The 144179-nt window shown below is 43.3% G+C and overlaps 4 protein-coding genes and 2 pseudogenes across 8 annotated transcripts in view; 3 read left to right on the forward strand and 3 right to left on the reverse strand.

The window, feature by feature from the left end:
- Window positions 1-217: 217 nt before the first annotated feature.
- Window positions 218-1031, reverse strand: LOC139541382 (centrosomal protein 20-like; annotated as a pseudogene).
- Window positions 1032-2649: 1618 nt separating this feature from the next.
- Window positions 2650-35408, reverse strand: LOC139567894 (multidrug resistance-associated protein 1-like; annotated as a pseudogene).
- Window positions 35409-57794: 22386 nt separating this feature from the next.
- Window positions 57795-65799, forward strand: coq7 (coenzyme Q7 homolog, ubiquinone (yeast)). Of its 2 annotated transcripts, none has more exons than XM_071389497.1 (6): window positions 57795-58133; window positions 63526-63707; window positions 63967-64081; window positions 64351-64490; window positions 64927-64995; window positions 65539-65799. In XM_071389497.1, exons 1-6 carry the CDS (start codon window positions 58010-58012, stop codon window positions 65614-65616), a joined length of 708 nt encoding a protein of 235 aa, XP_071245598.1. In that variant the 5' UTR covers window positions 57795-58009; the 3' UTR covers window positions 65617-65799. The 2 variants fall into 2 exon arrangements, with proteins under 2 accessions (XP_071245598.1, XP_071245599.1); XM_071389498.1 differs by lacking the exon at window positions 57795-58133 and adding an exon at window positions 62865-63155.
- An 11971-nt stretch (window positions 65800-77770) lies between these two features.
- notum2 (notum pectinacetylesterase 2) lies at window positions 77771-87631 on the forward strand. Of its 4 annotated transcripts, none has more exons than XM_071389499.1 (13): window positions 77771-77899; window positions 79606-79679; window positions 79942-80267; window positions 80788-80840; window positions 81638-81733; window positions 81938-81998; window positions 82404-82501; window positions 82607-82709; window positions 83147-83335; window positions 83549-83649; window positions 83996-84143; window positions 84900-84947; window positions 85898-87631. In XM_071389499.1, the coding sequence occupies exons 3-13, from the start codon at window positions 79954-79956 to the stop codon at window positions 86202-86204; spliced, it is 1518 nt and encodes a 505-aa protein (XP_071245600.1). In that variant the 5' UTR covers window positions 77771-77899; window positions 79606-79679; window positions 79942-79953; the 3' UTR covers window positions 86205-87631. The 4 variants fall into 4 exon arrangements, with proteins under 4 accessions (XP_071245600.1, XP_071245601.1, XP_071245602.1 ...); XM_071389500.1 differs by having other exon boundaries at window positions 77790-77899; window positions 79609-79679; XM_071389501.1 differs by having other exon boundaries at window positions 77794-77964.
- Window positions 87632-88069: 438 nt separating this feature from the next.
- On the forward strand, window positions 88070-94478 carry rps15a (ribosomal protein S15a). Its single transcript, XM_071389503.1, has 5 exons — window positions 88070-88339; window positions 89329-89466; window positions 89688-89767; window positions 90011-90096; window positions 94345-94478. The coding sequence occupies exons 2-5, from the start codon at window positions 89334-89336 to the stop codon at window positions 94436-94438; spliced, it is 393 nt and encodes a 130-aa protein (XP_071245604.1). The 5' UTR covers window positions 88070-88339; window positions 89329-89333; the 3' UTR covers window positions 94439-94478.
- A 45864-nt stretch (window positions 94479-140342) lies between these two features.
- xylt1 (xylosyltransferase I) overlaps window positions 140343-144179 on the reverse strand; it is a 125445-nt gene continuing 121608 nt past the window's right edge. Inside the window, exon 11 of the mRNA XM_071389504.1 lies at window positions 140343-144061. Coding sequence (XP_071245605.1) covers window positions 143724-144061 — 338 coding nt within the window. The 3' untranslated portion in view covers window positions 140343-143723. The remainder of the gene's footprint in view (window positions 144062-144179) is intronic.

Raw genomic sequence — 144179 nt, forward strand, 5'->3', positions numbered from 1 at the left:
ACAGGGAATTTTTTACTAGGATTAAATGTGGGGACGTTGTGAAAAAAACTGAGTTTAAATGTACTTGGGGCAGAGGTGTATGTAAACTTCTGACTTAAACTGTATGTCTTTACTAGGTCTAATGGTATGTACAGTTTTCGATCGGGATAGGGATCAAGTGTTTCGGTCTGGAATCAGTTTCCTGTGGCCTTTTATGAATCATTTCTTGATGATAAACTTACACAGATCTGGAACTGGGGTCCTCCACCACTTTCAGCTCATTCGCCATGAACTGTCTGTCAAGTGGTTCTTCGGTTGACCTGATTCTGAAAAACATTGATTTGATAAGGTCATAAAATCCAAGTTGTAATTGAATAACGGTGAACCTACCAATGGCACTTATATTCCGTTCTGAAATTGATTGTCATATGGTTGAATTGAATGCATAATATTCACCTGCTGTCAACACAGACGCTGTGTATCGATACTTGTTGAATTCCAGGTACTCGCGGATGAGCTCGTTGATTAGAAGGTTGTCGTGCGACAGCGCAGGACGCGGCTCGCTCTGATCATCGAGCGCATTGAACACCTCAGCTCTGATCCGAGCTTTCAGTTGACCCAACACACCTCGAGACTCCAGGCTCTCTCTCAGAGCTGGGAGAGAAGATAAGTTGTTGAAAATGGTATCATAAAAACCTCTGCAACTTGTGGGGACATATTGATAACGTACACTTTTAAGGTGTGTTGTTCTGTAGGATAGCAGGCAAACTTTGATAGCTAGCTAACGTTACCTACTGTCGTCTTACACTGTGCGTTGCACGAACTAGGAAACAGTTGCAATTCGCTTCCGTTTAATAAATGTAATATAGACTTTAAAGTGAAAGAAAGGACAATGCTTACCGCATTTCAGTTCCGTTAAGGTCGCCATTGCAACAGGTATAAACAAATGACGTTCGTATCCCTCACCGAGGTCAAAGGGGAAACTTAGCTGCACAAGTTAACTTTTGCTCCCACCTAGTGGTCTAAATGGGTTACTTGCCTGGGCATGACCAAATCGTTTTCCATTAGTTCCCACAGCGACAAAGTCAAAATGGTCTGTGTCGTAAACATTTATGAAAACAAAAATGAGCTTTTTGTTCTTAATATAAGGTCAGGTATAGGCATAATGTTAGCAGTGTGATTAAGGTTAGGTTTAAAATCATATTTTAAGTAGAGAGTTTATGACTTTGGCTGTGGTGACTAGTGCCTTTACTGTAAGCAATTATCCCTAATGTCTGCATGCAGGAGGTTGGTAGCAACTTAATTGGGGAGGACAGGCTCGTGGTAAAGGCTGGAGTGGAGTTGGAATGATATCAAACACATTCCATTTGCTCTGTTCTGGCCATTGTTATAAGCTGTCCTCCCCTCAGCAGCCTCCTGTGGTCTGCACACCCTGTCAATGACAGGCTTTGGAAAATGTGATCCCATTTATATTACAGTCATTACATTACCCAACTGCCTGCAGTCATGCTTGACTCATACTTATATAAGGCATAGAGGCATAATTGTATTGTTTCACAGATGAGACTCACAAAAACATTATTTTCAAAACAGTTTTACTATTTCCAGCATAAACGTCACAGTAAAATGTTCAATCAAAAAATTAACAGATTGAATACAAAAAGTATAAATATAATACAATCTCTTAGAATTTGAAGGCAACTTACATGTTCATTATATCACATGATATTTGTAGTTTCTTCTAAGCATATTGTCTAAACCAGTAAGACAAAAATATTAAGATCTTTTGACTTCTTTTGGAAAACTCCATGTTATAGATATAAACAGGAAGGAATGTCTATTTACAGTCAGTCATAACTGGAACCAGAGGAATAATAACACTAACATTGAATGGTATGTGATGAGAGTCTGTTACCTCAATATGTCACCCATAGCTTTGAGAATTAGGTGGTCTGTGCGTGCACGTGTGTCACACCCATAGCTTTGAGAATTAGGGTGTGTGTGTTCATGCACGCGTGTCTGTGTGTAGGTGGAACGACGAAGTGGAGAAACTTTTTTTTTAACACATTTTGTCCATTGTTTTGAAAAGGCGTTCTCTCATACCTGTGGACTCCGTCACCACTGTAACAGTTGAACGTCCAGGTTTTTAGGCCTACATACCCGACCATACAGATTCTATTGACCGTTTTGTGTTTACTAAGACTGAAATATACAAATACCGCAGAACAGTTGGACGCTAGGCTAGCTAAGCACCTTGGCTCGCTGATGTTTTGTTCTTGACCAGACTCATAAAACACTGAAATGGCTGGGTAGGAATCAGACTGAGTGCATCTGAAATGGCACCCTATTGCCTATATAGTACAAAACCTAAGAAAGTGCACTATATTCTGTGGAATAAGACTGCATTTTAGATTGATGACTGTGAAAAGCTTTGTGTTTTCTGGGTTTTACAGGGTCAGCCCTTTAAGGCTAGTGGTCGGTCAGAGAATATTGCTCCACTCTCTAGACTTACCCTGTGGTTGGATGGTATGAGAATAGATATGAATTCATTATCAACTTTTTTTCTGTCTGATGACATGATAACACGGGGTCCTGTTGGAGGAAGAACCAAATGTCAGTTACCATCACTGATATGAACAAAATAGTCGGATTTGGTTCCTAAGATTCAACTCAACATCAAAGGTACCCAGGTGTTCTTCAAAAAGATGCTTCATAAAATGTAGTAGATCTACAAAAATAATTTGGTTCACATTCAGAGACTGAACCAAAGTCCTTTGGATTTTGCACTCAGTCTGACTTTCATCTCCTTAAGTTTCATTGGCACAGCCTATATACAATATTTAAAATGTTTGCCTAGCAACAACCCATCTGCGTCCAATAATAGCTTCATAAATCACAGTCTTTGAGATCGGGGCTTGATGTCTCTTTCCCCTTCCGAGCACCAGTTTGAGTGTGCGTAGGTTCATGTCTTTATTGTGACCAGAGAGCACATACTGTTCACTAAAATCGTCATCAGCTTCGCTTCTTGGGTCATCTTTGGTTTACATCGACTTCAGTTCCGGGTCGTTCTAAAAGCATTGCTCTCAGAGGAAGAGTTTGAACTGCCTGGATCGTGGAGCTTGGAATGGCCGATTCTACATGTGTTGGTTTGGAAGGCCAGGGCCATCAGAATTTCCCCCTGGCCAGAGCCACCTCGGAGCTGGGTAGCTTTTAGACTAGCCCAGCCTCTCGGCACATACGGTAGAACTGTCCCCTGTTTGAGATGAGGTTGGTTGGGGAGTCCATCTCCGAGATGTGGCCTTTGTCCATCACTATCACTCTGTGGAAGGAAGAGAGAGAAGTGTCAAATTCTGTGACTGAACCATTGATTTTGAGATGTTGCGACATCATTTGACTGGGGCGCAGTAGGTGTAGGAAAGGAGTTGATATGCACATCCCAAACTAAGAAAACTGTCGCTGGGCAAAAAGTATAGCAGAGAGCCTTACCTGGTATAGTCCATGATGGTGTTGAGGCGGTGGGCGATGGTGAGCACGGTGCAGTCCTCAAACTGTTGTCTGATGGTGGACTGGATCAGGGTGTCTGTCTCCAGGTCCACAGCGGCCGTGGCCTCGTCGAGAACCAGGATCTTGGTCTTACGGAGGAGAGCGCGGGCCAGGCAGACCAGCTGGCGCTGACCCAGACTAGAGAAGACAAATGAAGGAAGGTTGAATATTGACACTTAAACTTTTGAGCACCAAAGCACAGAATATAGAGGTTGACAGATGATAGAACCAGATATAGTAGACCAGATAAAGCAAAAATAATGCTCAATATAATTTTCAGTCCAGGAATAGGCTTAATCTGGATGCAGGACACCAGCCCTAGCCTATATGCTTTGTGTTTGGTCTTTGGGGGTTCTTTGTAGCTCAATTGATATGTGTCACATATTGTTACGGGAGCGACGCAGGAGATGAGAAGCAGGTACGGGGAGTGAAGGTTTATTAGCTGACGGACATTAAACGGAACAGGAACACATAACAAACACAATGCGGGGAACACAACCAAGGAACAGACAGATATACAGGGGGTAATCAACAAAGTGATTACCTCGAGCGCCAGGAGGGAAGAGCGGGAGCAGGCTTGACAGATATGCATGCCTCAAGTGTAGGCACGCATGGACTGTAAGTTGCTTTGGATAAAAGCGTCTGCTAAATGCCATTATTATATTTATCGATACTATTATGTTATTGGTCAAATATATCAATTGTCCGTACCTGAGGTTTATCTCCTCCTTCCGAGCACTCATAATTCAGTTTGTCAGGCAGGTTGGACACAAAGTTCTTGAGGTGAGCAGACTCTAGCGAACTCCATATTTCCTCGTCAGTATACGTGTCGAAGGGGTCAAGGTTCATACGCAGAGAGCCGGAGAACAACACAGGGTCCTGTTGAGAAAAGCAAAAGTCAGTTACCATCACTGTAGTAAGACATTTTTGGGGGATTATCAAATAAAATCGATCAATCAATAACTGTGGTCCCTGTGGGATGATGGTAATGCGGGATCTGAGGTCGTGGAGTCCGATCTCTGCGATGTTGACTCCATCGATGTAGATCTCTCCCTTGGCTGCCTCTAGGATTCTGAAGATCCCCAGGGCAAGGGAAGACTTTCCAGCTCCGGTTCTGCCCACAATGCCAACCTAAGAATGACAAATTAGACCCTTCGTTAGATAGGATCAAATAGTTTTTACTGGTCAGGTAACATGGCCGGGAAAATACCTCTGGTCCTAAGTATGATACAACTGTAAAAGGAGTATGTTGCTTCAGGACAAAACTGAATATCATAAACAAAGCATTATGGGTACTGTAGAAGGCTACCTCATTCTAGATTGTACTGACCTTTTCTCTTTCCTGGATTTTCAGGGTGATGCCTTTCAGTGCCCAGTCCAGGCCCTTGCGGTACTGTAGTCCATAGTCTTGCGAACTCAATAGTGCCAGTCTCATGGCCAGGCCAGAGGCAGGGAACTGCCCTCCACGGTCCACCCAGCCTGGTGAGTATAGAGAACAGTTAAGATTAAATGGATCTGTGTCTCTATATCTATGTTCTTTGTCCCTCTATGTCTTTTGATCTAAACAGGTTAGTTGCACAACACTTCAGATTACTGTAAACCTTGCTAGATAATGGTTAGTTTGGCAAGACTTCAGATACTGTAAACCTGGCTAAAAGTAACGGTTAGTTCTTGGCAACACTTCAGTTACTGTAAACCTGGCTAGAAAAGGGTTAGTTTGACAACACTTCAGTTACTGTAAACCTTAAAAAGAGAATGAATTGCAACCACTGAAACAGTAACTGCCTACATAACTTACAATGTTAATGTCACTGCTCATGTCATGCATATTACTTATATAACAGCTCATTTCATTGGGGGGTATTAGCTAACAGAGAAGGTATGCAGATGCTTACCTCTTTTGCAGTGTCAGCATACTCCTTCACCTCTCAACAGACACAATGTTGTTCTCTACGTCTGTCCATGATCTCACAATCCAGCTCAGAATGCCAGTCACCTGCACAACACAATTGCGAGGTTCAAATTAAAACAGAGCCCTCGTCGTTTGAGGTAATATGCAGTTAGGATTGTGCAGCACGTAGTTAGGCTGTTCTTCTGGGGATTTTTTCAGTTTGGTAAACCACACACTTTCTGATGCAATAAAAGGGATTGCCCGTAATGGGTTTTGTGTGATTGTAGCCGGGTACAAAATATTAAAATTACTATTCTTCTTTGTTGCTAAATGAGTTGTTTACCTATAATGACTACGGTATAGGGTGTAATATCTTACCTGGAGGGAGTGTGACACAGCCAAACCAACAATGTCCCAGGGCTCAGGGTGCTCTTTCCCCATCACTGAGAGAATAGCTGCGGCTAAAACCACACCGTTACCGACAAACTCAAGATTAACTGCCAACCACCTGCGGATATCAGGAGATGAAAGCCTGATTAGATGTGGAGAAAGTTTTGGCCTCCATCACTCATCATGGAGGTGTTTTGATTGTGTCAAATCACCAGTTGGCAACCCATCCCTTACGGGATTAATTGAACACATAAACAAACATTACAATGATTCACAGTGATAATTCTTCAGGTGTTCTGCACAGTACGCACCGCATAAAGAATGAAAAAAAAATCAATACAGTAATAGAGATAAGGTTATCCAAGCAATAATAATAACCCTAGAGTAGTGAAGAAAGAAATGCAGATAAATAAATACAGAAACATTTCACGGAAGGCATTTAAAACCAGTCTGTCACAAAGAGAAGATTGAAGTGTGAGAGATATAGGCCTACACACAATCAATATGCATACGTGCACTTTGCTATAGGCCTTTGTCTAGAGCTTGAGATACTTTGTATAATTTATTTATAGGTCACCCTTTTTTCTTTTATTCCAGGCTTTATTTTTGAAAAAATCTGAAAACAGAACCATCTACACCAGTCACCACATCAACCGGATATTTTATTTTACCAGAGCATGTACTGCAAGGTGAATTTGTTGTTTCTATCAAACCTAACCTGGTGGCCACAAAGCGGGGGAAGTAGGAGGTCTGGTTGAAGTCGACCCTCTTGTTAGCCTGCACAATGAAGCGGTGCTGTTCTCCGAGAGGCCCGTATGACACTGGCTCCCTGCACCGTCTCGTTGGAGTGGGTGTGGGAGTGGGCGAAAGCGGCTCCACCGACTCCAGCCTCCGCAGCTCGAGCAGGATGTGGCCACGGTCAGCAGCTCTTGCAACGACAAGGGAAAGATCAAACATGACGTTTTAATGAACCGAAAGTACCAAGAGGTGGTGTATGTGTGTGGAAGTGGGTTTTCCACTCCAGCATTTCTAGTGGATTTACAGTATGTAGCCGTGCCATTACTTAGCACTACTATGTTAGCATGTGGGATAAATCACCACGCAAAACCAACAACTTGCAAAATCTGCTATTTTGGTTTTCAAGAGTCTAAAACTATTATTCTTCCACAAAACGGCGTCTCAGTCGGTTAAGAAACATACCTGAACGAAGGCGTAGAGAATGGCGAGGGGCAGGATGGACGACCGCCGCACAAAGGTGTAGCCAGCATGACGATGATACAGACTTCCATCAGCTTGAAGAGGGTAGCCCAGCATCATCTTGAGGCCGTCGGGGATGATGCAGTCGATAGCGTCGATCTCCTTGGCAAAACGGTCTAGGAGGTTCCCACTGGGGGTGGTCTCAAAGAAAGACATGGGGGAGTGGGAGAACGTTCTTCAGGAGGTCCATGTGGAGGTGCCGGGACGGGATGCTGCCTCCGACCGGAAATGGCCACCGCGGTGCCGAAGAATGACGATTCCTGAAATATAAAATAAACTGCTATCAGGATACCTGCTGTTTGGCAACTGTGGTTTATATCAGATACTGAAACTCTCAATCTCTCAGAAGGACTCTTGGAGGACTAGTACAATGGAGGGTTATAACAGATCCAAATAAACAAACATTAGTGGGATTAAAGATGGAATCCGCATTCGGGGAAACAGCGCCTCTGTCTGCCCCAGCACCTTTTGTTGTTATTGTTTTTGTTTTATGAACGGAACAGAGTTGAGGTGTGTCAAGCACATGGTAAAACAAAATGCAGTACATATTCTGCTGTTCAGTCAGATATTGCATGCAATAATGTCTGAGGGGAAAAAATTTAAGGATTCTAGCTAAACTTGTAGCATATGCTGTTTCAGCATCAAGGATTCTAGCTAAACTGTAGTCTATGCTGTTTCACCATCAAGGATTCTAGCTAAACTATAGTCAATGCTGTTTCACCATTAAGGATTCTAGCTAAACTGTAGTATATATTAGCCATCAAGGATTTAGCTAAAATATCACTGTCTGTTTCACCATCAAGGATTCTAGCTAAACTGTAGTCTTTGCTGTTTCACCATTTAAGGATTCTAGCTAAACTGTAGTCTATGCTGTTTTCACCATTAAGGATTCTAGCTAAACTAGTCTATGCTGTTTCACCATTAAGGATTCTAGCTAAACTAGTCTATGCTGTTTCACCATCAAGGATTCTAGCTAAACTGTAGTCAATGCTGTTTCACCATTAAGGATTCTAGCTAAACTGTAGTCTATGCTGTTTCACCATCAAGGATTCTAGCTAAACTATAGTCAATGCTGTTTCACCATTAAGGATTCTAGCTAAACTGTCAGTCTATGCTGTTTCACCATCAAGGATTCTAGCTAAACTGTAGTCTATGCTGTTTCACCATCAAGGATTCTAGCTAAACTGTAGTCTTTGCTGTTTCACCATTTAAGGATTCTAGCTAAACTGTAGTCTATGCTGTTTTCACCATTAAGGATTCTAGCTAAACTAGTCTATGCTGTCTCACCATCAAGGATTCTAGCTAAACTGTAGTCTATGCTGTTTCACCATTAAGGATTCTAGCTAAACTGTAGTCAATGCTGTTTTCACCATTAAGGATTCTAGCTAAACTAGTCTATGCTGTTTCACCATCAAGGATTCTAGCTAAACTGTAGTCTATGCTGTTTCACCATTAATGATTCTAGCTAAACTGTAGTCTATGCTGTTTCACCAGTCAAGGATTCTCGCTGAACTGTAGTCAATGCTGTTTCACCATTAAGGATTCTGGCTCAACTCTCGTCTATGCTGTTTCACCAGTCAAGGATTGTGGCTGAACTGTAGTCTATGCTGTTTCACCATCAAGGATTCTAGCTAAACTGTAGTCTATGCAGTTTCACCATTAAGGATTCTAGCTAAACTGTAGTCTATGCTGTTTCTTTTCATCCAAGTCGAAAAGGACCTACTTTTATCTTTGGTCTCTTTTCCCAGTAAAATGCCACATTCACCACTGACCTTGTGCGAAGCCCAGAGCCCCGTAGACGGCCAGCTTCATGTCCGTGTCGACCTGGGTGCCGTTGACGATGGGTTCGTCGGCCCACAGGCTCAGCCAGTAGTTGTAGGCCAGCGAGGCCCCCTGCTGGAAGGCGTACAGGAAGACGATGGGGATGATGAAGGCCATGCCGATGGTCTTGAAGTACTCCATGTACATCTCCAGCCTCACCTGTGGTAAAAAAGACAGGCAATCAGACTTGCTAGAAATTGACAAACACCTGTTAATATGTGAAAGGTGAGAAAGAAGCTCCGTTTGTTTTAAAGAAACAATGTACTGGAGCTAAGCTCAATGGGTACAACCTGTATGGCTATGGAGACTTTATCATTTAGTTTGAACCATTTTTAACCATAAGAGGTGCAGTCAAAAATCAGCTCTTCTTCTTGACTTCACCCTCCCAGTGCGTGCCTTGTCAACCTCCATCAGCTTTCCCAAGTCCTCAGGAACCTGCTCCTCTTCTATCTCAGACATGGGCTCCATACCCTGCAGGTTAGTACTGTTGGTGTCTCCCCTAGAGAACATATAGGGGTTTCAGTTAGGTTTTTATTTTTAAGATGCTTGGCATGCTCAATGTGACGTTTTCTCCAATAGACGTTTATTATACCATTGAATCAATTAGAACCATGATGTTATCAGGAAAATATTATGTAATGTGCGCTGGAGATTCACTTACCCAATGAGCTGCTCTTGGGATAGATCTCTTGAGAATGGCATGAAGTCTGTAACACTGAGCGGTGAGCTGGCCCTCCTGGCACCTGCAGCAATGGTACAAAATGTTCATTTACATGATGAATAGCTTGTTGGTGAGAAGCAAATGTTTGTTCATCAATGGCGATAATGACTTCTCCCAAATTTCATTACAATGAGGTCCTACCTCTCTGTGCGGCGGTCTCTGTGACACTCTCTTTACGGTCGTTGCTGGCGAAGGTATGGATGAAGTCTGCAAAGGCCCCGTGGCGGCTCAGCAACTCCTGGTAGGAGCCACTCTCTGTGATCTCCCCTGTCCACCAGGACCAGGATGAGGTCCGCCTGGGGCAGGAAGCTGATCCCATGGGTTACTAGAACACAAGTTATGGTAGCATAAACCACAGGAGCAGGATTAATCAAAATAGACGATCAGCGGAACTAGCCTAATACAAATGGTGGATTTGATTTGAAGAATCTGCAAAATCATGCTTTTCCATCTCAAAACCACACAAGGAACAGTCGGTTACGTGTAAGCTTCTAAATAATTTGTCAGGGTGCACTCATTGTTAATAGAGATCATATTTTGGTAATAGTTTTACCTTTTATCTCTTAGCACTCCCTTGGGTCCGATGACTTTGTCGAAGATGTGTTTCCACATGAGCGTCCACAGCAGACAGGGGGTCATCCAGCAGATAGACGTCAGCCTTCCTGTACACAGCCCTTGCCAGGCTCACCCTCTGCTTCTGACCACCCGAGAGGTTCAGACCCTGTCAGGGAGAACAATCAAGAAGAAGACATGACTCAGAATTTTCAGAACATTCTAAAAGACCATGAAATGAGGTGGAATTCTAGAAGATTATTTTCACACCTTCTTCCCAATCTCTGTGGAGTCTCCAGCAGGCAGGATCTCCAGGTCAGGCAGCAGAGCACAGGCGTCCAACACCCGCTGGTACCAGGTCTTCTGCTTCTCACGACCAAACATAACATTGTCCTGGACCGTGTAGGTGGATCCAGGCCTGCTGAGGGACATAGGCCACTGAGCCCTGGAGACAGAAAAATAAATAGAGGAACATTAGCATTGAAGAAGAAGAACATTGAGTGTAAACCAGACCCTCACAGACAGATTGTAACACTGAAACTGAAAACCTTAGATTCAATATATTCAACTTCTATTCTCCTATTTTAAGATAACTTTTTAACCTTAATTGAGACACTGCCGCTCCTCTTCTCTGTCTCTCCAAGCATGGCAGACAGCAGGAGAAACTCCCGCTACCCACATGGCCCACCACCGCCACCAGTGAACCCTGGGGTACACGCACATTAATCCTGTAAACAGAGGAGTGGAGTTGAGTTTCTTAACTTAACCTTCAGAACGTGTGAAAATGGGAATACTGTTATGATTTACCTTTTAAGGCACGGAGGACCTTCTGTTTCTAGTCCAACTGACAAGTCCCATTGTCTATCAACACACCTTCCCCATCTGAGAAGAAAATAGAAAAACAGAGGGAGAGAGAAAGAGAGGAGGAAGGAACCATTGAAAAAAGACACTAATATTTCCTCTCTGCATACAGGCATAACAGTTTATGCACCCGTTTATGCACCCAACAACTACCCAACGTTAAAAATATAATGTCCTTTTAAGTGACATGTCAAATTGCAGAGTCTACATAATTACAAGAGGTCTAAAATTACAGTGTGTTCTTTTTACGAGCTGTCTTAAGGAAGTGTTGACGGATTACAGGCGAAGAAAACTGCTTTTATTCTGGAATCATACGTCTGACTGTCTAGAAGTAATTTACATTCAACCACTGGATGGCAACATCCTATCATTACTCAGTCTCCCCAGTCGACCTCGATCACAGGAAGTGACAACATAACATTACCATTAAGGGTTCTGGATAGAATGCCATGGATGTAAACAACAAATCTTCGGAGGCTTGTTTTTATTGGTTACGACAGGCAGAGGCAGACCACAGTTCCCACTGGGTAAGAGTTGCTATGAGTGTTTTTGTTGATTAATTGCTATAGGCTGATACAAAGCCCTTTGCTCCACTTGGAACTAAAAGTTATAGGTCAAGTATGTCAACATACATGGCACCAGTAGGTGTTCTTACCAGTACTCAAAGGGGCCTTGGCTACATTGTCGTCTTTCAGCTCCTCAGAACACAGGTATTTCCCTAAGCGCTTCAGCGAGACAATGGCCTAAAATTCAAAGAATTTTTTTTTTTAGAACAGCAGCACAAAGCATTATACATTGGTTTGGTCTGTTGAATACTGGACATTGTATTTCACCTGCATGGTAGTGCTCATGGCAAAGGGTAGCTGGCTCAGTGGGGTCTTCAGAATGTTGATGAGAGCCATGGAGACAAAGACCTTCTGGGCATCTAGGACGTTCTTGTCATCAATCAGCACATAGACACCAAACATGGAAAAGGCAATCTGGGGGGGGAAACAAATAAGCATGATTGAGAACAGTGACCTGAAGCTGTAACTGTAACCATCACACACAGAACTCAGTGATGATACATTTCTACTGTGAGGCTTGAAGCTATGGATAGAAAAGAGTAGACCTGTATAGCCGAGCGAACACTGCAGCACGGGTATTAATTACCATGTCGTTTCCAATCAATTTTCGGTGTTCTGGCTTGTTAGGATGTTCAACAGAGGGTTATATTTATACAGATTTTGAATTTTACTTATTTTTCCCCCTATTTACTTATTTAATTAAATGTTTTGAGAGTTGTGTGTGTGTGTGTGTGTGTGTGTGTGTGTGTGTGTGTGTGTGTGTGTGTGTGTGTGTGTGTGTGTGTGTGTGTGTGTGTGTGTGGTGTGTGTGTGTGTGTGTGTATATATATAAATATGTAAGTATGTATCTGTTTAAGGCATTCCAAGTGGATGGGGTTGGGGGGCAAGATATGCTTCAATTTTTATATATTGTTTTACTATCCTTAAAATGTGCATATTGCATAAGATACCTTAGATAACTTTGGTGGTTCCATCCAGAATCCCTTCCCTAGTTGTAACTTTATTATGTTGGCCCTGGATAGAGCTCTACTGAGGTTCATTTGAACATGGTAGCATTTTGCTCTGGTCTAGGAGAGGTAGATGCAGCCTTCCAACAGGGGGAAGGCCAGCATAGGGGTCCAAGGTTTTCTCCTGGGTATTTTGTTGTTTTAGCTGTTTTTAATTTTCTTTATATTTAATTACTCTGACCTTTCAGAACACTGGCCATGTGATTGTACTAACATTCATTTCTGATTACTGATTTCACATACTCTAGGCTCCACATGCTTTATCAGCTGGAACGTGAAAGGAATTAACCAGGTGGTCAAGCGTGGAGTGTATGCTAATCTTATGTCCTAAGTCTGGACATTGTTTTCCTCCAAGAGACCCATCTACGGTCCAGCGACCTTGATAAACTAAAGAGAGGATAGGTAGACCAAATATTTCACTCAAGTTGGTGCAAAGGCCAGAGGGGCAGCCATCCTTCTCAGAAAAGGCACCCCGTTTGTCTCCTCCAAAGTAATTTCAGATACTAATGGAAGATATATTATAGTAATGGGGAAGTGGCTCACACACAGGTTATTCTGGGTAACCTTTATGGTCCTAATTGGGATGACGCTAGCATCTTTCTCTGACCTTAACTTTTATCGCAACACTTCCTGACCTTAACACTCATCATTTGATATTGGGCGGAGTTCAATTGTGTAATGCATCCAAGTCTTCAGATCCAGACCGAAGCCCAACAATGTAATTTCAAAATCAGATGCAGTAATCAACTCATTCTAGAATCCTATCATTTGTCTGATCCATGGAGGAGGAGCAATCCCACTGCTAAACAGTACTTTCTCCAGTCCACAGTACTCCTTTTTTTCTACAGTCCACATACTCTAGGACTTTTCGGCTTCTTCCTGCTGGACAATAGAATTCTTCATTTTGTAACTAATAGCCAAAATCGCAGCATCGTTATCTCAGACCATAGCCCTGTCCTATCTCAGACCGTAGCCCTGTCCAGCTAGATATCCGCTTTCCGGACAGTACTGTGTCACAAAGCGCATGGAGACTTAACCCACTACTACTATCTTTTAGTGCCTTTAAGAAATACACATCAACTCACATTGATGTCTTTTTAGAGATCAACTGCACCCCTGATGTGTCTCACTCTACTGTGTGGGAGTCGTTAAAAGCAAATCTTAGAAGCCAAATGATTTCATACACAGTGTATGACAACAAACAGCGCACCAAATGCTTATCGGAGCTATCTCAAACTGATTCTAGATGTGGACAACAGATGCCTCTTCTCCGACTCCTGAACTCTACTAAAGAGAGACTGCTACACCAATCGAAAATCTGACAATCTTTCCATCAAACAAATCACTTTAGTAGCCTTAAACAAGCAAGCGGCTTCTCTCCATTAACATCTAATCATTTCTTCCCAACGTCACAGATTGACACGGCATTCCAGTTCTGGCATAGGAACGGTCTGGTGTTTTTTGTGACCCATTTGTTGATAACACCTTTGTCTCATTCGAATACTCTGAGTGTTGATCATCATTTTCCCAATACCCACTTTTTTAGATATCTGCAAGTTTTGCCCAAAAACATTTCCCTTAATTTCCACTCGAGCCCACTAAGTGTCCAGTCGACAGGTGCTTAGATCTTAACCCGTATCTGAAGGGCAAAATCTCCAGGATCATACGACATAATACAGAACATAAATCCTCCTTCCTTGGCAAATACAAAATCTGCATGGACGCAAGACATAGGCTGGCGAGCTTCCTGATGATATATGGCAACAAAGTATTGAGCGTATCCACACATCATCATTTTGCATAAGGCATGGGCTTATTCAGTTAAAAGTTTTGCTCATTCTCCATTACCCAATTGACAGATTGGCAAAAATATACCCAAATGTTGACCCCAAGTGTTTGAGATGCCACCAGAGTCCAGCGACTGTGGGACACCTGTTTTGGTCATGCCAATCTTTGAGTGGCCTCTGGGACCCCATTTTTGAGGCATTCTCACATATGTGTAATACAACTGTTTACACATATGTACGCCACATTTTTGGGGGGCAGTGACCCCCAACCCGGTCACTGACATTTTTGGGTGCTTCCCCTAGACCAGAATGCTACCACGCATAGCTGCTAGCTCGCCGCCTTGTCCTCTTTCACTGGAAGTCTGCAAAGCCGCCCTCCTTTATGCAGTGGGTTAAGGAGGTGATGTCATCTCTGCCTCTGGAGAAGGTTAGGTACACTGTGCATGGGTTCCAACAAAGTTCGACTTAGCCTGGTCCCCATTAATACAATACGTGGAGAGCCTGTCTTTTACTTAGTGTAACTTGCGTATTTTGGTAAGCAGCCATGCTGTTCTAGTGCCCATTCTGCAAAAAATAAAATAAAAGGTGAACTTTTTCCCCTATTGTTTTTGTTTCTATTACTGTTTGTTTCTGTTTGTTTCTTTCCTATTGAATTTACTTTTATAGATGCCTTGGTGGGTGGGTGGGTGGGTGGGTGGTGGAGGGTGGTTTGGAGGGATGGATGGGAGAATGAGGGTTGGGGTTGTACTGTTTTTGTTGTTACATCTGAAAATATAAAGTTAAAAAAAAAGTGAGCAATTAACTGTACTTGAAAGACCAAATAAATATTACTACTAGTTATATTGTATTGCACATACCAGGAAAGTGGATGAGTTGAAGGAGGCGATGGAGATGGAGTAGAGGATTGGGACTTCTCAGGGCCTTCAGTTCTTTCTCCCTGTATCCAGGACCTGCTCAGAAAGGCCTTCTCCCATGCATGAGACTTTAGAATCTTGATCCCGTTCAGATCGATTCCATAGGCTTGATTCGCCCATCCATAAACTTCATCTGTACCTCCTAGGGAGAAGCATTCAAAGACGTGGTTAAATAGATAGTCGGCCCTTCTAAAAGAGGGAAGAGGACAGCAACACCACAAGAGAACAGCACGATAGAAAACCTATAGAAGTGTTGGTCCCCAGCATACCTGTCTGTCTTCTTCATCTCAAGATGGCGCTGCAGTGGATAGTAGCCGTCTTACAGGCTCCTGACCAATTCTGCTATTTTGTGTGTTTTTTTGTTTGACGAAGCATGTGCCAAATAAAATGTGATTTAATTGGATTTTATAGACATAGTTGTCAGTTACAGCTGCAAATACTTGTCAAGTAACAGCTAATGTTGAGCACTCTACAGAAGTATGTACTTGTTTAATTTAATTCGAATTGTACTCTGTTACAGTATTGAACACAGTTCTTAACACTTAGCAGTTTTACGACGAGGAAACAACAAAGCGGCCAGGAAAGCGGTCAGTGACATTCTACGACTGTAAGTTAGATTAAAACAGGCATTATTGACAAAACTGTCTGTTGTTTTTCCAAAAAACAAATGAAAAATATAGCCTTTTATAGCCCCTTTTCTGTGGTTGTTTTTCATAAGCATAACATGGTGGAGACATCCATCCAACCCGCACTCCCACACAGCTCTGCTTCGGCTATGTAAACCAGCTGTGGCATCCCTGACCAAACATGCAAAATCACATTCTGTTTCGGCTACTGCCTCGGGTCAAAGTAGCTGGAAAGGCTGTCTGGTCCCAGATATTTTTGCACTGAGGTCAAAGTGCATATGAATCTCCTCTTAGGACATGTCCGTACCTGCAGTTTGCTCCTTTTCTTGGCGATGAATCCGTTGAGTGGGAAGATGAGGATGACGGTGGCAATTCCGGCTAGCGCAGATGGGCCTAGGTGCTGTAAAATGGCATCGTTTTACACAAGTCATCAAAAGCAATGTTTGTTATAAATGAGTACCAAAGAAAACATATGTCCGTCATCAATGAGTACCAACAAAAACAGAAGTGACAGTGCCATACCATACCTGCCAGAGGAAGAAGAGGCAGAGGGCGATCTCGATAGGAGCCAGCCACACTGCGTTGAAGTAAACCACAAAGTCCATGAGCTTCTGAGTGTCGGCTGATACCAGGTTGACGATCTCCCCCACTGTGCACGTCCTCCTGGATGCACTGTTGATCACCAAAGACTAGAGGAAAAACAGAACAACCAAGTTAAACCTCCAGTAAAATGAGTACTATGTAACACTTGGTTTCAAGGTTTTTTAACATTCATAACTTCTTTTTCCAACTTAAATAAACCCTAACTTGACAATTAACATATTTATTTTTCAATGTTTTTTTCTTGTTCCTTGGGAAAATAATATGTTAATTGTCGAGGTATAGTTTATTTAATTTGAAATTCACTGCCATTAAGAGCCAATGTTTACAACGTGACGCCCAGTCACCCACTGTCTACTGGTTGGCACGACGACGTACCTTTCTGTAGACCAGTCCCATCACGGCTGTCTTCACTCTCATGCCCACGGTGAAGCAGGTGTACATGTACTGATGGTTGAACAGGGACTGGAGACAGGACAACAGGAACATCAGGGTAGCGTAGAAGTAACCCTTCCACAGAGGGGCGTCTTCTTCGTTCATGAGCCCAGAAGAAGACTGTTGGAGAGGGGATAAGGGTGAAAGAGAGAACATGGGAATATCATACAGTACTTCCTGTGGATACGTTCTGCTTCATGTTTCTGGAGACTTTTCAGCATACTCAACTCAACAGTCTTATTCACACTATAAAACATAAGCCTATACACTGAACATGGACACTGTGCCACTGCCAATGCAGTGCATTTAATGGAGTCATAAGCACAGACAAGTTACTGTTCTCTGTCAGCTTTGTGTACCCCTGTCATGTTCCTTCACTTTCACTGCTTTGCCATGCAGCCCTATGCGGACTATGATCATTAGTGTGGCCGCAGGGCCTGCTGGTCGACACAAAGCCGTCTCTAGTTGCACAGGACAGCGTGCTCCTCTTGTGGCTGGGCTGGCCTCAACACTTGGCTAAGTGGCTCTCTTATTGTGGTCCACCAGAGCAACCTCAGCCTTTCTGCCGTTTGCAGCCTTCTTCACTCTCTCTTTCCTTCCTTTCTTTATTTCTTTCCTCCCTTAAGCTAAGCTAATGTCCTTGACTCTCCATGTTGGGGCAGAAGACTGTGGTCTCTGACTCCTTTCTCTTAGCTGTAATTAACACTTCCACCAAGCCATGGTTGTTCAACAACAACAACAAGGTTCCTGTCTAGACTGGCATTGGGTGCCAGAGATGGGGTAAAGCATGGCAGGTCCAGTATTAAGGTTGCCAAATTGACATTTTAGTATGTATATCAATGTCAAGGGCATTGGAAATAGACGTGGAATCTGTCTGACTTGCAAGGGATTATTGTGTCAAGTGCTGCCAGTTTACGATGGCTTTGTTTACGATGTGATGCCATGGATTTTTGGAGACTAGTCTCCTGTGTAGAATTAACGTCAAACCCTTAGCCATTTTTACCTGAGCACCTGAGGGATGGCAAACATAAAGAAGTCGTGGAAGATGATGCACATCGTCCCAGTAAGGAAGTAAGGTCCGAAGTTCCGGGCCAGTGTTCTCAGCAGACAGAAGCCGGAGCTCTGCTGCCTTCTGCAGCTTCCTGAGTATCTGGGCCTGGTCGGGCAGTCTGGTGCCCAGCGCCACGCCTGCCGCCATGGTCTTCTCCTGCCTGGAAAAACAAACAGACAGAGAGGACATCTGGGTTTGATGGCCCTACATGTTGCCTGTTTTTTTTTAAATATGAAACAAAGGGATGAAAAAAACAGTCTTGGTTGTTCATTTGACACATCTCCGATGCAAAAATGTGAAGAGAAGACTTTTCAGCAGCCATAAAAGGCATTATCCTGCTCACACGTGAGTAGAGGAGGACGCTTAACGCAAGGTTTTGGAATTTAACAATGGGATCTTCAAAGCTAGTGTCTCGACGTTACAGTATGCTGTCCTTAGGGGACTTCTTTTGACCTATTTTCGGACTTAAGTGTCACATAGCGAGACAGCTTGTTTTTCCGATTACAACTACACAAGCTCCTCAAGGGACTTCGATCATCTAGAGTTCTAGGCAGACACTATTGTGAAGTTTAACCACAATGTCAATGTCATAAAATTAAGCTTATTGATTCCTGAGTCTCTGAAGCTACAGAATTCAGTTTGGCGAGAGTATGCATATTGTAATTGGTTCTTACTGTTGCAGTTTGGCGCATTCTGTTGTCCACTCCTCCTCCAGATCAGAGATGATCTTGTCCGATGTGTCTTTCTTCCCTCAGGTTCCACAGGTTCCTCCAGCTTCCAGAGGGGTCCGGATAACCTTTAACCACCAGCCTGAGGGGAACAGCGATGATACACTGAGTGTGCAGAATATCAAGAACACCTTCCTAATATTGACTTGCACCTGGTCAGTCTATGTCATGGAAAGAGCAGGTGTTCTTCAGGTTTTGTACACTCAGTGTATAAGTTATACACAAACACCCACGTACATTATAAGATTTACAGTATAAAAGATTTTTCAAACAAGTCAACATGTTGTTTGAGAGTTTCATTAAACCATCTTACCCAGTAAACCACCAGAAGAGCATCTTTATCGACAGGAAAGAGGCATCCTTGACTGGACATGGGTTCTGAAACAGATTAGAGGGTGAATGCCACTGACTTTGACCACCATGTAAATCTCAATGTTTAAAGGCTTTGGTAAAACATAGGATTCCTCTGTGGCTGACTTTAATGGTTCTATGATGTACTTGTGGAGTCTATTTACTGGATGCTAATGAGTTTAAACAGCATGATGCAGTAAGGTGGTCCTCAGTGGAAACTGCATGTGTAAATAGCTGGAGACTGTGTACAGGAGTAAAGCGCGTAAACAGTTAGAGTCAGTGTTGGAGCTAGGGTTGGGAGGAGAATTTGAGGTCCATGCTGGGTGGTAACAGTGTCGTCACTGTGGCACCATGCTGAACACACACACCTACACACTAGCAATTTGTGCTCATGCTCGATCTTTGGCAACCTCTCTTCCCTTTACCGCCCCCTCACCGGAGGTCTTACTCTGTCTCTCCATCTCTCTCACTCTTCCTCTCCGTCCCTTCGCTTTCTCTGTTGTTGTGACTGACTATGAGAATCTCTGACCCAGATGTGGGGGAGAGCAGAGAACACACTAGGGTGTGGCTCTTGCACCAGTCTGTGGCTTCCAGTCCTCTGAACCTCACTACCGCTGGCCGACCAGGACAGATGCTGAGAGACATTTTCGGAGTTTTTTGGGACAGTTTGTTTTCTTGTTTTTCTCTCAAGATACAGTATCATGTCATGTCATGGACTATATAGGCTTCACTGTAGCTACCACTACCAAAGTCAGGTTGATTAGAACAGGAGTTGTTATAGTCGCTATGGTTGTTTGGTTGGAACATGATGATGAAGTCTTTTTTGATTGGACCGACCGTGAGAGAGTATGATTCCGTAAACCGCATAAATACAGAACTGCGTTGGTGTAGTAGTGGTGTAGCGATCGTAGCTAGTGGTTCATGTGGTGTGTGAGTCGTGTGTATGGAATGGACAGAGTAGACAACACACATTCATTCATTAATTCACACTGTCCTCATAGGAAGGTGGGCAGAGAGAGGAAGTGAATCACTTGAGCTTCCACCAAAAGGGAAACTCAGTGAGTGTGTTGACAACGAAAGTCGAAAACCACAAGATGGCTTCTATTCTCGATCCCAGTCTCTGCCCAAGCATTCTCTCATGTTTTGGAAGGAGAGAGCATTTTGACGGAAGTGAAATATAGCCCACGTTCTGATCTAATGCCTACCTTGACGAGGACGGTTTTCCCCTCTGGAGGCTGGTCAGCGAAACAACACAGGAAGAGCTGGGCCAGTTGGAGTGAGAAGTAGGAGAAAAACGCTGTGTATCTCACAATATCGGTGGTGATACCCTGTTAAAAAAGAAGAACAGTGAATATTACATGATTTGCCTAAGTAAATAAAGGTTAAATAAATACAATTGCCAACATTATTGTTGTCATTGCATTTCCCATGCAACATATAGCTGTGTAACCATTTGTGGGTTACTGAGACATGCATCTCTTGAGTTTTAAGACATAGGGAAATGGGTTGGTTACACGCAGCATTGGAACTGTGGCATCAAGGAAATCACGTTTCAATGTAAATGCTCTGTCACAACTAGTAAACAATGTATCATTAATTGCGATACTTTTTATTTCATCAGTATGGGTTTGCATCTGAGTTTGCTCAAAATGCAAGCTTCTCTTCCCAGATAAAGATTTCAAGATTTCCCATACTTGAACTCAACATAGGACGGGATATGGTTATATGCCACGATCACAGAGAGACTCAATAAAGCTTATCTTTGAACCGTAAAGCCAAATCGTGGTGAAAAGCCAAAGTCTTTAATACGTGGCTTTATATAAATGAAGCAACAGTAAAAAGCTCCCTGCAGTCACGCTACGACCCGTATCTGTAAATAGAGAGATTGTGGGGGAAGCAGACACAAACCAGACAGACCCTCCCTCCCTCTTTCTCAATGGAAGACAGCCAAAACAGGGATATTAACCACGTATTATGTGAAATGTGGTTTTCGCATGTTATTCTTAACTTATAAGAGACCAGCAGGCCTGTTTTTGATGGCCCATGTGTCAACCTAATGTGTACCCACGTCCCTTTGTGTGAAAGTTAGAGCCATGGTAAACGGCAGTTGGAGTGATTTTGACATTTTAGTCATTTGGCAGACGCTCATTATCCAGCCCTTACAGGAGCAGTTAGGGTTAAGTGCCTTGCTCAAGGGCAAAAGATTTCTCATCTAGTTGGCTCAGGGATTTGACACGCTTCTTAACCGCTAGGCTATCTGCCGCACCAGGTGACGTCTTATGATCAAATCAAATTGTAATCTGTCAGATGTTTCATAAACAACAGGTGTAGATTTACAGTGAAATGCTTATGAGCAATGATGGCTTGGCTATGTACAGTACAGGGGATTCCAGTACCTAGTCGATGTATGAGGAAACTGAGGTAGATATATGTACATATAGGTCAGGGGTAAAGTGACTAGGCAACAAGATAGATACACTGCTGCTAATGTCTATTACTGTATGTGATAAGTATGTGTGCGGCGAATGTGTGCTTGTGTGTGCGTGCATGTGTTGGAGTGTCAGTGTAAGTATGTGTGAGTGTGTGGGTAGAGTCCAGTGTGTGTGCATAGAGTCAAAAATAGTGCAAAAAGGGTCGATGCAGAGTGTGCCGGTTAGCTATTTGGTTAACTATTTAGCACTCTTATGACTTGGGGGTAGCAGCGGTTCAGGAACCTTTTGGTCCCAGACTAAGCACTCCTGTACCGTTTGCCATGCGGTAGCAGAGAGAACAGTCTATGACTTGGTTGGCTGGAGTTTTTGACAATTTTTAGGCCCTTCCTCTGGCCCCACCAGTTATAGAGGTCCTGGATGGCAGGGAGTTCAACCCCAGTGATGTACTGGGCCATACGCACGACCCTCTGTAGCGTCTTGCGGTCAGATGCCGAGCAGTTGCCACACCAAGCAGTGATGCAGCCAGTCAAGATGCTCTCAATGGTGCAGCTGTAGAACTTTTTGACGATCTGACGACCCATGACAAATCTTTTCAGCCTCCTGGCGGGGGAGAGGCATTGTCGGGCCTTTCTTCACGACTGTGTTGGTGTGTTTGGACCATGATAGGTCCTTAGTGATGTGGACACCGAGGATCTTGAAGCTCTCGACCCGCTCCACTACAGCCCATGTGAATAGGGGAATATTCGTCCCTCCGTTTCCTGTAGTTGTTGATGATAACCTCACACTCTGTTGCGCCCAGAGTGCAGATGGGGAGAACAAACTAGATCCGGCCGCATAGTGAAAACATGGTCAGGATGGTATGGGGCTAAGGAGTGGGTGGTAATATAGGCCTGTAAACATAGGTCAGCTGGTCTGACCAACGAGCCCGAGGGAATTGGGTCTGCATAACCAAAGCCAAACATGAGCTCTGTACACTCAGTCCTTTTACCGTTGCAGTGAAATGTCTCATGTTGAGATACTTCCAATGTCGTTGCTAGTCTACCAGAAGAGCTGTCTCCAAGTTCTTCTTCTGAGTTTGTCCAAATGATCAGTGCTGGTGGCCACGTTGTGTGCACGTTTGAAAATGTGTCCGTCTATACACTAGTATACAAAACATGCTCTTTCCGTGACAGACTGACCAGGTCAATCCAGGTGAAAGCTATGGTTCCTTATTGATGTCACCTGTTAAATCCAATCAGAGTTTTTCTCGCTCAACAGTTTCTAGTCTGTTTCAAGAATGGTCCACCACCCAAAGGACATCCAGCCAACTTGACACAACTGTGGGAAGCATTGGAGACAACATGGGCCAGCATCCCAGTGGACCGTCTTCCAACACCTTGTGCCGATGTATTGAGGCTGTTCTGAGGGAAGAAGGGGGTGCAACTCAATATTAGGAAGGTGTTCTTAATGTTTTGTTCTCCCGGTGTATGTGACTGTGTTGAGAGGATAATACAAAATACTGTATTTCCCAGTAGGTTGGTCCCAGTAGGTGTTTGCTGGCTGCTCCTGCCTATAAAGTGGTGCTGACGTGCCTCTTGGTCTGACCCTGGGCTGCCATGTTGGGTTGTCTCAGCATCACTATCGGTTTTACCTCAGAGCTGTCATTACCGCTGGCCTAAACACCACGTGTGGTAATGTCATACTGGAGGCGATAAGGATGTGATATGGATGCGTGTGTTTCTAAAAATGCGAATGCTGTTACCGTTGTGACAAATACGAGGACAATGATTGCAGTGTCTGTAAGGAAGAGACACCGGATGAGAGGAGGGGAGTCTAGCAATCTACAGAGGCTTTAGGGAGACAAGGGAGACGAGAGTTTTGGCGGTGTCTGTCATCCGCCATACCAACACTGCAGGGTTTCCTCTGTCGACTTTGGGGAGGCAATGCATTTAAACCCAAGTCATGCTAAGTCTAGACTAGAAAACCCTTGGCTCATTTTGTGGAGTTACGAATAAAGCTTAGCAGGCACAACAGCATCTCTATATCAAGCAATGCGCTCTCTAGTCTCTAAGTCTAGACTATGGGTAGACAACCCTAGACCCTTAGACGTCTAACGCTTCAGGCAAACTGGTTCTGCGGGGTCACTGAGTGCAAACCTAAGCAGACATAACAGTCAGGATGTAGGCGTAGCATATTCATCCAAGTAAATTGTTTCCTACGTTCCAAAATTACTGTGTGTCATGACTGTTTTGACAGTAGTCTCTATTAACCTTCATTCACATAGCGTGTGAGAATAATCTTGACTACTTGTAACATCAGTCATGCAGACACTGAGTATGTTAGTGCCTGTGTCATCACACCTGCTACTTCTCCCATAGACACATGGAGAACAAAGTCATGCTTCTACTGACCAAGGCGTACCTCGTACATAACCAGCTGGATCTTTGCCCGTAGGGGCACCAGGGAACACACCACCGCCAGGACCCAGAACAGGAAGAGGAAGACGGAGGAACGACAGCCTCGTATCCTCTCCAACTGGATGATGCATATGGCCAGGACCTGAGGGGAGAGTGAGAGAGTGAGTGAGAGACTGGGAGAGAGAGTGCGACAGTGAGTGACAGTGAGATCAGTATGACTCTACAACGGACAGTGAAAGTCAAGTGAGTGTTTTGAAAGGAGAGACCCCCGACTGAGGACTGGCAAACGAGTCTACTTTGAAACTCAACAACTATTACTTTGAAGATGAAAATGAATCCCTCAATTAATCCTCTGTATCTCGAATTCACTGTCATTCCCAGTAGTCTCTCTGGGGCTGAGAAGAATCCATGGCTAAATAGAAAATATTTGTACGGATTGGATTTGGCTTTTGTTGGTTTTGGAGAAAGGTTAGATTGGGATTTCCCTGACCACAGACGCAGCTGTTATCCTGCTGACTTCCTTCAATAAAACAACAGATGTACAGTACTATGCCCTCCACCCCTGCTTCCTTCCATCCCTCCGTCCATGCATTGCTTTTTGCCTTAATTGCACTATATTCATTTTCTTTTATTCAAAAATGTCTCTGAACTCTTCTATTTTGTTTGAATACAGGCTGTCATTGTAAATAAAATAACATGCTTAACTGACTTGCCTGGTTAAGTAAAGGTTTCGTAAAATAAGTAGATAAAACAGGACTGATTCCATGTTTTGGGGCACCAGTGTAACCATCCGAAAAAATCCCTTGTCTTTCCACGGACTGTGTTTTGGCTGTAATTATCTCTGACTGTCTGTAGTTTGGTCGAGTTGAGAAGTCATCTGGCCTCGCCAGCTCATCACTAAAAGGAGAGTGTGGTTATAGAGTTGCATAATAGATACCATACTGGTTCCATCAGATCTTAAAAACGGTCCTGTTTTTAAGCAACCAGCCATCATTATTTAACGTTTGATAGATCAACAACACCATAGAAACACTATATGTATGCTATAGAGTGGAGATAAATATGGTGATTGTTGGGTTAATTTTCAGTTTCTACGCCTATTGTCTGACTAGCCACATTGCAGGCAAAGAAACGGCCTCCAGCTTCATAATTACCAGTATAAACTCTTGATAGATCAACGACGCCATAGAAACTAGCCTGGTCCCAGATAGTTTTGTGCTACCTTGACAACTCCTAAAGGTTATAGTGTGGCAAGACAGTACAAACTGATCTGGGACCAGGCTAGGTAGTTAAACACTGTATAGAAAAAGATCTATGCTGTGTGGTTGGATGTCAGGTTGATTTCCCGGTTTCTATGCTGCTTGGACTGTTGCCTAACTAACCACATTGCAAGCAAGAAATGGCCATTCCCTTCTGAGAGGAACCCATTTCCTTGAATGGGAAGTCAGTGGGTGGAACTAAGTCCATTACTAAAACCTAACTCAATTCCCTACCTAGTAATTATACTGGAAGTCTGGGGAATTGGGGTGGAAAAATAACTCTGCGTCATGGTGTCGCTGATTACAGCATATGGCGTGCCTTGCAAGCAGCTCTCATGGTAGGAAGGGAGAGTAACCATGAACACGAACCGGGGTGAGTCTGGTGGAATTTTTTTTTCTCCCATACATTGACTGTATATGGGTCGATGAGGACGAGAAACAAGCAAAATAACGTAGTTTCTTTTGGACACAGTGTTCCTTAGCTTTACGTATGGGAAACCAAGAGGGTGGTGGCTGTCACTATGGTTCTGTGTCCAGAAATCTATTGGCCTTGGCTTCTTATTTATATAGCAACCAACCAATCAACTGTAAATTATCATGGCTGGGTAACTGTAGCAAGGTCTTGGATTTCAAAACCGGGTCCCTGACGTGATATAAAAGTGACCTTTTTAAAAATGGATGCCTTGTGTACCTGGTACAAGAGATGCATTCAGTATTTCTTCACCCAAACAGTTGCTGATATTGACCTAAGAGTCTGAGGTGACCACAGGTGGGCCAGACTGTCTGATTTGGAGGGACTGAGTCTGTGCAGCACTTGTGTTCGGCCTCTGAGGGAGAGGGGAGTTATGGGTAGGAGGGTCATGGCTCTGTGAGTCAGCTACAGGAGGCACACTGCCCTACATCCGGCCTCCTCCGCTCCTCCCTCTATTCCAACCCCTTGCACCTCTGTCTTAAATCTGACGTTATACCCCCCCCCCCCCCCCTCACACAGTAGTAAACAGGACTTTATTCTCTGTCTAGCTGGACCTCCCATAGTGCACTGCACTGCTCTCCACCGACGTTCTTCTCAGCCTGATCCCAGGACTGTAAATCAGTGGGGAGGATGATTTGAGAGTAGAGTACAGTATGTCTTTGTAATCATTGTAAAAGTTGTCACACAGTGTTTATGGACAGAGGTCATGGAGTGCTTTACTTAGCCCCTGCCCTCTCTAAGAGTAAATCAGGAGTAAACGACTCAAGCTGCTGCTATACACATGCACCCGCAGGATCTGCTGTCAGGGAAGCCTCTTCTGTTCACCGATTGCTCTCTCCATCTACTATGTCTCAGTATCGCCTCTTGACTTCTCTTCCTTGACAGCAGATCCTGGGGGTGCATTAAAAATATATATAATGTATTTCACCTGCTTAAATAAAGGTAGGGGGGAAAAGCACTCCCCAGGATCTACTGTCAGGGAAGAGAAGTGGACCAGCAGATACTGAGACCCTGAAACAGTAGATAGAGAGAGAGAGCAATCGTGAAAGAAGAAAGAAAGAAGCTGAGACAAAGACATTTGCTGATGGTTACAGTACTTACCACAGTCAAGCTGCGATTGTGATGGGACTGAGGAGGAAGACCATGTGGTTTTGGATCTCATGACTCCTCTCCAGAAGAATGTAGAAGAACTCCACGAAGCCAAATGAGGCCAGGAGGAACCCCAGCACCTGGAAGATGGACAGACACAGGGAGGGAAGCAGAGTGAGGTCTACAGTACTGTCATTGTAATTGATTCAAACGTTTTGATTACTGGGGAAACCAGAAACATGCATCTTTAGCACCTAAATGACAATCTGGACTCTCAAGAGACTCTGGACCTTCTGGATACGTCATATTGTTCAAGCCGCATGTCTCCATATTGTTAGGTATTCTAGATACTTTATAACAGACCTGAAGTACAACCACATGAAACATAACAGTGGAAAGTGAGATGGGACCAAGACATTTAAATGTACATGCATACCCTCTTGGAGTGCCACCATGTATGCCATCCTATAAACTCTTGCGTTCGTCCTGTAAACTCTCCATGCTTTCTCGGATTACTCTCTAAACCTTCAAGGCTTTTCCCCGCTGATATCCCTTCCTCTTTGCTCGCTAAGGCATGAACTTGTCCCCGGGCAGCCCTGTATAAACACTCACCATGTGGTGCTTGGTTTTCAAAGTACTTCACACATATTATTTCATGGCAGATATGGTCGGTGCACTCGAACACTTGCGGTTTGGTTTAAGGCTGGTCTTAAGGCTCAGGACTGGTTGGTGCAGGCTGGTTGTACTTTTCGGGTTGAAGCGTTGCACCGAATAACACTACAGGAGCATCCGGACAGTGTGTGGTTACTGGGTATCTATTTTTCTTTCCATGACTTTACTTTTTGTACCCTGCATCTGCAGGTCGCTGGATGTGCTTATGAACTCAGGCTGGTTTGGCTCATAGAGATAGAATGGCTTAGAATGGACAATTCAAGTCACTGTTCTGTGATCATTGGACCGACCGTTGACCATATTGGGATTCTATGGGTTGGCTCACCGTCTTGGCGGTGCAGAGATGTGGAGATTCGGATGCGTCCACAGTCATGGCAGTAGAGTTTGAGGGCGTGGGAGGGCGCCAACAGCCAAGTAGGTAGGTGCCACGGGAACCAGACCAGCACCGTGTTCTGGAAGCACTCTGTCAGGTCCGGTTTGTCTGTGTACCATGTTCGATTCCAGTCCTGGAAGAGACAAAGATAGAGCCCGTTAATATGCAGTTTAAAATTAGGATGGGAGAGAGTGGAGGAGTAGGTTTCTGCACCATTCTCTGCACTGAGAAGAAATCATTTCTTTTTTGACTCAATACAGATTTACATTTATGAAATGGTGTATTGTTCATTGTGCTCATGAGTTCATTTTAGGTACAGAATTTCTCTCAAATTGGCTGTGTTCAAATAAATACAACTCAACCAAGCTTTGCCTGCTGTACTGTCAACTCGAGGGCAACGTCAGATTTGATATATCAGTCTAACAGTTTACTCCTGTCAGGGTATTAGCCTAGTGACAGATTATTGAGGGCAAGGGATCTGTCAAATGAACTGCTTGATGCTGTGCTGAGTCCAGTCCAGAGAAACTGGACGCTGGCCTACAGTATAATGTCCCGGTCTGTGTATCTAGGCAATGGAGAGTGAAACCACAGCAAGTCAACATAATCTGTGTGCGTTGGTTGGAGCTTGGGAGTTTTTTGTCTTTTTTTCTACAGAGCTGAGTCAGTCCTGGAATATTTTAACCCACGGCTCCAGCACGTTTAAAAACTTTCCCCTTTGGAAGGGCGAAGTCAGTCAAAATATTACAGTACATGATGAGCGATACAAACACACTTAGACGACAGTGGGATGTATTCTGTTTGTGCCGACCGAAGTGGGTACTGTTGGCCGAAGTTGCCAAATCCACATTGCGAGATTGCATCATGCAAGCCTGCAGCCTCCGCCGACGGTGGGCTGAAAAGGAAGGAAGTCTGACTGTAAAAGCACCAAAATATCTCTTAGCCTCTAAGTGCTCTGTTGTACTCTCACCTCTCCCTGTTTATCACCTCTAAGCCCTCTAACGAGGGGCTGGGTGCCTGGCTGCAGTCTGCAGTCTGGAGGAGCTAGAGGTGCCTGCAGAGTCGCGAGAGGAAGTGGGTTTAACTACTACGGTCGGCTGGACTTGTTGAGCGGCGGCAATGCAGCATTGTGAATCACACACACACACACACACACACACACACACACACACACACACACACACACACACACACACACACACACACACACACACACACACACAGCAGCTTGTAGCAGCGGGGCAAGGCAGACTCCCAAGGGCACTGAGGGAGAGTCGACCACAATTCATAACAGCTGCATGTTGGGTCATTACGTAACAGCAACACCAAATGTGTTACTATACTGTAACAAATGTGTTATTCATTTCAGTTCTCTTTTATCTCTGCCCACAAGAGGCGATTCTGCTCCTACTACATAAAATACTCCAGATCCTGTGTGAGGAAATTCATCCACCTACTGACTATTTTCTCCGTGTAACAGGTATTCTTCTGAAGTGCTAGATGGCTATTGACTCAATGAGTGGGAGTCTTTTTCACAGTCTCCCCTTGGCTCCTGTTGTCAATTTAGGCCTGCGAACAAACACTTTCCCAACTTTTATATAAGAACCGTAAGTTGTCAAACAAACTCAAAAGCTTTTTCTTGGTCACCTTGCTCAGCGTTTTCTGAATTGGCTACAGCTTCTTCCAGGCCTTGGTTTGGATGGAAATGCCAGGTCTGCTATTTTTACCTATCAAACGTAGTGATGTGAACTGAGGGAGAGAGAGCCTGCATGGACTGTGTTGTGCACCTTTCAGTTATCTGAGAGAAATGATACATTCTGATTCCTTTTTGATGGCATTCAATTCTTCACTGTAATACTTTCACGTCACTGCAAGCATAAATGTGTCCAAAGATCTCACCCATTTGGCATATGGAGTGTAGGTGTTAGCTAAGTTGGACCTGTTCATTGTCATTTAGAGAATGTTGTAATTGTCTCGACAGGACTGTTCATCACTGCCTTTGTCACGTCTCCCAAATTGGCAGAGCAGTTTCGATTTAAAATAATATTTTCAAAACATGTCGAATTGCAGGGTTTCAGTACAATCCCTCCAGTTTGCAGAGTAGGTGTTGTCTGTACCACACCTCTCTTGCCGAATGCAGGATTCTCTACGTCAAATTGTCATTATCCACAACGCAAGATAATAACATTTGATTGATAGGGGATGAAATAATTATCTTTTCACCTTTCAGCTGTTTGACTAGAACTGTTACCAAAGTAAGATTTATGGTTTTGATGTAGCCGCACTACTCTGAAGGGTTAGGGCCCCGGGCCCAGGGACATACGTTGCCATACAATTACTACATATCTGTTATGTGTTCTTTTATATGTTTCATCACCTGTAAATGTTTCATTTGAATGTTCCAGAGTTCTCCCATTCACAACATTCTGTTGTATGTCTTGTCCCACGTTGGAAACTTTGTTAAAGAGGCTGCTGGCACAAGATTAGGTCGGCCACCTTTGTATACAGTTAGATTGGTGAGCTCTGAAGGTACATCGACTGATAATGGCCATGTTTTTTCTGGCTTTGTTGGCAATATAACGGTTATGCCATGTTACTTGGTAGCAGATTGTTCTAGAAGTAGCAGACTGTTCTATGGATGAAATCTCAATTAGTGTTTGCATGTCTATTCCTGAATGAAACTGATATGTGAATATCAGGTGTGTGAAAGAGAGAGGGGGAATAGAGAGAATGACACAGGGAGAGAGCGAGAGAGGCACAGAGAAAGAGAGCGAGTGATGACAGGCGATTGACTGATACCTTTCTTCCCGGATCAATGACATTCTCACATTTTCTAATAAAAGTGCACTTACATCAACGATAGTTCACATGTGTGTCTGAATAAGGCTGGCATGTGAGTAGCAGGTCTGAGTGATAGAGAAAGAGGTGGGGGGTAGAGAGAGGGAGGACAGGGGGATTGACTAATGGCTTTCTAGCTGGATCAGGGCCATTCTCACATTTTTTGAATCAAGATACAGAATGTGGAGCTTTGCTCCTATGCGTACAATTAGGGATTACCGGCAGCTGTCCACATACTGATTGATTCACATGCATTGCTGAACTTGATATTCCCAGATATCCTGACATTACCTACGGTAGCATCACATAGGATGCTTACGCTCTTTGAGACTTCAATTCTCGTGCTCAGCGTGGTGCCATCATTCTACTTAGATTAGAATGCATGTCCAATACATTGCTTTCTTCATTAAGTGGAATGCTAGTGTGGATATTGGAACCTCGTAGCCTAAGGTCTCTCTTGGCGAGGATTATTCCTGTCTGCCTATGTGCCCTAAGTGCACTTTCATAGGTGCCTATGGCTCTAATGTAATTTGAGAAAGGTCAATGCATACTGTGCAACTGTACCTTCCTTGTACCGCAGAGAAGTCGACCTGGAAAGTCTTCAGTAACCTAACTTTGAATGTAAACTTTCGGAAACGTATGCCTGAACTCTGAACTTACTCTAGGTTTAAATGTGTCAACGTGTGCATGCTGGGACAGTTTGAACTGAACTCTTTCTGGACAATAAAGTCAACCACCAATGAGCACCTTATAGAAAATTGGCAGAAGTTAGTAAAAAAGACAATCCTACACAGTACACACTACTCTGCCAAGATGCATTTATCCCTGCAGAACAATACATAGTCCTGCCACAATAATTGCATGATACACTATATATACAAAAGTATGTGGACCGCTTCAAATTAGTGGATTTGGCTATTTCAGCCACACCCGTTGCTGACAGGTGTATAAAATCAAGCACACAGCCATGCAATCTCCATAGACAAACATTGGCAGTAGAATGGCCTTACTGAAGAGCTCAGTGACTGTCCCATGTGGCACCATCCAACAAGTCAGTTCATAACATTTCTGCCCTGCTAGAGCTGCCAACTGTAAGTGCTGTTATTGTGAAGTGGAAACGTCTAGGAACAACAACGGCTCATCAGCCGTGAAGTGGTAGGCCACACGAGCTCACAGAACAGGACCGCTGAGTGCTGCAGCATGTAGAGCATAAAAATCCTCTGTCCTCGGTTGCAACACTCACTACCGAGTTCCAAACTGCCTCTGGAAGCAACGTCAACTGTTCGTCGGGAGCTTCGTGAAATGGGTTTCCATGGCCGAGCAGCCGCACACAACCCTAAGATCACCATGCGCAATGCCAAGCGTCGGCTGGAGTGGTGGAAAGTAAGCCAACATTGGACTCTGGAGCAGTGGAAACGCATTCTCTTGAGTGATGAATCACGCTTCACCATCTGGCAGTGTAACGGACGAATCTGGGTTTGGCAGATGCCAGGAGAACGCTACCTGCCCCACTGCATAGTACCAACTGTACATTTTGGTGGAGGAGGAATAATGGTCTGGAGCTGATTTTCATGGTTCTGGCTAAGGCCCCTTAGTTCCAGTGAAGGGAAATCTTAACGCTACGGCATACAATGACATTCTATACATTCATTACTCTTCTGGGAATGCTTTCCACTAGATGTTGGAACATTGCTGCGGGGACTTGCTTCCATTCAACCACAAGAGCATTAGTAAGCACTGATGTTGGGCGATTATGCCTGGCTCACAGTCGGCGTTCCAATTCATCCCAAAGGTGTTGGATGGTGTGGAAATGCTTATGTTTCTAGCTCCAACAGTACAGTAATACCTAACAGCACAAAACAATACACACAAATCGCAAAAATAACGAGCAATGTCAGAGTCCGAAATGGTGTGTAGAGACCGTATGGACAGTAGATGAACAGAAAAGGTGTGTACAGCAGTAGTTATATAGGATTCAATGACTATATACATATGGCAGCACTATGTACATAGAGCAACTGTCTCTAAGGTACAAAGTAGAGTACCGGGTGTGAGCCGGCTAGTTGTGACTATTTAACAGTCTTATGGCCTGGAGATAGAAGCTGTTTTTCAGTCTCTTGGTCCCAGCTTTAATGTACCTGTACTGACCTCGCCTTCTAGATGGTAGCGGGGTGAACAGGACGTGGCTCGGATGGCTGAGGTCCTAGATGATCTTCTTGGCCTTCTTGTGACACAGAGGGCTGTAGATGTCCTGGAGGGCAGGTAGTGTGCCCCGGTGATGCGTTGGGCTGACCGCACCACCCTCTGGAGAGCCATACAGTTGCGGACGGAGCAATTGCCGTACCATGCGGTGATACAGCCCGACAGGAGGCTCTCAATGGTACATCTGTAGAATTTCTTCAGCCTCCTGAGGTTGTTGCGCTTTCTTCACCACACTGTCTGTGTGTATGGACCATTTCAAGTTGTCAGTGATTTGCACACCAAGGAACTTGAAGTTTTAGATCATACCCCAAAGATCATACTCCCAAGACATGCTATCCACCTGTATCCAAATACCTGACCCGAGCGGGTCCGGATCCAGAATTCTAAATAATGTCACGGGTCTGGGTCGGCTCTGATATGATTGTCACGGGTTTCGGGTAGGTGTATGAGAGAGAGTGAGAGAGAGAGAGAGGAGCGGGTAGCCTGTTGTTGTTGGCCAGTCATAAGTCAGCAAAGCGGCAATAGGCCACAGTAATAGAGCCTCTGTGTGTGGCAAAAGTTAGGAGATATCTAATCAATGGAAGATGGAATTAAAATGATGGAATTAAAAGTTAAAGGAGAAGGATATGCTACAACGACCAAGAGCCAACATGTAGACTTCTGCTTAGTATTGTGAATGGAGTTGTGTTATTTGTAACTGTAGAATGAGAAAGCACATGCACTGCAGCCTCAATTAGCCTAGCTAGCTAAAGTTAGTTAGCTTTAATAGCTTCTCCCGGTTTGATGCAGTCAAGACAGGTACTACGTCATCATGTTTGATGATAAATAGCTATGGCAGCTATTAGTCTACTATAGTGCGACTCGGCTTGTTGGTTGGTTGTTGTCACTCGTCTCTCACTCCCTGCACCCTGTGTCACTCGCTCACAGTAAGGCCCCTCCCCTGCCTAGTAGAGTGGCACCTCTCTCTCCCTCCTCTCGCACTTTATCAGCTCTGGTTAATAAAGTAGCTTAACAAAGGACTTTTCTGCTGCTCCCATCACTCGGATCGGACCTGTTCAGGATTATACCAGGTCTATACGTAAAGGGTCTAGTTATCCTCGGGTCACTTCGGAACGGATCTGTATTTATGCATATCGGATATGGGTGGGAAATCCCCAGGTCCATTTTGGAATGAGTCCAATGTTTTGGACCTGTGAAGACCTCTATTGCTAACCTCTCACCATTACCAATAACAGGGAAGGTTAGCATTTTTGGGGGGGTATGATATGTATGCCTCTGTAACTTTCTCACTCATCATTATTCATGATTCATTCAGGATTATCCGTAATCATGGTAGCATCCACATTTTCCATTGTTATTTACTGTGAAAGTCCAAACCGGGAGTCCAAATGACACAATACATTATTTACCATTGATATCTATTGGTCACAAAATAATCTGAAACACAACCAAAACAAACTGCAAATGCATCCTACAAGTTTGGCTGCATCATGTTATGGGTATGCTTGTCATCGGCAAGGACTAGGGAGTTTTTTTAGGATAAAAATAAATGGAATAAAGCTAAGCACAGGAAACATCCTAGAGGAAAACCTGGTTCAGTCTGCTTCCCAACAGACACTGGGAGACAACGGCACCTTTCAACAGGACAATAACCTAAAACACAAGGCCAAATCTACACTGGAGTTGCCTACCAAGATGACATTGAATTTTCCTTAGTGGCCTAGTTACAATTTTGACTTAAATCGGGTTGAAAATCTATGGCAGACTTGAAAATGGCTTTTTAGCAATGATCAACAACCTACTTGACAGAGCTTGAAGACTTATGCAAAAAGACTCACTGCCAAAGGTTTTATTTGTCATAAATTCTAACATTGACTAAAAATGTTTCTTCCACTTCCACATTTCATAGTATTTTGTGTAGATCGTTGACCAAAAATGACAATTAAATCCATTTTAATCCCACTTTGTAACATATAAAAAATGTAAAGTCAAGGGGTGTAAATACTTTCTGAAGGCACTGTATTCTAAATAGATTTCAAACAGTTGACTACCGGTACTTGCTCAAACAAGTGAACTTTTGAACATGAGGTCCATCATGCACTCACCCATAGAGGATCCAGGCCACTGAGTTCACAAAAGGCATCCATCAACTCCCCTTCTCCTTCCTCCTCACTTCTCTCTGGAGTACAATATCCCTTCTCAGGATGGGCACAGGTACTGTATGAGTGAGAGAGGGTCTGTGTGCAAGACTCCTCTTTCTGAAGTAAAATATCTCTGCTCTCAGGTGTAGGCTAATCACTCAGTGTATGTCAGTGTGAGACTTCTCCTCAATGAAGGCACATTGTGTGTGTGTCTGTGTTATGGTACACTGTTTGTGTCTGTGTGTTAAGGTACACTGTGTGTGTCTGTGTTAGTATAATACTTATGTTAGTGAAGACACTCAAGTGTTCTAGTGTTCAAGTCAAGTGTTCCTCTCTCTCTCTCTGACACCTTGTGCTCTCTCTGTGCTCCTCCAGCAGTTCTGAGTCCCTCTCTGTGTCTCCGCTGTTTATGAGTGTGTCTCCCTGTTAGGTGGGTGGAAGTATTTCTCTCTCTCTCTCTCTCTCTCGCTCTCGCTCTCTCTCTCGCTCGCTCTCTCTCTCTCTCTCGCTCTCTCTCTCTCTCTCGCTCTCACTCTTTCTCTCTCTCTCTGTCTCTCTATCCCCTCTTTTTCTCCGACGTCTGCTGGATCTTGATCAAAACACCACAACTTGCTACTCCCCCTTGATAGGATGGCAGTTTGTTCCACACCCAGAATCACTCCTCTCCTCCCTCTCTCCCTTCTCCCTTTCTCCCCTCGACACCCGTCCTCTCCCTGTAGTAAAGTACCAGCTTTATCTCCCTCTGTGACCACGAGGAGTTTTGTTTTTGCATTGACACAGTTAAGTAGGTGCGATTTTCAGAGTTCAAAGTTCATTCCTGGCCCCTTGCTTGTCCTAATAACCTAGATATGTATGTCCAGCTGTGTGACATTTATGTAAACAAAGGACCATGGGAATGCCATGAATTTCTTACCAGCATTTAGGTGAGAAACACTGAGCAAGAGCGGAACACACACACATATACTATATATATATATATATATATATATATATATATATATATATATATATATATACACACACACACATATATATATCTATATCTATGTATACACACACACACACAGTAATGATTTATTTGAGTGTAGTTTATTTGAGTGTAGCTAGAGTGGCATAGCCGTGCTATGCCACTCTAGCTAACCACACACACACACACAGGCAACAGTAGTCTATCAGTGCCCCAGCCAGCACCATGGAGTTGACACAGAGAGAGGGTGTCATTTCTGAGATATATAGCCGTCCATGATGTTGTGTGGAATGCAGCAACTTACTGATTCGTTTTTTGGGGTGTGAATTCTGAGAGGAGATTATGGAGAGTGTGTGTGTAAGGAGTTGGAGGGTGTGTATGAGGAACTTTTCTGAGTGTATATGCGTGTGTGCTTGTTCATGCATGCGTCTCTGTGTGTGTGTGTGTGTGTGAGTGTGTGTGAGTGCATGTGCGTCTTTGTGTATGTGCGTGTGTGCTTGCTCATGCATGCGTCTGTGTGTGTGCACATGCTTCTGTGTGTGCACTCGCTTGTGTGTGTGTGCGTGCGTGCATGTGTGTGTGTGTGGGGCAGTAATTGTGTGAGGAGAGTGCCAGATGTGAGGATGAGTAACCCTGCAGCACTTCACTTTCCTCCGAACCTCAGCCAAACCTTCAAAAAAACTCACCACAAACTCTGACCCCCACAGACATCCATCCCCATCTGAACCTCATGGAATATTCTGCTAAAACCCAATAAAAACAGTGTCTGTGTCTCTTTAAGGGTCTTTGTAGTCTGCTTATAGGTACGGTAGTCTAACATCAGACACACTAACTGATGACCATCACCCTGGTGAAGACCCAAGGGAAAGTTCAGATGGTGCACATGGGGAAAGTATGACAGTGTCTGGTAATACCGACACCACAGTAGAGAAACATGGAAAGAAGGGGGAGGGATGGAGGGAGGGAGGGATGGCATGGTAGAAGCAACCCACCATGCCCTCTGCTGTGTCTAGCCACGTCCAAAGAGCGTGAAAGAAAATATTACTCTATTTTTCTTCAACGTGAATCATCATCGTCATAAACATATCAGTTCTCCTCAAGGTCACTTGTCTGTCCATGGTGTGAAACCTGGGGGGTAACACAACCCGGTAGTCTCTCCCTTGGAGTCTGTGTAGAATCCAATTCAATATCCAATTCAATTCAATTCAATTAGATATATCCTATTAAATGTAACTTTAGGTGTTAAGACGTCTTCTGGCCTATAGAATAAAAAAAATATATACTAAATGTATTGAGTGATACCGACATAATGCTCATATTCTTCATTGGCCCCCTTTTCAGTGTCTTCCTTAACAAAGGTCAAAGATGTGTCATAGTCGTCGTGCTTGAGATCCCTGCTCTCGTGTGTGACTCGTTCCACTCTGGGTTGCTCTGTAACACCGCTGATAAGGCAACAGGGTGATAGTGACAGGGGGAGGGGTTTAGAGGAGAGCGATATCTCCCTGACCACCAGCACCACTACGGTAAATGTGAGAAGTTTTAGCTTTTATCATGAAAGGCCACCTTCCTAATTACTGGGTCATCCATGTTTTGGTGTGTGTGGGTAACGTAGTCTATGGTCACGGATGCTATGTGCTGTCTGTTGTCACATACAGGTGAAGTAATAGGATGTAGCACTACAATTCTCTAAAACATGACAAAGTAGTTAGATGCATCCAAATGACTCTATGGAATGAGGATGTTGTATATACTGTATAGACAGGACAGTATGTCTATGTATTGTGCATTTATAGTACATACCGCTATATATATACTGTGTATATATAGTACCAGTCAAAAGTTTGGACACACCTACTCTTTCCAGGGTTTTTCCTTATTTTTACTACATTGTAGAATAATAGTGAAGACATCACAACTATGAAATAACACATATGGAATCATGTAGTAACCAAAAAACTTTTAAACAAATCAAAACATATTTTATATTTGAGATTCTTCAAAGTAGCCACCCTTTGCCTTGATGACAGCTCAGACATGATTCCACGTATTTATTTTTTTGAACATTTATTTAACTAGGCGAGTCCATATGTGTTATTTCATAGTCTTGATGTATTCACTATTAATCTACAATGTATAAAATAGTAAAAATATAGAATAACCCTTGAATGAGTAGGTGTGTCATAACATTTGACTGGTACTGTACCTGGTAAAATAATGATTAATAAACAACTCTATGGGGGGGCCTATAAAATATTAGACTTTTGAATGGTACTGTGTGTGTGTATATAAACTCGGCAAAAAAGAAATGTCCTCTCACTGTCAACTGTGTTTATTTTCAGCAACTTAACATGTGTAAATATTTGTATGAACATAACAAGATTCAACAACTGAGACATAAACTGAACAATGACTAACAGAAATTGAATAATGTGTCCCTGAACAAAGGGGGGGGTCAAAATCAAAAGTAACAGTCAGTATCTGGTGTGGCCACCAGCTGTGTTAAGTACTGCAGTGCATCTCCTCCTCATGGACTGTACCAGATTTGCCAGTTCTTGCTGTGAGATGTTACCCCAGTCTTCCACCAAGGCACCTGCAAGTTCCCGAACATTTCTGGGGGGAATGACCCTAGCCCTCACCCTCCGATCCAACAGGTCCCAGACGTGCTCAATGGGATTGAGATCCAGGCTCTTCGCTGGCCATGGCAGAACACTGACATTCCTGTCTTGCAGGAAATCACGCACAGAACGAGCAGTATGGCTGGTGGCATTGTTATGCTGGAGGGTCATGTCAGGATGAGCCTGCAGGAAGGGTGGCACATGAGGGAGGAGGATGTCTTCCCTGTAACGCACAGCGTTGAGATTGCCTGCAATGACAACAAGCTCAGTCCGATGATGCTGTGACACACCGCCCCAGACAATTACGGACCATCCACCTCCAAATCGATCCCCCTCCAGAGTACAGGCCTCGGTGTAACGCTCATTCCTTCGATGATAAACACGAATCCGACTATCACCCCTGGAGAGACAAAACCGCGACTCGTCAGTGAAGAGCACTTTTTGTCAGTCCTGTCTGGTCCAGCAACGGTGGGTTTGTGTCCATAGGCGACGTTGTTGCCGGTGATGTCTGGTGAGAACCTGCCTTACAACAGGCCTACAAGCCCTCAGTCCAGCCTCTCTCAGGCTATTGCAGACAGTCTGAGCACTGATGGAGGGATTGTGCGTTCCTGGTGTAACTCGGGCAGTTGTTGTTGCCATCCTGTACCTGTCCCACAGGTGTGATGTTCGGATGTACCGATCCTGTGCAGGTGTTGTTACACGTGGTCTGCCACTGCGAGGACAATCAGTTGTCCGTCCTGTCTCCCTGTAGCGCTGTCTTAGGCGTCTCACAGTACGGACGTTGCAATTTATTTCCCTGGCCACATCTGCAGTCCTCATGCCTCCTTGCAGCATGTTGAAGGAAAGTTCACGCAGATGAGCAGGGACCCTGGGCATCTTTCTTTTGGGGTTTTTCAGAGTCAGTTGAAAGGTCTCTTTAGTGTCCTAAGTTTTCATAACTGTGACCTTAATTGCCTATCGTTTGTAAGCTGTTAGTGTCTTAACGACTGTTCCACAGGTGCATGCTCATTAGTTGTTTATGGTTCATTGAACAAACATGGGAAACAGTGTTTAAACCCTTTACAATGAAGATCTGTGAAGTTATTTGGATTTTTACGAATTATCTTTGAAAGACAGGATTTTTGCTGAGTTTATATATATGTGTGTGTGTATATAAACTCAGCAAAAAATATACGTCCCTTTTTCAGGACCCTGTCTTTCAAAGATAATTCGTAAAAATCCAAATAACTTCACAGTTTCCCATGCTGTTTTTTTTGCTGAGTTTATATCTATACTGTATACAGTTGAAGTCAAAAGTTTACATACACTTAGGTTGGAGTCATTAAAACTCGTTTTCAACCACTCCATGTCTTGTTAACAAACTATGGTTTTGGCAAGTCGGTTAGGACATCTACTTTGTGCATAACACAAGTCATTTTTCAAACAATTGTTTACAGACAGATTATTTCACTTATAATTCACTGTATCACAATTCCAGTCAGAAGTTTACATGCACTAAGTTGACTGTGCCTTTAAACAGCTTGGAAATTTCCAGAAAATTATGTCATGGCATTGGAAGCTTCTGATAGGCTAATTTACATGATTTGAGTCAATTGGAGGTGTACCTGTGGATGTATTTCAATGCCTAACTTCAAACTCAGTGCCTCTTTGCTTGACATCATGGAAAGATCAAAATAAATCAGCAAAGACCTCAGAAAAAAGAATTGTAGACCTCCACAAGTCTGGTTCATCCTTGGGAGCAATTTCCAAACAACTAACGTACCACGTTCATCTGTACAAACGTTAGTACGCAAGTATAAACACCACAGGACCACACAGCCGTCATACCGCTCAGGAAGGAGACGCGTTCTGTCTCCTAGAGATTAACGTACTTTGGTGCGAAAAGTGCAAATCAATCCCAAAACAACAGCAAACGACCTTGTGAAGATGCTGGAGGAAACAGGTACAAAATTATCTATATCCACACTAAAACGAGTCCTAAATCGACATAACCTGAAAGGCTGCTCAGCAAGGAAGAAGCCACTGCTCCAAACTGCCATAAAAAAGCCAGACTACGGTTTGCAACTTCACATGGGGACAAAGATCGTACTTTTTGGAGAAATGTCCTCTGGTCTGATGAAACAAAAATAGAACTGTTTGGCCATAATGACCATTGTTATGTTTGGAGGAAAAAGGGGGAGGCTAGCAAGCCGAAGAACACCATCCCAAACGTGAAGCACGGGGTGGCAGCATCATGTTGTCGGGGTGCTTTGTTGCAGGAGGGACTGGTACACTTCACAAAATAGATAGCATCATGAGGATGGAAAATTATGTGGATATATTGAAGCAACATCTCAAGACATCAGTCAGGAAGTTATAGCTTGGTCACAAGTGGGTCTTCCAAATGGACAATGACCCCAAGCATGCTTCCGAAGTTGTGGCAAAATGGCTTAAGGACAACAAAGTCAAGGTATTGGAGTGGCCATCACAAAGCCCTAACCTCAATCCTATAGAAAATTTGTGGGCAGAACTAAAAAAGCGTGTGTGAGCAAGGAGGCCTACAAACCTGACTCAGTTACACCAGCTCTGTCAGGAGGAATGGGACAAAATTCACCCAACTTATTGTGGGAAGCTTGTGGAAGGCTACCCAAACCGTTTGACCCAAGTTAAACAATTTAAAGGCAATGCTACCAAATACTAATTGAGTGTATGTAAACTTCTGACCCACTGGGAATGTGATGAAATAAATAAATAATTCTCTCTACTATTATTCTGACATTTCACATTCTTAAAATAAAGTGGTGATCCTAACTGACCTAAGTCAGTTAATTTTTGCTAGTATTAAATGTCAGGAATTGTGAAAAACTGAGTTTAAATGTATTTGGCTAAGGTGTATGTAAACTTCCGACTTCAACCCTATATATACACACACTGTGTTTCTGGGAACGTTTATTTGTAGATTGCAGTGAGGTTCTGAGAACCTTTTACTCTGGTTCCTTGAAAGTTTTATGAACACTCTGAGAATGGAAATTATTGGTTATTTGGAGGTTTTTTAATAACTTCCTTACAACTTTTAATAACAAAGCAAAACATTTGTTTACTGCAAGCACAGATAGCAATTCAATTCCTTAGGCATTAATCATGAAACACATTTATTTTTTTATTGTGACACGGCATCAGTGAGATTTGACCCTATGATCTTCTGGTTTCTATCCATGGAAGTAGTCCACTGTTCCACTAGAAGGGAGCTAGCATGCCATAGTTTTTTAGACATACAAAAATGTTCATTTTAGTCTGTTGAAACAGACCCCATTTCAAAGGAAACAAGTTATCATTAAGATCAGGTGTGGCCTATTACTGGGCACGGCCAACACATCTGTACACACTTAACAGAGGATAGAGAGAGTTTTGTTGATGCTGAGAACGGAATGTATATGTGTTTTTAAAAAACATTCTTGGAACGTTCTTACGTTTTCTTGTGTTTTTTTATGGAAAGTTTTATCAACGTTCTCTGAACAATTTGAGAATATAATCACGAAATAACCATAGGTCAACCACGCTCTCACCAAGCTCTAAGACACATATGGTTGTCTGAAGTTTTTATGTGCTATCTGGGTATAGTGTAGTTTAATCAGTGTGACTAGAGCCAACGTACCATTAACTCTGACAGGACCATCAAGCAAAGAGAGACAAATACATGCTCAACCCTAAAGGTCAACCCTAAACCCTACCAGCCGTTTCACCCACCAGACAGACCAGTTCCAAACAAGAACTAAAAATGACCTGTCTCAGTTATGTCTCAGAGTTCCAGAGCTCTGAGTTCTGAGTGGAGTGTTTTTACTGGGAAGGACATGGTCCGAGTCAACCAATGGCAATAACAAGGCACACACCACCACAACTAGGGGGGCCTCGAGAGAGAAACCATAACACCGGTCTGTCTGATGTTTATTTCACTATTCTCCACTCTGGTAATTGCTCAGAAGTGATACTTATGGAGAAGTTAGGCCTCAAAACCTGTGTTTGGCCCCATCTGTGATTAAAAACACACTCATCCGGGAGAATAAAACGTTTTAAAAAAGAATTGCGGCTAAGCTTGTTAGTCTTTACTAATCAACTCCAGACCAGACAAGGGAGTATGTTCTGGTAATTGAACAGTAGCAAAACAACGTCTGGTGCATTGGACAAATCGGGGAATCTATTTTCGGGGGGATTTGTGCAACATTAAGGAGCTCAATGTGTACCTGACTGCAACTTCACTTTACAAGTTCACATATGCCGTTTGTGTCTCCCGGGCGGGCAATGTGAAATTGGTCTGTTGTCTGTCTGTAACTGCCCTCTATAAAAGTCCATTGGTCAACGTTAACAACGTTAACTCTCACCTCGGCCAATCATAGGTGCATATTAGAGTCCAGAGGAATGCTTAATGTTACAGTTGTGTCCTGAATAAACTCTATGGTCTGTACATTTGGCCTTATAGCAAGACGTTTCAGCTGGAGAGAGACAGGAAAGTGGAGGAGGTTAGAATTTGGAGGATGATGCAATCCTGCGAACCAAGGGTGCACATTGCACACACACACACTTACACAATCTTCATGATATATGCCAGACTGTGTAAACCAACCACTGAGCCCCACTGAGCCCCAAGGTGTATGTCTGTACACAAAATGACCGTCTGGTCCAGAAAAGAGAACACAACACCATACAGAAAACAGCACTAACCAGCTGTTTACATCAATGGGGAGAGACTGAAGGTCGGGACGAGCCAATGGGAGGCTGTCGCTGGACTGGGGCCACTTGCAGTTACGGAGTATAGTAGCTGTGATGGTCTAGCAGTCGGAGGCAGAGGCCAAGCGAGAGATGAGGAGGGAGGTGGCGGAGGAGAGGGTGTCGGTACCAACTGTGCCCCTGCCAGCCCTGCCAGTGGTGGTTAACCAACCCAGGTCACCTACACTTCCTCTGGCCTCTCCTCCTCTCCGCTCCTCCTCTTCCTCTCCTCCAGAGGGAAAACAGTCTAGTCTAAATAAAGGTGTAATTTTGGGCTCTTACGTTGGGGCTGGAGTGCTAGGCTAGGGGGATAAATATAGCATCCGGCCAGCAGCATCAACCAGGGGAGGGTTGGCTTTCGGCTGCTGAAACAGATTAAGAAACATAGCGAACAAAATATGTTTTTTTTTCATTTTTTCATAAGCGGTGTTAAGATGTGTGGCTTGACTCCAGCTGCAGGCTGTAAAATACATTCAGATGTGTCAGCCTACGCAAGCTATTATAACTGGGTTCTGTCTTCCGCTGCTCCCTCCATCTCTCCCTCGCCTCACTCCTTCCTCCCTGCTGTCACTCTCTGCCTCCCTCTTTCGTTGAGTTTGGACTCCTGCCCTCCCTTTCCCTCTCTCTGCGTGCAGTCGGCAGGTCCCTGAAGATGAGGTAGGGGGGAGTGTGTGTGCGCGTGTGAGTGTGAGTGAGTGAGGCCTCTGTCCGTCTCAGACTCCAGACCTGTCTCACATGCCACTGTGAGTGTCACGCTCCAAAAGTATTTACCACCCTGCTGTCCTGGCACCTGCAATAGAGCTTTGCCTATTCAAAGAGACTGGATTTACCTGTGTGGGCGTGTGAAACTATATAACCACAGGAGGTTGGTGGCATCTTAATTGGGGAGGACAGGCTCGTGGTAATGGCTGAAGCAGAATAAGTGGAATGGTATCAAGTACATCAAACACATGGTTGATGCCATTCCATTTGCTCTGTTCCAACCATTATTATGAGCCGTCCTCCCCTCAGCAGCCTTCCAATGTATATAACCATACATACTGAACAAAAATATAAACGCAACAATTTCAAAGGTTTTACTGAATTACAATTCGTATAAGGAAATCAGTCAATAGAAATGAATGAATTAGGCTCTAATCTATGGATTTCACATGACTGGGAATACAGATATGCAGATACTGTGGGATCAGAAAATCTGTCAGTATCTGGTGGGACCACAATTTGCCTCATGCAGCGCGACACATCTCCTTCACATATAGTTGATCAGGCTGTTGATTGTGGCCTGTGGAATTTGGGGCGGCAGGTAGCATAGTGGTTAGAGAGTTGGGCCAATAACTGACTTGCCTAGTTAAAGGTAAAAATGTACATACAGTATCTTCCTCTCCTCGTACCCCTGCACATAGTTAACGCTACTCATTGGCGGTGTTATTTTTCTCTGTATTGTTGGGAAGGTTCCATAAGTAAGCATTTCACTGTTAGTCTACACCTGTTTTACGAAACGTGACGAATAAAATGTTATTTGATTCAAAATATCCTAGCCTATTCATTGATTCATTGACCCTGCTTTACTGAAGTTGCGAGACATTACAAGCCAAGAAATTGCGAGATACAGCTTTCCCACTGGGCGCAGACATCAATTCAACATCTATTCCACATTGGTTCAACGTAATTTCATTGAAATGAAGTGGAAATAACATTGATTCAACCAGTGTGTGCCCAGTGGGTTTGATTGCCAATAGATAGGCCTAGTGCACGGTTCCGACTGTCTGCCTGGTGGCCGACCTGCCTATACTGTGACCCTCCCCTCTCTCTCAATCCCTCGCTAGCTCGCTATGAAACACGTGAATGTTTGTGTTCTCGGAAGTACTGCAACTAATCAGTCTCTTCAGTTCCAAAAATACTGAAGGAGTCAACACTCAGAAATGGGAGTTGACACCCGGAGTCGACACGCAAGGAGTCGAGGAATCAATTATTTTGGAGTCGACTCTCCACCACTACATCATCGTCGTTAACAGTTGGGAAAATGGCAAAGAAAGGCAACCGACAGCAGCGAAGTTCTGTATTGTAATACTTTGACAAGTTAAATGACAAGCAAATGCAAACTTTGCGAGGTGGAATTGAGGTACAGTAATGGTAGTACAGGTGCAATGCTGAACCAGGGTCGTACCGTGAGACCCAAACTGTTGCTGGCAGCAGCGCAGCTCCATTGTTAATTCACGTGGAATTGTATACATTTTAATGGAAAACCCCCCAAAAATTGCAGTTTAAACTTTAAGAAATGTTTTCCATTTGTCACATTCCTACTATCAGCCTCTTCGCCCATCTGCCTCGACCGAGGCAGGCAAGCCTTTTAGTAAACATTGCTCACTTCCGTTAACAATGCTGTGGCTTTGGGGAGAAAACTCAAAACAGACCCGGGTCCAACCTAAAATAGCATCGGTATGGAAACCGTCAGGATGGGGATGGTCTTCCCGTCATAATGCCCAATAACTTTGGAGACTGCTCCACTCGTCCTAATGCGGGCTGGGGCCCCTCCACCCACTCAACCGGGTTTCTCTGATGTAGGCAGGCTCCACAACGTCACAATACAGTGGTGTGGCGGTGAGACACTCTGTTGACACAGACGACCCGTTGGTTTTATTCAATGAATGGCATCCTAAGAATAGCGTCGCTGAAAACTGAGGGGGAGGCAAGAATGCGGTGACATTTATTAGTGTGACTCCTCGGTAAAGAATAATGGGATGTTTTTCTGAGAGAAAAAGCTATTAATTTTATACTGGTTGCATAATACCCCTTTCCCCTAGTTGAGGCTATAATCTGGAGACCCATTCTATGTGAAGTGTATAGGTTATGGTCCTAGTTAGTCATACACACAAAAAGCTTATTTCCCTCAAAAATAATGTAAAAAAAAACATGTTAGTGAGCATTTCTCCTTTGCCAAGATAATCCATCCACTTGAAAGGTGTGGCATATCAAGAAGCTGATTAAACAGCATAATAATTACACAGGTGAACTGTGCTGGGGATAATAACTCTGAAATGTGCAGTTTTGTCACAAAACACAATGCCACAGTTTTGAGGGATCGTGCAATTGGCGTGCTGAGTGGAGGAATGTCCACCAGAGCTGTTGCCAGGGAATTGAATGTTAATTTCTCTACCATAAGCCGCCTCCGTACTTTTAGAGTATTTGGCAGTACGTCCGACAGGCCTCACAACCGCAGACCACTTGTATGGCATCGTGTGGATGAGCGGTCTGCTAATGCAAACGTTGTGAACAGAGTGCCTCATGGTGGCGGTGGGGTTATGGTATGGGCAGGCATATACTATGGACAACAAACACAATTGCATTTTTTATCGATGGCAGTTTGAATGCACAGAGATGGCATGACGAGATCCCGAGTCCCATTGCCGTGCCATTCATCCGCCGCCATCACCTCCTGTTTCAGCATGATAATGCATGGTCCCATGTCGCAAGGATCTGAACACAATTCCTGGAAGCTGAAAATGTCCCAGTTCTTCCATGGCCTGCATACTCACCAGACATGTCACCCATTGAGCATGTTTGGGATGCACTGGATTGACGTGTACGCAGTATGTTCTAGTTCCCGCTATTATCCAGAAACTTAGCATAGCCATTGAAGAAGAGTGGGACATTTTTTTTTATTTAACCTTTATTTAACTAGGCAAGTCAGTTAAGAACAAATTCTTATTTACAATGACGGCCTAGGAACAGTGGATTAACTGCCTTGTTCAGGGGCAGAATGACAGATTTTTACCTTGTCAGCTCAGGGATTCGATCTAGCAACCTTTCAATTACTGGCCCAACTCTCTAAAGTTGTGTGATGTTGTGGGTAGGGGTAAAGTTGTGGGTATGTTGTGGGTAGGGGTAAAGTTGTGTGATGTTGTGGGTAGGGGTAAAGTTGTGGGTATGTTGTGGGTAGGGGTAAAGTGGCAACATGATAGATAATAAGCAGTAGCAGCAGCATATGTGATGAGTCAAAAGAGTTAGTGCAAAGGAGTGTCAACGCAGATAGTCCAGGTAGCTATTTGGTTAATTATTTAGCAGTCTTATGGCTTGGGGGTAGAAGCTGTTCAGGTTCCTGTTGGTTCCAGACTTGGTGCATCGGTACCGCTTTCCATGCGGTAGCAGAGAGAAGAGTCTATGACTTGGACAGCTGGAGTCTTTGACTATTTTTAGGGCCTTCCTCTGACAGGAAGGTCCTGGGTGGCAGGGTGCTCGGCACCAGTGCCGTACGCACTACCCTCTATAGCCCCTTGCGCTCAGATGCCAAGCAATTGCCATACCAAGCGGTAATGCAGCCAGTCAAGATGCTCTCAATGGTGCAGCTGTAGAACTTTTTGAGGATCTGACGGCCCATGACAAATCTTTTCAGCCTCCTGACGGGGAAGAGGCATTGTTGTGTGTGGACCATGTTAATTCCTTAGTGATGTGGACTCTCGACCTGTTCCACTACAGCCCTGTTGATGTGGATCATTTTTCGGTTTGTGATGTTTCTTAATGTCAAGGATCCCAAATTCCTTCACACCCCAAGAGGAGAGGTCAGCGACAATAGAAGGGATAGAGAAGATACATGTAAACACTGTGTGGCTTAAGGTGGGGCAAGCTAAAAGCAACAACAGTTAGCCATGATATCACTAATGTACTTATGGAATATGAGACAAAGGAATATACATTCTGACAAGCTTCAAGAAGAAGAAGAGTTTACCACACACTGTGTGACTCGGTACTTACACTGTAGTGAGAATTTAGAAATGTGAAGAAAAAAAAGCGTACGTTAATTACTGTATCAAAGCTTTAATTAACACAGCTTCCGCTTGTCAGATACTTTTTAAGAGCCTTTAGTAGGCAAAAAATAGACAACCATTTTGTTGATGAGTCTTCACCACCTCCATTCTACTGGCTGCCGTACCTCCGCAAGACTGTGGTTTTCTTCAACGGTGTAATCACAACATCATTCCTCATCGTCATCACTTCCTGTCTATAGAGGGAGGTGAGACTAGAGAACCCTATCTGTCTGGACTCTGTCTGGGAAACAAACCAAAAAGTGGGTTCAGCTTTACTTAGCCAATTGTACTATATATGGGGGTTCAAGATATGAGTTATGGTATATTATGTGATTGTAGGGTTGTGACTAGAGAAACCTGATTTGTCTGGAGTCTGTCTGGGAAAACTAACATAAAAGTAGGTTAAACTTGACCTACTGTAGGCTATCTAGGTGTAAGATATGTTCAGTTGTTCGGTTGAAATGTCCCACTCTATGCTTAAGGTAATAGTATATAATATCTTAATGTCATGTGACATCAAAATATAAGGTCCTATTAATAATGTAATTCGTTATCTGAGATCTTCCTTTTCTAAGAAAGTACATTTTTAAGTAAACAATGTAGTTGAAAGTTATTGTTTTGAATTGCGTCAAGCTGATTTGATTTTATCTGACTGAAGAAGGGAATCATTTATCTGGTCTGTCGAACTTCCTGGTCCACTCCTGTTGGTTACTTCTCTCCTCTCTCAGTCTGCAGCTGTTTCCAATATGTGCCCCTGCAACCGCCTGTTGCACAAGAACAGCAGCGAAGCGACATGTAAACACAGCAATTACCCTAGATTAAAGTGGCAAAATAACACCAGAGCCATTTTCTTAAATGTTTTTAACCAATATCTTTTCATATAGAACCAACCCAGACTAGCCCAGTCGACCTCTCGTATAGTCATTTTCCTAAACAAAAAAAGAAGGCGCCCTATCTCCTCCACCCCAAAACAAACCAGCCCACTCACTGGCCTATATAACACATTAAGGTTGTGTAAAATGTCATGTAAATGATGCTAATTAAAAACACAAACAACAATGCACATTTAATTCCCCCTATATTCTGACCATCTCGGACTCACTTCCCCTCTCAAATTCATCGTAATAATAAACATGTGACACATATACAGTATGTGCACCCTGTGGCCTATTGGGGCATTCATGGGCTTTTATTTATGAATTGAACCTTCTTTTACCAGGTAAGTTGATTGAGAACATGTTGTCTTTTATAGCAATGACCTGGGGAAGAGCAGGGATGCCTGAGCCAAGCTTGAGACGATTAGGTGGCCATGATGGTATGAGGGCCAGATTGGGAATTTAGCCAGGACACCTACTCTTACGATAACTGCCACGGGATCTTTAGTGACCACAGAGAGTCTAGACACCCGTTTTAACATCCCATCGAAAAAGATGGCACCCTTTGCAGAGCAATGTCCCCTTCACTGCCCTGGGATCTCTTTAGACCAGAGGGAAGAGGGCCAGCTCCCTCCTGGACCTCCAACTCCACTTCCAGCAGCATCTGGTCTCCCATCCAGGGGACCGATCAGGACGGACCCTACTTAGCTTCAGAGGCAAGCTAGCAGTGGGATACAGGGTGGTATGTTGCTGGGATTTGGGCTGAGAAGTGAAGTGGGGAGTTGTAAATCCGACACGACTGTTTTGAAGTGCTTTTGAAGTCTGACCAATTCTTCAACCAATAAGGTTTTAGCTAGCTTGATAAGCTAACGTTGCTAATAATAAAGTTGGCTAGCTTGCTTAAATTGAAAATATTGTCAAACTAGCTGGCAGTGGTGGATTTAGGTATAGGTAACATGGGAAGACGCCCATGTCACCACAGTGTGGGACTGTGGGTCAATTAACCTTGTCGGAGTTGGCGCCCTGATTCTAGTATGTGAGCTATGCAGGCTACTGCCTGGGAAGGTCTCCCACTCAGAAGTACAAGTTGGGGAGGGGGGCGGGGGTAGGTTGACCTCAGGTCTCCCCACTCGAAGCCCAAGGTAGGGGGAGTGGGGGAATCTATCAAATATTTTGGAGCACCTTCTGGCACAGGCCAGGATGAGGAGCCATCTACCTCCTCAGCCACACAGGCCTCTTCAGAAATTACTTCGGAGCCTCAGGATGAGGAGCCATCCACCTCCTCAGCCACACAGGTGTCTTCACAAATGTTGTCTGAGCCTGAAGATGAGGATGAAGACCCATTTGCTTCCACTTCTTCCCAGCACGATTCTTTAGGTGTGTTTGTGCGCATGTGTGTGGGTACACGCACATGTGTTTATGTGTGCATCCCTGCATAACATAAACAAAATAAATAATTTCCCTTTTGCAAAGTTTTATGCTTCCATATTGTAGGTAACAATGATGATTTTATTATTACTGGGTGTGTATGTGGGATGTTCCACCACTATAAAACTATAAATGCTGTGAATAAAGTGTGTAAACTAATGCCCATGTGCTCTCCATTAGATTTCCCACCAAATCCTGCCTTTTTTTGTGGGGGTGGGGCTGAAGTGGGGGTTCGCCCAGGGAGCCATACAAGCTAGAACCACCACGGCTAGCTGGGCTTCATTATCTGCATTGGTACGTTTGTAATTGTCAAAAACTGATATGTTCTCATCTTTTGGTTGAAAAGGTGAAAGGTTGTGGTGAAATGTCACAACTCGGCAATGCGGGTAAAAACATTTTCTCAGAGTTTCCCACTTGTAATTACGACTTGGAGAGTCGTTCAAGTGAAACTTCACAGTCGGAACTCCGAACTTCCAATAACTCCGACAGCATGTGAACACCCCATATGTGCTTTCGAATAACGTCTTAAAAAATAACCAACATTATACGTAAAAATTTGAACTTGTTTTGACTCTCGAACCCTTCATTTACTTCCTATAGGAAAACTATTTGTTGTGTGTACTTTTTTCTTCGTTAGTGTGCACTTCCTTGGAACCCTTCAGTTAGCTCTCTATTAACCCAAGGATGAGGAGAGCTTAGGAGAGCTTAGAATTACATATAGAATCATAGGATCTCTATGGAAGAGACTTCCTGAAACTGTCGTTGTCAGTTACAGAACTCTAGGGATAATTCCCATAATTCCACAGACATCCAGTGGTGTAAATTACTTAAGTAATAATACTTTAAGTCGTTTTTTGGGGTATCTGTACTTTTTTAAATTTATTTTTTTAAACTTTTACTTCACTACATTCCTAAAGAAAATAATTAACTTTTTACTCCATACATTTATCCTGACACCCAAGAGTACATTTTGAATGCTTAGCAGGACAGAAAAATGGTCCAATTCATGCACTTATCAAGAGAACATCCCTGGTCATCCCTACTGCCTCTGATCTGCTGGACTCACTAAACACAAATGCTTCGTTTGTAAAATGTACAATGATGTCTGAGAGTTGGAGTGTGCTTCTGGCTATTTGTAAATAAAAAAACAAAAAAGAAAATTGTGCCATTTTGTTTGCATAATATAATCAAATTTGAAATGATTTATACTTTTACTTTTGATTCTTAAGTATATTTTTGCAATTACATTTACTTTCAATACTTAAGTATATTTAAAACCAAATACTTTTAGACTTTTAGTCAAGTCGTATTTTACCAGATGGCTTTCACTTTTACTTGAGTCATTTTCTATTATGGTATCTTTACTTTTGCTCAAGTATGAAAATTGGGTACTTTTTCCACCATGGCAGACATCAGCATGATGACCACATCCTGTGACTAACAGGAACAGGTAATGCTAGGTAAATGAAAGGTTTTATGATAAATAGGTCTGGTTTGGTTTGCCAGCACAACCCTTTAACCTTGGCCCTGCCCTGAGCTTACAGTTTTCTCTGTTTCAGCACTTAGCTAGTCTAATGTTAGTACTTATGATCTTTACAAATATGAAAGAAAAATGTGGCTTATTTTAGGGCTCGACTCAATGTTATGTATGCTGATGTTGAACATTACTGGACTGCAAAAGCAAAACCACTGCATTAAGTAATGGATCAATCGTTATCTTTTCTTTAGAAAACTGTCTTCAAAACAATGAAGATAAAAAAGAATACCTCATGGTTGTTGACACAAGTCTTAAAAGTGTGTTCCATTGACAGTCATACTATATCAGCTTGAGGTCTATCAACCCTCAAGAGCATTGCATGTGGTTGATGTTTCCATGAGGAACTTTAGTTTCTCCTGTAAAACCATTGACACGTTCCTGCTTGCCTTTATCTGCAACTTACTCCGACTATCTCTCTCTTCCACTTGTGTAAACCCCTAGAGTTGGAGATCTGTTTAGGAGTGCCATAGAAACCATACAAAAACAAATCAAGTAATTGTTTTTTAGCCCAACGATTTCCTCTGTAATAGCAGTTATTATAAGAGTGGTTTCATTGAGACATCCAATGTCCTACCTGGGTGAGATATGTCCTGACATGAAAAATCATTAACTTCTTCATCTACAGGTGCAGCTCACACACACACTCACCTTACCTCTACAGAGGGATAAGGCCTTGAGCCTGCATTTCTCCTGAGAAAATTACAACTTGAGCAACACTTTCAGACAGGCAATGGCTTATTTGCTCAACCCTGAACATAGCTACATTAAACACACTGCATCGCCAATGTCCATGAAAACAGTCTGTTTGCAGTGCTTTAACAAGGTCTGAGTGCCGAGGAACACAAAAATAAAGGATTTCTTGAGCGTCAACACTTCAATAATACCAGAAGCATCACTCTCCACCAGTTCTTATTCTTATAAAGGCCTCTATAAAAAGGGTTGGGTGGCTTCGTGGAGACAGAAATGTAAATCTGAAAATGAATTGTTAGCTTTTTACGAGACAACTTAGTCTTTTCCAGAGGGATACCACTAGAGCATTAAAAAGGGTTGACTTTTTGAGAGTTTTGGATATGAGGCCGATGTTGCGTAACCCTTGATATTTCTGTCTGTCGACCTAGTTTTCCTTTCCAGGTTTGGGGGCGGGTAATGGAGGAGGATTTGGGGCAAATTAAAGTACCCATTCGTTCTATAGCAGGACCCGGTTTCCCAAAAGCATCTGAAGGCTAAGTTCATCGTTAGAACCATCAAAATCGATGAAATTAGACGTAAGATGCTTTTGAGAAACCTGCTCCAGCCCTCTTTGTATAATGATTACCCCTGAAAGACATGTTTCCTGAATAGGTGACTTAGTCCACTTGTCATGTGAATAACATTTACAGACTTTGTCTTTAACGAAGGCGACATGTCAGAACACCTGAGAGCCTACAGTTATCCAAGATGACACCACGCGTGCATGTATGTATGCAAGAAGACACAATCACATGTACAGTGTGTACAGTTTGCGGTTCCTTTGGATATTGATTTCAAGAGGCCAACACGTTGAAAAAACAAACACTCTCAAATCCACAGCGGAATCAAAACATATACAGTATCTAAACCACATGCCACTTTCAAACAAAATAGGTACAACCCCATAGCATAGAAACAATTGTGGTGTTTCTATGCATTGAGCAATGGCGGTAACCTCCTGACTTTGGGACAATATTAGCATCCAACAAGAGGGGAGAATGGAGCGTAATAATGGTCAGAACGCAGCGACTGCAATGTCATCAAACACATGGAAACCATGGAAACCATGTGGTTGATATATTTGTTACCATTCCACTTATTCAGCTCGAGTCATTACCACGAGCCCGTTCTCCCCAATTAAGGTGCCACCAATATAAAATCTCAACATGTCGACATCTTAACCCAAGCTAGGAAGAAGCTGACTAACAAGCTGTTGAATTGACTATACTTGTTTGTTGTTTACTTGGGGTTGACTTGGGGTTTTGAAATCTATGCCCTCCAGCTTGGACACATAAACACATGACACACTCTGGTTTTTTGGGTGTCCTGACAGGACTGGGAGGACCAAGATCAGGCACGACATGTCCATGTTGCAGCCAGGCAACAGAGCAGACCCACAACTTGGATACATAAATACATACAGTCTCAGGGGGGGTGCTTCCCAAATGATGCCCTATTCCCTAAATAGAGCAGTACTTTTCACCAAAAGTAGTGCACTATATAGAGAATAGGATGCCATTTAGGAAACAAACTGGGTGTCTGTCGTACCAGGACCAGACAAGACATGTCATGCCCTTCAGCCAGGCAGTGCTGCCTTCCAGGCCCCCCTCTGTGTACAGACGTGTTGACTCACTCTAGCCTAAGGGTCCTCAGCCTGAGCCCCACCACAGCTATGTACTGTCTGACCAGAACCCTGGAGCAAGGGTGTACACATACGAACATACACAAACAGAGAGACGCAGGCGCGTAGTACACAAGCCCACACACACACACACATGCACCTGCACACAGCCCTGATCCACTCACCAGTTGCAGACAACAACACCAGTTGAAAACAACTGCTCTCTCTCTCTCAATCTTTCTCTCAGTATGGCAACTGCAAGGCACCCGACCGCAAGGAACTCCAGAGGGTGGTGCGTACGGTCCAGTACATCACTGGGGCCGAGCTCCCTGCCATCCAGGACCTCTATACCAGGCGGTGTCAGAGGAAGGCCAAAAAAAGTGTCAAAGACTCCAGCCACCCAAGCCATAGACTGTTCTCTCTGTTACCGGACGGCAAGCGTTACCAGTTCACCAAGTCTGAAACCATCAGGACCCTGAGCAACTTCTACCCCCAAGCCATAAGACTGCTAAACAAGGCTACTAAATAGCTAATCAAATGGTTACCCAGACCACCTGCATTGACCCTTTTTAACTAACTCTCTTGCACTGACTCTATGAACACATACTGGACTCACACACTCACACATACTTACACTGACACCCCAACACACACACACCCACACAACATGCACACACATGTATTTTGACGCCACACACACACACTTTCACACTCACCACATACGCTGCTGCTACTGTCTATTATCTATCATGTTGCCTAGTCACTTTACCCCTACGTATATGTACATAGCTACCTCAGTTACCTTGTACGCCTGCACATCGACTAGGTACTGGTACTCCCTGTATATAGTCATGTTATTGGTACTCGTTATTCGTTATTCACTGTGCATTTATACCTCATGTCACTATAATTTTTTTTATATAACTGCATTGTTGGAAAAGGACCCGTTAGTAAGCATTTCACTGTTAGTCTACACCTGTTTACCAAGCATGTGACAAATAACATTTGATTTGATTCAGTCATGATTGAAATGAGACCACCTGTCCTATAATCCTTTGATGCTCGGATCAGGTTTACAGTCACAAAGACACCAACGAAAGTTCAAAGCCTTTTTACAAATCCACCAGGAGATAAGGCTAGACGGGGCGTGTACCTACAGTGGCAAGAAAAAGTATGTGAACCCTTTGGAATTACCTGGATTTCTCCATAAATTGGTCATAAAATTTGATCTGATCTTCATCTAAGTCATAACAACAGACAAACAGTCTGCTTAAACTAATAGCACACAAACAATATGTTTTCATGTCTTTATTGAACACACAGTGTAAACATTTGCAGTGTCGAGTGGAAAAAGTATGTGAACCCTTGGATTTAATAACTAGTTCACCCTCCTTTGGCAGCAATAATCTCAACCAAATGTTTTCTGTAGTTGCAGATCAGACCTGCACAACGGTCAGGAGACATTTTGGACCATTACAAAACTGTTTCAGTTCAGAAATATTCTTAGGATGTCTGGTGTGAACCGCTCTCGAGGTCATGCCACAGCATTTTAAATCGGGTTGAGGTCAGGACTGTGACTGGGCCACTCCAGGAGGCGTATTTTCTTCTGTTGAAGCCATTCTGTTGTCGATTTACTTCTGTCTTTTGGGTCGTTGTCCTGTTGCGTCACCCAACTTCTGTTGCGGTTCAATTGGTGGACAGATAGCCTAACATTCTCCTGCAAAATGTCTTGATAAACTTGGGAATTCATTTTTTCGTCGATGATGGCAAGCTGTCCAGGCCCTGAGGCAGCAAAGCAGCCCCAAACCATGATGCTCCCTCCACCATACTTTACAGTTGGGATGAGGTTTTGATGTTGGTGTGCTGTGCCTTTTTTTCTCCACACATAGTGTTGTGTGTTCCTTCCAAACAACTCAACTGTAGTTTCATCTGTCCACAGAATATTTTGCCAGAAGCGCTGTGGAACATCCAGGTGCTCTTTTGCAAACTTCAGACGTGCAACAATGTTTTCTTTGGACAGCAGGGGCTTCTTCCCTGGTGACCTCCCATGAACACCATTCTTGTTTAGTGTTTTATGTATCGTAGACTCGTCAACAGAGATGTTAGCATGTTCCAGAGATTTCTGTAAGTCTATAGCTGACACTCTAGGATTCTTCTTAACCTCATTGAGCATTCTGCACTGTGCTCTTGCAGTCATCTTTGCAGGATGGACACTCCTAGGGAGAGTAGCAACAGTGCAGAACCTTCTCAATTTATAAACAATTTGTCTTACCGTGGACTGATGAACATCAAGGCTTTTAGAGATACTTTTGTAACCCTTTCCAGATTTATGCAAGTCAACAATTCTTAATCTTAGGTCTTCTGAGATCTATTTTGTTTGAGGCATGGTTCACATCAGGCAATGCTTCTGTGAATAGCAAACTCAAATTTTGTGAGTGTTTTTTATCGGGCAGGGCAGCTCTAAGCAACATTTCCAATCTCGTCTCATTGATTGGACTCCAGGTTAGCTGACTCCTGACTCCAATTATCTTTTGGAAAAGTCATTAGCCTAGGGGTTCACATACTTTTTCCAACCTACACTGTGAAAGTTTAAATGATGTATTCAATATAGACAAGAAAAATACAATAATTTGTGTGTTATTAGTTTAAGCACACTGTGTTTGTTCATTGTTGTGACTAAGATGAAGATCAGATCAAATTTGATGACTAATTTATGCAGAAATCCAGGTAATTCCAAAGAGTACACATACTTTTTCTTGCCGCTGTATGTGGATCTATCCAGGACAATGAACATTGGTCCTCCAGCACTAGACTGAGGCTCCATGCCACACCACTACCAGCCAGGCAGCCTGACAGCAGGAACAGAGCTGTCTTCCTTCACTCCAAACCAATTGCCTGCTACCTCTTACACCTCCCACCACCACAGCCTACCACCCACAGCTCCACCCCGCTGTTCCTGACCCATCCGTCTTCCCCAGCCCCACATCCCTCACCTCACCCCTGCCTTTCCTAGCCCCATGCTCCAGCCCCATCTCCACACCCCACGTCCCTAGCCCAAACCCCTCAGTCCAAGTCTGCCCCACATCCATTGTCAGCCCCCCCCCCCCCTGTTGCTTCTCTATAAAATATCAATGCAATTTATTGGATGTTTGTATATGATGATCATTCACTGTGGCTAAACTGTGAATTGTTGATCCACACCAAATGAAAGTTATTGGATATTTCTAGGCTTCTGAAGTTGTCCCAAGTTGTGTGGCCTAATATGTTTGTATAAGACTGCCATCTATGGGTCACATAGGGAAATACTGATTATTATTTCATAACTGAAACAATAACAGCAAAGAGAGTCCCTGATAACAGCATACAGCAGTGGAGGCTGCTGAGGGGAGGATGGTTTATAATAATGGATGGAACGGAGTCAGTGGAATGGTATCAACCTCATGGAAACCATGTGTTTGATACCATTCCATTGACGTCATTCCAGGCATTATTATTGCAAGGACCGACGCCGGGGATGAGAAGCAGGTACGGGGAGTTAAACATTTAATGAGGAACAGACAGGTAACAGGACAGGACCAGCGTCAGCACACGGGTAAACAAGAACATATGACAATCAATGCAGAAGCAAGGAACAGCGGCGAACCAGACAGATATAGGGAAGGTAATGACAGAGGTGATTGAGTCCAGGTGCGTCCAATAATCGCTGATGCGTGTGACGGGGGAAGGCAGGTGTGAGTAATGTTGATGGCAGGAGTGCGCAATGCTGGGGAGCCTGGTGCCTTCGAGCTCCAGGAGGGAAGATTGGGAGCAGGCGTGACAATTATGAGTCGTCCTCCCCTCGGCAGCCTCCACTGGCATACAGGTAGTTTAATGCCTCGCTACTTTTATAGCCTCGCTACTGTATATAGCCTGTCTTTTTACTGTTGTTTTATTTCTTTACTTACCTATTGTTCACCTAATACCTTTTTTGCACTATTGGTTAGAGCCTGTAAGTAAGCATTTCACTGTAACGTCTACATTTGTTGTATTCAGCGCACCTGACAAATAAACTTTGATTTGATTATACTGAAAGGTTGTGAGGTTGATCAGCCCACTGTTATTGTTCAAGATGAATGTTGGGAAAATACTAGTAGACAAGGCAGTGGCTTTGGATGAGAGTGGTATGAGGGAGTTGGAATTTGGCCCTTCTGTGGTGATGGGGGATGTTCCTCCGTGGTTACTACTGGCTCTTATTGTTGATCTAACCTTGGGGGGATTTTTTAAAAAGATTGGCCCGATGTCAGTGATATAGATTGGCCCGATGTCTACCAATTACATTACTTTTCTGCATTTTTACCGCATTTCACAGATGGCTTCAAGGACCCAGATAGTGGTCGCACAGGAGGAGGTGTTTACTTTCATGAATTTGATTTGCAGATACAGTATGTAGAAGACAAACAGATGAACTGTCTGTATACTCTGTTGGAATGTTGGCGATAGTAGCTGCCCTCCAGTGCAGTGGAGGATGTTCAACCTGTCACAATTGTGCTCAGATTTTTACAACTGCGACCTGGTCAAGATAAAGCATAGCAGTGCGACAAAAACAACAACACAGAGTTACACATAAACAAACGTACAGTCAATAACACAACAGAGAAGAAAAATAGAAAGATCTATGTACAGTGTGTGCAAATGTAGAAGATTAGAGAGGTCGGCAATAAATAGGCCATAGAGGCAAAAATAATTACAATTTTGCATTAATACTGGAGTGATAGATGTGCAGATGATGATGTGCAAGTAGAGATACTGGGGTGCAAAAGAGCAAGAGGGTAAGTAATAATATGGGGATGAGGTAGTCGGGTGTGCTATTTACAGATTGGCTGTGTGCAGGTATAATGATCGGTGAGCTGCTCTGACAGGTGATGCTTAAAGTTAGCGAGGGAGATATAAGACTGCAGCTTCAGAGATTTTTGCAATTCGTTCCAGTCATTGGCAGCAGAGAACTGGAAGGAAAGGCGGCCAAAAGAAATGTTGGCTTTGGGGATGACCAGTGAAATATACCTGCTGGAGCGTGTGCTATGGGTGGGTGTTGCTATGGTGACCAGTAAGCTGAGATAAGGCGGAGCTTTACCTAGCAAAGACTTATAGATGACCTGGAGCCAGTGTGTTTGTCGGCGGATATGTAGCGAGGGCCAGCCAACGAGAGCATAGAGGTCGCAGTGGTGGGTAGTATATGGGGCTTTGGTGACAAAACGGATGGCACTGTGATAGACTGCATCCACTTTGCTGAGTAGAGTGTTGGGGGCTATTTTGTAAATGACACCGCCGAAGTCAAGGATCGGTAGGATAGTCAGTTTTACGAGGGAATGTTTGGCGGCATGAGTGAAGGAGGCTTTGTTGCGAAATAGGAAGCCGATTCTAGATTTAATTTTGGATTGGAGATGTTTAATGTGAGTCTGGAGGGAGAGTTTACAGTCTAACCAGACACCTAGGTATTTGTAGTTGTCCACATATTCTAGGTCAGAACCGTCCAGAGTAGTGATGCTAGTCGGGCGGGAGGGTGCGGGCAGAAATCGGTTGAAGAGCATGCACTTAGTTTTACTATCATTTAAAAGCAGTTGGAGACCACGGAAGGAGTGTTGTATGGCGTTGAAGCTCGTTTGGAGGTTTGTTAGCACAGTGTAGATACTGTATGTATTTACTCATTTATCTTCTGGCAAATCTAATAGGAGTGATCTACTAAGTAGTTCTTGATACAGTTTTAAAACTTTTGAAAATGTATCAAAAATGAAAAACGTAAATATTTCATTTGCATAAGTATTCAGACCCATCGCTGCACAGCTATTTTCAGGTCTCTCCAGAGATGTTCGATCGGGTTTAAGTCCAGGCTCTGGTTGGGCCACTCAAGGACATTCAGAGACTTGTCCGAATGCCACTTGTCTTGGCTGTGTTCTTAGAGCGCTCTGGAACAGGTTACTCTCTGTACTTTGCTCCGTTAATCTTTCCTTCCATCCTGACTAGTAACCCAGTCCCTGCCGCTGAAAAACATCCCCAGAGCATGATGCTGCCACCACCATGCTTCACCATAGGGATGGTGCCAGGTTTCCTCCAGACATGACGCTTGGCATTCAGGGCAAAGAATTTAACCTTGGTTTCATCAGGCCAGAGAATCTTGTTTCTCATGGTCTGAGAGTCTTTAGGCAAACTCCAAGCGGGCTGTCAAGGGCCTTTTACTGTTTAGTGGCTTCAGTCTGGCCACTCTACCATAAAGGCCTGATTGGTGGAGCGCTGCAGAGATGGTTGGAAGGTTCTCCTATTTCCACAGAGGAACTCTGGAGCTCTGTCAGTGACCATCAGGTTCTTGGTCACCTCCCTGACCAAGGCCCTTCTCCCCTGATTGCTCAGTTTGGCCGGATGGCCAGCTCTAGGAAGAGACTTGGTGGTTCCAAACTTCTTCCATTGAAGTATGATGGAGGCCGATGTGTTATTGGGGACCTTCAATGCTGCAGAAATGTTTTGGTACCGTTCCTCAGATCCGTGCCTCGACACAATCCTGTCTCGGAGCTCTACGGACAATTCCTTCGACCTCATGGCTTGGTTTTTTCTCTGACATGCCCTGTCAACTGTGGGACCTTATAAAGACAGGTGTGTGCCTTTCCAAATCATGTCCAATCAATTGAATTGACCACAGGTGGGCTCCAATCAACCTATAGAAACATCTGTAGGATGATCAATGGAAACAGGATGCACCTGAGCTCAATTTCGAGTCTCATAGCAAAGGATCTGAATACTTATGTAAATAAGGTATTTCTGTTTTTCTTTTTTTTATAAATTTGCAAACATTTCTAAAAACCTGATTTTGCTTTGTCATTATCGGGTATTGTGTGTAGATTGATGAGGACAAACATGTATTTAATCCAGTTTAGAATAAGGCTGTAACATAACCAAATGTGGAAAAAGTCAAGTGGACTGAATACTTTTCGAATGCATTGTACACTGCTCAAAAAAATAAAGGGAACACTTAAACAACACAATGTAACTCCAAGTCAATCACACTTCTGTGAAATCAAACTGTCCACTTAGGAAGCAACACTGATTGACAATAAATTTCACATGCTGTTGTGCAAATGGAATAGACAAAAGGTGGAAATTATAGGCAATTAGCAAGACACCCCCAATAAAGGAGTGGTTCTGCAGGTGGTGACCACAGACCACTTCTCAGTTCCTATGCTTCCTAGCTGATGTTTTGGTCACTTTTGAATGCTGGCGGTGCTTTCACTCTAGTGGTAGCATGAGACGGAGTCTACAACCCACACAGGTGGCTCAGGTAGTGCAGCTCATCCAGGATGGCACATCAATGCGAGCTGTGGCAAGAAGGTTTGCTGTGTCTGTCAGCGTAGTGTCCAGAGCATGGAGGCGCTACCAGGAGACAGGCCAGTACATCAGGAGACGTGGAGGAGGCCGTAGGAGGGCAACAACCCAGCAGCAGGACCGCTACCTCCGCCTTTGTGCAAGGAGGAGCAGGTGGAGCACTGCCAGAGCCCTGCAAAATGACCTCCAGCAGGCCACAAATGTGCATGTGTTCTTTCAAACGGTCAGAACAGACTCCATGAGGGTGGTATGAGGGCCCGACATCCACAGGTGGGGGTTGTGCTTACAGCCCAACACCGTGCAGGACGTTTGGCATTTGCCAGAGAACACCAAGATTGGCAAATTTGCCACTGGCGCCCTGTGCTCTTCACAGATGAAAGCAGGTTCACACTGAGCACATGAGCACATGTGACAGACGTGACAGAGTCTGGAGACGCCGTGGAGAACGTTCTGCTGCCTGCAACATCCTCCAGCATGACCGGTTTGGCGGTGGGTCAGTCATGGTGTGGGGTGGCATTTCTTTGGGGGGGCCGCACAGCCCTCCATGTGCTCGCCAGAGGTAGCCTGACTGCCATTAGGTACAGAGATGAGATCCTCAGACCCCTTGTGAGACCATATGCTGATGCGGTTGGCCCTGGGTTCCTCCTAATGCAAGACAATGCTAGACTTCATGTGGCTGGAGTGTGTCAGCAGTTCCTGCAAGAGGAAGGCATTGATGCTATGGACTGGCCCGCCCGTTCCCCAGACCTGAATCCAATTGAGCACATCTGGGACATCATGTCTCGCTCCATCCACCAACGCCACGTTGCACCACAGACTGTCCAGGAGTTGGCGGATGCTTTAGTCCAGGTCTGGGAGGAGATGCCTCAGGAGACCATCCGCCACCTCATCAGGAGCATGCCCAGGCGTTGTAGGGAGGTCATACAGGCACGTGGAGGCCACACACACTACTGAGCCTCATTTAGACTTGTTTTAAGGACATTACATCAAAGTTGGATCAGCCTGTAGTGTGGTTTTCCACTTTAATTTTGAGTGTGACTCCAAATCCAGACCTCCATGGGTTGATAAATTTGATTTCCATTGATCATTTTTGTGTGATTTTGCTGTCAGCACATTCAACTATGTAAAGAAAAAAGTATTTAATAAGAATATTTCATTCATTCAGATCTAGGATGTGTTATTTTAGTGTTCCCATTGTTATATACACTGCTCAAAAAAATAATGTAGAGTTAATGTAAACCGTGACTGACCACACATTCCAGGACAGTAGGTGGCGGCATGCACCTTAAACCTTTATTTGCGGGCCGCTATTAAACCATGGAAGAAGTATACGTCATTTGACCGCGCCACCTCCACAAGCAGGCACATTTCAATGACAACCTGCATATGTAACATATATTAATTACAGAATAATAGAGCCAAATAACTATTCACTTAACAATGCAACGAGCCGTTTTTGCACACATTGCATTGCATGACTGGACGCATGTTTTCAGTCCTTTGAGGATACGACAATGTTGTTTGAAGCACAGAGGTAGGCACTCAATGCTGTTTAGCTAGCTACAATGCTAAAAACAAGTCTGCTCAGTGTTCATACATGAATGCTGACCTACGAATGGCTTAGCTAGTCATATATAATGCGTCAGTGGTCAGTTTCTGTCTTGCTTTCATCCTCATAGCAGCTCAAGTGAGCTTTGCAGCTAGAGCTAGTAATTAGCGAACGTAACGTTAACTAACTTAGCTGGCAATTTCACCTTTTGTTTACATGGTGCTTTTGTAAGGGGTGAGACACTTCAGTCGTTATAGCTATGTTCTACAGAAAAAAAACTGTAATGCAGGTGACATGTTCGACTGCAAAGTAAAATAGCTACATATTTTAATAAACGTTTTCGTCCTGTTTAAAGCACTACCAGTACAGCTCAGTTCTCGGGCATACAGTGTGATACCGCCCCCGCGCGACGAAGCAGAGAAGGCTCTGCTTCACAGTATGTTGCGGGTGGACCACGCAGGGGAATACGGTGCCAATCGCATCTACGCCGGCCAGATGGCAGTGTTGGGAAGGTCACAGACAGGACCGGTTATTCAGGTATTGGTAGTCTGCATTACATATGCACAGATGTAGCTACTTTTCTTACATTCTTGCAGACGACAACAGCCTAACTACTTGTTTTGTTTTTTAGATGAGTCACTATTGGCTACCATTCCAGTATCCTCAAAGTTAACTTTATGACAACAATTAAAGTGAATGGATGTAATCATGTTGTCAGTGCTTGGTGACCCACAAAAACTAAATGTTGACAAATCCAGCATCCTCAATTATATATTCATTTTCACTATGCTTCAAGGAAATGTGGGATCAAGAGAAGAAGCATCTTGCGAAATTCAATGAGATCCTTGCAGAGAACAGAGTTCGCCCAACGTTGCTGTTGCCCCTCTGGAACGTTGCAGGTTTTTTACTAGGTAAGGAACACAGCTTCACTCCATACAGTCAACAGTTGTCACATATGCCTGACAAATAAACAAAAGGAATGGATGTATATTTTACATTCTAAAATAAGTAGCCTAGATTTAATGAATTGAAATGGGTCTGTAGGTAAGTACTTAACAAATGCAATTGTAATGTATACTATGTCTGTGAGTTCTGTTGCAATGAGACAATAATCCAATACAACAGTATGATACATATGGTACTCGGGGGATAGACCATATTCTGTTGTGTGTCCCCGCAGGAGCGGGCACCGCTCTACTGGGTAAGGAAGGGGCCATGGCCTGTACTGTGGCTGTGGAGGAGAGCATCTCAGAGCACTACAACAGCCAGATCAGAGCCCTCATGGAGGAGGACCCAGACAGATACGTAGAGCTGTTAAAAGTAAGATAATGAACCATCCCTCATACCATGGGCCCTGGAGTTTTTCCTGACCAGGAACAACTCTGGGCTCTATCAAGAAAAACTCTGTGCCCCAGCTAGGGCTCTTGGTTGACAGTAGCTTCTATAGCCACAAAGTCAGATTCCACAGCCAAAAAGTCAAAATGTAGGCTTTTTGGTCTTTCATTTAAGGTTAGGCATAAGGTTAGCAGTGTGGTTAAGGTTAGGGTAAGTTTTAAAATCAGATTTTAAGAAGAGAAATTGTAGAAATGGGTGGGATTTATGACTTTGTGGCTATAGTGGCTAGTGACGACCCTTGTACTTTCCTGGTCAGGTAAAACCCTACCCCTATAATTTACTAATGCATACTGTACTTTGTCTTGAGTGTTTGTTGTCTTGATTTCTGAGAAGTGAATGTGGCCTTTTATTTTCCATACAGTTAATAAAGGAATTCCGAGATGATGAGATGGAACATCATGATACAGGACTGGAGCACGATGCTGAATCTGTAAGCCCTCTTTCCCACTTTGATCTTTAGGTTTTACTCTATTTAATCCTTTGGTTAAGCTTCTGTTGTTATGCTGTTATTGGCAGCTATGGCTGGTGGAGTGAATCTTAATTGAGTTCAGTTCTAATAATAATGAATCATAATTTGTTACATTTCTAAAGCACTTTCCATCGAATCTGAAAGCGCCGCGAGCAAAAATCGAGCAACCAATATATCATGATCGGTGAATAATGATGTTGTGTTATGTTGTTGTTGTTGCATAGTAATGTCTCAGTGTTTCTGTCTTTTTTATTTGTGGTTTATTGTCCATGGATCATTATTGAGTTTCCTTTAAATTTGTTCCATAAAAACAAGGAAGGGATTCCGTCTCATTATCTCCCACTCAAATGCTTTGATTCCTCCAAAACTGAGTCATGGTGGGAAAGATTGCATGCGGCTTGGGAACACTGTGGTGTTACATTCCTTCACTGTTTACTGTCAAACATCATATACTTTGAACTCTTCTGGTAAAGGTTTTCTTGTGTTTTCTTTCTTTTGTTTTAGCTACCCGGATACAAGCTTTTGAAGAGTGCAATACAACTTGGCTGCACAGCAGCAATATTTGTGTCTCAGCGCCTATAAAGTAATAATTAATTAAGTTTCTCAAAGATGGTTTTCTAAAAAATATAATGATTTAAGTGATGTAAATGGATATGTAAATTGTATTAGTAAAGTGAACCTGGCTACTTTATACAATGTAATAGTCAGTGCACTTTCCCAAAAAAGGACTCTCATAAAAAAGATATGTTTTTTGTCCAATTGTAACCTAGATGTTGTCATTTACTTCAATGCTAGCACTAGCAGCCAAGCCATATAGGTACCAGCTCAATGCTGAATCCTCTCTGAGTTGGCATCCTAGAATAAGCAAGTTGTCAAAGAGATGTTGGTGTAATTCTACTCTCTGTCTGGTCTAGGTGATGGGGATAGTGTGTTATCCTGCTATACTAAGGTATTGTGGTCATCACTGACAGAGCTGGAACCTACCTTCCTTATCTAGTTCATTTTGTAACATCATTACTTAGTATCAATGTACTACATACTGTAATTACCTATCTGTTAGGTTTAATTATATGAATGATTAATCACCTTTCTACTGCAACCCCCCCCCATGCCTTTGTTATTCCCCGAAAGATACATATCTAACATAGCTCTAACGAGGACATATCGATATTGGCATTGTCACGCCATCACCGTACCTTTCAACAAACTATCCTCTTTCACACATTATGTGTCATAAATCACAATGAACAATGGCTTGTCAGTCCAGGTGAATGGTTTAAGCCTCTTACACAGCTGTTCCAGTACATTAGATCAGAGTGGAAGAAGGATTGACAACTGACGGGTGCTGGCAGGGGGGTCTAGCTAATCTATGCTGTTCAGCGCTGCAGAGAAAAGTGTTCCGGTGGTTCAGTTTACTCCCCAGAGACCCCTGTATTGACTATAGGGATTGAAGTGTCCTTTATAGTATGTTCTGTACTGACCTAGTGCCTGAGATCTGCCCTAGCCACTTCAGATGCAGTGTATAGTACACATCAGTTAGCACAGAGAGACGTATTGACCTCCATTCCACTTGCAATGTCTACGACAGAATGTAAAGTAGCAAAGAGAGAATACAAGTAGCTGTGTTGTTGTTGGTGCAACAAAGAGGGTCAAAAGGAACAGTGTGATATCATTTTTTTGACGTATATTATTCTTCGACAGTACCGATCCTGCTCTGTGCCTTGTATGCGAGGGTGCCTCTGGCATCCAAGCCACAGCCCACTTATGTGTTTTCTGCCCCAGCCAAGGCCCATGAACAGCCCACTGAACTGTTTTCTGCCCCAATGTCGAGAGACGTGCTTTTGTCTTGACATGAGACTACTGTAGATGTCTGAAAAAATCGGACAAACTTTAATTTGGAAGTGTAACGTCCCTTTAAACTTCACTAGGCATTGTGTGTATGTGTGTGTCAGTGTTTGTTTCGCCACCTGTACCCCAGCTGTTTTCTGCCCCTACTAGCCCAGGAACGGCCCACTGAGGAGTCATTTCTCACTGGGGCCAGGCCGCTGGTTCTCAGGCAGGGAGTTATTTTCCCCAGCATGAGTTCAGAGGAGTTTTTTTTAGATGGGGTGGGTTTACGTATCAGACCTGACCCTAAAGGTTAACATGCTGTAACTCTGCTCTTTTTGTGCCCTCTGCCTTAAAAATAGCCCCTCCCCCCCACCCATGTCAATCACCGAGCCGGCCGGCTGGCACACACCCCAAGATGGACAAAACTACTCAAACGTATTATGAGTCCTATACCGGGAACACTTTGTTTAAACTTTACCCGTCCACCCAGCGTACTATTAGCAGTCCGCGATGACTTATGAACACAAACAGAGACGCGCATGTATGTACAGTTGAAGTTGGAAGTTTACATACACCTTAGCCAAAAAAATGTACACTCAGTTTTTCACAATTCCTGACATTTAATCCTAGTAAAAAATCCTTGTCTTTGGTCAGTTAGGATCACCACTTTATTTGAAGTATGTGAAATGTCAGAATAATAGAGAATTATTTATTTCAGCTTTTATTTCTTTCATCACATTCCCAGTGGGTCAGAAGTTTACATACACTCAATTAGTATTGGGTAGCATTGCATTTAAATTGTTTCACTTGGATCAAACGTTTCGGGTGGCCTTCCACAAGCTTCCCACAATAAGTTGGGTGAATTTTGGCTCATTCCTCCTGACAGAGTTGGTGTAACTGAGTCAGATTTGTAGGCCTTCTTGCTCGTACATGCTTTTTCAGTTCTGCCCACAAATTTTCTATAGGATTGAGGTCAGGGCTTTGTGATGGCCACTCTAATACCTTGACTTTGTTGTCCTTAAGTCATTTTGCCACAACTTTGAAAGTATGCTTGGGGTCATTGTCCATTTGGAAGACCCATATGCGACCAAGTTTTAACTTCCTGACTGATGTCTTGAGATGTTGCTTCAATATATCCACATAATTTTCCTGCCTCATGATGCCATCTATTTTGTGAAGTGTACCAGTCCCTCCTGCAGCACAGCACCCCCACAACATGATGCTGCCACCTCCGTGCTTGACGGCTGGGATGGTGTTCTTCGGCTTGCAAGCTTCCCCCTTTCTCCTCCAAACATAATGATGATCATTATGGCCAACAGTTCTATTTTTGTTTCATCAGACCAGAGGACATTAACCCAAAAAGTACGATCTTTGTCCCCATGTGCAGTTGCAAACCGTAGTCTGGCTTTTTTTATAGCGGTTTAGTGGTGGCTTCTTCCTTGCTGAGCGGCTTTTCAGGTTATGTCGATATAGGATTTGTTTTACTGTGGATATAGATAGTTTTGTACCTGTTTCCTGCAGCATCTTCACGAGGGCCTTTGCTGCTGTTCTGGGATTGATTTGCACTTTTCGCACCAAAGTACGCTCATCTCTAGGAGACAGAACGCGTCTCCTTCCTGAGCGGTATGGCGGCTGCGTGGTCCCATGGTGTTTATACTTGCGTACTATTGTTTGTACAGATGAACGTGGTACCTTCAGGCGTTTGGAAATTGTTCCCAAGGATGAACCAGACTACCAGTACACCTCCAATTGACTCAATTATGTAAATTAGCCTATCAGAAGCTTCTAAAGCCATGACATCATTTTCTGGTATTTTCCAAGCTGTTTAAAGGCACAGTCAACTTAGTGTATGTACACTTCTGACCCACTGGAATTGTGATAGTGATTTTTAAGTGAAATAATCTGTCTGTAAACAATTGTTGGGAAATTACTTGTGTCATGCACAAAGTAGATGTCCTAACCGACTTGCCAAAACTATAGTTTGTTAACAAGACATGTGTGGAGTGGTTGAAAAACGAGTTTTAATGACTCCAACCTAAGTTTATGTAAACTTCCAACTTCAACTGTATGTATGTACGTGAAGTCTTTTTTTGGCATGATGGGATACATAGACTGACATGGATTGGTTTACTATGTGACCTAGTCCCATACCCCCTCCCCTCTTCCTTGGTACTATGTTCTCATGTACCTTTTAATACCTTATGATATCACAGCATAAAGATACAAGTGTACCTATCTCAACCGCCAATGAGTCTCTTTCAGTATTAATAAACTCTGACTTATAGGCATCATCAATCATAAAGCTCCTGCTTTAGCTCTTGTTGCAAAACAGTCTATAAATCTGAGGGTTGGACAAACAAAGCATCTCTGCAAGCCGTGCATTTGGCAAACGCTGCTAACTGCTAATAGGCTTACGGATATCTGGCAAGAGAATTGCTAATTAGCTACTAATATACACCAAACAAAAATACACTATAAACACACGCTCGTCGTGCTCACCAGGGTCTTGACCTGACTGCAGTTCGGCGTCGTAACTGACTTCAGTGGGCAAATGCTCACCTTCGATGGCCACTGGCACGCTGGAGAAGTGTGCTCTTCATGGATGAATCCCGATTTCAACTAGACCAGGCAGATGGTGGACAGTGTGTATGGCGTCGTGTGGGGGCGAGCGGTTTGCTGGTGTCAGCGTTATCAGTTCCCCGTGGTGGTATGGGCAGGCGTAAGCTAAAGACAACAAACACAATGACATTTTATTGATGTTAATTTGAATGCACAGAGATAACGTGACGAGATCCTGAGGCCCATTGTCGTGCCATTCATCCGCCGCCATCACCTCATGTTTCAGCATGATAATGCATCGCCCCATGTCGCAGGGATCTGTACACAATTCCTGGAAGCTGAAAATGTTCTTCCATGGCCTGCGTACTCACCAGACATGTCACACATTGAGCATGTTTGGGATGCTCTGGATTGACGTGTACACAGCATGTTTAAGTTCCCGCTAATATCCAGAAACTTAGCACAGCCATTGAAGAGGAGTGGGACAACATTCCACAGGCTACAATCATCAGCACGAATGACTCTATGCGAAGGAGATGTGCCGCGCTTTTAAGGTATCTGTGACCAACAGATGCGTATCTGTATTCCCAGTCATGTAAAATCCATAGATTATGGCCTAATTTATGTATTTCAATTGATTGACTTCCTTTATATGAACTGTAACTTTTCTTTGAAATTGTTGCCTGTCGCGATTTATATTTTCGTTCAGTGTATGTGGTTATGACTTTGCAGCTTTGCACATGGTTTCATGTTTTTGTGCAATAATTAGGAGTTGAATATCATTGGAATAGTGATATTTTCAGCAAACTTAACGTGTAAATATTTGTATGAACATAAGATTCAACAACTGAGACATAAACGGAACAAGTCCCTGAACAAAGGGGGGGTCAAAATCAAAATTAACAGTCAGTATCTGGTGTGGCCACCAGCTGCATTAAGTACTGCAGTGCATCTCCTCCTCATGGACTGCACCAGATGTGCTAGTTCTTGCTGTGAGATGTTACCCCACTCTTCCACCAAGGCACCTGCAAGTTCCCAGACATTTCTGGGGGGAATGGCCCTCACCCTCCGATCCAACAGGTCCCAGACGTGCTCAATGGGATTGAGATCCGGACTCTTCACTGGCCATGGCAGAACACTGACATTCCTATCTTGCAGGAAATCACGCACAGAACAAGCAGTATGGCTGGTGGCATTGTCATGCTGGAGGGTCATGTCAGGATGAGCCTGCAGGAAGGGTACCACATGAGGGAGGAGGATGTCTTCCCTGTAACGCACAGCGTTGAGATTGCCTGCAATGACAACAAGCACAGTCCGATGATGATGTGACACAACGCCCCAGACCATGACGGACCCTCCGCCTCGGTGTAACACGCATTCCTTCGACGATAAACGCGAATCCGACCATCACCCCCGGTGAGACAAAACCGCGACTCGTCAGTGAAGAGCAATTTTTGCCAGTCCTGTCTGGTCCAGCGACAGGCCAACAAGCCCTCAGTCCAGCCTCTATCAGCCTATTGAGGACAGTCTGAGCACTGATGAAGGGATTGTGCATTCCTGGTGTAACTCGGGCAGTTGTTGCCATCCTGTATCTGTCCCGCAGGTGTGATGTTCGGATGTACCGATCCTGTGCAGGTGTTGTTACACTTGGTCTGCCACTGCGAGGACGATCAGCTGTCTGTCCTGTCTCCCTGTAGCGCTGTCTTAGGCATTTCACAGTATGGACATTGCAATTTATTGCCCTGGCCACATCTGCAGTCCTCATGTCTCCTTGCAGCATGCCTATGGCACGTTCACGCAGATGAGCAGGGACCCTGAGCATCTTTCTTTTGGTGTTTTTCAGAGTCAGTAGAAAGGCCTCTTTAGTGTCCTAAGTTTTCATAACTGTGACCTTAATTGCCTACTGTCTGTAAGCTGTTAGTGTCTTAACGACCGTTCCACAGGTGCATGCTCATTAATTGTTTATGGTTCATTGAACAAGCATGGGAAACAGTGTTTAAACCCTTTACAATGAAGATCTGTGAAGTTATTTGGATTTTTACGAATTATCTTTGAAAGACAGGGTCCTGAAAATGGGATGTTTCTTTTTTTGCTGAGTTTAGTATATTTAGCAGGCTTAGGCTATGTAACGCTCGTCGTTGGAATGAGAAGAGGAGGACCAAAGCGCAGCGTGGTAAGTGTTCATTATATTTATTAAACAGAGAACACTAAGCAAAATAACAAAGGAGAACGCAACGAAACAGTTCTGTGAGGTGACAGACACATAACAGAAAATAATCATCCACAAAACACAATAGAAAACAGACTACCTAAATATGGCTCCCAATCAGAGACAACGACTGACACCTGCCTCTGATTGAGAACCATACTAGGCCAAACACATAGAAATATAACATACAGAACAAAACATAGAATGCCCACCCCAACTCACACCCTGACCAAACTAAAATAAAGACATAAAAAAGGAACTAAGGTCAGAACGTGACAGGCTACCTGATGTTGTGGAATGAAATCTGTCCAATAAGCGACAATATGACTGAGTCCTATAGAGAATGCATGTCCTGCTATTATGGTTCCTAACTCTTCCCATGTCTACTACTGTACATTCTTGCCAGGCTTACTAGCTTCAAAATTAAAGAAGATATTTTGGTTTTTACAGACATGACATTTTCTCTTTGTCACAGCGAGAAATAAAAAGCATACTATTTATTGAAACAGGAAGTTACCACCTATAGATAAGCTGCATGAGACAGTTGGGTTCTATCAATAAGATACATGACCCATTTGGGGGGGGACTTTTTGCGACTAAAGTTTGATCATCACATATTATTTCTGTTCCAGATTCATAGTGTTGACAGTTTTATAGCCAAGATGCAAGTCTTTAAAAAAAGCAACAAGTGCACAACTGCATTTTTGGCACAGCTTTGGGTGACAAACTTGCTGTTAAATAAAAACATGAGTGACGACTCAGTCATGATGCAGGTGTTAATAACGGTTAACCATAAAACCCAACGTCTAAATTAGCGCCCGTTTTCTAAATTAGCAACGATACACGATAAACAGTAGGATTTTGTTACGAGTCTACGACTCAAGCAGAAATGCATATTTTTTATGACGCAGCGTAACGTTCTTCATTGACATTTTACATAATATTATCAAGCTATTTTTAGCATCCAAACATGGCAATCAGGAGAACTGTGGTTGAATTGTTCGGCTTCTTCGCCTAGATTCACCTCAGAAGGAATCTGCTGATATATCGACCGAGAAATCAGCAACAAGAATTTGAAAATAGCAATAAAACTCCCGAATGGGACCGTGAATAATCAAGGCTGTAAATTTTGTGCATGTGGACAATATAAATTCATATAAGTCATAAAAGCTTTCGGATGCAGAGCATATTGTTTCTTGACCTAGATCTACAGGGTTGTCCATCACCTGCCTTGGGATAAAATCTGAAGGACATTGATCATAAGGTGCCATTCTCTCAGCAGGATCACAATAGAGCTCAGTTCTGAAATCCACACTATCATACTACTAAGAATGTGTGGATATTGGAAAATAACAGGAGTCTCTTGATGTGAAGAAACCACTCGTTAGGTTAAGACACCGTTCATTTATTTGTGGATTCAAGAGGCTTCCCAATGGACCGTCTTAAGCTCCAAAAATGTAGTAGGAGTTTTGAGGCGATTGGTATTTTCCAGCCTGCTATATACCTGGTATTTACCTTAATAATAAATAAAAATGTTGTTTCTTTGAGATTCTTTGAAACAAAAACAACTTTGTATCAAAATAACATATTCAACTTTCCCATTATGCTGTATGTTGATACTTTTTGGACATGGACTTTTATGCCGAACAAACCTATGCTTCTGATGTTAAATAAAAGGTAGCACCTCCTAACTGTCTTCTTTGTGTACATTTTTCTGGTTCATTTCCATATTCTTTGTAAAGTTATTGGGTTGTATCTGTTTTAAACATTGCAAAACCAGATGTGAGTGCTTGGTACTGTAATGGGGGGTTTTACTGGCCTAAAAACATTATTCACGATTATTTTCAAAAGACTGATTTGACTTTAAAATTAAACATATATTTTACACATCTTGTAGCGGTTGCATTGATAGATTAACGCTACAACAAGGGCAACTAGCCAATCATATTTTGTTTTGTTTGTATCACAACATCAGTCAGCCCAGTGGGAGAGTCCCTCATTTATTATCAGAGTGTACTAGCGCAGATGCTAGCTGTCACGTTACCATAAATTCAAGCAGAATTCCTACGCAGTGTTTGTATGTTCGAATTCTGTTCTTGTTTGTCACAGCATTCGTGCCTGCAACCTTTATGAGAGCTTCTGAGAAGCGAGGGGCCATTAGCTTGATCTGAGCCAGTGCAGCACTGAACACAATGGTGTTGGCCAGTGGCCAATTCTGTACACAAATTTGGTTGTCAAAGTTAAAAAATTAAAAAATAAACATTTATCTATACTGCCTGTTTTAGCTGGACGTGGGAGTGAAAGATGACAAGCGGGGCTCACATGTTTTTTGAAAGATACCGTACATTCATACATAAACTGACTTCTCTTTCCAGTAAGTGGTCAGACTGGTGGGTCCCCTCCCTCCCCCTGAGAAAGCGCTCTAGAAAAGCTGTGCCCACGTGTCCACACAGTGGGGAGCCACAACACATGATGTAAAGGACTGACATCACCTCAGCAGGAATCCCTGATTTACGGCCGCCCCGACATGAGCAAGACCGTCAGCTACCAGCTCCAGAGAAATCCAGCCAAGGTCATGCTCTGTATCTGGGTTATATGTTGCCTATGAAGTGTTTAGCAGGGTCATATAGTCATAGTGGATGGATGCTGGGGTCAGGGTCAAAATACATTTGACTCTGGTTTAGGGTTCCTTTATAGTGTGACATCATTTCATATTTCTATATTACATTTTCTAAGATCAGTTACTAGTAGTCTTTCACTGTGAGGATTTTTACTGGTGAACATAGACTTTGAGCTATTGTTATCAATCATCATCAGACAAGAGTTTAGAATATGGTTGAAATTAGGTTTAACATTAACATGAATCTACTTTTACAGATTCAGGACATTAACATTAACTCCCAAGACTCCGATAGCTCTCTAATTCATTGGTGGTAGCAATCATTACGTGTGCTTGTCCTCAGCAGCCAGGCCTGGGCAGCTGTGTTGGCAGTTGGCACCCTGCGTTGTGGATCAGCTGGGGAGAGACTTATGTAAGGGCCAAGGCCCTGCTGCCTGCTTCCCTCTGTGCGTAGCGTGACCTTGCGGGCACATACATCAGCACAGTGACAGGCTGGGTGCTCGGCCACTCAAGCATGACTCCAAGGCCACGTTGCTGCTCCTCTGTGTCATGAGCCCCAACGACTCTTCAAGCTATTCACTGAAGCATTTCCCCAGGCCCCCCTGTGACCCTGGCAAGATGGCAATGACCTGGGCAACAGGAGACCGTTGGTGGACTCGGCAATACTCTGCTAGTAAGTTTGCAAGTACAATTTCTCTGATTAATGTGGTGTTTTTGGTACTAGGTGTGCCACAGGGCTCGGTTCTCCACGCAATTAATAAATAAAAAATATTCCTTGACAAGGGTGTTTGCTTTCAAAGTTTCGTTTGTTTTGATACTTTTAGGGTCCAGTGTATGTTGCGTCAGACAAAATTGGTATTTTATTGTGTTTTCATTTTGTTTTGGTTTATAGGGTGTTTTTTTGTAAACGGTGTGCCACAGGTCTTGGTTCAAGACCCAATTGATACATTTTCGAAACTTTTTTTTTTACAATAGTATTTGCCTTCAAAATGTCATTTGTTTTCACACCTTTAGGTTCCAGGGTATGTTGCATGAGACCAAAGAGGCCTGTTCTTCTGAAGTCATGGAGTTATACCCCCTCTCTCTGTCTTTCCTCACACTACAGTTGCTAACTGGAGGATAGGGGGTGTGCAGTTCATCATCTACTGATGAAATCTGTTCTGGCAAAGATGCGCCAGGCACGCCGACGATGGGCTGAGAGGTGGGAGCATTAGATGCACCCCTCTGTGGCCTCGCGGACCCACCATACCTATGGGCCTACAGTATGCCATGCCACCGTGTCTATGGCCGTTACATTACCCTGCTCCTGAAGCCGATCCCGTTCTCACTGCTATCAGTCCCCTCCATCCATCACGCTGACTAGTTGACAGTTTGCAGAAGGTTGCCACGCAAGGCCTCTAAACACCTGGCTCTAGTCGAGGGCGTTGCCCACTCCACCTGTTAGTCCTCTTTAGTGGCTGTTTCACACTTTGCACCAATCCCGGTCAAGTCCCTTCTGTCGACTGGGCTGATTGAAGGGTGAGTCCTGGCAATGCTGTTTCTCACTGGGCTCCATTGCTCTCCGCTGAGCCCGGCTTTCATGCAGCTCGTAAACATGCCACTCTCCTGGCTCATCAGTCACGGCCCTCTCCCATCACCAATGCCCTACAACGCTGGTGACAACACTGATATCAGGGTGATGTGGTAGCAGATTGCCAATTTAAGCTGTGGTTTGTATGTCACTGCGGCCAGTATTCACACCCACAGAGCTTCTGTATTCTGTCCTTTTACAAGTTGACTTCAAGCTGCTATGAATACTGTTCACCGGCGGACACCCATGTGGCCAGCATATGGTGGGAATTTACTGCCCGTGTGCTTGATTTTGAAGTTGTTACCAGTGGGTCATAACCTTTTCTGTGTTGTGGTGTGTCCCCATAAAATGTGGTGTATGTCAATTCTTTGATGCTCTCTGCCGACAGATATTCTAGCTCGCCATCAGCTCACTGACACTGGTGATGAATCACATGCTCAGCAGACAAAGTGCCCTGGACCACCCAAGCTTTAGGTGTCTATAGCCTGACCTTGAAGATGCGTAGGGTACGTGAGAAAAAAACAACACAGGGAGAAAGTATGCCTCTTATGTGCTCAGGGGTCAAGCTTCTAACCCTGCTAGTGTTAAGTTCAGCAAGGTCTTTACGGCCTCGGCACATTCTGTGTGAGGTTATGCTAAATGTTTTTCTTTACAAGTAAAGTGCAGTAGGTAATGGAGTAGGTAATGGACCTCGGAGATGTGTGTGTGTCCTCACTGTGGTTTGGAGAGGCTTGGTCCCTGACCTCTAGCTGGTTCAGAGAGTTGAAACCAACATTGACATGGGGAGCCGAGAACATTGAATGTGCTTTCGCTATTGATCTGAAGCCCGTCCGTGTGTAAAAAAATGATCATCTGTCGAATCCCATATCAAAGAAAACAAAATAGCAGCAATGCCATCTCGAGCAATCTGCTCAAGGCGTTCTAGCGAAAAGGTGATAGATTTACAACAAGTTTTTTCTTTCGTTTCTCAGCTATTTGAGGTATCTGTTAAACAGATTGTTGCATTGATTTCTGGGAAGACAGATGGTTGTGTGCATGCTTTCAAGACGACCGAAGGAATGAAGAAATTGTTCAGCTCAGTAGATCAAGTTCTGAATAGCAGTGTCATTAGATTTCATTTTATTGTTTCGACACATACGTTCTCGCAGACATATTTTCACGTATGTTCCTTCTGGCATAACTTGAAAGTAAAAAAAAATGCTTTAGAAGAAGCTTTCTATTGAGAAGTGAGAATGTGAATCAGAATGAGATAAAAAATATACCTTTCTAGAACATGCCAAAGCAATAAGACTGACTATAAATGTCTGATTTTATACATAACATTTAGTTTACGAGACTAAACACACCAACATTTCTGGATATAATTGATGTCATTTCTGGATATAATTGATGTCCTTGACTAATAATGTCCTGTACTATGTATTATGTCATGTTTATGTGGACCCCAGGAAGAGTAGCTGATGCTTTTGCAGCGGCTAATGGGGATCCTAATAAATACCAGTACCAAAATAACAACATTTCTGGATATAATTTCTGTGTTGTAGATACACCTGGATTACTGTCTGCTGTAACTGTTTGGTGTATAGTGTGCAAACACAGCACAACCCGTAGCCGTTTAGATGAAGGTACCCGGCGCTCAGTTAAAGGAATAGTGAGAGTGTTTTGTAGGTAGTCGAAACGCTAATGGTTTAGGCTGCCTAGTGCTGCGATCAATGCTTTTGTGTCAAGTATCGTATGTAACTATCCCATGCTTCCCTCCAAGTCCCCAACCCCAGTCCCAAAATCCCCAGCCCCTATCCCAGTCCCTTAACCCCAGCCTCTCTGCTGTCTCTCCCAGTCCCAGGGCCTCATTAAGGGACTTGATTGACACGTCAGGATGGTGTGCATTTCATTGATGAGAATTTTAGAGGCCGGGCTCGTGAACTTCTTCTGTACTGATCAGTACGTCACCCCACAGCTATCCCAGGGGGGACGTGAGATCGGTTTCAAATACCCTGCCTCTTCCCTCGGTGGCAAACCTTCTGTCCTGTCCAGGAGCCCCCAGCCCAACCTGGCCCCCACAGGAACACAGCGAAAGGTAAAGCAGCTCGCAGCCGGTCGACTACCGCCACATCGTGTAGAACTTGGATTTACTTCTGCACTGTGCGTATGCTGAGATCTGTAATATATGACTTGAGAATATATTGCATTGGGTGTAAAAGGGGATTTGGGGATTTTACTGGTAATGCTTTATTTTTTCAACAAATATTTGCCTGGAAATTATATAGGAAGATATTGCGGTCACAGTGGGTACTTTTTAGTGCTTCTGTAAACATATTTGGTAACTACCAAATTATACATAACGTTTCTTGCTTTAACGAATCCCAAAGAAACAAATTATTATTATTATTAGAAAACAATAATGTCATAACTTTACCCCAATGTTATCTATATGTAAATACAGAGCCCGATAAAATATGGACTGTAAAATAATCCACAACCCTCAATTGTTTTATCTCTCAATTTCCTGATGGTTATCCTTATATTTGTTGTAATATAGGTTATTGGGGGGTCTTTATCATTCGTATGAGTCATTTTCGAACGGTTTTAACTGTCACTTGTCCTATTCAAGTCTCACACAATATAGGCTACCCCAGCAGGTGCAGCAATAACAGCAACAATGATTTATACTCTAGACAGTTATATTTCAAGCATTTAGAGTGTTTCAAGCCAGACAAGGTTTTAAGATGAATAACCCTTCACGATTAGAAAAGGTTTTGATGGCAGTGTTTTGCACGCAATGCTTTTTGGATGGCTTTAGCTCGAGGCTTTGCATTTTAATTCTCTGTCATAAAATGACGATGAATTTGACTAAAAGTTAAATATGTACATAGCAAATTCAATTGCACGTATTGTAAACTTTTAATCAATATATTTATAATAATTTTATATATTAACATTAATAGCCTTCATTCAACACATGCAATTTTCTTATTGTTATGTTTAAACGTTTTACTGTAGTGCATTGATTTTGCAGTTTTAAACACATATACTTAGCTATAGTCCACTTCACATAACTGTTATTGCTGTCATTTGTTCACCAACACATTTCCTTCAGTTGGCAAATTGAACATTTGAGGTACAAAGGGTAAAGTGCAGCTTGATAAACATTAATTTAGAGATTCTATCTATATCATTAAGCTAGAAACCCATCGCTCTACAAGACAGCCACCCAAAGTATCAACCACTCTATACCTTTGTGTATGTCCTCTGGATCTTTCAACATGAGGTCAACATACAGGGGTTATGCGGTCTTGTCGGAGTGTGTCTGAGCTTTTGTGCTCTACTGACCTGTGGGGTACATGGCACACAAAAGGATTATGCGGCAGATATGCCAGCCATGTAAGTGTTTAAATCACAGCACAGGCGAACAGAGGGTAGAGGGGTGGATGAGAGGAGGGGAGAGGAGGGGATGAGGGAGGTATAGTTTTTTCTTGTTGTGGGACTGGGTCAGGTGGGTGGATGTGTGGGTTTGAGTCGGGAGTGGGTGGGGGCGCTTGAAATATGTTCAGCAGAGCGTGTGTTATCTTTTCTCCTCACCACTAACCATCCAACACCCTTAGCGTGTCGTCACATAGCACAGTCAGAACCTGGCGGCAGCTCAAAGGGAATGCTGGGAAATAGAATCCATATGGTGGCACTATAAAGTGCACCGCCAACCCAGAGCCTTTACCAAAAACTGGCCACGCCATCCTCAACGCCAGCATCCATTCACCAACAGTCTCTCCTCACCTGTCTCCTCAGTAGCATCGCTGCTCTGTTTTACCCAAGGATCCTTCCTCACACGTGACTTTCTTCAGGACTGGATACTGAAAGGGGTATGTTGATTTTCTGTGGAATTTAATGGATCCTGATTGTTATTTATCATTGCTTTAATCTCTTTTAACTTTTGAGAAGGATGTTTGGTATTTTAAGTTAATTTGCCTAACATATCATTAACCTTCATTCGTTTTGCAATGCTGGTGCCCAATTACTCTAAACCAAACTGCGTCTCTCGCCTATACCATTGAGTAAGGAGGGTGTGTTTCAGTGTCTATAAGTTGAGTGTTTCATGAAGCATGTTTTGTGCTCTCCTCGTAGGCTGGATTGACTATGAAGATCCTGGGCCATGTGGTTTTCCTGCTGCTGATAGGAGGGATTTGTTGCCAGAACAACCGCAGTGCCAAACCTAGTGGCAAGTCATCTAAGAAGAACCAGGGGAACCAGAACCAGGGGGCCGAGGCAGTCCAGTCGGCCCCAGAAGATGAGCCCCATTCTGGGCCAGTGGAGTCGGGCAGGGAGAGTAACTCTGGAGGTCGGGCGGCAGCCCAGCAGTCAGCTTCACAGAACAACAAGGCTTCAGATGATATGAAGCTGCATGTCCTCAAGAACACTCAGGTCACATGCAACGATGGAACAGCGGCAGGGTAAGATGCTCTGGAAAACTATTTATGGAGGCAAATGATGGCTGTTTAGATAATATAAAAGCTCTAGAGATTGTCTTATGTCCTGAGTACAATCTATCAATTTCAGCAAAAATGGATGTGATAAGGAATCATATAGTGCCGTGAAAACACTGAAATAACTAATCAGTTGTTCATGTTTATGTATTTATCAGTGCTATTACAGCTGTTATTACACTGTAATGTGTTTTGATATTAGATAAAGTAGTAATCTAGTCCTCTCTAAGTTGGTGACGGCAAGGGGTAAATTGTTTTAATTACTATCAAAGGACTTTGAATTAGAGTTTGTGGTTGAACTTTGAAGAAATTAAATAATTCAGGAATTGTCACGTACTTTATGGTACTTAGCATCATTTTTTTGACAAGGAGTTACAATGATGAGTGATTATGGTTGGAGGATCGGCCAACACGTGACACTATATAGCAGTGTTCTCTAGGTTTCACCATTCACAGCCCTTCATCCATGTTTATTTGTGGTCCACAGGTTTTACCTAAAGGAGTTCAAAGGGAGTAAGCGATGGCTGATATTTCTGGAAGGTGTGTATTTTAAACTCATCTGGTTAATTTGATCTTGAGAGGTCAGCGATTGGCATGTTTGCGTGACGCCCTCATCGGCATCTGGACCGGTGGTAATCTCCTTTCCCTTTTTCGTCTTTTTCCGCGGCTGTCTGTCACTCTGATCGGACGCCTCCTCTGGCATTCGCCCCTCCATCACTATGAGATATTTATGAGGATTGCGTTGTGACATCACACGTGTATTCTGAGACCTAGAACCGGATGTGTCATATCCTCTAAGAACAAACATGTCAGCAGGTTGAAATGTCACAACGTACATATCCTACATCAGAGGTACTTTGCTGTTGGATACAGGTCAACAAGTACCAAGGTATCCACTCTTATACGGCAAGTATCTGATTAGGTCACAAATGCCACAGTTTGTTAATGTGTTTATTTTCTCAACAGGTGGTACGGCTCCAAAAGACTTGACTTACATTTTATTTACATTTTAGATATGCATATAAGCATAGATTATAGCTCAAACATTAATGTACCCCAGGTGGGATTTTAGGAAGCAGTCACATAATAGCTACCGATTTATATCCCTGCCGTTTCTATTCAACAGTCCATTGCCATACATGTGCATCAGACCCCACAGACACTCCCTCAGTTCGGGAGCCTGGCCAGAGGCTAGCAGATGGAGCTGCAGGTGGATGCCTCAGTTACCCTCCCTCTCCCATTCCTCTCAGGCCTCTGAAAGGGGCTAACAAGGGGGTCTCCCTTTCTGAGCTTCTGAAACCGGATGTGAGAAGCTAATATTAGTGTCTTATTTTTAGGCGGTTGGTGCTGCTACAACAAAGACTCCTGCGATACCAGATATAAAAATATCCCACGACTCATGACCTCATCCGACTGGCCCCAAACGCGCAAAGGTAGGTAGGGGTCCTTCTGTTTTAGAATGCATCCTCGTCATTCATCATACATGTTTTACATGGGCGTCCAAGTTTGGTCCCATTCCCAATATACATTGTGTCATGGGTTGTTGATTGTCATATGACATCAGTGTTGTGTCCTACTGTATGTCCAATGAGAGGTCACCACTGTCTCTGCTTGACTTTCTATTGGTTGCTTTACAGGAAGTGGAATATTGTCAGCCCAGGCGGAAGAAAACCCTCATTGGTATAACACTAATATTGTGTAAGTATGCTTGTATGCAGCAATAAGTATGCACGCTGGTTGTTGTATGTTACCGGTACATGTTGTCCTACATACTGTACTGCTAACTAAAGTTCTCAGGATCTGTGTGATTGAAGAAGCCAACTGCAGGCTGAGATGATGAATATCAAACATGACAGGTTGCTTCACAATGAGGGATGGACCTCTCATGTAGGTCCCATTAATACTATTACATATGTACATGAGTACGTGTGTGAGAGAGTGTGTGTGTGTGTGTGTGTGTGTGTGTGTGTGTGTGTGTGTGTGTGTGTGTGTGTGTGTGTGTGTGTGTGTGTGTGTGTGTGTGTGTGTGTGTGTGTGTGTGTGTGTGTGTGTGTGTGTGTGAGTGTGTGGCTCTGACCCAGCTGTGTATCTCCTCTTCTGCAGATTCATCCCCTACTGCTCCAGCGACGTGTGGAGTGGCACAGGGCCCACAGCCACCAAGGAGAAGAGAGGCCCGGGAAAAGAGAAGGAGAAAGATGCCAGTAGGTCCTCTCACCACCAGCAGATCCTCATTATTCTCCTCAACACGAAAGCCATTTCAATACGGTGGTTTGTTCTATTGATTGCATATCTATGTTTCCCTCCAGTTGAGTATACCTTCATGGGTTCCCTGATCATCCGTGAGGTCATCAAAGACCTAGTCCCTAAAGGCATCAAACAGGCCAAGGTTGTCATGCTGGCTGGCACAAGGTGAGTTCCTCTCCTCTGCTTTGGGTCTGTTCCCAATCTAGCCCCGTTGTCTGGCACCATCTGTCTCCGCTACCCATCTCCACACACTCACACACATTGACAGAGTGAGTCTATTTTAGGACGTCCTGTAACTGTTGTCTACCATAAAGATGTTTACGATCCCTGCTGGCCGTAGAGTGTGGGACAATGACATAATGTCTATTAGGGGCCTCTTCCATAAAGGAGGACACAGTTCTGGAGATTCTTCCCAGGTTAGCAACATGTTTGGTGGGACACCCTGAGGACTAAAACAAGAACACACAGTTAAGTCTGACTGTGACAGTATAGCATTATTGTGGCTAGTTGTCGGCCATTTTGGCTCCAATCGGCAGTGTGCCAATGCGGGGAAACGGTCACAGACACAGACCTTTTTACCCAGTTTCTTTGCTCCCCTGCAGTGCTGGAGGGACGGGAGTGCTACTGAACATTGAGAGGGTGTCTAGTCAGCTGGAGCAGCTGGGGGCAGAGGCCCAGGTTCGAGGCCTGGTGGATTCGGGCTGGTTTCTGGAGAGTAAACAGCAGAGGGTTCCTGACTGCCCAGACAGTGTCTCCTGCTCACCTGTAGACGCCATCAAGAGAGGACTCAAGTAAAGCACACCTGTCTCTCTCCATTCAGCATATCCATGTCTCTATGACCTTTATAATGACAGATGCCCTGAACAAAGCATTGCATCTCATCACACTTGTAGCTTTATTTCCATTGGCTTGAAGTTCACCAATAGTTTTAGCATATAACAGTTGCCCTGTCTATGTTCAATGCGCACTGGAAGCCATTTTTACTCCAATGGCTGTTTTCTTAGGCTGTGGAATGGGGTGGTCCCAGACAAGTGTCGGCAGCAGTACAAGAAAGGAGAGGAGTGGCAGTGCTTCTTCAGCCACAAACTCTACTCCTCCCTGACCTGTGAGTGTCTTTACTACCTACCATCACCTTGTAAGAATGTATCTTTCATCTATCAAAGCTGAAGGGTCATGAATCAGAATGCTAGTAAACTTTATGTCCATCATGTTACCCATCAAGATACCAATAAATGTTACGTCCCTCATGTTACTCAATAAAACACTTATAGGTACAAGCAACACCCTAACTCTGTTCTCATACTGTGTGTGTGTGTGTGTGTGTGTGTGTGTGTGTGTGTGTGTGTGTGTGTGTGTGTGTGTGTGTGTGTGTGTGTGTGTGTGTGTGTGTGTGTGTGTGTGTGTGTGTGTGTGTGTGTGTGTGTGTGTGTGTGTGTGTGTCTGTGTCATAGCCCCTCTGTTTGTGGTGCAGTGGCTGTTTGATGAGGAGCAGTTGAGAGTGGAGAATATCTACCTGGGGGGTCAGACCCTGTCAGAACAGCAGTGGACCTACATGCAGAACCTGGGAAAGGATATCAAGAACTCACTCAAAGATGTCACGTAAGTGTGCAGCTGCAGCGACGGAAGTGACTGTGGAATGTGGTAGACAGCTGAGATTGATCCATGACATATAGGCCAAGAATTGACAAAACCTAAGTTTCGTGATCAAAACAAATAAGAGCACCTTCCTAATATTGAGTTGCACCCCATCACCTCTTGCCCTCAGAACAGCCTCCATTCGTCAGGGCTTGAACTCTACAAGGTGTCGAAAGCGTTCCATAGGGATGCTGGCCCATGTTGAGTCCAATGCTTCCCACAGTTCTGTCTAGTTGGCTGGATGTCCATTGGGTGGTGGACCATATTTGATACACGCAAACCCAGCAGTGTTGCAGTTCTTGACACACTCAAACCGGTGTGTTTTTTTGTCACCAACTACCATACCCTGTTCAAAGGCACTTAAATGTTTTGTCTTGCCCGTTCACCCTCAATGGCACACTTACACAAACCATGTTTACATTTTCTTAAGGCTTAAAAAAAGTTATTAACCTGTCTCCTCCCATTCATCTACACTGATTGAAGTGGATTTAACAAGTGACATCAATAAGGGATCATAGCTTTCACCTGGATTCACCTGGTCAGTCTGTCATGGAAAGACTAGGTGTTCTTAATGTTTTGTACTGTCAGTGTATACTATTGATCAGCTGAAATGGAAGATTAGAAAAAATGAATCAACAGCAATATTCTCCACATGTTTCCAACACTATCAAAGATGTCACGCTGCTCAGTTCTGACGTTATGCTGTGGTGTGTGTTGCAGGGCTGTGTTCGCACCCTCCTGCCTGGCCCACACATTGATCACTAAAAGGTAGGACATCTGACTCCCTGTGGGCCCTGAAAAGCACATCCACTGTCCCCTCTACCCCTCACCCCTACCCTGACCCATCTCTACCCAGTGAGCTCATGCTACTCTTTTTGTGTAGCTCGTTCATCAAACCGCATTCTGCGTGTCACTGAATGACATTTCACACTTTCACTAACCCCCCAGCACGCTTTACACACACACACACACCCGCACGCACGCACGCACACACCCACACACACACACATACACACACACGCACCCACCCACACACACACACGCACGCACGCACACACACACACACACACACGCACCCACCCACCCACCTACATACATACACACAAACTTGCACAAACAAACTCAGCCCTTTAAGCAAGCAAACACATACACACTTAAAAGGGAACAAACACACACTCATAAAATCACGCACACTTAACACACAAACCTCTCCAGCTGGACATAGGGTCAGTGACAGGGCAGAAGGTGGAGCCTATGTTACGGTAAAGGGCAGGGTTGGAGATGGGAAGAGTGATTAGCTCAGGGTTGTAGGGGAGGAGCTGGTTTGCCAGTCATACTAGTGTGAGGTAGGTGGATCATATTTTCACAGTTTTGTAATCTAATGCAGGGCTATGTTGATGGTGGTTATGGTGGTGGTGTTGGAGGCAGGACACATGGAGGGCACAGCTGGGGAACCAATTGAGACAGCCTGCCAAGGCAAACTGCTTGTGAGAAGATACAGGGCTCAAGTGGCACAACACGCTCTCTCTCTTCTCACAGTTACCTACTTCAATCATCTCCCCTTTCTCTGGCACCCATTCACTACCTCCCTCTCTCTCTCTCTCTCTCTCTCTCCTCCCCTTTTCTCTCTCTCTCTCTCTCTCTCCTCCCCTTTTCTTTCTCTCTCTCTCTCTCTCTCTCTCTCCCCCTCTCCTTCTCTCCCTCGTTCTTTATATTAGTAACTGGATGACGTTTCAAGTCAAAGGCACCTCCCTGCCCCGGGCTCTGCAGTGCTGGGATAAGAGTTTCCAAGAAGCCAACCGTAACAGCAAGACCCCCCTGAAGGGCTGTCCCTTCCACCTGATCGACACCTGCCACTGGCCCCAGTGCAACCCCACCTGCCCAGCCTTGGTGGACCAGGCCACCCAGCAGGAGCTCACCCTGCTCCAGATGTTAGTGGGCATGGGCCTTGACCTCCAGAAACTAGGCCTGGACCTCAGGAGGGACAGTAGCTCTATAACTAGCATGGTCAGTAACGGTGGCTAAGACAAGGACTATAGAAGCCCACTCTCTGGCTTAGTAAAGGGACATTTTTTATGAGTTATGACGTAACCATGAAAGGTACAGAATCTGGTTACTTCTCTTGTGCCGCTCAGCCATTCCATTGTGCTCCACTGTTACCATGCCGTCTTGACCGGTGGGTATGTCACTGGGCTTACAGTATGTCTGTCTGTAACGTTACAGTTTGCCTCCAGGATCCCTCTCCTAGACAGTTTAAAGAGGGGAGGGGAGTGATTCCAGTTTACCTCTGGGTTGTATCTCACATTTGATTTGGTTCAAGGGAGAACGAGGAGTGCCAGGTACCTGTAGCTAACCAGTCAGACACCAAACCTGCAACACACTTTCACCCAACTACATGTACTATACAAAACTTCAACAACATTTTGTGAAGTGAAACGTACTGCTTTTGAGGATTTTTGAATAAGCTATTGGCACATTTTATCATCTTGCCAACATAGGACTGGTACAGTATTCAGAGGAAATGTACATTTTAATGTAGATGGTTGATTGGAAGGATATATTATATGAGTCTGCTATTTTAGATCCATGTCCAAGCTCAAACACTGCCAGAGAATGAAGGACTGTCTTGCAAGGACACTTGCAGTGCCTAGACCATTCTCTAACTTTTATTGAATGTGTTCTACTCACACACACACACACACACACACACACACACACACACACACACACACACACACACACACACACACACACACACACACACACACACACACACACACACACACACACACACACACACACACACACACACAGCCTACAGTTTATATTTCCCACATTTCTACTGCTGCTGCAATTACAACGTTGACTTTTTAGATATATATAAATATATATTTGATATGCATGTGAAGTAAGGGATGTTTGATCTTGCAAAAGTGGCCCAAATGAAGAGTAATTGTCATACTTTATAATATTGTATATTATCAAGAGAAGGTCGTGACCATCTCTTCTTTCTTTGAGTTTACCGTGAAGTGTGTTTGAACCTATTGTATCTTCCCATGGACCCTTTTAAGTGATGTTTCCTCTTCAAAAACACTGTAGTCGATACTACTCAGCTAGTGTGTCATGTACTGTAATATCTACATAATTTACATCATTAAAGATTCATTTAATGTGATTATATCTCATCTATTGTATGGTAATTATAATCATTTACATTTTACATTTTAGTCATTTAGCAGACGCTCTTATCCAGAGCGACTTACAGTAGAGATCAGAATTGTTTGATTTGCTACTGTTTTAAATTGTATGTAATGACCCCATTTTTTGCTTGAAATATTTACCTTGTAAACAGAACTATAACTTGACAGGCATTATATAGTGGATGTATGATGAATTGATTACAGAACAATAAATGAAAGGTTGGATTATCCTTGAAAACCTGTTCAGAATGAGCTTTGTTACTTTTTCTTTGATTGAACCTCCTGTCATTAAATCATTATTATTTTAAATTCGTTCTCAAATTCTCAAGCTCTGAGATTTAAAGAAAAACCTCCATCAGGTTTCAATAAAGCATAATCTATTCTGTCGGCCTACTGGTAAAACATCATACTGTATTTATTTCCCACACTCCAACCACTAGTTGGCGATCTTTTAGATTTAAACCAAAGCCCCACATAAGATACTATAGTTTGAAAAGGGATTACAGACTCCCCAACTACTACTGTAAATATGAAAAGAGAGACATCAGAGATGTTTCAGAAAGACTGTAATATGTTTTTGACGTTTAAATTTTCTTACCGACACATTTAAAATATCTTGGTAAATTTGTCTTTAATTTAGAAATCTCTATTTCTTGCACAAATATAATCAGCAATATGAATTGATTCCTTCTATTTTATCAACTTGGAAGTTTGTTTGCATTAGACTAAAGGGTAAATAAAGTAATGAGACTGTAAAATAAGGATGCATTTGCATGTAAATCACTGTCTGAATAAATATAATATATATATTTAATTATCAACTTTATTTTGTATCAAGTTTTCTAAACCCAGTGGTTTTCAGCTGGTAATCGCATGAAGTAGTCGTAAAAAATCTTCGTTTTTGACCATAATGCATCGCTAGGTCTTCCTACTTCCTCTTTCCGCCATATTGCAGAACCGGTAAGGGCCCCCTCTAAAATCTCATTGTCAATCTTTCCCAAATCTAACCCATCCAGCCGTCTAAAACACAATTTATGAAATTATATAAACGTTTAATAATGTACTAATGTCATGAAATGGTAATTGTGTCGATATGTTGTGAGATGTTGGTGTTTTGCCTTGTGATTCGTAAAGTCCCCATCACTGTCCGTTTTACTGGTGTGTTGTATCGGTAACTAGAGCATATGAATAAAACCCGACAATTAATACTGCTAGGCTAATTACGTTGTGTTTTTAAGTAGTCGACACATTTTCTTTATTGTCAAGATATGGTATAAATGTTGAATAGTACAGTCTGGTTGGCCAACCAACTCTTCTGGCTAGCTTGGCCCGTACATGTAGTCCTTCCATGCGTGGTAGACAGTCACGATGGTGGTGGTTAAACGTGTCTGCATGGTCGTGCAAACCTCTTCTAATTTCTTATCAAAGGACCTAACGCTTGTCCCAGGTTTGAAATTGTTGGCGCTAGCGTTAGCCATTCGAATGTTATGTCTTGGCCAGTGAAATGTAGACGGTTAGCGCTAACCAGGTAATTTGGATAGCTAGCATAATGTCTATCGAGGTTGCTACCTTAGTATGTAACTTAGCCTTCTATTTTCTTCACCAAAGTAATCACGTAACGTTAGCTAACCAGGTAGTTGGGCAATACTTTGCTAGGCAATATCTTGGCTAACGTTAGGTAAGCCTATACTCAAATTGTCATTGCATACTCAATGGTGTCCATCTACCTACATTTGAACTATCTTACAATCAGTTTGTTGGCTGACTTATTTGTCAAGTCAATAGCTAGCTAGACTAGGCAACTAACGTTAGCTTGCCAGTTTCACAGCATTTTATTAGGAGAACAAACCACTATTAGACTGTTTACTATTAACTAGTTAGCTGGGCAGTAGTTGGCTGCCTTACAACTCCTAAACTAATTAACTTTTTTATGCATCTCTGATCAACAGGCATCATGGTGCGCATGAACGTTCTTGCGGATGCGCTCAAAAGCATCAACAATGCTGAGAAACGTGGGAAACGCCAGGTTCTGATCCGGCCGTGTTCGAAGGTCATTGTACGTTTCCTGACCGTCATGATGAAGCACGGTGAGTTAATGAAATGTATCATCTGTTTTGTAAGTGGTATGGGTCCAGTCAAAGGGGGAGATCAACAAGATGTACAGGTGTCAGTTACAGGTAGGACCATGAGCCTGCATAACCCGCTTCCCCACTGGTTGAGGGATCTGAGTTCAAGCCCTGTAACATCCTGTCGACAATGCTGTGTGTCTGTACTTGGTTTTGATTCCCTGCCTCCCTTGTTTCCCCAGGTTACATTGGTGAGTTTGAGATCATCGACGACCACAGAGCTGGGAAAATTGTCGTCAATCTCACTGGCAGGCTGAACAAGGTAAAAAACGTTCAATATACTGCATCACAAGGACTACCATCAGACCCTTTGAGTGCCATTCTACTTCATTTTACTCATCGTTTGTATTGGGGTAGATTGATAGACTATCTGACCCCTCTGTTTTGCTCATCTTCTCTGACATGTTTTTCTCTTGCACATATTCTGCATTGTGGCATTATCAGCCTACCTGCGTAATTGTATATTTGCATCTGGCACTTCTAATCTTTCTTTTGCTCATTTCAGTGTGGTGTGATCAGCCCTCGTTTTGACCTCCAGTTGAAGGATCTGGAGAAGTGGCAGAACAACCTCCTGCCCTCAAGACAGTTTGGGTGAGAATCAGTCAGCAGCACCCTAATGGTGGCATGAATGTTGGAGTGGCCGTATCACGGTTGTGCAGTGGAACTTTGTGAACAGGGAGGTATTCATCAGTGGCGACTTTGTTTGCTACGGTGTTTCACATATGAATGCATCTCTTGATGTCGTGTTTATGTGCTCCTTTGGGGTGTATGAAAGTGTGCCCCGGGTTTCACAGACTTTAAATCTCTGAACGTTTATTTGGATGTCAAAGCAACTAAACTAATCGCCTTTTATTTCCGTGCCTGAATGTTCAGCTTCCGATAACATTGAGAGCAAGCAAATACAGCATTAGTCTAGTATTTATAGATGCTGGCTGAGTTGGAGATTGGAACAGTCCTTGAAATGCACTTTCTTTGAAAAGATGAGGGCAGCCTGGGCAACGGGGAACTAAAACCTTTATCATAAGTCAAGGATGGGCAACTTGGGTCCCTTGGACTGAGTGTCCTCTGTGTGCTCCCACTTTCTACTGAATGCATCCATGGAAATATGATTGCTGCGGCTTCTTGAACAGGATTTGACCTGCATGTAGGAAAGGGGGTGAATATGGTTGATTGAGTATGTACGGACAATATCACTATGCGCATGAAATTGCTCTCAGCTTTACTTAACCTCACTAGGGTATGTGGGACGGTAGCGTCCCACCTCGTCAACAGCCAGTGACACTGCAGGGCGCAAAATTCAAAACAACAGAAATCCCAAAGTTAAAATTCCTCAAACATAAAAGTATTTTACACCATTTTAAAGATACACTTGTTGTAAATCCATCCACAGTGTTCAATTTCAAAAAGGCTTTACGACGAAAGCGCACCAAACGATTGTGTTAGGTCAGAGCCAAGTCACAGAAAAACAGCCAAAGAGAGGAGTCACAAAAAGCAGAAATAGAGATAAAATTAATCACTAACCTTTGATCTTCATCAGATGACACTCATAGGACTTCATGTTACACAATACATGTATGTTTTGTTCGGTAAAGTTCATATTTATATCCAAAAATCTGAGTTTACATTGGCGCGTTATGTTCAGTAGTTTCAAAACATCCGGTGATTTTGCAGAGAGCCACGTCAATTTACAGAAATACTCATAATAAACATTGATAAAAGATACAACTGTTATGCATGGAATTTTAGATCCACTTCTCTTTAATGCAACCGCTGTGTCAGATTTCCAAAAAACTTTACAGAAAAAGCACACCATGCAATAATCTGAGTACAGCGCTCAGAGCCCAAACATCCCAAACAGATATCCGCCATGTTGTGGAGTCAACAGAAGTCAGAAATAGCATTATAAATATTCACTTACCTTTGATGATCTTCATCAGAATGCACTCCCAGGAATCCCAGTTCCACAAATGTGTGTTTTGTTCGATAATGTCCATCATTTATGTCCAAATACCTCCATTTTGTTTACGCGTTTAGCCCAGTAATCAAAATTCATGTGGCGCGATCACTAGGTGCAGACAAAGTCAAAAAGTTACGTTATAGTCTGTAGAAACATGTCAAACGATGTATAGAATCAATCTTTAGGATGTTTTTAACAAATCTTCAATACTGTTCCAACCGGATAATTATTTTTCTCTTCAGAAAGGCAATGGAACGCAAGCTAACTATCGCGTGAACGTGCATGGTCAGCTCGTGGCTCTCTGGCAGACCTCTAACTCATTCCCCTCTCATTCGCCCCCACTTTACAGTAGAAGCATCAAACAAGGTTCTAAAGACTGTTGACATCTTGTGGAAGCCTTGGAAAGTGCAATATGACCCCATAGACACTGTGTATTCGATAGGGAAAGAGTTGAAAAACTACAAACCTCAGATTTCCCACTTCCTGTTTGGTTTTTTTTCTCTGGTTTTTGCCTGCCATATGAGTTATGTTATACTCACAGACCTCATTCAAACAGTTTTAGAAACTTCAGAGTGTTTCTATCCAAATCTACTAATTATATGCTTGTTCTAGCTTTTATGGCTGAGTAGCGGGCAGTTTAATTTGGGCCCGCTTTTCATCCAAAATTCCCAATGCTGCCCCCTACCCTAGAGAAGTTAAGTCCAATGGTGGATGTGGTGAGTGCACAGTCACAGATTTATTGATTTGTCTAGACTGATAAATCCAATGGGTGTGTCACAATGACTCGTCCGCAACTATGGGGAAAAACCGACGGGGCTGGCTTAGGTTGTTGACATGTGGACTGTATTTTGTCTCCAATGTTTATTGAAAACCTACATTTGCATAATAAGCACTTGTCTCTCAAATACATTGCTACAGTGGTTGGCTAGCTTGTCAACTTTAGCCATTAGCAATGACGTGAAATCAGTCAAAACAAGACATGGCATCAAGAACAAGATGAACTAGCTGAAACAAGTCACGATTCCCCACAGGGCAGTTTCTTGTTATTCTTGCTAGCTATCTGGCCATCCACAACAATGCTTGGACTTCTGCCCCATTTAAAGCATGTGCATCGTTTTCTTGCCGTTGTCAGCTAACCCATCTATAGTTGGCGCATTTTGGCATTCCATCTGTGGCGTTTACCTGTGTCAGTCTGCCATAGAAAACCTTTGAAGGCTACAGGCGCAAAAGTCATGCTATTTGTATTAGAGATATATTTTTGGCAGTTCATTCAACTTCAAATCGCAACTTCTTGAACTCCACCGTACATGAGGCGTTCACATGGCACACAAACTGTCAAGAGTAAAAATAAGCATTTATTAAGCCACTCGCTGCGCTTATTTGTTTTAGGGGAAGTGATTTACAAAAGTAAACCTTCAATACTGCAAAAATTGCAATAGGTTGGCTAATGGCGACTATTGATAGTCTGCAAAAAGAAAGCTACAAAAAGACCTAGCATTTGTCTTGGCTGGCCTGCTGTAGCCATGTCAATATCTCTTGAAAGCCCTCGTCTTAAACGGGTAACGTCCTATTACTTAAATTGATGTACTTTAGAAACCGCACTTTATATAATTAATGCAATTTTAAAGAATAGAATGTCTTTCATTGCTACATTATATTACACAGATTTTTATTATATGCCATCATCATCATCAGCTAAATAGAGCGAAAGCATGTCAACCCAGGTCTTGCATGAGTCTACTGCATTTATAAACTACCCCATATCCAGACCAGTGAGGGGAAAAGGGTTCGTGTTGGACCCTGGTTGGTGCTCATTTGATGTGACTTAGCGCACTTACATGGTTTGCGCTATTGAAGATGGACTGAATTTTGGCGACATGATCGGGGTTCGTACGGTCATGAAAATCCTGGAAAGGTCATGGAATTTTAAAATGGTGTCCAGGATCCCAAAAGTTTAGGGCAAGTTTGAATTGTATTTCTGGTCATGTAATTTGTTTAGGAACGGTGTAAATATCTACATCAGACAGGATCAAAATTACACTTAAGCGTGTCTGTGTTTGTGAGCATCACCTGCATGTGCGAGAAGTGTGGGCCGTTGCTCAAGTAGAGAGACAGTCGGACATTGCAGCAGCAGGTAGGCCTAGTCTATAAAATATAATCGAGAAGAGACTAGGTAGCCAATTGCAAACATCTTGTACCCTCTAACGGTTTAGCAAAAGATAGTGTGTATTAATGTTTTTATCATGTTCAAAAATACTTTCCTCTGACACTTGCGAATAAGGCCATGCAAAGTTGATTCACTTAACAATTTGTTTCATTTGAATTATTTTTGCAGAAACAAATTATTCACTTTGCCATTGTATTAGTTGGGATTCGAATCAAGATTATTTGTGAATCCCAAACATTAATTTTAGGAACTTGTTTTGTATATACTTCCAGTTGATTCTGGCATCCAATGTATGGGACATTGAAACTCAATAGATGCTAGACAGCCTGCAAAGTAAACACTTCTAAGATAAATATGACTAAACTCAAGAAGCTACATTTCCTGAAGACATTGTGGGGTTGATTCAGATGAATACAACGATTAGTACCCTACACAGCCATTTGATATATTGAATGAGCAAATTATTTCAAAAGGCATAAGATGAATTTGGTTGTAATGTTTTTCATAAAGGGAGGGCAACCATCTTCCAGGAGAGCTAATGGGTGTGCAGGCTTTTATTGTCTCAACTGTTCCTTGCGTTTCATGGTCTTAGTCTATTAATGTGAAATGTACTTTTGTTCTGGAATTTCCCTACTGCTTGCCATAAATGAATTTAATTCTGCCTGTTGTGAGTATTTATAAACTCATGTCTTACACACCTTGTCTGTTTCTTCAGATACATTGTGCTGACCACCTCAGCTGGCATCATGGACCATGAAGAAGCCAGACGAAAACACACAGGAGGGAAAATTCTTGGATTCTTTTTCTAAAATGTAAAGAACTGCACAATAAAACACCAAATCCAGTGGACTGGACTTTGTATTTTGTCTTATTAGATTGCTACAGTCAAAAGCTCTTTTTTATGTATTGGTACAATGAGAATGACAAATGAGTCATATTTATACTGAACAAAAATATAAATGTGACTTTCAAAGGTTTTACTGAGTTCGTATTAGAAAATCAGTGAATTGAAATAAATAAGGCCCTAATCTATGGATTTCAAAGAGGGATCTGTTGGTCAAATACCTTTTAATAATAAAAGTAGGGGCGTGGTTCAGAACCAGTCAGTATCTTGTGTGACTACCATTTGCCGCATGGAGTTGATCAGGCTGTTGATTGTGGAATGGTGTCCCACTCAATGGCTGTGCGAAGTTACTGGATATTGCCGGGAACTGGAACACTCTGTCATACACGTTGATCCAGAGCATACCAAACATGCTCAATGGGTGACTGCAGGCCATGGAAGAACTGGGACATTTTCATCTTCCAGGAATTGTGTACAGATCCTTGCGACATGGGGCCATGCATTATCATGCTGAAACATGAGGTGATGGCGATGGATGAATGGCATGACAATGGGCCTCAGGATCTCGTAATGGTATCTGCATTCAAATTGCCAGCGATTTAAAATGCGATTGTGTTCGTTGTCCGTAGCTTATGCCTGCCCATACCATAACGCCACTGCCACCATGGGTCACTTCACAATGTTGACATCAGTAAGCCATTCGCCCATACGACACCATGTACGTGGTCTGCGGTTGAGGCCCCAAAATCTCTAAAATGAAGGCAGCTAATGGTAGAGAAATAAACATTAAATTCTCTGGCAACAGCTTTGTTGGCATGCTGACTGCAGGAATGTCCAATTGCACGCTCCCTCAACTTCAGACATCTGGCATTGTGTTGTGACAAAGCTTCACATTTTAGTGGCCTTTTATTGTCCCCAGAACAAGGTGCACCTGTGTAATGATCATCCTGTTTATCAGCTTCTTGATATGCCACACCTTTCAGGTGGATAGGTTATCTTACCAAAAGAGAGATTCTCACTAGGAGGGATGTACACATTTGTGCATAAAATGAGAAGCTTTATGTCCATATGGAACATTTCTGGGATCTTTTATTTCACCTCATGAAACATTGGACCAATACTACATGTTGAGTTTTATATACTGAACAAAAATATAAACGCTACATGCAACAATCTCAATGAATTTACTGAGTTACAGTTCATATAAGGAAATCAATTGAAATAATTTAATTAGGCTCTAATCTATGGATTTCTATGACTGGGAAAGTGTGCAGCCAGGGGTGGTGGGGCCCACCCACTTGGGAGCAAGGCTCACTCACTCAGAATGAATTTTTCCCCACAAAAGGGATAAATTACAGACAGAAATACTCATTTTCATCAGCTGTCCAGGTGGCTGGTCTCAGACGATCCTGCAGGTGAAGCCATATGTGGAGGTCGTTTGCTGGCGCAGGTACACGTGTTTTGCGGTTGTGAGGCCGGTTGGAAGTACTGCCAAGTTCTATAAAACGACTTTGGATGTAGTTTATGGTAGAGAAATTAACATTAAATTATCTGGCAACAGCTCTGGTGGACATTCCTGCATTCAGTGTGCCAATTGCACGCTCCCTCAAAACTTGCGACATCTGTGGCGTTGTGTGACAAAACTGCACATTTTAGAGTGGCCTTTTATTGTCCCCGGCACAAGGTGCACCTGTGTAATGATCATGCTGTTTAATCGGCTTCTTGATATGCCACACCTGTCAGGTGGATGGATTATCTTGGCAAAGGAGAAATGCTCACTTTTTGTGCGTATGGAACATTTCTGGGATTTTTTTATTTCACCTCATGAAACATGGGACCAACGCTTTACATGTTGTGTTTATATTTTTGTTCAGTATATTTCCAGTGTGGTATTCAGAGCACAGTATTCAGATGTCTGTTATCAATCTTGAAGTTAAGCTGTGTAGATGCAAGATGGCAATTTGAGCCAGTGTTCCTAGGATTCAGTTGTGGTCTCCACAATTATTTAGCTGAATTCTGAAAATGCGTCTGGAGGGTTGACCTCCCCCATTAGCTGCCCCAGATGTGGCTAATGAATTACTGGATTCACACTAAATTAAGTCTAAAACCTTCCCTCTCTCTTGCCCTCGGGCACTGTAGTAATTACTTAGTGTGAGCAGGCAGGTAGCCGCTTTCTACCTCTTCTAAAGCATTTTAAGCTACAGTTTCAAGAAACAGGCCTATTTTATAATGCGAAGTAGACTTTCAGTCCAGCGTTTATTCACTAGCATCAAGTGAGGCTGAATTGCTTGTATATGGGTCCTTGGTTATATACGCTGTAACTCTGAGGATTTCCTGGTCTGGTCATGTCAAGGAAATACAATTGCCCGATTGCCCGTGTAGGCAGGACGTCTTGGAGGGAAATGGGAAGCAACTGGCTGAAAGTGTCAATCATGGCAGGTCTTTTACAGTCAGCTCCAACAGAAGTCCCTCATGCCTTCTGCAGATGGTGTGTTGCCCCACGATGCTGCCATTCCATGAAATATTGAGTGATCCTATTCGTGGATGGTTTGGAAGGGTGTGCCCCAGTGGGAATGAAGGATGTTTCTGTACTGTAATGAGTTTGCTGTAACTTATGTTGGATTCATTGAAAGTGGAGCACAACAAAAAGTCCTAGATCCAGTCTCCTGCAAAGGCACCCATAACATTTGTTCCTAATTTTCTTAACGGACAAATCTGTGACATTTGTCTGCAACATCTGGTGGCTTGGTCCTTGGTGGCTATTTTTACAACTAAAAGCAGCACTTTCCCACAACACGAAAAGCAGCACTTTCCCCACTACACGATGTGGGATATCTGTCGCTGTCCACTGCACCTCACCGATGGGACACAGACATCCCATCCTCTCCTACCCCAGAGCCCTCTTGTTGTGAACCTAGCAGCCTACGCCAGACTTGGTGTAGAAGGGTACAGCTAATGCATCTGCGCCAAAGTGCTGGGTAGCAGCACACAGTGCACTATGACAATGTTATATGGGCTAAGTGCACAGAGACTTTCTTGCTCCCTCATGGGTTCACAGCACTATGCGCTGGCCGCGTAAAGAGGACAACCAAAGTCTTTGTTGCTGTTTTGCTTTGAAGCCCAGGGTGGGCTGGGACACGGGTGTCCAAGCTCAGAGAGAGAGATAAAGAGAGGAGAGATGAGGTGTTTTACACCACTTAGCAAGGGTGCATGTTCACGACAAGGCCTACGATGAGAAGTTCAGGGTCATCCTGGAGGTGGAATACAGGGTCCGTTCTCCTATTGCTCACAGTAAATATTAACCAACTAAAGAGTCATTATCTTCCTGGCTTCATCAAAGTATCGAGTGTATTATTATAATCAGTTGCCCGCAATGAACTCTTCGTTCTCTCTTGACCTGGAAGCTAAACTCCACAACGTTTTGGCAGGACCAATAGAAACCATGAAATCAGGAATGATGAAACCCCCAGCTGCTGGTGTGTGCTGTGATCCAAGGTGGCACCGTTTGAGCACAATAGCAACCAACCACACAGGCACGTGCCCCCTCAGATTTGTCCTGTAAAAAAATACAGTTTTATGAAGTTGGCTTTAGCTTGCCCAGATAGGTTCTCAACCTCATAACTAGCTACCAAGAAGCCATATCAGGCTATCAATCAAGTTAGTGTAGGTAGCTTGTCTAACTATCTGCTGGCAAGCCTGCTGGTAAGGTTGGTAGACTTTAGAAATGCAAGCAATAACTAAATGTACTGAATAATACTGCTTTCACATAGGATTTACTGTATTTTGGCTGTAACGTGTGGAATCGCTGTCATATAAATTATCTTTTGAAACGGAGTCCAAGCACCATGATTTTTTGATCCGCGTTTCATCTTTTTCCTCCCCTCACTCCACTTTGTTAGGGAGCAGGCGTTTGGTCATATATTTGTCATGATACCAATACAAAATAATAGCAATCCTATTTTTAAAAGCATGTGAGTCTTGTTCATATTTCACAACCTCTGCAGGCTTTTGGAGTTGCCTGTCGAGCAAAATAATAGGCCTAGGCCTACTTTTGATTTAGGCTGCATTATTGCCAATGGCGATTTGGGGTAAAACAAAGCCACTACACAACACTAAACAATACATTAATTGCACTATAACAGTGACAAACGGTGCTCACAAACTGTTAGGGCCTACATAAAGCTGTCTCAAAAGCAATTCCAACACCTTACCACTGCTACACCTGGCTATCAGCGGAGCCTTGTCCGGCAGCGAAACAGTTAATTCAGCCTCATTTACTGCCTTTTTAAAAAAACAGCTGATATGGCTGATTTGCTTAAACAAATGTGTTTTCTACTGCCAACTGAGATGTACAAACTATGGCATAAGGGGACAAAGAGTGGATAAGAGGCAATCTGTAATTTCGATTAAGACATTAATGAGCGTGCTAGGACGGACGTAGTCAATATAACTATTTGTTCAGCACTTTTGAAATGTATAGCAACAGAATTCAGAACATGGGCCATTCTTACAGTGTTCTCCCTGAACACCAAGTCAGAACCTTAGGATAATTAAAGGGGGCATATAAGCAGAATGAAAGCTCTTACAATATGAAGGTGGCACGGCGGTCCTTCGTGGGCAAATTTGGTCATCAAAGTCTGGCATTCTCTGGATTTATGGTGCTTTCAAGACAACTGGGATCTCGAAGAAAAAAATAGTTGAATAATGATCTTCACGTCGTAGCTCTATAAAGAGGCCTGAGTTCCGAGTTTACAATTCCGAGTTGAAAGTTCAAAACTTATTTTCCCAGTCGTAGCTAGTTTTTCCCGAGTTCCCAGTTGTCTTGAACTCACTAAAGTAAGATTTAGCAGTTCCGAGTTAACCGTTGTTTTGGGCGAGGCACAAATCATTCTTCATTGACAGCATGGCCAATGTTGAATGTTTGTCATTTTAAACTAGGATAAGAGACACTTAATCTTAGATTTGGGACCACACAGCCACTCCACTGAATAGCAGGCTAATGATTGCTTTGCAGTGCTTGCAGTTAGCCAAAGATTCCTTCCAAAGCACTCATTGTTGAATTTTCGGTTTCCAAGTTGTTGTGCAATGTTTATGTCCAATGGTCGATAAGCACCGATATGTATTATGTATAATTTCTCTACATTATTTCTCTTCATATGACAAGGATTAAAAAGGATTTGCAAGTAGATTGTCGACAGGCTTTTGGTTGGGAGTAGGCCTAGGCTACTAAGCGACTGCGTGTAAAGAGAAAAGATACATGTTAATATACATAACGTGGCAAAATGTTCTAATAAATGAGCCAACTAGACAAGATGATCAGGAACTAACATTTTCCAGGCCTAATTGTAGCCTAGCTAATATCCAAACCTATATTCACGCTTGTCACAAATCAGCATAATGACTCTGTCCCAATCAAAACGGTTCTGAAATGATCATCTAGTTGACCACACTGTGTGGATTGGATGACTAAGAGTTGAACTAAGCAAAAAAATGAATACATGCCTTCAATTGCATTAGCCTACTTTATTCCAATATTTTCCTCTTCAGTTCTTTATGGATCCATCAAGTTGAGGTAAAGAAACAGTGCATGCTTAGTGGTGGGCTATGTGAATAGATGGGCGAAGCGACATGCTTTGCCAAGTTTAGAACTGCCAGGAGGATGGTAAAACTTGAGCTGCCTAGCAACCATCAGAAGTTAAAGAGGGTAGTGCCACTTTACAACATTACCGAAATTATTGCTAGCTTGTTTGGCGGAAATAAAAGTTTCGTCTTTGATGCCGGCAATACCTTTCAGATATAAAGAAAGTTGGTGGTATGGTAAACTTGGCAGAAAAACATCTTAGTATGAAAGGGATATACAGTGCATTCGAAAAGTATTCAGACCCATTCCATTTTCCACATTTTGTTAAGTTACAGCCTTATTCTAGGATGAATTAAATACATTTTCCCTCATCAATGTACACACAATACCCCATAATGACAAAGCAAAAACAGGTTTTTAGGAATGTTAGCATGTTTATGAAAGATAAAAAAACAGAAATACCTTATTTACATAAGTATTCAGACCTTTTGCTATGAGACTCAAAATTGAGCTCAGGTGCATCCTGTTTCCATTAATCATCCTTGAGATGTTTCTACAACTTGATTGGAGTCCACCTGTGGTCAATTCAATTGATTGGACATGATTTGGAAAGGCACACACCTGTCTATATAAGGTCCCACGTTGACAGTGCATATCAGAGCAAAAACCAAGCCATGAGGTCGAAGGAATTGTCCGTAGAGCTCCTAGACAGTATTGTGTCGAGGCACAGATCTTGGGAAGGGTACCAAAACATTTCTGCATCATTGAAGGTCCCCAAGAACACAGCGATCTCCATTATTATTAAATAGAAGAAGTTTGGAACAACCAAGACTCTTCCAAGGGCTGCCCGGTCAAATTGAGTATTCGGGTGAGTTTGCCAAAAAGCACCTAAAGGACTCTCAGGTCATGAGAAACAAGATTCTTTGGTCTAATGAAACCAACAATTAACTTTTTGGCCTGAATGCCAAGTGTCATGTCTGGAGGAAACCAGGCACCGCTCACTCCCTGGCCAATACCATCCCTACGGTGAATCATCGTGGTGGCAGCATCATGCTGTGGGAATGTTTTTCAGTGGAAGGGACTGGGAGACTAGTTAGGATCGAGGGAAAGATGAACGGAGCAAAGTACGGAGATATCCTTGATGAAAACCTGCTCCAGAGCACTCAGTACCTCAGACTGGGGCGAAGGTTCACCTTCCAACAGAACAACGACCATAAGCACACAGCCAAGACAACTCAGTAGTGGCTTCGGGACAAGTCTCTGAATGTCCTTGAGTGGCCCAGCCAGATCCCGGACTTCAACCCGATCGAATATCTCTGGATAGACCTGAAAATAGCTGTACAGCAACGCTCCTCATCCAAGCTGACAGAGCTTGAGGGAATCTGCAGAGAAGAATAGGAGAAACTCCCCAAATGAAATTCCTTTCAATCTTTTACCCAGATTTGAGCAGAAATGCAAATGTAGTTTCTTTAAAAACAAACATAGACCGCTCAAGAGGTATGCTTCGATATGCAGAAAAATATGCATATTTTTTTTTAAACGTAGAATTAAGCATAATGATTATGGCTCTAGATGGCAGGAAAAAGCTGTTTCAGGTGTTTGAAAAATACAAAATTCCCCAATTTATGGACGGGGGCCACAGCTTTGTGACCCTTCAGATTTTTGGTGTCCATGACGCCCCTGCAACCACATGCTGGGTTTGGGTGCCAGAGGTCAGAAACCCCTGATGGCAGACACACACAGCACCATATGTCGTGGGGAGCAGCACCCATAAGAATACCAGTAGAGGGATTTGCACTCATACTAGCAACAAATGGAATACATTAATACTGAAACAAAAAGTCTGCTATCTTGGCCTCCTTTATCTACGTATAAAAGAGACTCAGCACTGAGTTGTTTCCGTGCCTGGGTTTGTGATGTCTCTTCTGTATGGATATGAATATGGATCTGAAAGTTTGAGAGTTCTAGAAAGTATTTTGGGAGTTCTCTATGGTATTCTCTATGGTATTATTTACTAAAGGAAGTTAACCAGAAATGCCAGTAAGCTCCTTCCACATTCTCAACAAACATGGTTATCATAAAACAGTTCATCATAGTAGTGTCAAAGCATTATCTATGAACATTTGTCTACTGCACCACCACGCCTTAATTCTTATTCCTCTGACAATATACCAAAGTACCTGTACATGTCATCATCGCAGCGCGGCCTAGGGGACTAAAACGTGCTTGTGCATCGTAATACAATGGTGGGAATGGCACATTATGGCAGGTGGTATTAAATCCTGCAAATTTATTTTAACCTGGAGGCATTAGCGAGAAAAACATTCAACTTAACACATATAAATGAAGTGAGGGAAGCTTTAGTAAACCTTCCTACCGTTTGGCCTGTCCGTCATCTTGTATTACCGTGGCAACGTTAATCAGGGTCAAAGTCAGTTGTGTTTGTGTACAGGTTGAGGAAGAGTTAGGAAGGTTATTCACATTTTTTATGTATTCAAATATTCTACATATATAAAAATTCATGGTAATATATTCATATACAATATCTAGTTTGCTGTTGCATTCAGAGGGTATGAAATTGGCATTCATGTTGTCTCCAGTCCAACTCTATCTCATGACTATGGAAAGTAGAGTGCGGTCTTATCATATGATAAATGGGTAGTGAATCAGTCTATTCTATTGATGCTCCTCTTCCACCGTTTTTACTTGTCCGTTTCCCCTTGCTGCAATACACACAGTGGCCACTTGGGGGAGGTCGTGAGACAGCCGATTGTCCTTTCTTCTCTCGTTTTCACTAAACACTAGGCTGGACCTTTCTTTCAGTATATTCTATGAGCCAGCTGCCAGACCCGTATTGCAAAGACTAATTAAGATGGATTTCAGAGATAGCATAATTAATATTGAAATGGTGGAATAGGTTGAAATGACGTAAAATTCGGTGGAAATGAAATACATTTTACTTTATTCAGACCGTCTGCTATTGTCTTTTGTCCATAAATTAATTTGCAGTCAGAGAGAGAGAGGGAGAGGAAGGAACAAGAGTTCAAGAGAGAAAAAAAGAGACATAAAATTTATGCAATGAAATCATCATATGTATCTCAACCTGCACCTTGACGCCAAACCTGTGTTTTGTACCTTGTCCTGTTTGTGTCTCACGTTCCCTCTCCAGGTGTTGCTTTAGATTTCATCCCAAATGGCACCTTATCCCCTACATAGTGCACTTCTTTTAACCAGGGCCTATAAGGCTCTGGTCAAAAGTAGTGCACTATTTAGGAAATACGATGCCATTTGGGATGAAGACATAATGTATTCTGCATTGCCTTTGGACTCTCCGATAATCCTCAGACACAGAAAGTGATTTATTTGACCACCCAATATGGCACCTTTTGCTTCTCTAGCCGATCTCTCGAAATACCTGAATAAATTCAAACATATGGTGACTAGAGAAACCATTAGGAGAAGTGTGGAGATATACTGTAGCTTCCCAAATGGTACCCTATTCTCTATATAGTCCACTTCTTTTGATCAGAGCCCATGGGGAATAGGATGCCATTTGGGATGCAGACATAAAATGTATCCATCTATTGTAGAGACAATATTGTTCCCTCAGCCAAGCGATTCAGGCATTCCAAGGTGAAATGGAGGTCTCGCGTCGTCATACGGCCATACACTGTCCCCAATATCTCTCTCTCTGTCTGTTGCATTTGCTAGGTAGCAAACCTGGGGGGGGGGGAGATGGGGGTTTTGGGACTCTGCAGAGAGAGAGTGTGTGTGGCGTATGATGAATGAGATAGTTAGAAAAGCTGTGAATTTATGGATGTGAATGCAGGCCATCCATTTGTCCGGTCCTCAAGGGCATCATCTTTCCATGGCCTGATGATCTGGAAGGGGGCTTATGGGTATTGGATCCCACCGCTGCCACCAGTGGACATCCAGGTTATGCATCCCAAATGTCATGCCATTCCCTATATAGTGCACTACCTTTGACCAGAGACCTATAGGACATAGTGTACCACTTGGGATACATACAGGTTCTCTGCCCCGTAAAAAGCCACCGTGGCCACCCTGCAGCATGTTAAACAACAATTCATTAACAGGGTTTTAATAAAGTCTGTTAATGCCCATGTATTAATGGGGAGGCCAAGAGGTGGAGGGAAACGATTCCGTTAATAAATTAATACTGTGTCACTACATAATATACCACCTTGCATTAGAGTAGCTGTTTATAATGCTACTTACTTGAGATGAGAGGTGCATCATAACAACCCATTGTCCTACCTTTAGGGTTTTAGGGCCTCTGTCGCCTTAGGCTTTCTGTTTGAGAAGTGATTCAGCCCTGGGCTTATTTTCACAGTTGATGGGGGAAATATGAAACATTGATGATGCTTAACTCACCAAGGTGAATCGGAAGGAGTGTTGATGATGATGATGAGGAGTTAGTGAGTTGTTAGTAGGGAACTGGGAGTGTGTTGATGATGAGGAGGAGTTAGTGAGTTGTTAGCAGGGAACTGGGAGTGTGTTGATGATGATGAGGAGTTAGTGAGTTGTTAGCAGGGAACTGGGAGTGTGTTGATGATGATGATGAGGAATTAGTGAGTTGTTAGTAGGGAACTGGGAGTGTGTTGATGATGATGATGAGGAGTTAGTGAGTTGTTAGTAGGGAACTGGGAGTGTGTTGATGATGATGATGAGGAGTTAGTGAGTTGTTAGTAGGGAACTGGGAGTGTGTTGATGATGATGAGGAGGAGTTAGTGAGTTGTTAGTAGGGAACTGGGAGTGTGTTGATGATGAGGAGGAGTTAGTGAGTTGTTAGTAGGGAACTGCGAGTGTGTTGATGATGATGAGGAGGAGTTAGTGAGTTGTTAGTAGGGAACTGGGAGTGTGTTGATGATGAGGAGGAGTTAGTGAGTTGTTAGTAGGGAACTGGGAGTGTGTTGATGATGATGAGGAGGAGTTAGTGAGTTGTTAGTAGGGAACTGGGAGTGTGTTGATGATGATGAGGAGGAGTTAGTGAGTTGTTAGTAGGGAACTGGGAGTGTGTTGATGATGATGAGCGTGATGGAGAGGAGAGATTCAGTGTGATCTGGACTGGAGGCCATTGTGGTGCGAGCAGAGCAGAGGGAGCAGCAGCTGGAGGAGAGGAAAGGAGGAGGAGAGAGAGGAGAAGAAGAGCGGGAAGGATTTGATATGAGAGGAGAGGAGCCGAGGGGGCAGCAGCTGCAGGAGAGGAGAGGGGGGCCTCAGACGTCATGAGAGACATCATGTAGATAACCCCAGATGGACCACCTCGGGGGGGGGGGGGGGGGGGTCAGTGTTGTTGACAGCCTCCCTCCTCTCCTCCAGCACTTTAGCAGCGGTGCCCTCTCCAGCCTCTCTCCCTCCTCCCTCCCATGGATGTCTCAATGTCCTGTCTCCTCGCCAGGCAGGCACTTAACCAAGCTAGGTCATGTAGTGAACAAATATTGCTCAGTTCATCTGTCTGAGGGCCTGAAACGGGAGACATTCAACCGTCATACGGAGGGATTCTGTCTGCCGGCCGCCGTCTGTACCTCTCACTGCATTACACCCACCTCCATTACATACAGTGGGCCCCTTTATCTTCCTTTCCCTTACGACTCGCTCCAGGGTTCATGGGTCAGAGGTTACAGGCTGCTGTGATTCATACAGGCGCCTGCGAACCAATCAAGATGCACCTTTCCTCTCTCCGGTTGGTTGTCAGACTTTTGTCTTCCTCCATCTTACGCAATACGGCCCCAATGCAGTTGAAAGGTCGTAGGCTGTTACGATTTATACAGGACCCCAGGATTCAATCGAGATTCCCCCTCTCCTCTTTTCCCGGGTGGTTGTCTGGCAGAAAGGCACCATTCAGAGGTCATCGGTCATTGGCTGCTATGATTCAGAAAGAACCCCCAAAATCCATGCCTCCTCTCCTCTGGTTGGTCATAGGGCAAATCGTCAGGCAGAAAGGCATCATATTGATTTGATTAGTGGCAAATTAAAAGTTGGCAGGCCGGGGCCGGCCACAAAGGAGACGGCTCAATTAGCGAAGATGCCAGAGAATCTAATTCCCCCTCTCATCCTGCTCTATCGCACATCATCCACTGTTTCTTTCTCTCTAATGAGTAGAGAGAGAGAGAGAGGGAGAGAGGGAGAGAGGGAGAGGGAGAGGGAGAGAGAGAACCCCCAGGGAGGTGGAGGCGGTGCTCCTCAAGGAGGCTAAAGCATTCCTGTAACAGACAATGATCCCTGAGCTAATCTTTGCTTAAGCGAACATCCACCTTTCTCTCTGTTAGCTAGCTGTTGACTGTCTGTCTGCCTGCCTGTTTGTCTGTCTGCCAAGTGCCCTGAGGGAAGCAATGACAGGAGGAGAGAGATGGAGGGTCCGTAACTTGATTCCTATTAAAGGTTTTCGGACGAGGAAGTCAATTTTAAAGGGAAACTCCGCTCAAAAACGATACCTTGCTTCTTGAAAGTCCAATATCTTGTGATACCTTGCTTCTTGAAAGTCCAATATCTTGAAAACTTGACTGCTGACGTGAAATCATTTTGTGACTGTATCAATAGTGGACTAATTAAGAAATACCAAAAGATAGTTTTTGAGTGGAGTTTCCCTTTAATTCTTACGGCTGAAATCCCGTTAACGGGATCGATATGACAACAGCCAGTGAAAGTGCAGGGCACCAAATTCAAACAACAGAAATCTCATAATTAAAATTCCTCAAACATACAAGTATTATACACCATTTTAAAGATAAACTTGTTGTTAATCCCACCACAGTGTCCGATTTCAAAAAGGCTTTACGACGAAAGCATACCATGCGATTATGTTAGGTCAGCACCTAGTCACAGAAAAACACAGCCATTTTTCCAGCCAAAGAGAGCAGTCACAAAAAGCAGAAATAGAGATAAAATTAATCACTAACCTTTGATGATCTTCATCAGATGACACTCATAGGACTTCATGTTACACAATACATGTATGTTTTGTTCGATATAGTTCATATTTATATCCAACAATCTGAGTTTACATTGGCGCGTTGGGTTCAGTAATGTTTTGCTTCCAAAACATCCGGTAGTTTTGCAGAGAGCCACATCAATTTACAGAAATACTCATAATAAACATTGATAAAAGATACAAGTGTTATGCATGGAATTATAGATAAACTTCTCCTTAATGCAACCGCTGTGTCAGATTTCAAAAAAGCTTTACAGAAAAAGCACACGATGTAATAATCTGAGTACAGCGCTCAGGCACCAAAACAAGCCATACAGATACCCGCCATGTTGTGGAGTCAACAGAAGTCAGAAATGGCATTATAAATATTCACTTACCTTTGATGATCTGGTCCCGTGTGGCTCAGTTGGTAGAGCATGGCGCTTGCAACGCCAGGGTTGTGGGTTCATTCCCCACGGGGGGACCAGGATGAATATGTATGAACTTTCCAATTTGTAAGTCGCTCTGGATAAGAGCGTCTGCTAAATGACTTAAATGTAAATGTAAATGTAATGATCTTCATCAGAATGCACTCCCAGGAATCCCAGTTCGACAATAAATGTTTATTTTGTTCGATAAAGTCCATCATTTATGTCCAAATACCTCCTTTTTGTTTGCGTATTTAGTTCACAAATCCAAAATCATGAGGCTCAGACACTTAGTCCAGACGAAAAGTTAAAAAACATTGTAGGAGCACCTTTGGCAGTGATTACATCTGAGCTTCTTTCTGGGTAAGTCTCTAAGAGCTTCCCACACCTGGATTGTGCAACATTTGCCCATTATTCTTTTCATAATTCTTCACGTTCTGTCAAATTGTTTCTTGATCATTGCTTAGACAACTATTTGCAGGTCTTGAAATACATTTTCACGTAGATTTAAGTCAAAACTGTAACTCTGCCATTCAGGAACATTCACTGTCTTCTTGGCAAGCAACTACTGTAGATTTGGCCTTGTGCTTTAGGTTATTGTCTTGTTTAAAGGTGAATTCATCTCCCAGTGTCTGGTGGAAAGCTGACTGAACCAGGTTTTCCTCTTGGATTTTGTCTGTGCTTAGCTCCATTTAGTTAATTTTTTGTCCTGAATAACTCCCCAGTCCTTAACGATGACAAGCATACCCATAACATGATGCAGCCACCACTATGCTTGAAAATATGGAGAGTGGTACTCAGTGATGTGTTTTTTGGAATTTGCCCCAAACATAACACTTTGTATTCAGGACAAAAAGTTAATTGCTTTGCCAAATGTTTTGCAAAATTGCTTTAGTGCTTTGTTGCAAACATTATGCATGTTTTGGAATGTTTTTATTCTGTACAGGTGTCCTTTTTTTCACTCTGTCAATTAGGTTAGTATTGTGGAGTAACTACAATGTTGTGGATCCATCCTGAGTTTCCTACTATCACAGCCATTAAACTCTGTAACTGTTTCAGTCACCATTGGTCTCATGGGGAAATCCCTGAGCGGTTTCCTATCTTTTTCCACATGTTGTTACGTTACAGCCTTATTCTAAAATGGATTAAATAAAAACATTTCCTAATCAATCTATACACAATACCCCATAATGACAAAGCGAAAACAGAGTTTTAGAAATGTTTGCAAATTTATAAAATACAAAAACCAGAGTATTCAGACCCTTTGCTATGAGACTCTAAATTGAGCTCAGGTGCATCCTGTTTCCATTGATCATCCTTGAGATGTTTCTACAACTTGATTGGAGTCCACCTGTGGTCAATTTAATTGATTGGACATGATTTGGAAAGGTACACACCTGTCTATATAAGGTCCCACAGTTGACAGTGCATGTCAGAGCAAAAACCAAGCCATGAGGTTGAAGGAATTGTCCGTAGAGCTCCGAGACAGGATTGTGTCGAGGCACAGATCTTGGGAAGGGTACCAAAACATTTCTGCATCATTGAAGGGCCCAAGAACAGTGGCCTCCATCATTCTTAAATAGAAGAAGTTTGGAACCGCCAAGACTCTTCCTAGAGCTGGCAGCCCGGCCAAACTGAGCAATCGGGGGAGAAGGACCTTGGTCAGGGAAGTGACCAAGAACCCGATGGTCACTGACAGAGCTCCAGAGTTCCTCTGAGGAGATGGGAGAACCTTCCAGAAGGACAACCATCTCTGCAGCCTTTACTTTAAAGGGTCTGAAAACTTATGTAAATGTACTATTAAAGTAATTTTTTTAATACATTTGCAAATGTTTCTAAAAACCTGTTTTTGATTTTTATCATGATATGGTATTGTGTGCAGATAAGGGGGAAAAAACTATGTAATCCATTTTAGTATAAGGCTGTAATGTAACGAAATGTGGAAAAAGTAAGGGTTATATAGGGTTCCGAATACACTGTCATTTTATGTGTGGGGTACAGAGATGAGGTAGTCATTCAAAAATCACATTAAACACAATTTCTCCACCCAGAGTGAGTCCATGCAACTTATTATGTGACTTGATAAGCATATTTTTACTCCTGAATTTATTTAGGTTTGCCATAACAAAGGGGTTGAATACTTATTGACGAAAGACATTTCAGCTTTTCATTTGTAATTAATTTGTAAACCTTTCGAGAAACATAATTCCACTTTGACATTATGGGGTATTGTGTGTGGGCCAGTGACAAAACATCCAAATGTAATCAATTTTAAATTCAGGCTGTAACACAACAAAAATGTGGAGAAAGTCAAGGGGTGTGAATACTTTCTGAAGGCACTGTACATATACACTGAGTGTACAAAACATTAAGAACACCTTCCTAATATTGTGTTGCACCCCCCATGCCCTCAGAACAGCCTCAATTAATCCGGGCATGGACTCTACAAGGTGATGAAAGCGTTCCACAGGGATGCTGGCACATGCTGACTCCAATGCTTCCCACAGTTGTTTTCAAGTGGGCTGGATGTCCTTTGGGTGGTGGACCATTCTTGATACACGCAAAACTGTTGAGTGTGAAAAATCCAGCAGCGTTGCAGTTCTTGACACAAACCGATGCTCCGGGCACCTACTACCATACCCCGTTCAAAGGCACTTCAATCTTTTGTCTTGCCCATTCACCCTCTGAATGGCACACATACACAATCCATGTCTCAATTGTCTCAAGGCTTAAAAATCCTTCTTAAATGTCTCCTCCCTTTCATCTTCACTGATTTGGATTTAACAGGTGACATCAATAAGAGATCATAGCTTTCACCTGGTCAGTCTCTGTCATGGAAAGAGCATGTGTTCTTAATGTTTTGTACACTCAGTGTATATATGCATAAGTCAGTGTTAGCATTTCAGTTGGCTGAGGTGCGTATCTAAAAACGATTCCTAATCGTCGCCCACATGGAGTGAAGCTGCATTTTGGGGAGGAGGGACACGGGCGCAGAAGGTGGAGGGATACGAGCGCCGAGGCTGGATTTTTGACTGGAACTATTTGTTTATTTTGTTATCAGTATAGCAGCAGGAGTCTGTCTCTTCCTGATCCCTGTACCCCCTGGCTTCTCCATGATATCATCCCAAATGGCACCCTATTCCCTACATAGTGCACCATGGTCTTATTATTATATGGGCCCTGAGCAAAGGTAGTGCACTACATAGGGAATAGGGTGCCGTTTGGGATGTACACCCAGGATGTATCCTAAATGGCACACTATTTCTTATTTAGTGCACTACTTTTGAGCCGTATGGGGGACCATAGGGAATAAGGTGCCATTTGGGACGCACACCATGTCTTCATTGGCACTTCCCACCTGGTCCGGGATATTACAGATATTACATTTTATTTTGCAGATGCTGGAGGTGTTAGCATCAGCGCTAACAGGGAAGTGTATCTTGGTGACAGTGGATTTAGATAGGTGTCTTACATAGCAGTGTTGTGGATGGATACCCACACACATAGGATAACACTCAGAGGAAGACACGCGATCCGGCATGCACACATGCTCTCGCATACACACACACACACACACACACACACACACACACACACACACACACACACACACACACACACACACACACACACACACACACACACACACACACACACACACACACACACACACACACACACACACACACACACACACACACACACACACACACACACACACACATGCTCTCTCATACACACACACACACGCAAACACCCACGCAAACAAGCATGCACACATGCTCTCTCATACACAGACACACACACACACACACACACACACACACACACACACACACACACACACACACACACACACACACACACACACACACACACACACACACACACACACACACACACACACACACACACACACACACACACACACACATGCTCTCTCATACACAAACACAAACACTCCTTTGGGCGGTGTCCTCTATAGGACTCACACAGCTGTACACAGCAGCTTGGGACGAATGTCAAGGGAGAGAGTAGAAGAAAGATAAACAGAGGTCTTGCATATACATGGGCATGCTGTGATTCAACTCTGACTCTACAGCATACAGATTTATCGTCCAAGCTTACCCTAAGACGCCGGGTAGTTACAACAGTGCTGTTACTTCAAATGAAGAACAGTCAACAGGAAAGTCCCCATTCTGCTTGGAAGATAAGTCCGTGTCTATTCCATGTCTCTCCTATTTGCAGTCACTTAATCTTAAAGGGGTTATCCACCACTTTTCAACCTCATATTCATTATGTCCAGCACCATTCCTCCAGCACCATAGCAGTATGATGCTATGAGGGTAAAACATTTTGGATTTCCCCTTTAAGCTTTGGAAGATAGAGCTGTGTACTGATTCACGTAGAGTTGGCAACGGCCAAGGGATGTTGTCATTTACACTCCGGTGTCACCCTCTAATTCACACGACTTGCTCTCCGACTCCCAAGGAATAAAGCTCACGTCCAAAGGTAAAGACCACCTCTTTAACCTCTCTGGATACATATAAAACCTGCCTCCTAAATGTCCACTCTGTTCAGTCATGCTGTCAACAGCCGACTGAATCTTGGCTGATCGGACAGAGACAGAGGGCTACATTCATTTTCCTGTTTCGTACTCTTAAATAATATTTACAAGCAGCAGTTAATTACACGACTAGTTGCCATACTGGAGACATGTCCATTTGTGTGTGTGTGTATGTTTGTGTGTGTTGGTGTGCCATGGGCTTGGAAATAAGAAGTCTGGCTTGGGTCCCGATTGATTGTGGGCTTTTATAAGAATCCTCCATTCTGCAATGGAACGTCATACAGAGTCCCCCAGCCCGGGTTGCCAGATGCTGGTGCCAATGGCATCGTTCATTTGGCTGGTAGTGATTAGACCTGGACTGCATTGATCCAACAGTGTGAATGGCAACCCTGGTTCCCTTCAGTGTTGAGACTAGGCAGGCATTTGTCTCTTTGTATCTATGGAGGGACAGAGAGAGAAATGCTCTTTGAGATGGAATGTTCTGTGTATTCAAATTGTGTTGTATTGTTAACATGAAGTGACTGAAAAGAGCTTTGTCTTGTTAAAACATAAATCCTACATTCAAGAATACTAGCCTCTATCCCACCTCTTTATCAACCCTACCGGAATGAAGCACCTGTCTCTGTGTGGCTCAGCCTGGCCTGTTCCTGTCTCTGTGTGGCCCAGCCTGGCATGATCCTGTCTCTGTGTGGCCCAGCCTGGTCTGTCCTGTCTCTGTGTGGCCCAGCCTGGCCTGTTCCTGTCTCTGTGTGGCCCAGCCAGGTCTGTCCTCTCTGTGTGGCCCAGCCAGGTCTGTCCTGTCTCTGTGTGGCCCAGCCTGGCATGTTCCTGTCTCTGTGTGGCCCAGCCTGGCATGTTCCTGTCTCTGTGTGGCCCAGCCTGGCATGTTCCTGTCTCTGTGTGGCCCAGCCTGGCCTGTTCCTGTCTCTGTGTGGCCCAGCCTGGCCTGTTCCTGTCTCTGTGTGGCCCAGCCTGGCATGTTCCTGTCTCTGTGTGGCCCAGCCTGGCCTGTTCCTGTCTCTGTGTGGCCCAGCCTGGCCTGTTCCTGTCTCTGTGTGGCCCAGCCTGGCATGTTCCTGTCTCTGTGTGGCCCAGCCTGGCCTGTTCCTGTCTCTGTGTGGCCCAGCCTGGCCTGTTCCTGTCTCTGTGTGGCCCAGCCTGGCCTGTTCCTGTCTCTGTGTGGCCCAGCCTGGCATGTTCCTGTCTCTGTGTGGCCCAGCCTGGCCTGTTCCTGTCTCTGTGTGGCCCAGCCTGGCCTGTTCCTGTCTCTGTGTGGCCCAGCCTGGCATGTTCCTGTCTCTGTGTGGCCCAGCCTGGCCTGTTCCTGTCTCTGTGTGGCCCAGCCTGGCCTGTTCCTGTCTCTGTGTGGCCCAGCCTGGCATGATCCTGTCTCTGTGTGGCCCAGCCAGGTCTGTCCTGTCTCTGAGTGGCCCAGCCAGGTCTGTCCTGTCTCTGTGTGGCCCAGCCAGGTCTGTCCTGTCTCTGTGTGGCCCAGCCAGGTCTGTCCTGTCTCTGTGTGGCCCAGCCTGGCCTGTTCCTGTCTCTGTGTGGCCCAGCCAGGTCTGTCCTGTCTCTATGTGGCCCAGCCTGGCCTGTTCCTGTCTCTGTGTGGCCCAGCCTGGCATGTTCCTGTCTCTGTGTGGCCCAGCCTGGCCTGTTCCTGTCTCTGTGTGGCCCAGCCTGGCCTGTTCCTGTCTCTGTGTGGCCCAGCCTGGCATGATCCTGTCTCTGTGTGGCCCAGCCAGGTCTGTCCTGTCTCTGAGTGGCCCAGCCAGGTCTGTCCTGTCTCTGTGTGGCCCAGCCAGGTCTGTCCTGTCTCTGTGTGGCCCAGCCAGGTCTGTCCTGTCTCTGTGTGGCCCAGCCTGGCCTGTTCCTGTCTCTGTGTGGCCCAGCCAGGTCTGTCCTGTCTCTATGTGGCCCAGCCAGGTCTGTCCTGTCTCTGTGTGGCCCAGCCAGGTCTGTCCTGTCTCTGTGTGGCCCAGCCAGGTCTGTCCCGTCTCTGTGTGTAAGTGCTCAGCCATGATGAATGTGGAACAGGACACAGCGGAGCATCCTGCCATTACCCCCCTGATAATTTATTACCTTTATCTGCTGTGGAGCAATTAACCCTGGCCCTGGGAATAGAGACTTATCAGTCCTTCATTAACTAGCAGGCCCCGCTGAATGTCCCCATCCCTCTCTGTCACCCACCTGTCTCCTGTCGACGAGGCTGTCTGGGCTAGGAGTGTGGGGCTCAGAGGGTGTGGAGGAGAGAATAGGCCAGTATGCACTAAGTGGTACCCCGCTGAATGTCCCCATCCCTCTCTGTCACCCAACTCAGCCCTGTCTACAGGTTTGTCTGGGCTGGGCATCACAGTCAGTGTGTAGGTTGAGGACTGTGGAGGAGAGCCTGCCAGAGAGACAGGTAAGGCTATTGAGAGAATATGGTGACTGTGGGAATAGAGACCGTCATTAGGCTCCTCTGAATGTCCCCATCTCTCTGTCAGGTTAAGCCTGTTCCTGGGCTCCCCTCTCGCTCTCTCCTCTATCTCCTCTCCTGGGCTGTGCTGTCTCCCCATTATCTCCCCTTCCTCCCTAAGTGTGCACTTGTTCACTTCCTTTCACCGATTTGAAAGGAAATGACTGGTAAAATAAAACTCCCTCAGGCTCATTCCGCCACCAATCCAATGCTTTATGACTTGTGGGAAGTAGTGAACGAGTGTAAACTTCATAAGTAGATATTATTGGGAGGAAGGGTCCAACTAGGAGTCAGTGTGGTGGGAGTAATTAATTTAAACACATTGAAATGAGTTTTGTGTTGTTTTAGGCAGTCAATGGACTAGTTCTACAACCCATTTTTCTGTGGTGTAAGAACAACTTTATGACAATGTCATATGTTACAAGGTTTGATTGAATAACTATATTCTCTTTCACATGAAAGGCTGAAACCATGAGGAAGGTCTCATACACCGCCAGCAGACAAATCCCCCATGTACATGCATTTCACACTCATTTTGGATTGTAAGACTTATATGAATGTCCTGCTTAATATAATGTTTGTGTCATCATTGCCAATCAACTGCATTATACATTAAAAAAACTTCAACTTCAACCAGTAAAAATGCTCTTTGGCTAACTTTGCTACAGCCTATGTCAATGAGCGTTAGCATTCTAGCTAGCAACTCCTGCATCCAAAATAGGTATTTTGGGAAGATCACAAGCCAATATAATGTTAGCGACTGTTCAAGCAATAATGAAAACAACATTGTAAGGGTATGATAACGCACAAAAGTGTTTTTGTTCAGAAGAAATAACTACGTAAGTCTAGGCTATGTTGAATGGGCGCAGGTGGCTAACGGCAGTTGTTTTCCCCCAACGGTGGCCGTTGCTCAGGGGACTACTTGTTTATGACGTGAATAGCGACTCAGGGTATGTGGAATGATATACAACCGGTACATTCTAGAGCACAGTCCCTCCCTGGATGATTGTTGATGCACTAGATGGGCCCAGATGACACGCAGCCCCAAGTGACATATGATGTGTGTACACTGTAAGGACAGGGAGGATGTTGTTTTTTCCTGTTGTCTCCTGTATACGGGCCACATAATGTATGTTCCGGGAACCAGAGGACATTTTTCATGGGTTTTAAAAAACTAATACAAAGCCCTTGAGATGTTACTTCCTGTCAAGGAGGGAGTAGGAAGTCCGTACATAGAGTTATGGGGTACACTTTATGTCATGACATTGGAGCTGGAGTGGTGTATGGAAGAAAAACATTGTGCACACACACACACACACACACACACACACACACACACACACACACACACACACACACACACACACACACACACACACACACACACACACACACACACACACACACACACACACACACACACACACACACACACACACACACACACACACACACACACCTCCTGCAGTGTTGGCTGCCCCGGCCATTGTGTTGTCACATTTTCCCTCATTCTCAGACAATTATATTTCTAATCATATTATTTGCTCCCCAGAATGTTACAAGCATGATTTAATAAGAGGGGGAAATTGTGTAAATGTGAGTTTTGGATTTGCCTGTTGGTAATTCAGGTTTGGGGGAGCGAAGGAGAGAGAGAGATGTATTTAAGATGTGATCATGGTATATTCCACTGATAACAGCACTTTCTTGGGGCCAGCTAAAACGCTGATGCCGATAAAGCACATAATTGGAGAGATTAGAGATGATGTGTCACAGAAAAAACAGAGGAGGAAAGACATGGATTGAATACTAGAAGAGGAGAGAACAGACAATAAGACAAGAGAAAGGGAAAGAGAACAGACAATAAGACAAGGGGAAAGGAAAGAGAACAGACAATAAGACAAGGGAAAAGGAAAGAGAACAGACAATAAGACAAGGGGAAAAGGAAAGAGAACAGACAATAAGACAAGGGGAAAGGAAAGAGAACAGACAATAAGACAAGGGAAAAGGAAAGAGAACAGACAATAAGACAAGGGAAAAGGAAAGAGAACAGACAATAAGACAAGGGAAAAGGAAAGAGAACAGACAATAAGACAAGGGGAAAAGAAAGAGAACAGACAATAAGACAAGGGGAAAGGAAAGAGAACAGACAATAAGACAAGGGAAAAGGAAAGAGAACAGACAATAAGACAAGGGAAAAAGAAAGAGAACAGACAATAAGACAAGGGGAAAAGAAAGAGAACAGACAATAAGACAAGGGAAAAGGAAAGAGCACAGGCAAAAAGACAAGGGGAAAGGAAAGAGAACAGACAATAAGACAAGGGAAAAGGAAAGAGAACAGACAATAAGACAAGGGGAAAGAGAAGAGAACAGACAATAAGACAAGGGGAAAGGAAAGAGAACAGACAATAAGTCAAGGGAAAAGGAAAGAGAACAGACAATAAGACAAGGGGGGAGAGAAGAGAACAGACAATAAGACAAGGGGAAAGGAAAGAGAACACACAATAAGACAAGGGGAAGGGAAAGAGAACAGACAATAAGACAAGGGGAAAGGAAAGAGAACAGACAATAAGACAAGGGAAAAGGAAAGAGCACAGACAATAAGACAAGGGGAAATGAAAGAGAACAGACAATAAGACAAGGGAAAAGGAAAGAGAACAGACAATAAGACAAGGGGAAAAGAAAGAGAACAGACAATAAGACAAGGGGAAATGAAAGAGAACAGACAATAAGACAAGGGAAAAGGAAAGAGCACAGACAATAAGACAAGGGGAAAGGAAAGAGAACAGACAATAAGACAAGGGAAAAGGAAAGAGCACAGACAATAAGACAAGGGGAAAGGAAAGAGAACAGACAATAAGACAAGGGAAAAGGAAAGAGAACAGACAATAAGACAAGGGGAAAGAGAAGAGAACAGACAATAAGACAAGGGGAAAGGAAAGAGAACAGACAATAAGTCAAGGGAAAAGGAAAGAGAACAGACAATAAGACAAGGGGAAAGAGAAGAGAACAGACAATAAGACAAGGGGAAAGGAAAGAGAACAGACAATAAGACAAGGGAAAAGGAAAGAGCACAGACAATAAGACAAGGGGAAAGGAAAGAGAACAGACAATAAGACAAGGGGAAATGAAAGAGAACAGACAATAAGACAAGGGAAAAGGAAAGAGCACAGACAATAAGACAAGGGGAAAGGAAAGAGAACAGACAATAAGACAAGGGGAAAGAGAAGAGAACAGACAATAAGACAAGGGGAAATGAAAGAGAACAGACAATAAGACAAGGGGAAAGAGAAGAGAACAGACAATAAGACAAGGGGAAATGAAAGAGAACAGACAATAAGACAAGGGGAAAGAGAAGAGAACAGACAATAAGACAAGGGGAAATGAAAGAGAACAGACAATAAGACAAGGGAAAAGGAAAGAGCACAGACAATAAGACAAGGGGAAAGGAAAGAGAACAGACAATAAGACAAGGGAAAAGGAAAGAGAACAGACAATAAGACAAGGGGAAAGAGAAGAGAACAGACAATAAGACAAGGGGAAAGGAAAGAGAACAGACAATAAGTCAAGGGAAAAGGAAAGAGAACAGACAATAAGACAAGGGGAAAGAGAAGAGAACAGACAATAAGACAAGGGGAAAGGAAAGAGAACAGACAATAAGACAAGGGAAAAGGAAAGAGAACAGACAATAAGACAAGGGGAAAAGGAAAGAGAACAGACAATAAGACAAGGGGAAAGGAAAGAGAACAGACAATAAGACAAGGGAAAAGGAAAGAGAACAGACAATAAGACAAGGGAAAAGGAAAGAGAACAGACAATAAGACAAGGGAAAAGGAAAGAGAACAGACAATAAGACAAGGGGAAAAGAAAGAGAACAGACAATAAGACAAGGGGAAAGGAAAGAGAACAGACAATAAGACAAGGGAAAAGGAAAGAGAACAGACAATAAGACAAGGGGAAAGAGAAGAGAACAGACAATAAGACAAGGGGAAAGGAAAGAGAACAGACAATAAGACAAGGGGAAAGAGAAGAGAACAGACAATAAGACAAGGGGAAAGGAAAGAGAACAGACAATAAGTCAAGGGAAAAGGAAAGAGAACAGACAATAAGACAAGGGAAAAGGAAAGAGAACAGACAATAAGACAAGGGGAAAGAGAAGAGAACAGACAATAAGACAAGGGGAAAGGAAAGAGAACAGACAATAAGTCAAGGGAAAAGGAAAGAGAACAGACAATAAGACAAGGGGAAAGAGAAGAAAACAGACAATAAGACAAGGGGAAAGGAAAGAGAACAGACAATAAGACAAGGGGAAAGGAAAGAGAACAGACAATAAGACACGGGGAAAGGAAAGAGAACAGACAATAAGACACGGGGAAAGGAAAGAGAACAGACAATAAGACAAGGGAAAATGAAAGAGAACAGACAATAAGACAAGGGAAAAGGAAAGAGAACAGACAATAAGACAAGAGGAAAGGAAAGAGAACAGACAATAAGACAAGGGAAAAGGAAAGAGAACAGACAATAAGACAAGGGAAAAGGAAAGAGAACAGACAATAAGACAAGGGAAAAGGAAAGAGAACAGACAATAAGACAAGAGGAAAGGAAAGAGAACAGACAATAAGACAAGGGAAAAGGAAAGAGAACAGACAATAAGACAAGAGAAAAGGAAAGAGAACAGACAATAAGACAAGAGGAAAGGAAAGAGCACAGACAATAAGACAAGAGGAAAGGAAAGAGAACAGACAATAAGACAAGAGGAAAGGAAAGAGCACAGACAATAAGACAAGGGAAAGGAAAGAGAACAGACAGTAGAATTTCACCAAACACAACAGATAAGAAGTGATGACAGTGGAACCCAATGAAGTGAAGAAAAATAAAGAAATAATTTCAGAGAACAGACGACTGATGATGAAGGCCTTTAAGCCTTCTCTCTCTCTCTACCTGGTTGCCCACACCACCTCTCCCTCCTCCTCCTCCTCTTCTCCTCCACTCCAAGCACCACTAGTTCCAATGTGATAAATCCTTCAGTGACATTTCAGCCACAGGCTGCATCCCAAATGGCACCCTATTCCCTACAAAGTGCACTAATTTAGACCAGAACCCTGTGGGGGCATTGGCCAAAAGTAGCGCACTAGATAGGGAATAGGGTGCCAATGGGACACAGCCACCAAGTCCCACATAAACACACTCCTCTCACTGAAATGTCAGCGCTAAGCCGACAGGGCTGAATTAAGAACGAGCACAGCAAAGGCAGTAATGTCACCACACTTTACACTCCGACGCCATCAATCTTCATGACATTTAAGAGTTCCACCATCCAGCCACCATCTACAAGCCAGCCACCACTATCCCACTGACTAGGACTTACAGTCCAGAACGGACAGGGGACAGAGACTGGGACAGGAGAATACATAAAATATCATAGCTTGCTTATATTGTTTGTGACTCAGGTGTTATGGTTTAGGATATAACACTCTTAAACATCCTTTGAGGAAAAGTTTGGGAAGTGGGCGGTGAAAAACTAAATTAAAGTCATTGATAAATCAGGAGATTTGTCTTCAGACTAGTGGCGTCACTCCTGCATGACGCTATTCCCTTGACCGACCAGTGCAAACAGAGGGCTATGTTCAATCTGTATCACTGAAGAAATGTAAAGGTCATTTCTGATTGAGCTGACATATGCAGCGTTTACCGTGAATGCAGTCTCCACTCACGCGGGAATGTTGAATTTAAATATCAATCATGCTGTAACACTGAATTTCCTCGATACGGATTGATTAGAGCCCAGAGTCATGCTTCTATCTGACGTAAGACAATGAGGTTCTATCTGACGTAAGACAATGAGGTTCTATCTGACGTAAGACAATGAGGTTCTATCTGACGTAAGACAATGAGGTTCTATCTGATGTAAGACAATGAGGTTCTATCTGACGTAAGACAATGAGGTTCTATCTGATGTAAGACAATGAGGTTCTATCTGATGTAAGACAATGAGGTTCTATCTGACGTAAGACAATGAGCTTCTATCTGACGTAAGACAATGAGCTTCTATCTGACGTAAGACAATGAGGTTCTATCTGACGTAAGACAATGAAGTTCTATCTGATGTAAGACAATGAGGTTCTATCTGACGTAAGACAATGAGGTTCTATCTGACGTAAGACAATGAGGTTCTATCTGACGTAAGACAATGAGGTTCTATCTGATGTAAGACAATGAGGTTCTAGCTGACGTAAGACAATGAGGTTCTATCTGATGTAAGACAATGATGTTCTTTCTGGCGTAAGGTTCTATCTGACGTAAGAATGAGGTTCTATCTGACATAAGACAATGAGGTTATATCTGACGTAAGACAATGAAGTTCTATCTGATGTAAGACAATGAGGTTCTATCTGACGTAAGACAATGAGGTTCTATCTGACGTAAGACAATGAGGTTCTATCTGACGTAAGACAATGAGGTTCTATCTGATGTAAGACAATGAGGTTCTATCTGACGTAAGACAATGAGGTTCTATCTGATGTAAGACAATGAGGTTCTAAATGACGTAAGACAATGAGGTTCTATCTGATGTAAGACAATGATGTTCTTTCTGGCGTAAGGTTCTATCTGACGTAAGAATGAGGTTCTATCTGACGTAAGACAATGACATTCTATCTGACGTAAGGTTCTATTTATTTTATTTTTTATTTATTGTATTTCACCTTTATTTAACCAGGTAGGCAAGTTGAGAACAAGTTCTCATTTACAACTGCGACCTGGCCAAGATAAAGCAAAGCAGTTCGACACATATAACAACACATGGAGTAAAACAAACATACAGTCAATAATACAGTAGAAAAATAAGTCTATATACAATGTGAGCAAATGAGGTGAGATAAGGGAGGTAAAGGCAATAAATAGGCCATGGTGGCGAAGTAAATACAATATAGCAATTAAAACACTGGAATGGTAGATTTGACAGTAGATGAGTGTACAAAGTAGAAATACTGGGGTGCAAAGGAGCAAAATAAATAATTAAATACAGTAGGGGAAGAGGTAGTTGTTTGGGCTATTAATAGATGGGCTATGTGCAGTGATCTGTGAGCTGCTCTGACAGCTGGTGCTTAAAGCTAGTGAGGGAGATAAGTGTTTCCAATTTCAGAGATTTTTGTAGTTCGTTCCAGTCATTGGCAGCAGAGAACTGGAAGGAGAGGCGGCCAAAGGAGGAATTGGCTTTGGGGGTGACAAGTGAGATATACCTGCTGGAACGCGTGCTACAGGTGGGTGCAGCTATGGTGACCAGCGAGCAGAGATAAGGCGGGACTTTACCTAGCAGGATCTTGTAGATGACCTGGAGCCAGTGGGTTTGGTGACGAGTATGAAGCGAGGGCCAGCCAACGAGAGCGTACAGGTCGCAGTGGTGACCTATCTGACTATCTGACGTAAGACAATGAGGTTCTATCTGACATAATACAATGAGGTTCTATCTGATGTAAGACAATGAGGTTCTATCTGATGTAAGACAATGAGGTTCTATCTGATGTAAGACAATGAGGTTCTATCTGATGTAAGACAATGAGGTTCTATCTGATGTAAGACAATGAGGTTCTATCTGACATAATACAATGAGGTTCTATCTGATGTAAGACAATGAGGTTCTATCTGATGTAAGACAATGAGGTTCTATCTGATGTAAGACAATGAGGTTCTATCTGACATAATACAATGAGGTTCTATCTGATGTAAGACAATGAGGTTCTATCTGATGTAAGACAATGAGGTTCTATCTGATGTAAGTCAATGAGGTTCTATCTGATGTAAGACAATGAGGTTCTATCTGATGTAAGACAATGAGGTTCTATCTGACATAATACAATGAGGTTCTATCTGATGTAAGACAATGAGGTTCTATCTGATGTAAGACAATGAGGTTCTATCTGATGTAAGACAATGAGGTTTAGAGTTGTTTTGAAGCCTATATCTAGAGGATGAGTTGTGTAAAAGTCTGCTGGGTGCATTACCTTATTTTGCCTCGGGGTACTACTGTAAGGTAAGATTTAAAGATTTCCTTACGTCACTTTCGCCTTTCATTGTTGCAATGAAGAAGCTGATGAAAATTAAAATGCCTCAGCAATTATATATTATTGATGGGAGGATGTAGTACATACAGTTTTACTCTTTAATCAAAGATTTTTTGACTAATATTGCAAAGCTGGAACGGGCGCTAAATTCCATGCAACAAGGGCACGTGGATGGACACTGCAGTCCTTATCATCAATGTCAAAATGCAGCATAATAATGAAGTAGGAAACCGCACCTCCCAGGACATAATCCTGTTTCCTCTCTTTTTCTTTTCTCCTCTTGCTGCATGTTGTTGTTCTATTGATTCCCTAATAAATAATTGAGAAAGTCTGCTAACTGCCCTTTTAAATTCTCCCCGCTCTCTCTCTCTCTCCTCTTCCCCATCCCCTCCTCCATATCATCCCCTCATCACGCTCCTCTCCTCCACATCTCTACCCCATCCTTCACTGCCTCCCCAACTCCCCCTTCTCTCATCCCCACCCTCTCCTCTCTCTCCACCCCCCTCTCATCTCTGCCTCTCTGTGTGCTGATGTGGATCCTACAGTGCTGGGAAGGGTTGTTCTCTCTCTCTCTCTCTCCTCCCTCCATCTTCTCTGTCTGTATGCTGTGAAGGGTTGTTCAGGGGGAATGGGCTGCTCGCATGGCTGGTCAGGCTGGCCATACCATCCATCAGGAACACACGCTGTTGTTTTAGACTTCTGGTGGGAGCTGTCTCCTTGTCTCAAACTCTCTCACTCTTTTGTCCTTCCTCTATCTTCCCTTGCTTTCCAAAATCGCTCTCCTCTGTCTCTCTCTCTCCCTTTATCTCTCCTCCTTCCTCTCTCTTGTCTCTACTGTACAACGTTGCTTGAGCACATAGCTGATAGGAATGTTCAAATCTGCTCTGGGCATTCTTCCTGTTCCTCCCACTAAATCAGTTTCCCAAGGCTACACAATGCAGATGTCTAAAATCAGCCTTACCTAGCCTTAACTTTGCTTAGACAGAAAGTAGTCATTGCCAGCATCAGAGCAATTTGTCTGTCAATATTGGGTCTTGTACAATATAACATTGTATACAAGTTTATATGTAAGTGTGATATAGGCCCCCTGCACACAATACTAGGCAACAGAGTTTCTAAACCCAGAGGCGCAAAATCGCAAGACTTCCGGGAACGCTTGCGAAACAGACCAAGCAGAACAGGCCGGGGTTTGGGGTTTGAGAAGTCAATAAGAGAAGTGAAAAATTCTTCCTTAGCTGTTCATTTTCTCAGTCTAAATGCACAACCATGATTGGAGCCAGTGTCTTAAGTGGTTGAACATGTTATTACTCCAACCTCGTGAACGTGACAAACTGACCCGTTTTCATTTTCATTTAAAAAAAAACGTTATATCGAAGGATTTGATATGCCTTTGATTTGCCTTTGATTTGACGGCCTGCTCACGAGCAGTTCTCCGATGACGTGTTTCTACGAATGAACTTAGCTAGCTATGACGTCGCCTACAAGTGTAATCTGGGATTTCTATCGGAGAAGCACATTCAGCTTCATATTGTACTGTCTTTGTCTAGGCCTATAGTAATACAGTGATCCCTCGCCACTTCGCGGTTCACTTATCGCGGATTCGCTATTTCGCGGATTTTCATAATGCATTTTTTTTTTTTTTTTGGTGCATTGTGCTCTGCATTCTGATTCGCTAAAAACTCACTCCCGCTTCTTGTATCAAAACATGCTACGAATTGTGCTATCATTTTGTCGTCTCGTGCAGTTATGTGTACGTACATAAAACAGCTTGGCAAATTTACATTAAGTTGGCCAAATTATCTTGTAATTTCGAACATCTCCTAAACCCATAATGTCGACGAAACGGCCTGGACCGACAAAAGCACCTGCGGATGGGCCCAAACGGCGGAAGATGCTACCTATCTCAGATAAAGTTAAACTTCTGGACATGCTAAGGGAAGGTAAAAGCTATGCAGCCGTTGCTCGCCATTACGGAATCAATGAATCTTCCGTTCGTTACATAAAGAAGGAGGAAAAAAACATAAGGACGACAGCAGCAGTCAATTTTAATACGAATGCAAAAATTGAATGCTAATTAAAAAAAAAAAAAAAAGTTTTATATTTCGCGGATTTCACTTATCGCGGGTCATTTTCGGAACGTAACCCCCGCGATAAACGAGGGATTACTGTATCTCGTTTTCACACGGCCTCCCATTGGTCACATACCATACCCTATCTACCTTCACCATCACCATTTACGAGCTTACATCACATATAGATCACAGGATCCACATCTGTCCCTAGGTTGCGTCCCTATTCCCTACAGAGTGCACTACTTTTGACCACAGCCCTGGTCAAAGGTAATGCACTACAAAGGGAACAGGGTGGCATTTGTATAAACATTTATATTCCGTCCAAGTAAAACCCTCTCGGACCAGAGCTGAGTTAACGCTTGACTCCATGTTATGGAATATAATCTGTTCAGTCAGAATGATAAATCTGCTGGTGCCTGTGGGTATGAGAGTACCATGCAGGTGTGTGTGTGTGTGTGCGTGTGCATGCTAGCGTAAGCCAATAGCAGCCACTGTTATTGCACTGCACACATCTCCTGCTTTTAACCCAGTTAATGATCCCGGGACTGGGGAGAGATGTATAGTATATCTCTCTCTCTCTCTCCCTCTCTGGTTCGACTGCACTCTGTGACAGGAAATTGATACGGACTGTGACTTATTTCCGAGGGTATTGACATCGAAGTGTTTGATAGCATCGGCTGGCATCTCTCTCTTCACGCGGGCGTACCGTTGTGATGACGCAGGCACGCGTGTGCGTGTGAATCAGTGTGCCTCACGGAGAGCTTTGACTTGTGTTGAGTACACTAGAGCCTTGTTCACATTGGCAGTTTGAAGTGACTCAAATCCCATTTATTTGCATATCCGAATAGAATCTGTTCTTTGTCCTGCAGTCTGAACAGAGAAAAAGCACATGGAATCGGATATTTCAAGCCACATTTCAAACCACCTTTGTAGGTTATGAATCAGATTCCTGGCCGTGTGACTTGTGTCTGGATGGTCTAATCTGATGTATTTGGCCTCTCAGTGGTTTTTAGACTGTCATTTGGCATATCTTGTTGCTTGCTAGCCACCCTGTTGACAGTATGACAAGAACATGTGGTAGATAACTAGCTTGTTAATTGCTTGCAAACAAATGAGTGAATGTGCTGAACAGCTACCTAGCCAGGACTCATTTTGAAAGTTGGATCATCTTATCCTTTGAGGCTGAACAAGTGTTCTATGAATTTGATGATTCAAAGCGACTGGGGAAAGACCATGACAGGCATTGTTGTCACCTCTGCTTGCTCCATAACTTCTGAGTGGTAGGAAGCACAAGCACCACCACCACCAATCAGCCTACACCACTGCACACACACACGCTGTTACTATGACAACTAGCGTAGACGTGTCAGCAAATTTCTGCTGTCTGAACACACAAATCCGATTGGGTCTCTTGCTGTTTGGACAGTCAGTAGTCCAAAACGGATTTGAAAAACAAAACTGATCGAAGCATTAAGGCCTGCAGTGTGAACAAGGCTTAACTGACGGTGGCTGGCCTTGCTGGCTCAGTTACAGCAGTCACTTTCTCCTACAGGAAGGGCCTGATATGGGCTGGTTGCTTTTGCTGAACCAACTGGAGGATCAAGCCTCAAACTTTCCTATAACCGAAGTTCAGAAGGGGAAGCATGTATTTACTTTCCCTACTGTAGGGCCGGACAGAATGGGGGAACCTAGCTAGAGTAACTAGTGGTCAAGCCAGGAAACACACCCTCTTTCTTACAACTAAAGCTGAACAGTTCAGAAGTTGATGCTTGCAGTGTAGCCTTCAGTCAAGCTTATTGTATGATATACCTTCAGTCAAGCTTATTGTATGATATACCTTCAGTCAAGCTTATTGTATGATATACCTTCAGTCAAGCTTATTGTATGATATACCTTCAGTCAAGCTTATTGTAGGATATACCTTCAGTCAAGCTTATTGTATGATATACCTTCAGTCAAGCTTATTGTATGATATACCTTCAGTCAAGCTTATTGTATGATATACCTTCAGTCAAGATTATTGTATGATATACCTTCAGTCAAGCTTATTGTATGATATACCTTCAGTCAAGCTTATTGCATGATATACATTCAGTCAAGCTTATTGAATGATATACCTTCAGTCAAGCTTATTGTATGATATACCTTCAGTCAAGCTTATTGTATGATATACCTTCAGTCAAGCTTATTGCATGATATACATTCAGTCAAGCTTATTGAATGATATACCTTCAGTCAAGCTTATTGTATGATATACCTTCAGTCAAGCTTATTGTATGATATACCTTCAGTCAAGCTTATTGAATGATATACCTTCAGTCAAGCTTATTGTATGATATACTTTCAGTCAAGCTTATTAAAACCATGATATACCTTCAGTCAAGCTTATTGTATGATATACTTTCAGTCAAGATTATTGCATGATATACCTTCAGTCAAGCTTATTGTATGATATACCTTCAGTCAAGCTTATTGAATGATATACCTTCAGTCAAGATTATTGAATGATATACTTTCAGTCAAGCTTATTAAAACCATGATATACCTTCAGTCAAGCTTATTGTATGATATACCTTCAGTCAAGCTTATTGAATGATATACCTTCAGTCAAGATTATTGAATGATATACCTTTAATCAAGCCTCAAACTTTCCTATAACCGAAGTTCAGAAGGGGAAGCATGTATTTACTTTCCCTACTGTAGGGCCGGACAGAATGGGGGAACCTAGCTAGAGTAACTAGTGGTCAAGCCAGGAAACACACCCTCTTTCTTACAACTAAAGCTGAACAGTTCAGAAGTTGATGCTTGCAGTGTAGCCTTCAGTCAAGCTTATTGTATGATATACCTTCAGTCAAGCTTATTGTATGATATACCTTCAGTCAAGCTTATTGTATGATATACCTTCAGTCAAGCTTATTGAATGATATACCTTCAGTCAAGCTTTGAATGATATACCTTCAGTCAAGATTATTGAATGATATACCTTCAGTCAAGCTTATTGTATGATATACCTTCAGTCAAGCTTATTGTATGATATACCTTCAGTCAAGCTTATTGAATGATATACCTTCAGTCAAGATTATTGAATGATATACCTTCAGTCAAGATTATTGTATGATATACATTCAGTCAAGATTATTGTATGATATACCTTCAGTCAAGATTATTGCATGATATACCTTCAGTCAAGATTATTGTATGATATACCTTCAGTCAAGCTTATTGAATGATATACCTTTAGTCAAGCTTCTTGCATGATATACCTTTAGTCAAGCTTATTGAATGATATACCTTCAGTCAAGCTTATTGAATGATATACCTTCAGTCAAGATTATTGCATGATACACCTTCAGTCAAGCTTATTGAATGATATACCTTCAGTCAACATTATTGAAACAATGATATACAAACAACATTTATTATTAGTGAATTAGGGAGAGGATAGAAGAGATTTTAGCAGCTCCCACTTTATATAGGCCTATATCTTTTCTTTTAATGCATACTTTATGAGTGTGAGAACCCATTATAGCAGAAATCTAAGGGACATCATTTTACTCTGGTGAATTCTCCCAACCTTGACAGCTTACATCCCCAGCTGTCTCACGTACATGTGCTCTGTGAAAGTCAAAAGGCTTGCCTTTCTGCCTCTGGCTCCCAGCTACCACTCACACACCTTGTTCCAGCAGGTGTAACAAGACAATCCACTGATGCACTGATGCTCTCCCATCTCCTCACGCTCACAGATCAGTCCCACCTCACACAACCCTTCTGCCTGCCCACCTGCACTCCCTAGCCCTAATGGTGTTGCGTTGTTACTGCGATAGTGTCTTGTTCTGTTCATCAACGTCTTCTTCCTACAGCTCTTAATGTGACACCACACCACCACCTCCATCCTTCGTTAATTCCCACAAGGCTAACAGCTCGAAGCTAGCTAGCTTAGTGCCTCAGTCTCATAGCTATATCAGGCAGAAGAGATCAATGAAATGTTAGCCTAGCGTAGTGCTTCACTCCCCTAGCTACATTCTCATACTGAGATATCACAAAAATATTTAGCGCCCAGGCTAACTCGACACTACGTTAACATCCCCCTTGTTCTCTTCTGCCTAGTAGGAGATATTGGCTTGGCAGCGGGAATCAGGGGAATCACACAGAGCCTGGTGTGTTTATAATCTGATTATTCATTTCAAATATATTTTTCTCTACTTGATCAATGAGATGAGCTGGATTCATCCCAAAATGGCGCTTTGTTCCCTATGTAGCGCACTACTTTTGACCAGGGCCCATATTATGGCTCTGGTCAAAAGTAGTGCACTATGTAGGGAATAGGGTGCAATTTTGGACACTGGTGCAAATATATTTTTGTCTGCTTGATCAATAAGATTATCTGTCATGGCAGATCATAGTAATGGCAGCTACAAAAGTAGTGCACTATATAGGGAAGAGGGTGTTATTTCGATTGCACCCTCAACAATGTTTTTCTCCTGTTGATCAATGAGATGAGCAGGAGTCTATCAATCCCAGCATACATCAATAACAGAAAGCAGCAGTAGGTTATAGGGAGCTTTCAATCAACAACTGGCCCTGAATTATGTCATTCTATCTTCCTGTGGGAAGATTCCAGAGGAAAAAGGGCCATAATCAGAACATGATAAAAGTCAAGTAATTCCCTCTCTCTCTCTCTCTCTCTCTCTCTCTCTCTCTCTCTCTCTCTCTCTCTCTCTCTCTCTCTCTCTCTCTCTCTCTCTCTCTCAATTCAATTCAATTCAATTTGCTTTATTGGCATGACGTAACAGTGTACATATTGCCAAAGCTTGTTTACAATGTAAAAATGAGAATCAAAATTGTCAACGGGACAACAGTAACAACAATAACCAAGGGTCAAAATAACCATACATTCAACAATAACAATAAACATACAGTAAAGGACATGTGCAGGTTGATTGGTTTGTCAGACACTGTCACTCAACTTATGGCAGGCAGCAATGTAGTGCGCTGCCAACCCACAGCTCTCTGCGTCCTCCCCCAACAGGACTGGTAGCCTATCCTCATCAGAGAGTTCTTTGAAACCTTGAATAAGAGTTTCAAATTTGGGGAAATGACACTCTCTAATTGTTTTATATTTTTGACATTTTGTCAGGAAATGCAGCTCCGTCTCAGGTTCTGCTATTGTGCAGTGGTTGCACAGCCTTTCCTCTACAGGGAGCCAGGTTTTCCTGTGTCTACCCTTCTCAATGGCAAGGCTGTGCTCACTGAGCCTGTACTTTGTCAAGGTTTTTCTAAAGTTTTGATCAGTAACCATGGTCAAATATTTAGCCACGGTGTACTGTCGATTTAGGGCCAGATAGCACTGCATTTTGCTCTGTGCTTGTGCTTGTGTTTCCCAATAAGCAATATAGTTTTGTTTTGACTGTGTTGTAATTTGGTTTATTCTGATTGATTGGATGTTCTGGTCCTGAGGCTTCAGTGTGTTAGTAGAACAGGTTAGTGAACTCAGCCCCAGGACCAGCTGGATGAGGGGACTCTTTTCTTTGTTCAGCTCTTGGCATTGCAGGGCTTGGTAATGATATGAGAGGGGGTCACTGTATTTTAGATGTTTCCAAAACTTAATTGCTCTTTTTTGAGTTTTTATTATTAGTGGATATTGGCCTAATTCTGCCCTGCATGCATTGTTTGTAGTTTTCCTCTGGACATGTAGGAGAATCTTACAGAACTCTGCATGCAGGGTTTCAATGGGATGTTTGTCCCATTTGATGAAATCTTGTTTTGCAAGTGGACCCCACACCTCGCTGCCATAAAGTGCAATTGGTTCAATGACATATTCAATTAGTTTTAGCCAAATTTTAATAGGTATTTCAATTTGAATTTGCTTTTTAATTGCGTAGAATGCCCTGCGTGCTTTCTCTCTCAGTTCATTCACTGCTTCATTAAGGTGTCCAGTTGAGCTTATTTTTAAACCTAAGTAATTGTAGTGTGTGCAGTGCTCTATATATTTTGTACCAATTGAGAACTTTGGTCTAATTCCCTGAGATCTGGATCTTCTCTGGAAAATCATTATTTTAGTCTTTTTGGGGTTTACTGCCAGGGCCCAGGTCTGGCAGTACTGCTCTAGCAGGTCCAGGCTCTGCTGTAGGCCATGTGCTGTGGGTGACAGCAGGCATAGGTCATCGGCGAAGAGTAGGCATTTAACCTCTGAATTATGGAGACTAACACCAGGGGCTGAGGATTTTTCTAGAATAGTGGCCAATTCGTTGATGTAAATATTGAAGAGTGCTGGGCTCAGATTACAACCCTGACGAAGGCCCCGCCCCTGGTTAAAGAATTCTGTTCTTTTCTTGCCAATTTTAATGCTGCACGTATTGCCAGTATACATTGATTTAATTATGTCATATGTTTTACCCCCTACACCACTTTCAATAACTTTGTAGAACAGTCCTGTGTGCCAAATAGAATCAAATGCTTTTTGGAAGTCGATAAAGCAAGCGTATATTTTGGTATTATTTTGGTGGACATGTTTATCTATCAGGGTGTGTAGGGTGTAAATATGATCGGTCGTGCGATGTTTTGGTATAAATCCAATTTGGCTTTTACTCAAGACATTGTGCTTATTAAGGAAGTTTAGAACTCTTACATTTATAATACTACAGAAAACCTTCCCCAGGTTACTGTTCACACAAATGCCTCTGTAATTGTTAGGGTCAAATTTGTCTCCGTTTTTAAAGATTGGGGTTATGAGTCCTTGATTCCAGATGTCAGGGAAATAACCTACACTCAGGATCAAATTAAACAGTTTTAATATAGCCAACTGAAATTTTGCACTAGTGAGTTTGAGCATCTCATTTAGGATGCCATCAGGTCCGCATGCCTTTTTAAATTTGAGAGCCTGAAGTTTCTTATAGAGCTCCTGGTCAGTAATTGGGGAGTCCAGTGGATTTTGATTGTCCTTTATAGCTCTTTCTAATCCATTCAACTTCTCATGAATTTGGCGTTGTTCTGCGTTTGTGTCAATTTGAACGGTGTTGTAGAGTGTTTTAAAATGGGTTGTCCAAATGTCACCATTTTGTATCGCTAATTCCTCTTGTTTAGATTTTTTTATTTTTTTCCAATTTTGCCAGAAGTTGTTTGTGTTTATGGACTCCTCAATTAGCGTCAGCTGCTTGCTGTTGTACTGTGCTTTTTTGGTTCTGAGTGTACGTTTATAGAGTTTTAAAGTCTCACAGTAATGAAGGCGTAATTCACCATTATTTGGGTGTCTGTGCTTTTGGTTGGATAGTGTTCTAAGTTTTTTCCTTATAATTTTACAATCTGCATCAAACCAGTTGTCATCTGTGATCTTTTTTGTTTTGTTTTTTATCAATTTCAATTGTGCTTCTTTTGCCGTTTGCCTGAATATATAGTTGATGTTTTGTACTGCTAGATTGATGCCTTCTTTACTGTGAGTGAATGTGGTATCCAGAAAGTTATCTAAGAGTGTTTGGATATTTTGGTTCCAGGTTGCTTTCTGGTATTCTTCTGTGCTGTTTTGGGCCCATCTGTATGAATGTCTGATGTTGTACAGCTTACTGGGCTGTGAATGTGTGGTTGTTTCCATGTCTGTTCTTTTGAGGAACAATGTAATTTGGCTGTGATCAGATAGAGGTGTTAGTGGCTTGACAGTGAATGAGCTGAGAGAGAAGGGGTCAATGTCTGTGATCATATAGTCTACTGTACTGTGGCCAAGAGGTGAGCAGTAGGTGAATCTCCCCAAAGAGTCCCCCCGTAACCTACCATTGACAAAGTACAGACCTAGGCTTCTACAGAGCTGCAACAGATCCCTTCCGTTTTTGTTGACGGTGCTGTCACTGTTGTTTCTATGGGGGAGATTAAGACAGTTAGAAACAGTATGGCCTGTTTTAAAGCTGTCTCCTCATGTGCTCGTTAGATCAGGTAGTGTTCCTGTGCGCGCATTTGTGTCACCACAGATGAGCACATTTCCCTGGGCCTGGAAATGGCACGTCTCTTCCTCAAGGGTGGGGAAGATCTCCTCTGAGTAATATGGGGATTCTGAGGGGGGGATATAAATTGCGCAAAGGAACACATCTTTTTCTGTCAGTACAAGTTCTTTTTTCAGTTTTAACCAAATGTGATATTTGCCAATTTTGAGGGGATCAATTAGATGTTGTAGGTCGGATTTGTACCAAATGATCAGTCCTCCAGAGTCTCTGCCTCTATTGACAGATCTGTGTTTTTGTGACGGCACAATTACCTCTCTGTAACCTGTGGGACAGTGAGTGACAATGTCAGCCTTATACCATGTCTCCTGCAGAATGATGACGTCAACATCTTTAAGATTTTTGTTGAACTCCAGTGCTAAACTCTTCAGTCCAAAGGTTGATGAGTTTAGGCCCTGAATGTTCCACATGCTAACTGACAGTGATTTCATGTTCCAAAAGAAAGAATAGCAGTCAGAAATACAGTAACTAACTATTAAGTTGTTAAGAGCGAGATAAACAGGATAACAGCCAACATTTTTTCTGTTATATATATAAACATTCCTATTCATTGAACAAGTACATTTTAGTACAATAGGTGTGTGTGTGTGTGTGTGTGTGTGTGTGTGTGTGTGTGTGTGTGTGTGTGTGTGTGTGTGTGTGTGTGTGTGTGTGTGTGTACATGCGTCCGTGTGTGTTTAGTGCAGTTTAGTGCAGATGTATTGGAGGAGCTGTTTAATCTCACTCAATCCCACAGGGTTCTCCTGTCCTCTGACGACCTCTGCGTAGCTGCGCTGGTCCTGCTGTTGGGCCCTGTGGAGTGGAGGGGGGCCAGGTCTGGGCCGTGGGGCTTCCTCTCTGGTCTGGTAGGGGTGGTGGTCTGGTGCGGGGTAGTATGCTGGGCCCGGTCCAGTCTGGCTAAGCCGATGGAAGTGGTGATGGTCTGGTGGTGGGTGGGGCCTGTGGGGTGCGCTGGGTCTGGTGTGGCGTTGAAGGGGCCTGGGGCTCCTTGTTGGTGCAGTGGTCTGGTAGGGGTCTCTGGGTGGTCCTCTGTCCAGTGCGGCATGGGGTGTTTGTCTACCAAGTGCCACGTCCTTTAGAGACTTGACAAACATCCCTACTGTCTGCTTCCTCAGGTGGGAGTAGTCGTGCAGATGCTCTGGGGTGATTGTTGTGTGGTGAGCAACGTGTACGTTTGGGAGTAGGCCACACCCTCTGGTGATGTCAGCATTGACTTTCTGAATGGTACGGTGATGGAAGTCTTTGCGGGGCAGCAGAGTGGAGATGGTGATGTGGGAGTTGGGGAACCGCTCAGAGGCCCTCTCTGCTACTCTGTTGACCAGCCTGCCTACTCTCTCCTGCTCCTCTCGCAGGTTGTTGGTGCCGGTGTGAATAATAATGTGGCCTGGTGTGCCAAAGTCAGGCTGGGACAGGATGTGGAGTGCATCCTGTGTTTTTGGGCACCATATTTTGCGCACCTTGTGTTGGGGGAAGAGTTTATCTTCTTGGATGAATTTCCCATTTGAGTCAATGAGGATGGCCACCTCAGTGGGTTTTACCAGATTAGTGTGTTTACGGTCTGGGGCTGGAGTACACAGGGCCTGTGTACATGGAGGGGTGTGTGGGGGTGTGTCAGGGGGGGCCAGAGAGCTTCTCTCTGTCGTAGGTGTCTCCATGTGAGCCTCCTTGTTGACTGGGGGTGTGGGTAAAGTGTTGTCGGTATGGGGGGGGGTTGTGGGTAAAGGTGGGTCGGTGGGGGTGTTAGGGGTGGTGAGGGGCTGCAGCTTCTCTCTAGGAGTCTCTACAGTCTGTTCTCTGTGCTGCAGCACCCTCTTGATGCCAGACAACTCCTTTGCCATCTCCTCCTTTACCTGCACCAGCTCTCTCCTCATGGTGGCCTTTACCTCCTCCAGCGCTGTGGTAAGGCTCTCTCTCAGCTCCTGGACAGAGTTCTTCAGCTGGGTCCTGCACTGGTTGATCTGGTCCTGTAGAAGCTCTGTGTCTGGACTGGTGGTGGTGTAGCTGGGGAGCTGCTCCTTCAGCTCAGTAACCCATACCTCTATCACTGCCAGCCTGTCTCTCAACAGGCTGATGGTAGTGGGGTCTTGGCTCTGGTGGTTGTAGGCAGGCAGGGGGGAGGATGGTCCTGCTGTTGGGGTGCCTGAGGTGAGGGGAGAGGTCGGGGTGCTGTCCTTTTCTTTTTTGCTTTCCGCTATCTTCGTTAGGGTGGGGAAGTCCTGCACAACAGAGCTGAGTGCAGCCTCACTGCCCTGGACCATGACAGTGCCGTTCTGATACATATTTACTGTCAGAAACCTGTTTTCCTGGTCCTTATCGCTGTCCTCAAAAATGTGGATTTGCCTTCCCTTGCAGATGCCTTTCTTCGTGGTATAGCTGAAATGCCTGGTTACAGCTGTATGCCAGGCAGTAGTGTGGTCTGTGTAAAATAACAGGTTTGTAACAGTCCTGTTTTGTGAGCAGTCGGCAAACAAAGTTTCTGGGTTCTCCCTCAGAATTCTGTGTTTAAAATTGATTCTTCCTTTCTCTGATTTGATTTCTGCTGGGTATTCAAAAAAAAGCGGGGAAAGTCTCTCAGTTTCTGTCGCTGCTAACGCTGCTAGCGCTGCTAGCGCTGCCTCAGTGGCCATGTTGCTATGGTTACCACCAGTAAACAGTTAGAGCTAGACGTTAAGCTAACTGACCGATTTGAATTTGGCTAGCTACCACGATGAAGATTGGTCTTTTAACTCACCCTCTGTCAATTTTTTCCTCCTTTGTTGATCTTCAGTTGTACAATTTGATTACCTATACATTTTTTGCTAATTGAATCGTGTCAATCTCGCTCTTAACAAACAAAAAGTTATAACAAGTCAGGAGCTGTTCCTCTGCATGACTTCTCTCTCTCTCGCTCTCTCTCTCTCTCTCTCTCTCTCAGTGAAATAATTCCCTCTCTCTCTCTCTCTCCCTCTTTCTCTCTCTCTCTCAGTGAAATAATTCCCTCTCTCTCTCTCTCTCTCCCTCTCTCTCTCCCTCTCTCTCTCTCTCTTTCTCTCTCTCTCTCTCTCCCTCTCTCTCCCTCTCTCTCTCTCTCTCTCTCTCTCCCTCTCTCAGTGAAATAATTTCCATTCCCCTTTTCTCACTCTATGAGACGGCACTCTTTCTTTTTTGCTCTCTCGCTCTCTCTCTCTAAGGCGCTAACGCTATCTTCCATGCCCTAAGGTTGTTGCACTGCACATATTCACAGATCCAAACTGTTGCTCCCTAGAGCAGAGCACGCTTTATGGCAGCATATGCTTTCACAGATCCAGGGATGAAAGTAGATTTAATTTCTTACCGGTACGGGACACCCAAGTGCGTGCAGACATTTTTGTTTTATACTACAGAAATGACAGGGTAGCCTACTCTGCTGACACTGACAAACAGATCAATATGATGTTGTCTGACACAAATACAATAGGATATAGGATGTCCATCTAACCTGGAGGAAGAAATGATGAATTATTGTCCAAAAACAAACAAAAGTGGCGGTGACCCAATGATAAAGACAGCTAATATGCTCACTGGGGATATGGCCGATGTTCTCCACTGGTTCCAATAAGATTGGCTACTGTTTTCTCAACTAAGTTAAGAAAAAGACAGATTGCAGTCTTTTCATTGTCATCTCATTACAGAAATAGCCATTTGTTTTCCAAACAGTTTTTCCGTGATTGTATTTTAAAATATTGCGATATGCCTGCCTGGGTCTCCCAGCTTTTCACTGACAGTCGCAACTCAACAATCATCTATTTAGTATTTGCATCACCCTCTACGCAAATTGCGGGCCCTTCTGACTCTAGGCTATGCGATTTAAAACAAGCTGTATATGCCTTTTAATGTGTCATAAACACAACCTGATGTTTTCATCTGATTGTCAAACAATCAACAACAAGCGCCTCTGTGGTCTACCCGCGCACAAAATCATTTCAGCATCCTAACCCCAACAGTCCACTGTGCACCTGCAATTTGATGAATGGAAAGAGACATCTGTTACAAAACACCTACATGTGCTGTAATCAGTGGCGACCCGTCGTTCAGGGCACCTGTTTTGAGCCCCACATTTTTAGCAAAAAATTGTATTTATTTATTTATTATATATATAATACCGTTCAAAAGTTTGGGGCCACTTAGAAATATCCTTGTTTTTGAAAGAAAATCTATTTTTTTTGTCCATTAAAATAACATCAAATTTATCAGAAATACAGTGTAGACATTGTTAATGTTGTAAATGGCTATTGTAGCTGGAAACGGCTGATTTTTTAAACAAATATCTACATAGGTGTACAGAGGCCCATTATCAGCAACGATCACTCCTGTGCTCAAATGGCACGTTGTGTTAGCTAATTCAAGTTCATAATTTTAAAAGGCTAATTGATCATTAGAAAACCCTTTTGCAATTATTTTAGCACAGCTGAAAACTGTTGTCTGATTAAAGAAGCAATAAAACTGGCCTTCTTTAGACTAGTTGAGTATCTGGAGCATCAGCATTTGTGGGTTCGATTACAGGCTCAAAATGGCCAGAAACAAAGAACTTTCTTCTGAAACTCGTCAGTCTATTATTGTTCTGAGAAATGAAGGCTATGTCTTAATCGAAATGACGGATTTCCTCTTATTCGCTTGTCGTCCCCTTATGCAATAGTTTGTACATCTCAATTGTCAGTAGAAACCACATTTGTTTAAACAAGTCAGCTATATATTTTTGAAAAGGCAGTAAATGAGGCTGAATGAACTGTTTCACAGCCAGACAAGGCTCCGCTGACAGCCTGGTGTAGCAGTGGTAAGTTGTTGGGACTGCTGTTGGGACTGTGCTGTTTGTGGGCACCGTTTGTCACCGTTATAGTGCAATTCATGTATTGTTTAGTGTTGTGTAGTGGCTTTGATGACATGCATCCCACTTATTTTTCTTCTGCCCCACCAAGATTTACATGCTAAAATTGCCACTGATTGTAATGACATTCTCCGATTGTCATTAGGCATTCACTGAATTGATGCATCCACTGTTGTCCACGTGCGCCTCGGCCACTTAATTTCAATTTAAGGGGCATGGGAAACATATGTTTACATTGCCAAAACAAGTGAAATAGGTAAAAAACTAAGTGAAATAAACAATAAAATCTCTCCCTTGTCTGCGAGCGTCTCGGCCATTCATCTCCGCCTTGACAAAATGCAAGTGTTCTTCTCAAACCACAACGCAATTTGTAGCGTATACCACCCGGTTTCCAATCAATTCGCTCATTCTTCATGCAGCTGACATGCAGTAATGTGTAATAATGGTGTAATAGAGTATATTTTTGGGGGCATGTTGTATTAATGGTGATAGGCTGACGTTTTACAGGTAGGGGAGACCGGGGATGGTTGTAACACGGGACAGTTATAACACTCTCAATATCTCCAATCAGGAACAAGATAACATTACGTGACTCGCTGTGCACATGCGCAGTTTAGTCTTCAAACCTCATGTGAAGAAACAAGACCCTATGAAAAACTGCAGATATTATTGACAAAAATCCGATTTTGAGGTAAGAAAGTAGTTTTTGTTTTTGGGATGGCATCACCTGTTTTGTAGTTAGATTCACCAAACTTATTTCAGGGTTATAACCCGTTTCTGTAGATATATTTGATGTAAGTTAGCAATTCTAAAGTTTTAACATGTAGCTCAAATTGCCGCTAACAAGCCTAATGCGGTCTGGCTGCAGTGCTGGGAATGCAAATTAAGGGCCCACCAAGCATGTACCCCAGGACCACTATACCACTGTCACAACTGTGACTCTGATTGAGTGAACATGTCCAACATTCACACACACCACCGTTCTATCTCGCGCACGCGCACACACACACACACACACACACACACACACACACACACACACACACACACACACACACACACACACACACACACACACACACACACACACACACACACACACACACACACACACACACACACACACACACACACACACACACAGTGTGAGAAGGGACAGTTAATGGAGAGTAAAAATAATATACACTTTATGATTTGTATTATGACTTTATTATTTCTGCCACACAAAATGTTAAACATGGCAATGTTGTTCTCATGTTCTCAATAAAGGCTTTCAGTATCTTGTTGCATGTCATGATTTAAGCATGATTTTTAAACTGTTACATTTCACCCCAAGCCCTGTTATAGCTGATCCGGGAGGTGAGGTAAATTGTAACCTTTCGCTCCTTGTATTTGAGACAAAGTCACACCTTGTTTTGCCTGGACACCATACCGGACCATACCGCCTTACTTTAACCCCTGCTCCTATGACAAATGCCATGTTAAAGATGAAAACATCTTCACACATATTCATTCGATTTTGACCCACAATAAGAGTAAACATCAGCAAAAGGTAACGTTAAGCACAAAAGTGGGAAAGATAGCATGTCTATGTGCTCGGCCCAACATCTGTAGGGATACGCTGCTTGTGTCATTATAGCTCCTCAGTTGTTTCATGTGTGATGCTGTCAACATTCTGTTTTGATCTCTGAACTTTATTAGAACACCCTTTAAACGTTTGATGTCACGTTAATGTGATGTGCCTCAGGAGAGACAGTATCACCGCGGTCGTTGTCTCACTGTCACGTTTTACATGTGTTGGATGAGACCTAAGGGTTTGTTTCATGTCAGAGATAGTGAATAAAACTCATCTGCAAGATGTGGCTCATGTACATTGTTAGAGACTCCTCACACAGATGGGACCCCCTCCCCCCTAAAACACACTCGTCACAAATGACACACACGCGGGCGGACACACGTACTGTATACACACACGCATGCAGACACACTCTTCACAGATGTGATATCACACTCACTAAGCAGACACAGACACACACACACACTCTCTCCTTCCAGTCACCCTGGACTAATTATCCGGCGTGTTCGGAGCCTTGAGGGATTGTCGTGAGATCTTATGGTCCGTAGTGTCCCTTTGATCTAGGCCTGTCAGAGGCTCAGTACACCCTGTGATCGTGTGTGATGATAGAGGCCCGGGAGGATGTGTGGGATGATTGTGTGTGTGATGATAGAGGCCTGGGAGGATCACACGGAGCCCCTATTCTGTTCTGATGACGAAGGATGGGAAGACGATCACAGAATCCCCAAGTGGTTCTCTCTGGTCAGACCTCCACAAAACGATGGTGGCATCATTCATCGCACAGCACATTCAAAGAGGATTGTTTGACTGTTGGTGAGGTCCCCTGTTTTCTAGATGTATTATCTCTGGAAGGCAAGGGGAAGCCGAATCTCTGGCTACTGCATATTGTGTTTGAGGTGGTTTGTTTTATATCTACACACGATAGCCTGCCTCTGAGACATATGGTACAGTATTTTTTAAGGCCTGAACTCTCTCCACTCTCTGTAAATAGGCTGAAAACAGGAGTGTTGCCATATGCGTAGTGTATGTGTTTCTGGTGCTCAACAGCTGACGATGGCAGGTCGATTCTTCAGTTAAGTCATGGAAAACATGTGGAAGCAACTTCAAGTAATTAAACAAATACTTAGAGGGTGAAGCTAGGGTGATCATTAAACAACTGTGGGAATGACTTAACGGTTTGACCGTGCTATCACTTTAATTATGGTGTAATGTACTCTTTGTTTCCATAGTAAAATGCAATTATGGCTACTTAAACGTACATAAATAATTAAGAAGGAGATGTGTTACAAGGATTCCGTGACTGTCATGTCATAAACTTGAAGTGTTTAAGCATATAAATCCACACAATAAGGAGACAAGATGTAGAGAGAGCTCTTTTTATTTCAAAAAGCAGTCAGAGAAAAATGTACCAACAAAAAAAAAATATCCACAAAAATGTAAAAGCGAAAGACAAGAAGGCATGGTATTTACAACAGCGGACATCTTTTTTGGTGTTACAGATTCATCAAATCACATCGACTAACTCTTGGTGCTCTTCTTTCACTTTTTGTGGAAAGTAAAAACAACCACAACAATTGAATGTTCATAGATGGACAGAAGGTTTTAAGAGTCCCCTAGGCAGGAGTATAGATAGATAGCTAAGGCACAGAGTTTCCCCCTGAAACTTTAGGAAACGTTGACGTTTCCCCAGAAACTTCGGGAAACGTTGAGTTCAGAGAAGTTTGTGCAACAGTTGCTCAACAATACATTCCAGCAGAGAGAACAACAATCTGTCATGATATTCTCTGAAAGGCGAAGAATAATATTAAAAGCTTTACCCAATTCTGAGTCATTCCTTACTCCTTAGATCTGTCCAAAACATTGAAACAGGTTATGTACCTAAAATCACTCTGTGCCCAACTAGCAACAAGTAACACCAGCCATCTGTTCTTCTTCCACTGTAATTCCAATTCATAATCTTTCCACACTGCATCGGTATTTACATAGTTTTAAACATATTTTCAATACAAAATATTTATGTACATTTTCTTCATTTTTGTAACAAAATAGGACTTTTACATCGAGTAACATATTTCAATTCACTTCTCGAGAATGATAATTCAACTTTTGAACAATGGGCAAAGTGTTCGTCAATTTAAGTATTCGTTTCAATGTGAGAATGGCACTGCCAGTAAAAGGAAGTCACGGTCATATCTGTATCTAGCTGTTATGTTATTAGCTAGCTAGCTAATACAGAGAAATAGTAATGGCGTCTTTTTGTAGGCACTAAATCCGCCATGGTTTGTTGGACAAAGCCTATGGGAAGATGAATGGCATTTTTTGTAGGGTTTTTGGATAAACACTGAAAATAAGGTCTGTGGTAAACACAGACTTAGGAGATCTTATACGTTTTGTTCTAGGAGATAATCTTCATCAGCTAACGTCACTTTGTGAATTTTGATGCATTTATGTAATAAAAAAAGGACATAAAGGCTTCATAATGAATAAAGGTCATGTTAACTGACTGCTATTATCTCATAGAACAAAACGTATAAGATCTCCTAAGCCTGTGTTAACCTCAGACATTATTTTCAGTGTTTATCCCAAAGCCCTATTCTTTCCCCATAGGAAAGGCTGAACGAACCAGAGGTAGCTCACTTCTGGGTTTTAGCACTAGAAGTTGGCGAGCCCTATATAGGCAAAATTGCCCTTCTTTGTAACCATGGCAACAACACGCAACAGTTCAAGTTTGAGTGACAGGACTGACACTTATTAGGATCGATACATCCAACAAGGTTCAAGGTGAACTTGGGCCATTGATTAACTCACTAATGATCGTTGATGAGCCCTGGTGAAAACATTCACTTAGCACGTTTGACTGCCAAATCATGTTGACAATCACAGATTGGATTCTAAATTGGGACCAAATTAGGTTGTGAGGAGAATTGAGTTGAAGCCAAACAAACGAAGCGGCAGATCGTAGTTACCCTTCATTGTGGTTGGAGAAGGGGGCACTGTGCTAATAGGCTATGTTTGAACTGTGGTAAACAGAGAGATAGTCTTGATGGCAGCAAAAGTACTTAGCATGTAGTAGAATAGGTGAAAACCAAAGTTGCATGGGCCCAATCCAACAGTTCCTTGATCAAGATACAAGATATATTCACTATATGTTTCCATTTTTGCCACAGCATGAACAGCATCATCAATCACTAACATCCTGGTACTGACACGGAACCGAGTAGGAAATGCAACATCACCACGGAATGACTTCAACACACATTCTGGAGAGTTTTTGGAGTGTTTCAGTCTTTTTTTGTTTACTTCTCTGTTTGGGGAGGTTGTCAGGAGGAAGCTGACCTTTCTGTGACCTTTCAGTACTGGGTGCTTCCCCGTGTGATGAAGACTTGGCAAACAGTCAACGAAAGAACCAAGACAGGAAGAGCTATTCAGACCGGACAACACGGACATACAGACGGGCATTAGGTTTGTTGCGCCCAAAATAGGTATACAGGTTCATTGGGGCAATGGCCTTTGTAAATAAAGGCAGTTTCTCTTTACAAAAAAATATTTATCGAGCTGCCAAAGCAGCGTTGTAGTCATTTAGTCATTGACTAAAAATATTCTGTATTTATATAAACTTATAAATAAATAGCAACTTGTGGACAACTCACTCCATTCACTCGACAATAACTTTGAGACATATTCTGTTTCATACTTGCAACATAAACCGTCGTTAAAAACAAATGAACAAAAATTCTTAGAAAAGGAAATGAAAAAATAAGCTTGAGAATTTCTGTTTTCTTGCGAAAGCACAGCTGATATACTTTCATTTCAAGTTTCAGGCTGTCCAGTATGGAGTGATATTAGTGCCAATAGAAACTGAATCTAGTTTCAATCATTCATGGATTGAATTCAACTTCTACTGGCACTAATGCCACTCCATAGTCCAGTCACACCCACACACCTTTCTCCTGTTCAGGCACTGAAAGTCAATATGTAGTGCTGTGCCATAGTAACTTTGTCAGTCATACGCAAAGATTGAGGCAAGGAATTTCGTTTTTTTTTTTAAAGATACATCTTCGCGACACCCTCCGAGGTGGCGGTTCAGTCTATCTCCCTACATGTAGGCCAAACCAACCTTGAGAAGCAGGCCTCGTATTCACAAAGCATCTCAGAGTAGAAGTGCTGATCTAGGATCAGGTCCCCCCCTGTCTATATAATCATATTCATTATGATTTAAAAGAGAAAACTGATTCTAAATCAGCACTCCTACTCTGAGACGCTTTGTGAATACGGGCCCAGAACGTGGTCCACTACCAGTGTCGACTATCCTGTTCCACCCGAACACTGACTTCTGACTGACTTCACAATCGCTCTTTCCTTTAGCAGCAGACTAGGCGGCCTTACTAGGTGCTTGGCAAAGCAACATTTGTCTCTACGTCGGACACAGCATCAATCACAGCAAACTCAGCGATGAGATTCAAATAAATACATTGGGAAACAGAAGACGGCAAAGCCGGCAAAAACCCCAGAGACTAACACTTCAGGAGTCTGAAACTTGCACGACACCACAAAACCTTCCCCAGACATTCTCTTCCTCTTCAACGTTCCTACAACCTCCAATCAACCTTAAAAAAACACAACTTACGTCTTATCTGATCCATTACGTCGACTGGAAAAATTAAACAAAAAGAGATTTGAAAAATAAATTATTTAAACTTAAGACCTGCAGTGTGGCCTCCCGTCCAGCCGGAGGCGCCACTGCTACCTGATGCGCCCGTCGGCGTGCGGCGGGACCAGCTGGGACTTGGGGTCGGGGCTGAGCGAGCTCCAGGGGGTCTTGGCGCAGGTCTGCATGACGGGGCAGGATGTTCCAGGTCCCCCTGTCATGGAGGTGGAACACACGTCCCCAGCCTCCCACATCGCACCCACCAGGCCGTCTACCCAGTGCTCCAAGGCGGGGCCAGTCAGGCCGGCGTTGCGCTTAGCCTGCTCCACCTGGCCCAGGTGTACAGGGATGTTGAGCACGGGGTTGAGGCCATGGAAGCTCTGCTCCATATAACTGTTCTTGGCTGGTCCGTTGTGGAGCTTCAGCGTGTCCTCTGGGGGAGGGAGGGAGAGTGAGCGGGAGAGTGAGCGGGAGATGAAGCGAGAGAAAGAGGGGGGCAAAAATGGATTGTTAATGTTTTATGGCGAGACAGTCATGGAGATAGTGTTCAT

Source organism: Salvelinus alpinus, chromosome 2 (genome assembly GCF_045679555.1).
Source record: "Salvelinus alpinus chromosome 2, SLU_Salpinus.1, whole genome shotgun sequence".
Lineage (NCBI taxonomy): Eukaryota > Metazoa > Chordata > Actinopteri > Salmoniformes > Salmonidae > Salvelinus > Salvelinus alpinus.

Excerpts from the sequence above, each read along its gene's own strand:
- coq7 (XM_071389497.1), top strand. The coding sequence starts at position 58,010 with ATGTTGATGGCAGGAGTGCGCAATGCTGGGGAGCCTGGTGCCTTCGAG. Across the intron at positions 63,708-63,966 it reads AGACAGGACCGGTTATTCAG|GAAATGTGGGATCAAGAGAA; the intron begins GTATTGGTAGTC and ends CTATGCTTCAAG. Across the intron at positions 64,491-64,926 it reads GATACGTAGAGCTGTTAAAA|TTAATAAAGGAATTCCGAGA; the intron begins GTAAGATAATGA and ends TTTTCCATACAG.
- notum2 (XM_071389499.1), top strand. The coding sequence starts at position 79,954 with ATGAAGATCCTGGGCCATGTGGTTTTCCTGCTGCTGATAGGAGGGATT. Across the intron at positions 80,841-81,637 it reads ATGGCTGATATTTCTGGAAG|GCGGTTGGTGCTGCTACAAC; the intron begins GTGTGTATTTTA and ends TCTTATTTTTAG. Across the intron at positions 82,502-82,606 it reads AGAGAAGGAGAAAGATGCCA|TTGAGTATACCTTCATGGGT; the intron begins GTAGGTCCTCTC and ends GTTTCCCTCCAG.
- rps15a (XM_071389503.1), top strand. The coding sequence starts at position 89,334 with ATGGTGCGCATGAACGTTCTTGCGGATGCGCTCAAAAGCATCAACAAT. Across the intron at positions 89,768-90,010 it reads TCACTGGCAGGCTGAACAAG|TGTGGTGTGATCAGCCCTCG; the intron begins GTAAAAAACGTT and ends TGCTCATTTCAG. Across the intron at positions 90,097-94,344 it reads CTGCCCTCAAGACAGTTTGG|ATACATTGTGCTGACCACCT; the intron begins GTGAGAATCAGT and ends CTGTTTCTTCAG.